Source organism: Entelurus aequoreus, linkage group LG04 (genome assembly GCF_033978785.1).
Source record: "Entelurus aequoreus isolate RoL-2023_Sb linkage group LG04, RoL_Eaeq_v1.1, whole genome shotgun sequence".
NCBI lineage: Eukaryota > Metazoa > Chordata > Actinopteri > Syngnathiformes > Syngnathidae > Entelurus > Entelurus aequoreus.
This window is the reverse complement of record NC_084734.1, coordinates 51,007,961-51,152,139: the sequence shown is the minus strand read 5'-3', so window position 1 is coordinate 51,152,139 and position 144,179 is coordinate 51,007,961. Positions and strand designations below refer to the sequence as shown.

The window sequence follows — 144,179 nt, the reverse complement described above, 5'->3', positions numbered from 1 at the left end:
ATCAAAAGCTGTTATGTTATTTCATACCAAATTATTTATTCCAATAATTTCAGGTCAGCTTGTCAGACATTGTAAACTACTTAGTTATTTTTCCCAAGTTTATAGAGGTAGGCCTACTGACGTTTAAAAGCTATACAGGTTGTCTGCTTACAGGGCTGCACGATTTGGAAACTTGATGTTCGATTGGGATTTCAATTTTTGGGGGGTAAAAACTACAAAGGACAACACAAGGGTGGGAGTTGTTGACATCATCATGTTATTTGCAATGAAATAGGATAATAAAAAGACAAAATAATATATTTAAAGAAAAATATCTGTGTCTTTATGAATTATTTCATCATTTTCCCATTACATTATGCCTTTTTGCACTATTTTTCAATGTTTATGTTGTTTTTTTTGGTTTTTTTTTCTACAATGTGCTATGCAGGTCCATAAAAAAAAGCACAAATGGCCCCCTGGCCACACTTTGAACACCCCTTTACGTATTCCAGGAGGGCATAGTGTTGCCAAATGACAAGAGTGTCTCTAGGCTGTGATTTGATTAAAGTTATGATTTAAGTGTTTTAGACATTTTTAAAAAGTTACATCAAACGGAAGTTTTTATGCAAAACCAACTTTTCTTACATACTGGTACCTGTTTTTGTGTATTTGGGAGCTACATAAGTCTCACAAATTTTAAATCAAACTATGGAGGCATGATGGAAATAATTATAAAACAATCTTGCCTTCCTATATACTTCCTTCAAACGAGCCGTTCGGAATATGCTGTAATTTTGACGTTTTTCCCAGTTGTGACGTCAGCATTGACGTCAGCGTGACGTCACAGTCCATGAAGATATGGTAGAAATTTCCCCAAAGTGCTTTTTTTTTGGGGGGGGTGGTTTATCCCTACTGCACTCGAGCAGAAGGCAGGGTGCACCCTGGACAAGTCGCCACCTCTTAATCTATGCAAAATTTTTACCGAAGAACCAATATTACATGTTATGTAGACCACAAGAAAGTGTTTTAAATGTAGAAAAAAATTATAATATGACCCCTCTAAGGAACATCATGTGCAGTGAGTGCCTTTCACGTAAACGCCACTGGCCGCTCAGTCCTCTGCTGCAGTTGAGACAGGGCTGCACCAACTACAGTGTTGGAGGCATCACAGGTCACAAACATGGGGCACTGTAAATAAAAGTGGGCAAGCGCAGGGTAAGAGGTGAGCTGTGACTTAAACAGCAGCTGAGCATGTGGGTCTTCAGTCCCAAGGCGCATCCTGTTTGAAGAGGGCACGGACTGGTGCGGTGGTGTCAGAATAACGGGGAAGGAAGCGCATGTAGGATGCCTAGGAATGATGAGAGTTGTGCGGGGGAGGAGAACTCGGGGAGGCGCTGGACAGCATCAACATTCGAGTAGACCAGCACCGGTCAGACGGAACCCCACAAACTCAATGGCGGGTGCAGCAAATGCACACTTTTCACCATTTATGGTGGTGTGCGAGAACCTGGAGTACATTGGAGAGGCGGTCATCATGCACAGCAGGTGATGCACCGTGCACTACAATGTCGTCCAAGTACACCACTATACCTGGGATGGCTGCAACAATTGTGGAAATAATTTTTTGAAAACAGCTAGGGGCCAAAGGGTATGCATGTGTATTGGTACACACTCAAATGAGTCACAAAAGCTGTGAGCTTGCGGCTGTCTGGGTGTAGCGGAACCTGTAAGTAGCTTTGGCGGAGGTCCAGCTTGGAGAAAACTGTAGAACCGTGGAATTTCGCAGACAGTTCTTCTGATGTGGGAAGAGGGTATTTGTCCGGGATGACCGCACTGTTTGCCTGCCAGAGGTCGATACAAAGACGCAGGCCACCATCTTTCCTCTGTGCCACCATTGATTGATTCATTGAAACTTTTATTAGTAGATTGCACAGTGAAGTACATATTCTGTACAATTGACCGCTAAATGGTAACACCCGAATAAGTTTGACAACTTGTTTAAGTCGGGGTCCATGATACAGATATATACTATTTTCATAATACAGTCATTACACAAGATAATCATCAGAGTATATACATTGAATTATTTACATTATTTACAATCTGGGGTGTGGGATATGGGGGGGGGGGGGGCGCTGGGGGTTTAGGTTTGGTTGGTATCAACACTTCAGTCATCAACAATTGCATCATCAGAGAACAGAAGAAACCACCAGGTTAGAGATCCGGGGTTAGGTGTTGACTCGCTTGATGACGGCCGCGTCCAGCAACTTTTGCAGCTCTGTCGTGATGTCATCACGCAGGGCGAGGGGCAGACACTGCAGAGGTTGAATGACAGGGGAAACGGCTGGCTCAATGAGCGGCTGGTGGTTGAAAGCAGTGATGTGGCGTAGCCCAGTAAACAGTGCAGCAATGGCGTAAACACAATCAGTATGTTGGAGCCTGTATTATCTGCCCAGCGTGCAGAAGAGGTCAAAGCCCAGCAGGTTAGCACCGTGTCGAGATACTTGAAGGGTGAATGCTGGGAGGGCTCTGGGGCTATGCGCAAGGAGATGGTGGGAGTGCCCACCATGCCAATTTTGGTACGTCCATAACCATACAGCTCCTCTGCTCCTGCTTTAATTGGTTGTCGTGGAGAGAGCTGTCTCACTGTTTATTCATTAAGCAGCTACTTGGAGGCAGCAGTATCCAGCAATAGGGATGATGTTTGATAAGAAATTATCGAGTTCGAGCCTCTTATCGAACCGATTCCTTATCGATTCTCTTATCGAATCCAGATAGGTTGTTGCAGAGGTGGGACCAAGTCATTGCTTTGCAAGTCACAAGTAAGTCTCAAGTCTTAGCCCTCAAGTCTCGAGTCAAGTCCCGAGTCAAGACTGGAAAGTCTCAAGTCAAGTCCCAAGTCCTGCATTTTGAGTTTCGAGTCCTTTCAAGTCCTTTTAACCACAGACTAATATTTTTACACAGATTGTGTATGCTTTTAAAACGCTGTATTTATTTATTAAAACATGTGCATTTGAAATTGCAGGAAAAAAAATAGCGCTGACATTGCAATTCATAATAGCACTATTAACCAGTCATTTTAATAGTTTAAACAATTTTAAACATTTAACTCACATTTTACAGAATAAACACATTTGAAAAAACAAACATTAACGTACTATTGGTTGTATTTTATGAAAATAATATTACCACAGAGTTGAGAAGGAGCAAAGATCTTCAATATTTGTATGTGAAAATCACAAATAAATCTTCTGGGGGAGGATGGCGCCCCTACAGGGGTTTGGTTTACAAACTTTCAGCCCCACCTAAAACAAAATTCACCAGTCACCACTGATTATGATGCATTCTCATTTTAGGAAAAATATAAGACAATACTTTCTTAACAGTATAATTGTAACCAGTCTTCAAGTAACAATATTCAAATACTAACATTGTTGGGTAAGACAGAATTTGTTTTTATTCTGAATCCAGTGAAACAGATTGGTGGTTTTAGCTGATATAAAGACTTTCAGGTGTTTATATATGTTTAAGTATTTGGCAGACACTTTTATCCAAAGCGACATACATAAAAAATACATATATAACATAATCACTGTAAACATGATCATTTAAGAGAAGAATGTAATACAAAATATCAATACAAAGTGTCAAGACAGAATAAACTCTCTGCTGCTGCAGCAACAGAGATACAGTCTATAGGTCCCTAAGATATATAGATATCTAATGTATTCATACATTGTTTATGTAAGATATATGCATGTATATATAACCTAATCATATTGTTTCTTCAATTTAAAAATAGCTGACCGTTTTTTCCCCCTTCTCTGGGATTATATTCCCAGTTTTGATCTCGGACGTCTGGTCACTTATAGCGTAGAAGAATATCATTGTAACGACCTGGTCGCATCGTGGTGCGAGGTGTTCTCCCAGGAATGCAGACGGCTTCGGACACAGCGTGCAGGTAGGAAAGTTATTTATTTAAGCAAATAAATCATATCAGGGGAAAAAACAAAGACGTGTACATAGCACAAAAGACAAAAACAAAGGGACTAGCATGGGAGCTAGCAAGCAAAAATAATATAGCATGAAAGCTAGCAGGAATCAAAGTGGTCGTTACTTGTTGCATATAAGCAAATTAGCAAGCCAGGCCGAGTGAGGCCCGGGCAAAGACTAAACAGCCCCCTGATTAGCGCTCGGGCAACAGGTGCGCGTCCCGAACGCTAACCAGAGGCAGGTGAGCACAATCTGCCGTCATGGCAACAGAAACAAAAACAAGGTGCTGAAAACACACGTGACACTAAAAAGTAAACAAACTGTGATCCGAGCAGCGGATCCTAACAGTACCCCCCCCCCCCCTAAAATGACAGATTCCAGATGTCCCTTGAAAACAAAAAAAACAACTGGAACCCAAAAAAACCCAGCAATAGTTCATGAGTCAAGGGCGGGCGGAGGGAGGACTTGGTGGTGGGTCGCCAGGCCCCGTGTCCCCGAATCCACCGGGGAAGGGTTAGGTGGCGGCGGCGAATGGAACGCCGCCGCCGCTGGCGAGGCGGGCAACCACGGAAAGGCCACATTCGTGGCCGCCGAGAAGGTGGGCGTGAGTGGCGCCAGAAGTTCAGCAGCCTCTGAGTCCTGCAACAAAGTCTTGGATGTCGCTGCTGTTTGCGCCACTGGCGTCCCTTCACTGACCTCGAGGGCTGCATGCGGGGACCTGCTTTCCGCTTGCGCAGCCGGACCACTCGAGGTCGCAGAGACGACGATAAGGGCGAGGAAGGTGGCGGCGCCCTGGGAAGGCCCACCGGAGACGAGGAGAGAGCAGATGTTGCCGTGGCAGCAGGAAGAGTCGCCGTCGCCGTGGAAGCAGGAGGCGGCGTCGTTGTCGTTGCTGTGGCAGCCGGAGCAGGAAGTGGCGTCGTCGTCGCTGTCGTGGCAGCCGGAGTCGCTGTCGTGGCAGCCGGAGTTGCTGTCGTGGCAGCAGGAGTCGCTGTCGTGGCAGCAGGAGTCGCTGTCGTGGCAGCCTTAGTCGCTGTCGTGGCAGCAGGAGTCGCTGTCGTGGCAGCCGGAGTCGCTGTCGTGGCAGCAGGAGTCGCTGTCGTGGCAGCAGGAGTCGCTGTCGTGGCAGCAGGAGTCGCTGTCGTGGCAGTCGGTGCTGGCCCGTGAACCAGACTTGGAGTTGGTGCTGGTGCGAGAACCAGCCGAGGAGTTTGTACTGGTGCGAGAACCAGTCGTGGTGCAGGTACTGGTGCGAGAACCAGTCGTGGTGCAGGTACTGGTGCGAGAACCAGTCGTGGTGCAGGTACTGGTGCGAGAACCAGTCGTGGTGCAGGTACTGGTGCGAGAACCAGTCGTGGTGCAGGTACTGGTGCGAGAACCAGCCGAGGTGCAGGTACTGGTGCGGGAACCAGCCGAGGTGCAGGTATTGGTGTGGGAACCAGCCGAGGTGCAGGTACTGGTGTGGGAACCAGCCGAGGTGCAGGTACTGGTGTGGGAACCAGCCGAGGTGCAGGTACTGGAACCTGTGGTAGAGCTGGTGCTAGCCTTAGCCTTGGCGCTAGCTTAAGTGCAGGTGGCCTAGCTGGCGGTTGCGGCTTAGCAGGCCGAAAAACCGGTGGTGGCGGCCGGGCAGGTGGTTGCGGTTTAGCACGCAGACGGACTGGTGGCGGTGGCCGAGCAGGAGGATGCGGCTTAGCCCGCCGAAGGACTGGTGGCGGTGGCCGAGCAGGAGGTTGCGGCTTAGCACGCCGAAAAACTGGTGGCGGTGGCCGGGCAGGAGGTTGCGGCTTAGCAGAGTGTCGTTGTGCCACCCCACTAGCACAGCTCCCAGCACTAGCCCCCCCTCAAAAAGCGGATACCAGACGCGCTCCTTGCGGTTTGGAACCGTCTTCAAGGGTGGGTGGAGGGAGGTCAGGAGGGGGGTATACTCCTCCCCTTTAAAATGTCCAAAATGTCCATTCTCACACCCCACTTGAGATTGGGTTGAAACACAGGGAAAAAAATTCTGCGCAGTGGGCGGAGCAATAGTCACTGGGGGTGGAGATTGAGTCCTGGAGGACATTGACAAACCTGGTGAGCGGGTTTGTAAAAAAATGTCCTGATAATGTTTTATTTTAGAATTAACGTCCTTAGGAAGCGGCTGACAGAAAGGAGTAGAAGATGGAAAAAAATCATCTTGAATTTTGACGTCATCTGAAGTGGGCTGAGTTACCTCATCAGGGGGCGCAAATCGAATGACGTCATTGTTGCCGCTGTCCATGTGACTGACAGCCCAGTCGGAAAAATGTTTGGCGAAGTGATCAATTGGGTTGCCAAACATCTGAGGAGGGGAATCTTGGGCTGCATGTAGCTTGCTGTGTACCGGTGGAGGAGTTTGAGGGAGTGGCGCGTCTTGGCAGCAAAGTGAAGACCTTTTGGGCGGCTTCCGTCTTCGCTGACGCGTCCGGTGGTGCGGAGGTGTGGCGATGTCCTCGGGCCATACGGAGTTGACTGGGACCAATCTTCCGTTAGGACCCCAGATCAGGTCCTGGCGCTCCGAGGGGGAATAGCGAAGAGTCTCCGCCTCCATCGCTCGCAACACCATCCACGCACCTTCGTCCATCTCCTCCAACGTGCTCGCTGCGGGAGAACCTTTTCTTGCTGGCTTGCAACTGTAACGACCTGGTCGCATCGTGGTGCGAGGTGTTCTCCCAGAGATGCAGACGGCTTCGGACACAGCGTGCAGGTAGGAAAATGATTTATTTAAGCAAATAAATCATATCAGGGGAAAAACAAAGACGTGTACATAGCACAAAAGACAAAAACAAAGGGACTAGCATGGGAGCTAGCAAGCAAAAATAATATAGCATGAAAGCTAGCAGGAATCAAAGTGGTCGTTACTTGTTGCATATAAGCAAATTAGCAAGCCAGGCCGAGTGAGGCCCGGGCAAAGACTAAATAGCCCCCTGATTAGCGCTCGGGCAACAGGTGCGCATCCCGAACGCTAACCAGAGGCAGGTGAGCACAATCTGCCGTCATGGCAACAGAAACAAAAACAAGGTGCTGAAAACACACGTGACACTAAAAAGTAAACAAACTGTGATCCGAGCAGCGGATCCTAACAATTATATTACTTTTAAGCAAACTATGAATAATAAAACACGCCAAAACATGTGTCCGTTATCATAGCTACACGTATGACAAAAAACTGCGTGAAAATCAGTGGTATTCAGTGAGGTAAGATGAATTAAATGCGCTGACAGTTCATTGCTCCTGCCAAATGAATTGCACTGAGTGGAGCGGATCACCACTCCAAGATGGTGGCCCCGCGTCTCGTCAGCGCCAGTAGGCAGTAGCGCTCGATGCTGCGTCTACTTATAAGATGTCTATGGTTATAACGTTAGCAGTGAGTTTATAGCCTCACTGATTTAACTACACAGCAAATAAAAGTCACGTTACTTAGCCAATAAACGTTATCTTACATTCAAAACTTACCCTTTGTGCATCTTCAAATGTCGAACGAAGTTGGAAGTTGTTGCGTCTCTGTCTGTAATATTCGAACTGCGTGATTTGCAAACGGCAATTCGTTTTTTGTTGACCAAGTCGTAGTTCTTATACCCGAACGAAACCAACTTTGGCATAATTGTTTCTCACTGGCGCGTTGTTTGACAACTCTTGTTCGACAACTCTTGTTCGGTGGTTGTCCTGCAATTTGATTGGCTGAATGCTGTGTAATGAAAATAACGTAGATCTAATTTGATTGGCTATTGTACTGAGCGCACACACGCTGACAAGCAGCACACACGCTTAGGACACAGACGTACAAAATGAAAGATACGGAGCGCTCCCAAATAACTTTTTAAGCTTTGGGTTTTGGGGAAAGTAGCAAGTCATGTCAAGTCAAAAGGCTCAAGTCCAAGTGAAGTCACAAATCATTGATGTTAAAGTCTAAGTCAAGTTGCAAGTCTCTTTACATTTTGTCAAGTCGAGTCTAAAGTTATCAAATTCATGACTCCAGTCTGACTCGAGTCCAAGTCATGTGACTCGAGTCCACACCTCTGGGTTGTTGTATATGGAAAAAAACACACAATATTTTGTTTAACAAAAGCTCACTTTTATTTTATAAGAAATATATAAAATAAAATAAAATAAATAAATATTGACTGTTGTTACCCAAAGTATATTAAGTGGGATTTTTCAGAAAAACAAATATATACAGTAACACAAAAACAACCTGTCTCTGTGATCACTATAGGTGTATAAATAATAATATAGTGTTAAATAAAATCAGTCCCTTGGGCACAAAACTGAAAATAATACAGCTCTCCAAAAAGTGCACTTCTGCTGCTATTGGAACATCCTTCTGGGGTCCATCAGTGTGGCCTCCTCCAGGAATGACTGCACGTTCTTGTCCTGGAGGGAAAATGAGGGACAGACACAGCATAGAATTAGGGGGGAAATTAGCTGAATGTGAAGACTGGGGGTCTGTTATTAAGTCTTTAACATTAGTATGTGGAATTAAATGATAAAATGGATTAAGTAAAGAAGTTAAACATTGTACTGATATGATCCACTTTAAGAGGTTGTTCAAATTAATAGTGCTTACAAAGTACAAAGAAGAATTGTAAGAAATACTTTTAACCTTATTGAAAATAAGATATTCTTCATCTCAGTACATTAATAATAACTGAATAATTAATTACATATTACAAAACTGTTGTATATACTAATTCACGGATGTTATTTTATTATAAAAAGGTCAGTAAATGATGTATATATTTGTAAACCCTTTGAAGTGGGAAAGGTGTAGGATTAAATAAGCTTTACTTCTTTCCTACTCCTTTTCGGACATGATGTAAAATGAATTGATATGAAACTGTGATGTGTGATGCTGTAAGTGTGTTCATGTACGAAATAAACTAAAGAAAGAGAGAAAGCACTAGTTTATTAGACAGACCTGCAAACTCTGGAGTGGTGTAGGCTACAAGATCACGTTAATGTTATCAGACACATACAAAAAGGCTAACGTTAAGGTTACCGTTAGCCACTGACTATGCTTAGGTAACATTAGTCTAGCTAACATTACTGCAGTCCTGGTTGACATAAGAGGTAATTAACTTATTTTAGCCTAAAGGCTACGAGTGAGCAGATATGGAAATTAACCGGCAACAGTTAACGTTAGTTACTCACCAGCACTATCACTGGAATTGGCGCTGCAGGTTGAAGCAGAGGAACAGGGGCGTGCTTCGTCATCTCTGTCGCTGCTTCTCCACAAAACCTTTCTCTAACCTTCAGGTTATGTGCAGCCTGAACATGTTTCATCATGCTTGTTGTACTCCCCCCCCCCCCCCCCCCCTTACATGAGAGCGAAGCCTGGAAAAAAAAGTAACAAAAGACGAATGCCAGTGAGACCACGGGATCGGTGGCTTGCCAGGCAGAGCGAGAAAGGGAGACAAAGGAGAAAAAGGAAGCTCCATCCTCGTCGCCAATGTTATATCCAAGGATACACGGACTCGACTGTGTGCTAACACAACTGTTTATTTTGATTTACGACACTTCCAACAAGCGCGGGTCAAACTGTTACAGCGCCACACAGCAACACCAGCACACAGCAGTGACTGTATGCTACACTTGTCTGTTGTGCGGAATACGATCCCCCCCCCCCCCGATCATGTTAAATGTGTTTAATCTGTAAAGCAAATAAACAGTATCCTCTTCATCCCAGATGTTGCCTATGGTTTTATCAAACGGGATCCGCTTCTGAGTTATGTTCAGCACGTTGAACCCACATATGCGGTCCTCTCCAAGGTTTCTCATAGTCAATCACATCGACGTCCCACTGGGGTGAGTTTTCCTTGCCCTTATGTGGGCTCTGTACCGAGGATGTCGTTGTGGCTTGTGCAACCCTTTGAGACACTTGTGATTTAGGGCAGTGGTCCCCAACCACCGGGCCGTGGCCCGGTACCGGTCCGTGGACCGATTGGTACCGGGCCGCGGCCGCACAAGAAGTTAAAAAATAAAAAATAAATAAAATAAAATGAATTAAATCAACATAAAAAACACAATATATACATTATATATCAATATGGATCAATACAGTCTGCAGGGATACAGTCCGTAAGCACACATGATTGTATATAAAAAAAATAAAAACATTTTTTTTTCTTTCACTACCCCTCCCTTCTCCCCGGTCCGTGGGACACATTTTCAAGCATTGACCGGTCCGCAAGGACAAAAAGGTTGAGGACCACTGATTTAGGGCTATATAAATAAGCATTGATTGATTGATTATTTAGTCAGGTTTGGGACAGGTGTGCTCACATGTGCTCCACTGAATACTCAAGGAGTTTTTGCGCTTGCTCACGCATATGGAAAATTAGAGGGAACATTGTTTGAGGGTATCCATAATACGCCAATAGGGAGAAGTTTTTATTTACACAATGAGTCGGTTGTGTCTTGACCTCCGCGGCGGAGGCTCCGCCGAACCCCTGAAGCCGACTCACCGAACCCCTAGGGTTCGATCGAACCCAGGTTAAGAACCACTGGTCTATGCAGACTGAAGTGGCAGTGGAGAGCTCTCTCGCATGAAGGAGATGGGTAGAGTAGCCCAAAATTGTACTCAAGTAAGTGTTGAGTTGAGTTGAGTTGTGTTTATTTCGAACATGCATGCATACAACATGATACATCACAATTTCCAGTTTCGCTATTCAACATGTTCGAAACGGAGTAGGAATAAGAAGAGTTTATTTAATCCTACCGCTTTTCCTTTACATAGCAGTTGCTAAAACTTTTGTTCACTTCTTGTTCTCAATTTATTTACAATATACTCCATAAGTAATAACATTAAAAATAAATAAATAATAATTACTGAAGTAAGTTATATTTCACATGGTGAGTTAAATAACATTATCTAGAAAATGAATGGATAGATGAAATAAATTCAGACTGTTTATCATGGTTCTTCTTCTTTGTACTTTGTTAACACTTTAAGTTTGAAGAGTTTCTTGAAGTGGATTATATTAATACATTGTTTGATTTCTTTGCCTAATTGTGTACTGTTACTTAGAGTAATATGACTCAAATAAAAGTAAAAAATTAGTCGTCCAAATATACTTGAGTAAAAGTAAGTATTCTGTAAAACAACAACATATCTATTCTATTCTATTCTATTCTATATTAAGTAACTGGTTCTGATTTGTTAGGTAGCTTTTTTATTGGTTCTTGGACTACAACTGTAGTTGTGGTGTGTGTCTGTGTGTGAGTGTGCGTGTAAAACATAAAAAACATCTAAAACCTACTTGTAATGTGTTTTCTCTAGTTGTAATTGGAATTTCTGTAGGCTGAAATGTAAACATTTCTACTGACACAAATGTTAAAAATGTTTGGTTTTCCTAGTATGTGAGTAAACATCGAAGAGTTGTGCTGCCTCGTCTGATGTCATGTCACTTCTTTTTTTTTTACAGTCAGCTGGTTTCCATGCACTAAATTAGTCTGATTTCTCAAAGAATTTGGTTTCTTCTTTTTTCACACCAACATGTTTATTTGTTCAAAATGGATCCCCATTAGTTGCTACACAGTAGACACTCATCTAAATAAAAGCTTAACAATACATTCATAGAAAATACACTCAATAACAAAATATATGCCTATAAAATGCTGTATATAAACAGCACTACAATCCATCATATATAAAATAAAGAATAAAAGGGAACTAAAAAAACTTATTTAGTGTAGTAGCTTTTTAAGCTTGTTTTTAAAAGCCTGTACATTATTTGACTCTTTTAAAACACGAGGCAGTCTATTCCACTGGAAAAGCAGCTCTGTACAACACAGTTTTTTGCATAGCACATGTTCTTGCTCCTGGTACTACAATGTTACCACAAGTCTGTTGTCTATTGGAGTGTCTGTATCTGTTACAAACATATGATATTTTACAGTGTAAGATTTTCCGCCTCCTTGTAGTATGGATAGTATAAAAAAATACCAGCAGGTTTTTTAAGTAAGCGATTATCAACATATAACCATGGTATATTGTGGTGCATACTTTCAATACTAGTCCAAAGTGGGCACTTCAATGCCAATTGTGCGGCCTTATTTTGCATAAGTTGGAGCTTTTGAATATCTTTCTTTGGAGCGCATGACATCACAGAGCAATAATCGAGATGAGACAACACCATCCATCCATCCATTTTCTGCCGCTTGTCCCTATCGGGGTCACGGGGGTGCTGGAGCCTATCTCAGCTGCATTAATGACTGTAAAATGTGTTTGATTGAAGAATCAGTCATAAAATAGGCACATCTTATAATAACAGAAACAGTCCTGCCCATTTTGGACACAATCTTGTTTAAATGACCAGACCAATTAAATTGATTATTTAGGGTTAACCCTAATAGCTCAGTTTCATCCGCTTGATCCAAAGAAATACCTTTTAAAGTGAGTGACAGAGGCTGTACATTTTTTATGTGTGTTTTGAGCCCAGAATCATGTATTTTGTTTTACTGTTTTTTTAGAACAAGCCCATTACTGTCAACCCAACTGGATACACAGTCAAGTTCACTTATATTATTAGAAGATGCATGTAGTGTAGAGTCATCTGCATATATAGTAATAGATGCTCTTTTTACATTAAAAAAAAGATCATTAGTAAAAATAGAGAAGAGTAGAGGACCAAGGCAGCTGCCTTGGAGAACTCCGAAGTCTAATCTCCTTACTATAGAAAAGTTATCGTTAGAATACACCAAATGAGACCCATTCGTTAAATCCATCCAACTAATTGCACAGTTCTTAAAAGCATATGCAGAAAGCTTTCTTTACAGTAAGTCATGATCAATGATGTCAAACGCTGCACTAAAATCTAGTAAGACTGCACCAACATATTTTTTCTCAACAATTTGTTCCTGCCAGTCATCAGTCATAAGTGTTGTAGCTAAAGAGTGACCATCTTTGTAGGCATGGTGAAACTCAGAGCCAAGATTAAAATGGGAGAAATAGTTTAAAACTTGAGAAGACATAAGTTTTTCTATGATTTTGCTAAGAACAAGTAGAATACTAATTGGTCTACTATTGGCTCAACAGGAAGCTGTGATGGGTATCACTTTGGCTATTTTCCAAGCTCGGGGAATACACAATCTTTTAAACTCAGATTAAAAATATAACAAATAGGCTCGGCAATCAATCAATATCCTTTATTTAAACTGGTAAAACCTCATTGAGATTAAAGTCTCTTTTCCAAGAGTGACCTGGCCAAGAGGGCAGCAAAACAAAGTTACAGGGATACAGTACATATAAAGACAACAGAAACAGCAGCAGTCACACACTAAAATTAGAAATAAATTACTCACATATATTAACATAAAAAATATTTCTAAAATCCATCCATCCATTTTCTACTGCTTGTCCCTTTCGGGGTCGCGGGGGGTGTTGAAGCCTATCTCAGCTGCATTCGGGCGGAAGGCGGAGTACACCCTGGACAAGTTGCCACCTCATCACAGGGCCAACACAGATAGACATACAACATTCACACTCACATTCACACACTAGGGCCAATTTAGTGTTGCCAATCAACCTATCTCCAGGTGCATGTTTTTGGAGGTGGGAGGAAGCCGGAGTACCCGGAGGGAACCCACACAGTCACGGGGAGAACAAAATGTTTCAGTAAAAACAATTACAATGCCCAATAGAAACAGTTTCTCGATCCTTTAAAATGGCCTGAAATTCCCCCAAAGTGATCAGCTACGGTAACCTCGGATCCTTTTGTAAGTTATTTCATGACCAAGGAGCAGCATATATTAAAGCTTTTTCTCCAAGATTTGTGTTGGCTCTAGGAACAAACATTCTAAGTATGTCCTACGACCTTAAACTGTAGCGACTGGAGTCTCTACAAATAAAAAAACACAAATGCGGGGGAACCAGAACCAGAAGTGGTTTATTTATAAAACCCAACCATCGAGAAGATCTGCGTACCGATAAAGATGGACAATTTGCCTTTGCATATAAAGTGCAATGGTGGACAAGGTCGACCCAACTAGTAATAAAACATAATGCACAGATATATACATTATTTTTTCCAAATAAGAGTCGGGTGCATTCATAATCTCCATAATCTAGCAAAAGCATAAAAGTGATCGGAATTAAGCGTTTCCTAACTTCTAGAAAAAAACAGGACTTGTTTCTAAAGAAAAATCCCAATTTAATTTTAAGTTTAGCCACAAGTTTTTCAATGTGAGATTTAAGAAACACGTTTTCATCAATAACAATCTCCAAGTACTTATATGTGACCATTCCAAGTTGAACCTTATGAGCAGTTAAAATTTTTGGAGTGCTCAATGGCAATCGTTTGCCATTTGAAAATAACTCCACCCTATATTTTTGTGCATTTAGCACTAGTCTCACCTGAGTCAGCTGGGATTGAACAACATCAAAAGCTGACTGCCAGAGCTCAAGGGTTCGCACAACACTGGGGGATGAACAAAGATATGACCACGAACACAGCATCCGACACATTATCACAGAGATTATTTACATAAATGGAAAACAACAACGGACCTAATATGGAATAAATGATAAATGGGTTATACTTGTATAGCGCTTTTCTACCTTCAAGGTACTCAAAGCGCTTTGACAGTATTTCCACATTCACCCATTCACACACTGATGGCGGGAGCTGCCATGCAAGGCGCTAGCCAGCAGCCATCAGGAGCAAGGGTGAAGTGTCTTGCCCAAGGACACAACGAACGTGACTAGGATGGTAGAAGGTGGGGATTGAACCCCAGTAACCAGCAACCCTCCGATTGCTGGCACGGCCACTCTACCAACTTCGCCACGCCGTCCCCTGCGGTACACCATTTAAAACAGGTAGGAAAGACGAAGAGTATCCGGCAAACTGGATGCATTGGGTTTTATCGGACAGGTAATTAGAAAACCACTTTACAGCCTGTGTTTTTTTTCTAATGATATAGTTTACACTACACAGGTTTCTGGTTTTCTTAGTTATGTTAAAAAAAATGTTATCCAATGTGAAAGAGCAGTGATTACATTTATATACAATTTTTATTTATGTCTTTGTCCTTTTTTGTCAGTATTGATGTTAAATGGTCTTAAATTGTATTCTTTATGGTCTTGAAAATGTCTTTAAAAGTCTTCATTTTGTTGTTGTTGAAACCCGCAGAGACCCTGCCAGCCAATCACAGGGCTATGTTGTGGAAACACCGATCATAATCAGAATCAGATTTATTGGCCAAGTTTGTTTAAAAACAAGGAGTTTGACTTGGTAGCTTGTGCTCTCTTTGTTTAGAGGTTAGCCTGTTAGCATTAGCCTTGCAGCGCGGGGACAGCAGTAGACGAAGATTCTAGCAACACCTCGTAGAAAATGTCCTCATTGGTCATGGATGTGATGCTGTGGACGCTGAAGTCTTTCTCTAGGTCCAAGACCTCAGACCTGGACCTCCTTTGGTCACAGCTGCCAGTCACCACCGTTTTCCTGCTGAAGGTCAGCGTCTGCAGGTGAGCCTCCAAGTCTCTGGTCACCGAGCGTAAGACACTTGTCACCTGAGAGTTTAGCAGCCAACCACAGTCCTTCTGGTCAACAGGACTTGTCCAACGGGAGGACGACTGGGGCTGGTTCCTCCTCCTCATGGAGTCGGTGGGAGCTGGGTCTGCCAGGAGGTTTTGGAGGATTGTCACTATCTGCATCTTGCTCTCCAAAGCTCTGCAAGACAAGTGGTGTCACTGACAACAGTAACAGTCCAGACACTAAGACAAGGAGCAGTAGAAAAACCTGCTGCTCAGCTGGAACACCTCTCTGGCTCCTCCCTCCTCAGACTTGTAGTGGATCAACTGCCACTTGCACGACGCCTCCCAGCCTAAACACAGACGGGGATAGTGTAAACAATGTGTTCCTTTAGGCCCCACCCTCTGATCTGATTGGCAGATCCGTGGCCGCTGACCTGGGATGACTTGGAGCGCCGGAACAGGTATTAGCCAGCGTAACCTGGAGAGGTCCGGATGAGGCGAGCGTGAGGGGGGCTGGGGTTTAGAGAAGACATAAGAGGAAGCTGGATGAAAGAAGACAACCGGATGGAGAGACTCTCACCATCTTCTTATCGCTGTAAGCCAGGATGACGGCCCGCTGGAATACTGCAGGCAGAAGCACACACATCTTTCATGTTTGTGCATTAGGTGGTTCTAATGAGCCTCATACCAAACAAAGTGAGTTCTGGTTCCTTCTTCAGGCGACCCAGACCAGGTGGAGGGTTGAGCCACAACACCGAAGAGTGGACCAGGAAGTCCCCCGTGGACACCTGAGCACACGTCATCAGAATTTGCATGGAGACACTTTGTGATGAATTTTAAGAAGTCACCTGACCTGACTGTCTGAGGCTAGCTGTTGAAAGACATGTCCAAAGTCCTCGTATAACTTTTTAACCTCATTTATGTGACAGGCCACCTCCTCCATGGCCTGCAGTGCCTCTGTGTAGACACCAGTAGACATTAGATCATCGCTGCTGACCGCTGGTTGTTGTCTCACCTGTCAGTCGGATGTGCTCGGCGCTTTTGGGCCGAGTGAGACTGATGAGTTCATGCAGCAGAAGCGGATACTTGAGAACTCTTTGAACAGGTTTGATGAGGAAGGAGTCCAGAGACGAAGAGTGCTGCTTGGTCAGGTTTCTGGTGTCCAGAAAGTGTTTGAAGGTTCTGTCTGTCCTGGCTGCATGAAGGAGAACAACACTTCTTCCTGTGTGTCCTACTTTTTCTTTTCTTTTGGGGGAAATTATAGCCTCACCTCGCTCCAGAACCTTCTGGACTTTGACGTGGTTGGCACAGAAGATGCTGTAGAGCTTAAAGTGGTCAGCGTAGTGCAGAAAAGATGCTCCCACTGAGAGGAGAACTTTCTGGAAGCAAAGCATGAAAATCCACATTTCCCTCCTGAGATAAAAATTACAAAGATTCTCACCTTGAACTGCTCAGGTGAGTCCAAGTCTGGACTGGAGGTAATGTTGTCCTCCAGAGTTTGGAGAAAAACTCGCTGAAAGTCCAACATCTCAGGAAGGATGCCCACCAGAGCCTCCATCTGGAAGAGACACACTGAGGTTCTAACCTGCTCTGAAGAGGAAGAGGAAGAACAGACCTCGTCGTTACTGAGGAAGGTCTCATTGTGTAGAGGAGTCAGGTAGACCTCGAACAAGCAGACCAGATCCTGTTTGAGCAGCAGGACCACACCGTTATTAGGATCAACGGGAGCATCAAGAGCATGCTTCCTGTACCAGACCTTCACATAGGACTTCTCCGTGTCCAGCAGCTCTTTAAGGACTCTGTGCACACGTTGACACACATTCAGGTGGGCGGGGCTTCCGGGCTGTAGGCCATCCTCTTTGGCATAGGACTTCCTGGACAGGAGAGTCGCCACCCGACCTCTCTGGAAAGTGTGTAGGGGCGAGCGTGGCCGCTGAGGGGGAAACATCATATTCATCACTTTCCTCACAGGCAACGCCCCCCTCTGCAGCTCTTATTCCACGCCACATTTGCCTGCTTCTCAGACTGCTTCTTACCTCATCCAGAAGCTCCTCACCTTCCTTCTCCAGTGGCAGCACCCAGCACACCGCACCCATGAAGGGGTGTAGGGTGTCAGAGGTCATTAGGAAGAAGCACCATGCAAACGTGGTCACTATCTTTCTCTGCAGACGCCATTAATCCTTCTGTGACTGAGGGAAGCTGATTAGCTGGCTGCTCACAGGTCACATGACACAAGGTATTTTACACACACACACACACACACACACACACACACACACACACACACACACACACACACACACACACACACACACACACACACACACACACACACACACACACACACACACACACACACACACACCTAGCAAACTAATCGCAATCCCAGATAGCCATTGATGATGTTGTCTCTAATCCAGGCCTGGACAAAATAAGGCAATTAGGCTTTTTAATTTTATATATCCAAATCCTTTATTGTCTATGGATGTTCTCATTCATCCAGGTCATTATATTATCAGGTCTTGTATAGCAAAACCGAACAAACCAGTTGCAATCCATTGAATGCCATGAGAATAATAGTTTCTTATCAAAGCTGTAAATAAATGTGCATTGCTATTTTCAAATTGCCGTAAGTCTTTATCCATTGTAATTGTTGCAATGGTTGGGGTCTGTGCTTTTGAGTGATATACTGGTCATTACTGTCATGATGGTAATAATATGTCACAGCAGCTTTAGGAAGACCAGGTAATGCTAAGAAGCAGAGTGGGTGGTGCTTGTTTACACAGCAGGAGAGACACATAAGCAGCTTTCCATTCTACAACAGTTATGTGTTGGTGTTTTTTTATGGAGCCAGAACACTGCCAGTTAATTTTGGTGCAGAAAAAAGACAGTTGGCATTGTAGAAAAAGTTGTATTGATATTGTAATATATTGAATTGAAAAAATAAAATGCAGATGTTCTAAAAACACAATATTTTCTGGGTTATGTTTTGCAATGCCAATTCTCACATTTTTTTAAACTGTTACTTTTTGTGTTGTTATTTTTAAGTGTAACAGATTTTTATTTTCTATTTACTGTTATTCCGATTCAGTTTTCTTTTATTGGCTTTCAAATTGCTGGCAGGGTTTTTAACTGAAAGGGAGAAGGGGTATTAATTTTTTACCCTTCTGTGTTTGTTGCATTTTTGATATGTTTTGCTTCATGTCGATGAGATTGTGTGAGAAGTAAATAAGGAGTGACAATCATTTGTTCTTAATGTTCATAGTTGCACTATTTATTTTCATGTACTGTATATTCTGGGCGTCTTACTCAGTAGAATTTAACACCATTTTTTGAAGTGGTTGTTACCTTTTTAGCATTTTATCAGTCATTATTGTCTGAGTTTTTCTATAAAATGTTACCCTTTTTTATTGCACCTTTTTCTCCACGAATGCTCAGCAAACTCCACATGTTTAAGGTGCTCTCAAATAAAAGGATCCAAGTACAGCAGGTTGTTTAAGACTTTTAAAAAATGTTTATTCCGAGCTAAGCTCTACTCTCTGTGACAAAGTAACGAGATCGAAACAGACAGACTAATACTGGAAGAGTATCTTTGAAAAGGAGGCATCACACAACACCAACATTCAATGAGCAGAGCATCGTCTGTATAGACATGAACTTATGAAGAGTGCTTGGACTTGTAGGACCGACTAAAGAATCCAGTTGTAATTGTTGAATGCCCTGAGAATATAATGACCTGGTCAATGAAAACATCTAAGACAAGCAGAGCACAGCAACCTCCCAGAACAAAACCCAGTAGTTATAAAAGCGTCAGATATCCAAACAGTAGTTTCCAAGATGAAGAGCTGGACAGCACCAGTGACCAACATGCTTAGGCCTACTGTCTTAAAAAGCTAACTGTACTACATGAACGACCGGCAGCACAAATGAACCAGCTACTAACATCACGGTGGCTAACTCAAGGTCAGACAGTCCTCACCATGAAAGACCCCAAGAAGGCACCAGTGCCCTTACACTACTGACCTATAACCTGCCTCAGCACCACATGGAGGCTCCTAATAGGTATCATAGCAGCCAAAGTGAGTAAGCATACGAACAATAGATAAGCACAGAAGGACATTGACATTGGCAATACCACCAGAGGAGCCAAACACCAACTATACTACTGTTGTTGACAAGGCAATCAACAGAGACTGTAAGACCAGAAGCTGAGTACTGAGAACCAGTCAAATTCTACAACATTTAGGTGTCATGAACAATCTTTTTCCAATATTGTCCAACTTTCTAACCCAATAAGCTCTGCTCTTGTCCGACTTTCTCCAATATCTGCAACATTTGGCTAATGACAGATCACCCAGCTGCGTCCAGCTTGATTAGCATATTTCAACATGTGCAACGTGTGTGTGATGTGCACTCAGGACTTTGGAGAGGGTTGGCTTTCCCTGCATAGATAGGGGTGTGTTTTCTCTTTTTTTCCCTGCCTCATTCCACGGTTTTGCTCGTAGCTCTTGAGTTGTAGACATGAAACACAGGAAGTGAACACGTTTATTTGTGATTGGATTGGAACATAAAAGCACTGTTCCTTCCTACTTCTTTTCAGACATGATGATCTGTGTAATTGTCAGCATTAGATGTGCATGTTCTAAATAAACTCAAACTCAATTCAAAGTCAACATCTAACCAATCACGGACGATGACAACGCTCCACTGGCTTCGACGCCTGTTGCGGCTGTTTTTCACAAGACTTGACGCTGCAACATACGTACAGTATGTTTGCTGCAACAATCATATTGTATTTGCTGCAACATTCACATTATATTTGCTTCAACATAATATGTAATATAGTATAACATAAACAGGTACGGTGGCCATGGATGAAGTGCTGGCTGTCCAGAGTCGGGACCCGGGGTGGACCGCTCGCCTGTGCATCGGTTGGGGACATCTCTGCACTGCTGACCCGTCTCTGCTCGAGATTGCCTCTTGCTGGCCACACTATGGACTGGACTTTCACTATTATGTTAGATCTACTATGGACTGGACTTTCACAATATTATGTCAGACCCACTGGACGTCCATTGCATCCAGTCTCCCCTAAAGGGGGGTGGGGGGGGGGGTCACCCACATATGCGGTCCTCTCCAAGGTTTCTCATAGTCATTCACATCGACAGGGTTGTGAGTTTTTCCTTGCCCTTATGTGGGCTCTGTACCGCGGATGTCGTTGTGGCTTGTGCAGCCCTTTGAGACACTTGTGATTTAGGGCTATATAAATAAACATTGATTGATTGATTGATATTTGCTGCAACACTGCTTAAACATACTGCAACGTATTTGCTGCAACACTGCTTAAACATACTGCAACATATTTCCTGCATTTAAATTTCACGTTAAATTTGTGCAGATAATAAGTGGTGAGTAATATAGCTATTCAGTTTTCACAAACTTGTTCGCTGATGTGATGCCGTCTGTACACTTGTGGGTTGTGTAAACACGCTACCACATCAATACTTTACGCTTGAAATGTATTTAATGCAGTAGAATATTTGATAAGTTTTTGTCAAGTATTTTTGTGTGTGACTGTACGATGGATGTATCATAATCTAGCAATATGAAATTTCACTCTTTGAATGTATCATATAGATTTTGTGCTGTATACATCTATGTACTGTTCTGCGTAAATATATAATAATATATATCTGAGGGTATGTGAATACCATGCGTGTCCAATATATGAATTATGGTTGTGTAAGATGTTATTTGACATTCACTTGATCAATTCACCGGCATGCCCATCGCTTTGTGTGATGACACATTAATACCTCAGGCTCATTGTACTAAAATGCCTCAAGAATTATGCGGTCGATTTTTATTTTTGGTTTACACAATACGAAAGTCCTGGGTTCGATCCTAAGCTCGGGATCTTTCTGTGTGGAGTTTGCATGTTCTCCCTGTGACTACGTGGGTTCCCTCCAGGTACTCCGGCGTCCTACCACCTCCAAAGACATGCACCTGGGGATAGGTTGATTGGCAACACTAAATTGACCCTAGTGTGTGAATGTGAGTGTGAATGTTGTCTGTCTATCTGTGTTGGCCCTGTGATGAGGTGGCAACTTGCCCAGGGTGTACCTCGCCTTTTGCTCATGTGCAGCTGGGATAGGCTCCAGCACCCCCCGCGACCCCATAAGGGACAAGTGGTAGAAAATGGATGGATGGATGTCAAGAAAGCTACGCTACAGCTGCAAAAGCAAATATAGCTGGCGGAGCAGTACAGGCATGTATTACTGGATCCTAATTAACAACCGAGACAGGTCAAATATAATTGAATCTTGTAGAAATTACAATTCAATTATGCTGATATCCAGACAGTAAAGTTCTTCCACCACAAGCTAGCAGACCTAAAAAGCAGGAAGCATTATGGAGTTCTTCAGACAGCTGTTATCTTTTGTTGTGTTGTATTGCATTACGTTATTTTTACTCTCTAATTAAGGATTACCGTTTTATGTTTCTAAAATACAACTGACCCTTTTATTGCCCTGCCAGCATGTTTACAACCTTCACCAGCTTTATGTATGACTTTTACTCTGTTATTGACTTTACACACTTGCCAAACTTAATGTCATGTTTTGTTGACACATTGCAGGTGCTTCTGTTTTGAATGCAACAATGAACATTGAACCTTGTATTAGTGTGTCTTGTCTCCATCCAAACATTTATTGGTTTCTTAATCCTGTTTTATTTTCCTTGCAGGTTGTAGAACCAAAGAACAATGTTGCAAGTGAAACATCAACTAAAATCTTGAGGCACACACCTGTCCTGAAACTTGACTTGTTTTGTGTGTGAACAATTGTTATTTTAGTCTATCTTAGAGTTTTCCTGTTTTTAAGCTGCTAATATGTTTTTGAATCTTTGTCTTTTTTATTGTTTATTTATCTTCAGCTGCTGTGGACAGAGAGTCGCTGAACAAAAAGTTCCTTGTATTTTATTTTGTGTTTTGGTTCCTGTGTTATGCTCTTATTTTTCCAGTTAAACTTCCTTTTGTCATGCTTGTTGTTAACTTTACCTCTTGTCAGAGTGCTTGTCTATTCACCTGCCCCTAATTGCCAATCACAATTTTTCTTCTTCATCAGGTTGACGGTGCTGGTTCATTGTGATGCTTTCGAATTGTGGCTTCATATGCATTGTGTTGCCTGCAAGCTTGCTGTGTTTTTCTGCCGACTGCAATACACTAGTCTCACCAGTGAACTGTTGTCCCTGTTAACCCCAATGCTCACTGTTTTGCCTTGTATTTTTCCCTATTAAAAGGACAGTGTCACGTCCTTTTAACAGCATGTCTCCGGCTGTCTCTGCATCCTGGGGTCACGCCAACAGCCGCCATGCCCTGATGTGAGATCAGAGACGAGGAGGTCGTTTGTACAGCCCTTTGAGGAATTTGTGATTAAAGACTATATAAATAAATTTAGATTCATTGATTGATGCAGCATCATAACACATACTGCTAACAGGAGTATATTCCAGTTTTGGGTCATCCGTACAGGAAGATAAGAGGAATATTATTTGTATGTTTAACTTTCAGGAGAAAACATGAAGGAGAGATTTGTACTGGTTTAGATTTACTAAGTCTATTTTTTTAAATGATTTGCTGATGTGTTGTTGTATCTATTGTTTATTGTTTATTGCTTATGATCACATTTCACTGTACATCTTTAAGATATTTTTTTAATTCTTTATTTTTAGTTGCACAAACCAAAAGAATATCAAAAATAGCTCAGAAGTAGTGATGGGAAGAAAAGGGCCGAAGCTTCGAGGCATGTGTTGAGTAACGCAGGGGGCGTTTCCCCGAAGCCGGTATCAGGGCTTGCTTCATTTGGGGGAGGAGCCGGAAATGATGACATGTGAAGCCTTGCTGCCAAGTTGTACCACGTGACTGTTTTGAGACGCGGATCAGCAAACTTAATCCCATCCGATCAGGCAATATTAGTTAAAGTTAAAAGTTAAAGTACCAGTGATAGTCACACACACTAGGTGTGGTGAAATTACCTTTTGCATTTGACCCATCCCCTTGTTCCACCCCCTGGGAGGTGCGGGGAGCAGTGAGCAGCAGTGGCCGCGCTCAGGAATCATTTTGGTGATTTAAACCCCAATTCCAACCCTTGATGCTGAGTGCCAAGCAGGGAGGTAATGGGTCCCATTTTTATAGTCTTTGGTATGACTTGGCCGGGGTTTGAACTCACGACCTACCAGTCTCAGGGCGGACACTCTAACCACAAGGCCACTGAGCAGGTAATGATAGATAGCGAATTGGTTTGTACAGTTGCCTATTATGCCACATGACGTGGGTTCGATTCTCGGTAACGGTAATTCATGTATGTGTTTGTCACTGTACGCATTACATCTAATAAAGTAACGCATCCTGTTTCACTATTTTTTAACCAGCCACGAGAAATCAATAGATGGATGATGGAGAGGTTTTGTCAAGAAAAAAATTGCTTAAAACAAAACACACAAACAAAAAAATTAACATAATCTCCTCTGTTCTATACATAATTGTCCAGGTTACATTGTATTGTCATCTTCCTCTTTATGCCATTTCCTCATTTCTACCATGTTGGCAAAATACATATACAGTGCATATATAATACATTAAACATATATTATTATACTTTGTTAATTTAACTAGCAAAACCATTTGGTCAAACATTTATTATGATTTATTGTCATTTCCAAGAGCCATAACAGATGCAACAATTCAATGCATCACACACTATAGTGGTTAAGAATAGATACAGCTGTTTGTAATCATACATTTGACCAGTAGATGGTGAGAACAAAATAGGCACTGACACTACTCATATCCACATAGGTTTTATTGTCGAAAATATATTTTGCCCTGTCAGTTGGATGACATACAGGCTAACGGGCATATATTTCCCCCGTTAGCCTATATGTCGGGCTAGCATGCTAAGCATTCGTTGTACGTACATACTAAGTTAAAAGTTAAAGTACCAATGATAGTCACACACACACTAGGTGTGGTGAAATCTGTCCTCTGCATTTGACCCATCACCCTTGATCACCCCCTGGGAGGTGAGGGGAGCATTGCCCAGCAGCGGTGCCGCGGTCGGGAATCATTTTTGGTGATTTAACCCCCAATTCCAACCCTTGATGCCGAGTGCCAAGCTGGGAGGTAATGGGTCCCATTTTTATAGCCTTTGGTATGACTCGGCCGGGGTTTAAACTCACAACCTACCGAACTCAGGGCGGACACTCTAACCACTAGGCCACTGAGTACTAGCTTTGTTAGACAAGATCATAGACTGTATTGGACAATATAGTTTACATACGAAATGTCCATTTCCATTTATTACAAGTAATAAGAAAACTTAAATGCCTGACTTACCTATCAAGGAGGAAATTACCAAGTTTGGCGTCAGATGAAAAATCTTCTCCGCCTTCAATCGTCTCCATCTTTCAAAGGCATCCCCAATACAAATCCTCGTTTTGTACCTGGCTTTGTCATGAATAAGTTGAGAATCGTAACGAGGCCAGAATGCAATGGCCTTTGGTGGACAACTATACATTCAAAGAGTTCCTTATGTGTTGTTACATGTTTGATCCAGGAAGTTTCTTCCAGCTGTCATTAAGCCTGGTAAAATACCACTTCATCCTGTAGAGATAATTTAAAGGCCTACTGAAATGATTTTTTTTTTATTCAAACGGGGATAGCAGATCCATTCTATGTGTCATACTTGATCATTTCGCGATATTGCCATATTTTTGCTGAAAGGATTTAGTAGAGAACATCGACGATAAAGTTTGCAACTTTTGGTCGCTGATAAAAAAAGCCTTGCCTGTACCGGAAGTAGCGTGACGTCACAGGTTGAAAGGCTCTTCACATTTCCCCATTGTTTACACCAGCAGCGAGAGCGATTCGGACCGAGAAAGCGACGATTACCCCATTAATTTGAGCGAGGATGAAAGATTTGTGGATGAGGAACGTGAGAGTGAAGGATTAGAGTGCAGTGCAGGACGCTAGGGTGTATCTTTTTTCGCTCCGATCGTAACTTAGGTACAAGCTGGCTCATTACATTCCACACTCTCCTTTTTCTATTGTGGATCACGGATTTGTATTTTAAACCACCTCGGATACTATATCCCCTTGAAAATGAAGTCGAGAACGCGAAATGGACACTCACAGTGACTTTTATCTCCACGACAATACATCGGCGAAGCACTTTAGCTACGGAGCTAACGTGATAGCATCGGGCTTAACTGCAGATAGAAACAAAATAAATAAACCCCTGACTGGAAGGATAGACAGAAAATTAACAATACTATTAAACCATGGACATGTAACTACACGGTTAATGCTTTCCGGGCTGGTGAAGCTTAACAATGCTGTTGCTAAGGATGCCATTGAAACTAACTTAGCAACGGGACATCACAGAGCTATGCTAAAAACATTAGCTATCCACCTACGCCAGCCAGCCCTCATCTGCTCATCAACACCCGTGCTCACCTGCGTTCCAGCGATCGACGAAGGACTTCACCCGATCATAGATGCGGTCGGCGGCTAGCGTCGGATAGCGCGTCTGCTATCCAAGTCAAAGTCCTCCTGGTTGTGTTGCTGTAGCCAGCCGCTAATACACCGATCCCACCTAAAGCTTTCTTCTTTGCAGTCTTCATTGTTCATTAAACAAATTGCAACAGATTCACCAACACAGATGTCCAGAATACTGCGGAATTTTGCGATGAAAACCGAGCTTTTTGTATTGGATACAATGTGTCCGCATACCTCCGTTTCAACGATTGACGTCACGCGCATACGTCATCATACATAGACGTTTTCAACCGGAACTTTAGCGGGAAATTTAAAATTGCACTTTATAAGTTAACCCGGCCGTATTGGCATGTGTTGCAATGTTAAGATTTCATCGTTGATATATAAACTATCAGACTGCGTGGTTGGTAGTAATGGGTTTCAGTAGGCCTTTAACAGGCTGAAGAAGCTGTGCTGGGATCCCATTTTTGCAAGACCCATGTCATGATTGTTTTCAACAAATTTAATATGATCAAATTAAATTCCATTCCTACCAAAACAATTGAGGGAAAAAAATGATATTTTTGTCAATGCATTGTTTGTGAAACAATGCCTTGTTTCTATGTAATATATACAGTATTGGTTATTCCAAAGAGTGCATTTATGCGTGGATAAATTCTGTTTATAGACCAACTTTTATGAATCCAGAGCTTGTTTATGGAAATTAGACAACTTAATCTGTAATTTAGAACACTTAAAATCACAACTGAGTAGAAACATGAGGTGACCACATTTTTAAAATATAAGGTTCCTGAACCGATCGCGTCGTTACAAATAGAATTAGGAGGGAATAGACCCCACTGGGACAGGCATGGGCTAGCTTCCCATGCTTGTAGCTTCCCATGCCTTCGCATGTTGGAAGCACCCGTTATAGCTACGAAAAGACGACAGAAGAAAACACCCCTAGAGTCTGCGAGAGTGGGGGCGGAAGATGACTCATCGGCTGACATCACGGTAACAGACCCTGGACCGGAAACGACTATGAGTGAAAGCACAATACAAGAGAGTGACACTGCAACTGCCACAGCTACAACCACGACGACGGGACACAAACTGCAGATATGTCCCTGTGGTTGGAGGAGCATTACATCACATCATGGGTTGAGAGTTCACCAGGGAAAGAAGAAGTGTTTGAGAGAAGAGAGACAGAGGCCTCGCATTGACTACTTTCTACGAAAAGAGTCAAATCAGTCGAATGAAGTACAGCAACTGGACGCAAACCACAGCTTGCAGTACATCAGTACCAATGTCACGGAGGAAGCAAACACAGAGCTGATGACAACGACGGTAGAACCGACCCAACCTCCTAGACCTGCAGTCGAAAGGAGACTAGCAGGGATTAGACTGCAAGTGAAGTGGCCCGGTGTCGTGGATAAGAAACTGTGGGAAACAATCAATACTGACCTGGCCCTGTCCCTCGAACAACTACAAGGGACAGTGGAAAAGAAGTTGGAGAGAATGGGGGACATTATCTATCAATATGGGTCAGAACGCTTCGGAGTGCAAGTAAGGAAAGGTGGAAAAAACGTCTCAACCGCACCAGTTTCTAGGAGGCAACATGAGATCAGGCGCCTCGTCCTTGAAAGGAGACAACTTAGGAAACAGTGGAGAAAAGCCTCCGGAGTGGAAAGGGAAGGCATAAATGTGCTCCAAGTCGACATTAAAACCCGACTGGCATCCCACCGCAGAGCAGAGAACCTACGGAAACGTAGAAGGAAGAAAGAACAAACTAGAACACGGTTCTATAAAGATCCCTTCAAGTTCCTCAAAAGTATCTTCGCAAAGGAAAAAAGTGGAGCCCTTAAAACAACAAAGGCAGACCTGGAAGATCACCTGAAAGCAACGCACTCTGACCCAAGGCGCTATGAATGTCTCACCATCCCTTCAGATATCCCGCCGATTGACCCTCCCGAACATCATATGCCTATCGGCCCTCCAACATGGAAAGAGGTGGAAAACACTGTGCGTCGAGCAAGATCTGCATCAGCCCCGGGGCCAAATGGAGTCCCATACAAGGTGTACAAGAACGCACCGGACATCCTGAGGTTTCTCTGGAGGCTCATGAGAACAGCATGGCAAAAGAAAATGATACCCAAAATGTGGCGTAGGGCAGGAGGAGTCCTCATCCCAAAGGAGAAGGATGCAGAGAACATCAGCCAATTCCGTCCGATCTCCCTGCTAAACGTCGAGGGCAAAATCTTCTTCAGTGTCATTGCACAGAGGATGGGCGAGTATCTGCGAAGAAATAAGTACATCGATACATCTGTACAAAAGGCAGGTATATCAGGATTCTCTGGGTGCTCAGAACACTTCAGCATGATCTGGCACCAGATCCAAGTGGCAAAGGCGGAGAGAAAGGATCTCCACGTAGTCTTCCTGGACCTCGCCAACGCCTTTGGTTCGGTGCCCCATGAACTCCTGTGGTCTGCCTTCAACTTCTTCCACATACCGGACACCATCACAGCCCTAGTTAAATCCTACTTCCAGGACATGCAGTTCTGCTTCACAACCTCTGACTTTACCACCTCTTGGCAGCGCTTGGAGGTGGGCATCATGGCGGGATGCACTATTTCACCCCTGGCATTCACGATGGCGATGGAGGTTATCATCCGCGCCTCAAAGTGGGTGGTAGGCGGTCAGCGGGTTGACTCTGGCCAGCGCCTTCCCCCACTCAGAGCTTACATGGACGATATTACAACGTTGACGACCACCGTCCCATGCACCAGGAGGCTTCTCAGAAAACTGGAAGAGAACATCAGTTGGGCCCGTATGAAGATCAAACCATCCAAGTCACGAAGCATCTCAATTGTGAAGGGAGTGCTCTCGGACCTGAAATTCTTCATCGGAGATGACCCAATCCCAACAGTGTCTGAGCAGCCTGTAAAGAGCCTTGGCAGGTGGTATGATGCAAGCCTGATGGACAAAGACCAGGTGCAACAACTACGTAAGGATATCAGCAGCGGCCTACAGTCCATCGATAACACCCAACTGCCTGGAAAGTTAAAGGCCCGGTGCCTGCAGTTCGGACTCCTACCCAGGATACTGTGGCCCCTCGCAGTTTATGAGGTCCCAATCTCGACTGTAGAGAAGTTGGAAAGAGGAGTCACAGGCTACATCAAAAAATGGCTCGGAGTTCCACGATGCCTTACCACCATAGGCCTCTACGGAGATGGCATCCTCAAGCTGCCCCTCACCAGTCTCACAGAGGAGTTCAAGTGTGCAAAAACAAGACTCCAGATGACACTGAATGAATCCAGAGACTTGGTAGTGAGCAACAATGCACCAACCTTGGCGACAGGGCGTAAATGGAGACCAGCCAAAGCAGTGGAAGAAGCAACAGCAGCCCTCAGACATGCTGACATTGTGGGCTATGTCCAGCAAGGAAGAGGAGGCTTTGGGCTAACAGCTACCCGCCCGGCTTGGAGTAAGGCCACAGCACCAGAACGGAGGAAGATGGTGGTGGACGAAGTACACCGCCAGGAGGAGGCTGCAAGATGGGCCAAGGCAGTCTCTTTGGGCAAACAGGGTCAGTGGTCGAGATGGGACAGTGTGGAGAGGAGGAAGATCAGCTGGAAGGATATGTGGGCCATGGAAGCTAGGCAGTTGAGCTTTGTCATCAGAGCTACATATGACATCCTTCCAACACCAGTTAACCTTCACCAGTGGTTCGGCGAAGACCCGGTGTGTGCCCTTTGTTCCATGCCAGCCACCCTCAAGCACATTCTCACAGGGTGCAAAACCAGTCTCACCCAAGGACGTTACACCTGGCGTCACAATCAAGTCCTAAAGACCCTTGCGTCCACCCTGGAGGACAAACGAGTAACCATCAACTCCCTACCACCACCAGCAGCCAACCACCAGCAGACCATTACCTTTGTCCGCGAAGGGGCTAAGGTAGTCAGGAGCGGCTCCATACCACCTGAGCGAGGCCAGCTATGCTTAGCCCGCGACTGGAGGATGCTGGTTGATCTTGGCCGGCAGCTTGCGTTTCCTCCGGAGATTGCTGTGACCACCCTGAGACCGGATGTGGTGCTCTGGAAAAAAAGGTTTTCATCATCGAGCTCACAGTACCCTGGAAGGACTCAGTGGATGAGGCTTATGAGCGAAAACACCAACGCTATGCCGAGCTTGCAGCTGAAACACAACATCGTGGCTGGAACACTGAGGTCCGTCCAGTGGAGGTGGGCTGCAGAGGCTTTGTGGCGAGATCTACCACCAAATTGCTTGTAGACCTGGGAGTCCGAGGCCAACGCCTGCGTATAGCCATCAAAGCTGCATCGGAGGCAGCCGAAAGAGGCAGCCAGTGGCTGTTCATGAGGAGGAAAGACCCCTGTTGGGCCCCCAAGTAGCAAGCCAGGAGGTATGCGGTCAGCTTAGGCTTGACTCAGGGAAAAGGACGCCCCTGCCATGCATAGTCCCATGAGAAGTCTGCTGTTCAACACCAAGCGACTCATGCTTAATTGGGATTGACGCAAGCCCTGGGCCGATCACCCTGTGGCTGGCCACCCGTGGAGAGGGCGTCTAGTGATAAGGCCGAAACGCCCAGTGACCCAGGGGCACATTACTGATGATGCGTCCAAATTGCAAAACACCCATCCACCATTTCACCAGCCATCACCAAACACTCTCAAGTATGTGCCAGCACAAAGGAATTTTACAACTTATCCTGTGTTTTTGTAAACCAAACAGGTGGCTTTCAAAAGTAACCTTATGACAACTTCTGTTTCTGTGTTTGTATCAATAAACAGTGATGGGCAGTAACAAGCTATATGTAGCTAAGTTTCGTAATTTAGCTACATTTTCCATGAATTTAAATAACGAGTAGCTTTTCCTGAAGGTTAGGTACATTTAGACCCATGTAGCAAGGTAACTTACATCAAAGCTCCAAGCTGTAAAAAGATAAAATGGACTGCCAATCCAGGCCAAAACAAATACGTAAAAAATACAATGACCTGGATAAATGAGAACTTCCATACATACGGAGAACATCCATGATGGTTGGTTGGTGTTCGTATGATGAGTCACAATTGGCTAAGGTTAGGGGATGAAACATTACGGACTGGTCAATCAGAGGCAAGATAACTAGTAAGCAAAATCATAACAGACATGCGCTCATGTCACATGACGACGAGGGAGTCGGAGACAGAGGGACTCTTCAAAATGACGACTCAAAAAAAAAAAGAAACATACTTGAGAATGGCAGAGGGATTCTCTCCTGCAGATTGGATTTTTCCTTTAGTGATGAAGACGACATCCAGGAAAACCACAATAATGTGTGTCCTTGGCCATATTTCCACAAATGTATGTTTAGAGAAAACATTGCCCAAAACCTTAGTTTTTAGTTGTTTACTCTGTAAATCAAAATCCTAACTGCTCTCTTCATCTAAGACGTCCAACACAAATTTAGGAACACACATTAAGGTGAGTTGAGTTCATGAAAAGTTTTACTGCACATAACCATTACCAACTGTTCCCAAACAACACACAAGTAATTGTTTTTTATTTGTTAATATATAGATGGATGCTGTTTTTTATTGTAGGTAGAGAAAATGTATAACATTAAAGGGGTAGGCCAAAGAAAAGGCAAACTAAATATATACATACAGTAGGGTGCGGGGATTCCTAGATGTAGTTAAATGGTAAACGGGTTATACTTGTATAGCGCTTTTCTACCTTCATGGTACTCAAAGTGCCTTGACACTATTTCCACAGTTACACATTCACACACACATTCACACACTGATGGCGGGAGCTGCCATGCAAGGCCCTAACCACGACCCATCAGGAGCAAGGGTGAAGTGTCTTGCTCAAGGACACAACGGACGTGACAAGGTTGGTAGTAGGTGGGGATCGAACCAGGAACCCTCAGGTTACTGGCACGGCCACTTTCCCAACCTCACCACACCGTCGTATAGTTATAGGGTTTCCCCAGCTAAATGACAGATAGTTAATAGTAATGGACCCGTGTTGTGTCCATTTGTACACTCTCAGTTACATTAACATTGATATCATACATGTAGGGTCTATAGATGTAAATGCCGTTGCTGTGTAGCTTGAAGTGTAGCTTGTAGTGTAGTTTGCTACAATTCTCCGGGGATAGCTTCCCCTGTAGCTTAATTAAGAATAACTTGTAGCTTAGTTTACTACATTTTCCAAGTATGCCTATCACTGTCAATAAAGTTGAGTTTACATACAGAAAGGGATTTGAAACCCGTCCAAAGCACATAAAAACGTTTTCATCTATATTCAGGCACACAGAAAACAAAAATCCTTCCTCTGCGTTCCTTCTTCTTTTCCTCATATTTGTACCTATTCTCATTTTTCCCCTCTTCTTTCTGCCTTCTTCCCCATATTTGACAGGTCAGTTGTCGTCATAAAAGGATGCCACACGACATTACTAAGCACAGTTACGTATCAAACATACAGCTAGAATTCTTAGGGTTGCAATATGTTTATTGGTACAATCGATATTGGGGATAGGTTGATTGGCAACACTAAAATGGTCCCTAGTGTGTGAATGTTGTCTGTCTATCTGTGTTGGACCTGTGATGAGATAGCGACATGTCCAGGGTGTACCCCGCCTTCCGCTGAGATAGGCTCCAGGACCCCCCGCGAAAGTAGCTTTTAGTTTGGCTGAACCAGCCTGTCAAAATCCTAATATTTAGTAGATGTGACGCGCCTGCCCCCTGCTGGACACATGCGCACAGTGCGGCAACAACGAGGACACGTCAACCAGTTAGCTGTTAGCCGCTCCAATGGAGGAATGGAGGAAAACGGGACCCGGAACCAACTGATGTTTCCTTCTCAAGTGGAAGCTTGGTCGATCCGATATTAGGTAACTGATCTCCTCAACACTGCGTTTCTGGGTCTTCTGCAGCGTACGCTGGGTGCTCTTTTGGGGGGCGAGCTTTTCGCTTACTACTGTACAAGCTGCGAGCATAGCCTAGCTAACTTTAACTGCTAGCATGCTGCTAAACTACCACTTTTAGCTTGGTGGTTTGTTAATATGCTTATATGTCAATATTTTTACGTACTCTAATGTGCATTATGTTTTGAATGTCGTTCGTTTAGCATTGAGAAAGACATACAAGTGGGCGGTAAGTAAAGGAACCATGCACTAGTTTAAACATGACGTGAATGAAGGTTTCAAAAGAGACCATCAAGTCATTGTTATTAAATCAAACATGCTGCTAATGTTAATTGGATTATTTGAGCACAGGCATCAAGAGTAATGTTATATGTAAAGTGTCCCAATGATCTCGTTTATGAAGTACATTAGTGCACTTGCATGTTCACTTATTGACATTTTAAGTCCAAAGGTTAGTGAGCCGATTTATAAAATCAGTGGGGTTCAAGCAAAAAAACATGTAAACAATGTTGACGTTATCTTCCAAATAAGTGTCAACTCATGTTAAACATAAAGTAAGATGCCCAATGATGTGCAATTTGTTATGACATTTCTGTAATTCATTAAAACAAGTCATAACACCACTAATATTGCGTTATTTGAGATATTATTAGAGCAATAATGCAGCTTCTTTTGTAGCTATCATGGTCTACATTTGTGTACTCATTTATTGTCGTGGTTTCAATTCTAATGACTCGCAAGCACTTGCAAATATCTCTATAATGACTAAATCAGCCTTGTTTGGCTCTTGCCACGGGCCTGTTTAATCCACTTAAAAGCATCTCACACTCGCTTCCTCAGCGAATAAAGGGGGTGGGGGGAGGGTTTCACGCTTGTTATCTCTTGACCTCTTTCAAAATTAAATAAATGATAATAAATGATAAATGGGTTATACTTGTATAGCGCTTTTCTACCTTCAAGGTACTCAAAGCGCTTTGACAGTATTTCCACATTTACCCATTCACACACACATTCACACACTGATGGCGGGAGCTGCCATGAAATAGAAACATTGTAATACAGAGATCACTTTGCTTTGGTGAAAGTTAGACACCATCGCTTTAAAATAATGAATTGTTTTCCGTGTTGACATGCATAAGTAATGTACTTGAAAAACAGTGCATGTGCAGAAAATGTATTGATTTAACTGTAAGAATACTTATTTGTGACAGTATTGACCTGTATTTACTTGTTCGTAACATCTCTTTCTGTTTTATTAGTATATTTGCACACCCACATATAGATTATTAGTCCAATAGAACCTATTCAGGTCAAAAAAAAAAAAACCTTGTCAGGGTGTTTATTTGTTTGTATTTCAAATTTTGCCATCAGAAATAATGGAAATATAAGAAGTCTGTTTCAAGGTCAAACTGTTCCCATTGTAAAATTTTATTTTTAACTCTACAGGCAATGTAACTAATATTTGTAAAGTGACTCTTTAATTTTCCTCATTCTCATGTAAAACATATTTTACTACTGGAAATCAAACAATGCCATGACATTTAACTTAAAAAGTACTCATCCTTTAACGATGTGTTGTTGCAGTTCAGACTAGCTAAAGGTACTTCTGAACCTTCTTTGACGATAGTGGAAGTGTAAGAAGAAGTTATTCGCTAAGTAAAACTGTGACATTTTTAGTGAAATAGAAGCACTCATTCGTTGATGACGGCATGACACTTGATCTCCTGGCATAGCATTCAGGATTGATTATGACATTATTAAATATCATACAAGCGTAAAAATAAATTAATCCCTGTATATTAAAATTGTGTTAAAAAGAGTGACACTGATGTGATGAAGTGTAATGTGGGAGGGAAGTCTCTACTCTTTACTTAAGCGCTAACTTGTTGTTTTCTTTTTTTTTTTGACTGATTGTAACCTTTTAGTAATGAGTCTCTAGGATGGAGAGACGTGACCGTGTTACTTTCTTTACACCACTTAACCATGTCTGCTTCAATGGTTGCCATCGTGTGGTGGAAAGCCAAAGACATTTCTAAACGCGCCAATTGGGTTAGTCCTTTAAGCTGGAGTATTTTAAGATATGTTGAAGTCTTGCACGAATCAGTGGTAGGTATTTTACCCCGAATTTGTTTCCAAACTGTATCACTTTAGAATGTTGCTGGTCTGACAAAAGATACTACTGTACTCTATGTGTATATGATCTGGAGGAACTTTTAAAAGTCCCACCTAGCATTAGCACAAACTAGCAGTGTGAGGCAATCCTTCATCGCCTTGTGTCCTGTTAATGCTTTTTTCTTCGCTATAATACAGGTCCGCTGTGACATCTTTTTCGGTCTCATCACAATTAAAGACTTGCTGTGGAACAAAAACACCTTCGCTGATAAAATCCTTGAATTGAAGGTGCCACAAGTACCAGGCTAACTCACCTGGACGCTAGCTCGAAATGGTTGTCTAGAAATCCAAAGCTATACAGCAAGACTGTGAGGGTTTGGACACATTTAAAGGCCTACTGAAATGATTTTTTTTTATTCAAACAGGGATAGCAGATCCATTCTATGTGTCGTACTTGATCATTTCGCGATATTGCCATATTTTTGCTGAAAGGATTTAGTAGAGAACATCGACGATAAAGTTCGCAACTTTTGGTCGCTGATAAAAAAAGCCTTGCCTGTACCGGAAGTTGCGTGACGTCACAGGTTAAAAGGCTCCTCACATTTCCCCATTGTTTACACCAGCAGCGAGAGCGATTCGGACCGAGAAAGCGACGATTACCCCATTAATTTGAGCCAGGGTGAAAGATTCGTGGATGAGGTACGTCAGAGTGAAGGACTAGAGTGCAGTGCAGGACGTATCTTTTTTCGCTCTGACCGTAACGTAGGTACAAGCTGGCTCATTGGATTCCACACTCTCTCCTTTTTCTATTGTGGATCACGGATTTGTATTTTAAACCACCTCGGATACTATATCCTCTTGAAAATGAGAGTCGAGAACGCGAAATGGACATTCACAGTGACTTTTATCTCCATGACAATACATCGGCGAAGCACTTTAGCTACGGAGCTAACGTGATAGCATCGGGCTTAAATGCAGATAGAAACAAAAGAAATAAACCCCTGACTGGAAGGATAGACGGAAAATCAACAATACTATTAAACCATGGACCTGTAAATACACGGTTAATGCTTTCCAGCCTGGCGAAGCTTAACAATGCTGTTGCTAATGACGCCATTGAAGCTAACTTAGCAACGGGACCTCACAGAGCTATGTTAAAAACATTAGATATCCACCTACGCCAGCCAGCCCTCATCTGCTCATCAACACCTGTGCTCACCTGAGGTCCAGCGATCGACGGAGCGACGAAGGACTTCACCCGATCATCCGTGCGGTCGGCGGCTGGCGTCGGAAGCGCGTCTGCTATCCAAGTCAAAGTCCTCCTGGTTGTGTTGCTGCAGCCAGCCGCTAATACACCGATCCCACCTACAACTTTCTTCTTTGCAGTCTTCATTGTTCATTAAACAAATTGCAAAAGATTCACCAACACAGATGTCCAGAATACTGTGGAATTTTGCGATGAAAACCAAGCTTTTTGTATGGATTCAATGTGTTCGAATACTTCCGTTTCAACCATTGACGTCACGCGCATACGTCATCATACATAGACATTTTCAACCGGAAGTTTAGAGGGAAATTTAAAATTGCAATTTATAAGTTAACCCGGCCGTATTGGCATGTGTTGCAATGTTAAGATTTCATCATTGATATATAAACTATGAGACTGCGTGGTCGGTAGTAGTGGGTTTCAGTAGGCCTTTAAAGTGTTTCTGATCACACAAAGGGATCTCTAAGACAGGCTCACACAGCTCTGACAAGCGTAAGGTACGGCAGTTGTGGAAATAAACTCGTCAAGATAGGCCTGGGCTGATATTTGATAAGTCAATTAACTGGCAATAAATGAAAATTAAGTCTGTAAGTTTTCAGTGTCTATAAATTGCCATGTACATGCTTCAAGAACATTTCCCTTTTCGTCGCCAGAGCGTAAAGAAAAGAAGGGGATGAACTCTCTTGTCCTTCATTTAGTGTCTTTGACTCTTTGTGCAGCGAAGTGGTTCTGCTGGCCCGCTCGCATCACACAGTGCAACAAGTTAGCATGTTTTAGTGAACATGGACAAAAGGATCACAAAACCAAATGGTACCATACCAGTGTGGGAATATTTCAGGTTTAAACCTTTGGAACAAGATGAGACTTTCAACACAGAGGAGCCAGTTTGCCGAACATGCCCAAATACAACAAACCTTCACACCCACTTGAAACACAACTACCTGACAGTCCACACTCACTGAGGCGTTTGGTGAACAAGCCAGGTCAGTGGAAACAAAACAGCGCAAAACGCTGTGCGCTCATAGAAAGTGTGGTTAAAAACATTGCCTAAGACAATGCTGCCATTTAATACTTTTGAAAACAAGAATTTTAAAAGTGCTGCTAACGTTCGACAGACATTTGTTATGTTGTCATGTCATGTTGGTGTTTCCTCACTCGCAATCTGCTAGACTTAAGTTTTTTTTTGCCTATGACCTGTTAATACATCTGCTTATAATGTAGTGTTTATATTGTTACTCTGCACTTTTGTTTATAAAGGTCCTAACTTGATTGTCATTTCAGTAAGTACAACTCTACATCTGCCTACATGTTCAAACTTGAAGTGCAACTTTGTTTGTCAATACTTTTAATTTATTGTTTTGGTTCTGTAAATTTTACGGCGCGTCACCCTTCCTTTAACATATTTTATTGCTTTTGGTTGTGATTTTTTTTTTAAACATTTTTTAATTAAATTTTTTACATATGCGGTCCAGAAGTACTGGTTATTTTGATTATTTTAGTTGAGTTAGCCTCCATAACCAGCCATAACGGAGGGGGAACAAAAGCTTCATATTGCAGCCAATATTTAAGAATTCTAATGTTGGTGGCTTTTGGTTGTCATTTTTATTCAACTGCAAAAAAAATAAAAAATAAAATAAAATAAATGTTATATATATATATATATATATATATATATATATATATATATATATATATATATATATATATATATATATATATATATATATATATATATATATATTGTTTGTTTTATTTAACTTGGAGATTTAAAAGTTTACATTCCAAATACAATGTTAAAGTATACGACAACAGGCCTCGAATTTTAACTTTTTAAGGTCAAGGCAAGTGTTGCCTTAAAAATCACGGTTATTGTGACCAAAATTATCACGGTATTATTATCGCGGTAATTTTAAATGTGCTCAAAAGTTTCAAAAACTACTTACTGAAATCCTTTAACCAAATAAATGTTTTGAAACACACACATTCAAAATGTATATATGTACCTCAAGTAGAAAGCTGAATGTGCATATGAAAGCAACACAAGCATTATAAACAAAGTAATTTGGCAGAAACAAAATTATACTAAAAATAAATGTGAAACATTTGCAAGATGGCATCTTATGGATATACGACGTAACTGCACTTTTTGCCCATAAAGATACAAATAGTGTTAATATATGAGGTCAAGTCTTATACATAGGACTGCACAGTTATGGGCAAAATAATAATTAAGATTATTGTTATCAATATTTAAATCACGATTAGTAATTTTGACTATTCACTATGTTTGGTAAAGCAGTGTTGGGGTGTGAATGCGACGCCATCATGTAATTTGTAATATCTAATAAAAATGCTCTACATTCTGGATCTATATATTTAAAGACAAATATTTGTGTTTTTGTTCATTAATAGTATCAGCGTGTCAGATCTTTTATTACATGATGCCTTTATCTCTAGTTTTACATTTTCATAGAGAGAGGTATTTTTTAAGTTATGTACATTTACATGTACTAATTTGTGCACGTGTACATGCTGTATCAGGACAGATCCATTGAGAGTTTGAGTAGAAATATGTGGTATAGGAATTAACTATACAACATAAAACATTAACAAAATGCTATGTCACATGAATGGTTTTTAAAGTAATTACTTTGTGGAATGAAAAAAAACAAGTAACGTAAAAAAAACATGGTGTTTACTTTTTGATATCAATATAAAACACAAAGCAGTTTGGCTAATGAAGATAAAGTCAAATAAAGAAGCTATGTTCTTCAACAACAACCATGTATTTCAGTGCAACAGTTTGGCCAACAAAAATAAAGAGGAGTGACACCTCACATCTAACACAATCTTTGTGCCTCCCGGACATCTCGATGTGATGACAAAACATTTTAGCTAGTAATGACATCATTACTAGCTACACTAACAAAGTTTGCAGTTAAATAAAGGACGAGTGAACATCCCAATAAACAAACTACAAACTTAATAAACAAGTTGTGACAACGTTCCCGACACATCGCCTGCTGCATGGTAACTCTCAGTCCTAGCCACTGGCGGAAGGACGCCAGCTGCACGTTCAAAATGAAACTGCAACATCAAATATTGTTCTCCTCCTTGCGCTCTTAATCACACTCTGAGACTCCACTGAAGTAGAAGCGATTGAAACGAAGCTCGGAGGGAACATTTTCAAAACAAAGTCCATGGAGTCGCCGCCATGTTTCCCGAGCCGAACGGCTCAATTGCGCATGCGTAGACTCTGCGGCACTTCAGTATTCAGGAAGTAAGCAGTTGCCTAAAATGCATTACTAGATGACGGTTTTTCGGTAAATAAAAACTTAAACAGTGTTACTAACCGTCTGTAATTTTACCGCTGTCTATCATTATACCGTTTATCGTTACATCTCTACTCATTAACAGGTAAAAAGTCAAGGGTGGTCACGGCATGTTATTGCCGTAAATGTTGGTCGTTTGTTTGATTGATTGATTGAAACTTTTATTAGTAGATTGCACAGTGCAGTACATATTCCGTACAATTGACCACTAAATGCTAACACCTGAATAAGTTTTTCAACTTGTTTAAGTCGGGGTCCACTTAAATCATACTTGCCAACCCTCCCGTTTTTAGCGGGAGAATCCCGATATTCAGCGCCTCTCCCGACAACCTCCCGACAGAGATTTTCTCCCGACAAACTCCCGGTATTCAGCCGGAGCTGGAGGCCACGCCCCAAAACAAAAATAGTGACAGAGAATAGAAAGAGGATGGACAATTCAACCCTTAACAAAGCATTGTACTTTCAAGTACAACAATGAGTAGATGAGTGTTGTGTGTGCGTGTGTGTGTATATGTGTAAATAAATGAACACTAAAATTCAAGTATTTCTTTTATTTATATAATAAATAAATAAAAAAATAAAAATAAAAAATAAATATATATATATATATATATGTGTATGTAACGGTGTAGAAACAGACGTTCATTATGCTTGATTAAAGGCCTACTGAAAGCCACTACTACCGACCACGCAGTCTGATAGTTTATATATCAATGATAAAATCTTAACATTGCAACACATGCCAATACGGCCGGGTTAACTTATAAAGTGCAATTTTAAAATTCCCGGGAAACTTCCGCTTGAAAACGTCGCGGTCAAGGGTAGTGTTTAAACCCTATGCAAATAGCTGTTTTCTTCGACAAAATTCCACAGTATTCTGGACATCTGTGTTGGTGAATATTTTGTAATTTGTTTAATGGACAATGGAGACTGCAAATAAGAAAGTTGTAGGTGCGATCGGTGTATTAGCGGCTGGCTGTAGCAACACCAACACCAGGAGGTTGTGTTGTGTTTTGAGCAGGATAGCAGACGCACTACGGTGAGTACAGCTTTGGCTTCCAAACATTTGATCGCTTGCCCGTACGTGCGTGTCGATATGTGCATGTCACGCACGTAACTTTGGGGAAATATATGTTTCTTGCCAACTCTGATGGCGGCCGGAGTGTCGTCGAAAGCTACAACGCCCGCCGCCGCCCCGTAGCTAACTTAGCTTCTATTTTTTTTAGCTTCGCCAAGCTGAAAATTAATAACCGTGTATTTACATGTTCATGGTTTAATAGTATTGTTGATCTTCTGTCTAGCCTTCCAGTCAGGGTTTTTTAAATGTTGTTTCTATCTGCATTTGAGAATGATGCTATCACGTTAGCTCCGTAGCTAACTTAGCTTCTATTTTTTTTAGCTTCGCCAAGCTGAAAATTAATAACCGTGTATTTACATGTTCATGCTTTAATAGTATTGTTGATCTTCTGTCTAGTCTTCCAGTCAGGGTTTTTTAAAATTTTGTTTCTATCTGCATTTTGAGCCTGCTATCACGTTAGCTCTGTAGCTAACATAGCTTCTATTTTTTTTTTAGCTTCGCCAAGCTGAAAGTTATTAACCGTGTATTTACATGTTCATTTTCAAGAGGATATAGTATCCGAAGTGGTTTAAAATACAAATCCGTTGTACCACGATGGAGTGTTCTCTTCGTTCGCTTCTCTGTCAACAAGATACAATATACCTAATACACATTTCTTCCGATACCTTCAAATAAGGCATTTTATTAAAAAACAATTTCCCCATTTTCCCAACCGCCCCCCAGAAGCAGAAATTGATCGGTTTCTCTCCTTTGACTCTGACAAACGACGTTTGATATCTGTAATATATAATGAAATCTGCTTTCTGAATCCACTCAACACTTCACCTGCCAGAGAATCCTGGGAGCATGACCTTGGGGCACCTATACCTGACGGGCGGTGGAGAGAAGCTTTGAGGCTGGTGCATTCATCATCTATATGCGCTAGGCATGGCCTAATACAATGTAAGATACTACATAAAGCACATTTTACTAATGCTAGACTGGCTAAAATATACCCCAACCATAGCGACGCTTGTAACCGCTGTAGACAATCCCCAGCTGACCATTTGCATATGTTCTGGACGTGCCCAAAACTCAAGTTTTTGGTCGGCTATTTTTGACACTGTCGGGCAGGCCCTTGATAGAACAATAACACCCAGCCCGCTGACTGCCCTTTTTGGCGTTCCGCAGGTGGACGGTTTACCTGCAACCGCTCGTCATGTCATTGCGTTAACGACTCTGCTGGCTAGGCGTACAATTCTTTTTAAATGGAAGCTTGCGTCTCCGCCGAGCCATAACAATTGGATACAAGATGTCTTGCGGTGTCTGCAATTAGAGAAGCTTCGGTTCTCGCAGAAAGGATCTGTGGCATCTTTCCATAAAACTTGGGGCCCCCTCCTGGACCTTATTAGGGACAAGCTTGACATCACCCCAAGCGATTCGGGTAACCCAACTTAGACAGAACTGACCGCTGAAGACCCCCCCCCCCCCCTCATTCCTTGTGTTTATTTACTTTTACGTTATATTTTATTGTATATCTTAGGTATTATTTATTTATTTATTTCACCTTATTTACTCTTTATTTACTTCAATATAGTTTGTTAGATTGAAGCTAAGTTTGCATATATTCATGTGTGTCTATATTTGTTGTGGGCACTAGGCGACAATTACCTTGGGAATTAAGTGGGTGGGTATGGTAAGGGATGGGGTTTATTATGTTACTTATTGAAAAATGTGCAGATACTCCAACTTGCTGTTGCCATGATTCATCATGCTGTATTGTCTGCAAAATTCAATAAAAATATTTGGAAAAAAAAAAAAAAAATACAAATCCGTGATCCACAATAGAAAAAGGAGAGAGTGTGGAATCCAATGAGCCAGATTGTACCTAAGTTACGGTCAGAGCGAAAAAAGATACACCCCGCACTACACGGTAGTCCTTCACTCTAAAGTTCTTCATCCACGAATCTTTCATCCTCGCTCAAATTAATGGGGTAATCGTTGCTTTCTCGGTCCGAATGTCTCTCGCTCCATTGCAAACAACGGGGAATTGTGAGGAATCCTTAGTCTTGTGACGTCACGCTATACTTCCGGTAGGGGCAAGGCTTTTTTTTATCAGCGAGCAAAAGTTGCGAAGTTTATCGTCAATTTTCTCTACTAAATCCTTTCAGCAAAAATATGGCAATATCGCGAAATGATCAAGTATGACACATAAAATGGATCTGCTATTCCCGTTTAAATAAAAAAAATTCATTTCAGTAGGCCTTTAAATTATGAATGAAGTGTTGCAACAGCGCCTGTTGCTGGCGAGAAGTGGTATGTACTTTACCTGCGGGAAGGGCTCAGAACTGTGATGCCTTCCAATTGATAATCCCGTGACCCAAGTTGACTCACAGTCTCACAATTTGCACTGTTTTGCAGGACACTGTAATAAAAGAAATTCATAATCCACCTGGTGCCAGTGATATGTTGAAGCGACAGCAGTGTGGAACTGCATTTTGCCACACACAGTTGTGGACCGTCACATATATATATATATATTTAAATATATATATATATAGCTAGAATTCACTGAAAGTCAAGTATTTCATATATATATATATATGTATATATATATATATATATATATATATATATATATATATATATATATATATATACATATATATATATATATATGAAATACTTGAGTTGGTGAATTCTAGCGGTAAATATACTCTCCTCTTAACCACGCCCCCCCCACCTCCCGATATTGGAGGTCTCAAGGTTGGCAAGTATGACTTAAATTGATTCATGATACAGATATATACTATCATCATACATACTTGCCAACCTTGAGACCTCCAATATCAGGAGGTGGGGGCGTGGTTAAGAGGAGAGTATATTTACAGCTAGAATTCACCAACTCAAGTATTTCATATATATATATATATAAATACTTGACTTTCAGTGAATTCTAGCTATATATATATATATATATTTATTTTTTTTTTAATTTATTTATTTATTTTTTTTAAAATTTTATTTTATTATATATATAAATAAAAGAAATACTTGAATTTTAGTGTTAATTTATTTACACATATACACACACAAACACACAACACTCATCTACTCATTGTTGTACTTGAAAGTACAATGCTTTGTTAAGGGTTGAATTGTCCATCCTCTTTCTATTCTCTGTCACTATTTTTCTAACCATGCTGAACACCCTCTCTGATGATGCATTTCTGTGTGGCACGCACAAAAGTGCTTTCATCAAATGCACGAGAGTGTGGAATCTTCCATCTCTCCCTAGCATGGCCCAAAACCGGTCAATCCTTGCTTCCTGGGGAAGATCTTCCCTGGCAAGCAATTGGTACTCCAGTACTTGTACCCGGAGGCTGGTCAGGTCCAATCGCATCTGCGGCAGACTTTTTTTTTGGGGGGGGGGGGGGGGCGTGGCCTCCAGCTCCGGCTGAATACCGGGAGTTTGTCGGGAGAAAATCTCTGTCGGGAGGTTGTCGGGAGAGGCGCTGAATATCGGGATTCTCCCGCTAAAAACGGGAGGGTTGGCAAGTATGTCATCATAATACAGTCATCACACAAGATAATCAAGTCATCAACAATTGCATCATCAGAGAAATGGACATTGGAACAGTGTAGGACTGACTTAGGATATGTACAGCAAGTAGTGGACAGAGAGAGAGAGAGAGATCAGAAAGCATACGAATAAGTATCTACATTTGATTATTTACAATCCGGGGAGGTAGGATGTGGAAGGGGGGGGGGGGGGTGTTAGTTTAGGGTTGAAGTTGCCTGGAGGTGTTCTTTTAGTGTGTAAATTTTTAGGTTATTACAGCAAATCACAAGGGCGGTCGCGGCAAGTGCTGCGGTGTCGCGGCTAAATTCGAGCCCTGCGATAAGCACAAGTTTATTGCATTTGAAAGGATGTACCTGCATTATTGTCATGTATTGTCATTACGTCAGTGGCTAATTTGGTCCCCCCCAAAATAATGGCAATAATATTGTTTATCTGCAATAATTTGTAGGTCAATATATCGTCGAGCAAAATTTGTTATCGGCCCAGGTTTAACGTCGGAAGTGCCGCTCGCTGTCGAAGCTCTTCAAAATGGCAGCGCCTGTGTGTACAGGATATAAACAGGATGTGACATAGGAGGTCCTGCCTTTTCTAAATGGCCATGCCCTGTACGGGAAGTGGTGTCATCAAAATGGCAACCCCCGATGGCTTCAGGTGGCTTGCAAAATGAATGAATGAATGAAGCGTTTGTATGCCGAGACATGGTTTGCACACAGAGGCATATTTGGCACGATGTAAAGGTTTTTAAACCAAAAAGGATGCAAATAAAGGTGTTCATCAATCGAGATTCCACCTAATGTGCATGTTTGTGCGTGTGTATCCCAATGTTGAACTCGTTCCTACGCTCCTGATCTTAGCTATGAACAAAATGGCAGTTATCAGCTGTTAGCTTATATTACTTCAATCAAACATGGTGGAAATGTCTGTTACAAGATACAGCAGTAGTAAACAGTTTGATCCTGCACTTTAATAAAAAATACAAAATATAATTGAGATCGGATGATATGAAAAAATTAATTGTGATCATTTTTTTGCCATATCACCCAGCCCTTATATGACTTGTCCGTATTTTGTTTCATATACATATAAACTTTATGTCTTGTTTTTTTTTCCATTCAGGCAGTTCACAATCAGTGCAACCTTGCTGCCTTCCAGCACCTGTCATGCCTTATGGAATATTCCCCCACCCACCAGCGGCAGTGGAGCAGGATCCATGTGTCCAGCAATTAGCCTCCTCCTAGCGCCTTTTTGATCACTGCAACTGTTTGATTTTCAAGTTATTCCTAAAATTCAAGAGATCCGATCTTTTTATAATGAGATTCCGAATCTACAAGAGGAAGGTGGTGATAGTGACTGTGGTGGTTGTCATTTGCGGCCTAGCCTTCTGGAGCAGTGGACGACAGAAGAAAAACGACTCTTTACCGAAGGAAGCGGAGGCAGTAAAGAGAAGTAACGGCATTAGCAGCAGCCCTAACGATCATATCCAGTTACCAGCCACACCTTCCGTTAGCCGAACACCCGTTCCACTTCCGATTGTCCAAACAAATGAGTCGCTCCCTGAAAGATCAAAAAATAAAGAAAACAAACCCAATGTGGACAACTCTACCTTGGTCTACCGCAGCATTGTCTTCCAGCTTAACTTTGACCAGACCATAAGAAATGAGAAGTTTAAGGCAGCGCGGCAGAAGGACGACCTGGTTGTGGTGGTGCAAGTCCACAACAGACCAGATTATCTCAAGCTGCTGGTGGACAGCTTGCGAAAGGCCAGAGGTGTGGAAGGCATACTGCTGATATTCAGCCATGACTACTGGTCCGCTGAGATCAACAAAGTGGTCAGCTCAGTCGACTTCTGTCAGGTTCTTCAGATTTTCTTCCCATTCAGCATCCAGTTGTACCCGCAGGAGTTCCCCGGTAACGACCCCAATGACTGTCCCAGAGACATTCCAAAAAAGGACGCCCTAAAACTGGGATGCATCAACGCAGAGTACCCCGATTCGTTCGGACACTATCGTGAGGCCAAGTTCTCCCAGACCAAGCACCACTGGTGGTGGAAGTTGCACTTTGTGTGGGACAGAGTCCATGTCCTTAAGGACTATAAAGGTCTGGTCCTGCTGATTGAGGAGGACCACTTTCTGTCTCCGGATTTTATCCATGTGCTGAGGCTGATGTCTTCCCTGAAAAGGGAGCAGTGTAGTGACTGCGACATCCTGTCGCTGGGCAGCTACAGTCACATCGGCTACTCCAGCAAAGCCAACAAGGTGGAAGTAAAGGCGTGGAAGTCCACGGAGCACAACATGGGCATGGCTCTGAGTCGGGAGACCTACCAGAAGCTCCTCCGGTGCACGGACACGTTCTGCACCTACGATGACTACAACTGGGACTGGTCCTTGCAGCACCTGACCGTGTCCTGCTTGCCTTCTTACTGGAAGGTCATTGTCAGCGAGGCACCACGGATTTTCCACGCAGGGGATTGCGGCATGCACCACAAGAAGACCACCTGCATGCCGGCTGGCCAGAAAACCAAGATAGAAAATATCCTGCAGACCAGCGGGAACCAGCTGTTTCCCAAGAACCTCCTGATTACCAAGAGACTGCCGTCCAACGGGGCCGGAGGGGTGGCCCCGCATGTGAAAAACGGGGGCTGGGGAGATATCAGGGACCACGAACTCTGCAAGAGTTACGTTCGCTTACAGTGACCTTAATTGCTACTATTCTATATTACTATTGTCTCTTTTGCATCCTCTATACAGAACGCCTTTTCAAACTAAATCTTTATGAACTTTTCTTCATATTGCCTGTTTTACTGACTGTTCGAAATAAAGATGAATGTTGGATCTTTGGCTTCCTTAACACCTGTTTGTCTTAAAGTTGAGTTATTTATCTGACCAACATTTGTTGAATTCCTTCCAACTTGGCACTTGCTGGCATTACGTGCTTGTTTACAATCTTAGCCTATTGAAAGCATTTTGGACAACCTTAGTACTCAACTCTGTTTTTTTATTTCTCTGTTAATGCTTTTTATGCTTTACCAATTCTCTGTCAAGTAATCCTGTAGATATTTATTTTGGTTTGAGATCTCTTTTTGTTGTCCTGATATTTGCTTCTGTCGTTCTGTGAGCTCCTTTAGCAGTATTTCCTGGAAACATTCATGTCGTAAATATCTGCATCCAAGCACTCCGACTTGGTTGTTTCTTTTGAGTGGACGCATTCCAATGCTAGGCAAGTGCTTTCATCAATGATTAGTTAGCCTAGCCTAGTTTCAAGCTAGTTTCATAGCTTGAAAATTCTGACATGACTCTAAACTAAATTTGTGAGTTAATTGTTTTATATTCATTAGACAGGCATGTGATTTTTCGGTCTGGTGTTGGAAATCCGTCTCTTAAAAATATAAAAATATATTTTCCGTTTTTCTTCGTTCTTTCCGACCTAAAATCTGTGTAAAAATCTTGATCCGTCTCTTTGCCATACCAGCCAACAACTACGGTTTTCCCGTAATGAGTACGGTTTTTGATCATCCATTCCGGTTTACGGCTGCAGTGGTAACAACTACGGTTTTCCATTAAATAAGAATACATTTCCATAGCTTAGCTATTTTTTGACCCATGTAGTGGTTAGCTAAGCTACATGCTACAAAAGAAGAAAGAGGGAGACGAGAGAACTGGACTAATGCAACTCCTCGGGCAGGGAACAAAATATACGGGAAAAATCAATGATTGGTTGGTTTACGTATAAGAACATCCGTGGTTGGTTGGTTGGTTGGTTTACTTTGATGAGTCACGATTGGTTAAGGTTACGGAAAAACATTAGGGACAGGCCAATCAGAGGCAAGTTAGAGCGGGTCATCGAACCAGGAAGGGGAATCACAACAGACACACACATCCCAAATGACGACAAGAGGGAATATTCAAGCGGCTGATTTATATATTAAAAAAACTAGTGGAAGATGGCAGAGGGATTCTCTTCCGTAGATTTTTCTTTTAGCGATGTAGACGATGTCTAGGAAACCCACAATGTGTCTACTTGGCCACAGTTGGACAAATGTATGCGACTGGATAAAACAATGCCCAAAACATTCATTTGAGTTGTTTACCACGTAAGCCCAAATCAAAACTGCTCTCGACATGGAAGACGTGGAATACAAGGCTGTAGCTGACATGTTGTTCATTATTTCTACTGTTTATATTTTGACATTGAAAAGTTGAATCATTTTGAAACATAAACATGACTGCAAGATATTTGTTATTTCATGCTATAAATCACAAATGGCTATTCAGCTAAAGGAAGTTAGCTAATAAAATAAAAAGTGTACTCTTTATGAGTTTTGCATTTGGATCAGTTAGAAGTGGAGAGGGAGTCAAAAAGACAGAAATTTGCTATAAAATCCAATGCAGAATCCACTAAAGCAGAAACAAAAAGGAAAATGCAAGCTGCTCAGACATTTGCCAGGAAGCCTCATGTCAGAGCCATCATGGCAAAAATGCCAAAGTAATGTGTGAATGAACTAAATATGTAAATAACTAGATGAACCATCTGTGGCTGTGAAGTGAACACTAGTAAGGTTGTAAATAGAGTAGGCTAACCCATGTGGTTCCTGTGGATGTGAACACAAGTTGTAATTACTGTAGTGACTAAATAACATAGTGACTGAAACGGACATAGTGATTCATTTGGATTAATGGGGTATGCACTTATGTAAACTCTGTTGATAATTGTTCAATTCTTTTAACAAACTTTTTTGGCTAATTTTTGCATGTTCAATTGCTGAAAAACCAGGAGCTTCGGGGGGGTTGCCCTCCCTTGTCCCCCCACCAGGGCCCCCCAGACCCTTGGCTTGTTGTCAGTATTTTTCATTAAGTTCAAATCACATGCCTGATTAGAGCAGTGATTCTCAAAACTGTGGTGCGACTCCATCCAATCACTTGATTAAAGGACGGTATTTAATTTTCCTATATTCAAACACAGTGTTACTGTTCAAACTGTGTAATGTTACAGTGGCCAAAATATACTTGTCAAATAAAACGTCTAATTTTTTTTAAATAAATACTTAAGCCTACCACGTACGCTACTGTATTTTAATGTTAGTCGTTATGGTTGTACTTGAAGAGCCAAGTTTTTTCTAAGGTGGTACTTTGTGAAAAAAGTTTTAGAATCACTGCTTTAGTCAAATGACCTATGGAGAATCCCATTGCCACCAGTACCCTGCTGGATGGCGGCCATGTTTTTCAACCAATATTGCTAGTCAGTCCCAGTTTGGGTTATTCGGCCAATCACCCTAAAGTGATTTTCTATCTTGCGTTAACGCTGGAATGATCATAGTAAAAGTAATAAGCAGCGTTCTTGTAGTCCATCTGTCCATCTTCTTGCGTCTGTCCTTGGTCGGGTTGCGAGGGCAGCAGCGAAATGAAAGACAGCCAGACTTCCATCTTCCTGACTACTTTGTCCAGCTTCTCTTGGAGTCACAAGGCATTCACAAGCCAGTTGTGCCATAGTCTCTTCCCCAAGGCATCCTGAGCCAACTGCTCTGGCTCCTCTCATTTTAAGTGCTTGTACCTACATTTTGGCTGCTTGCCTCTGAGTAGTATCTTGTGAAATGTTTATTTATTTAAGGTAAGGTATGAGCAACACTCAATAGTGTCTATTAAGAGTCTTAAAAATACAGGATTGCAGAGGTACGACAACACTTACGTGACATCTATCTTGCTGTGTTGAGGTCATCTAAATTCGAGACCGTCTAATGATAATAATCAGGTCTTTGTGTCTAGGGACCGCTTAGAATAGATTGGACTCAGAGGAAGTGGCACTGGTTTCTTCTTCAGTCTCATTGGCTGATGCTCCTAAATCCTCACAAGAATATAAGATATGGATGTTTTCTGTTCAAAGACCAAACCTTAGGTTGTGTGGTTCAATCTTTTTTCCCGTACACAATTTCACAGAATGATGCTTTGCTTCTGTCTCTTCAGGTTGTTTCACGGCACCACAACGGTATTCACTATTCAAAAGCTCTGTACACAAAACATCAGTTGTCTTTATGTTAGCACGCAGACGACTTCCGTTCTAAATGTTCTACTTTTTCTGATTAGCATGAAAAGATGGAACTTTTGCGTCGATATTTGAAATAAATTAAGAATAGGTGATAAAGCTGTAGAAATCACTTATGCTGACTCAGCTGCTCGCCATCAATCTGCTCCAGACATCACCATTTCTTTCCGTAACAGTCCGCCAAGCACTCTGACCCTCCGAAATGCACGTCATTAAAAATGAACGAGTGTTTTTATCACCTGCTTGAAAATGAAGGTGAAATATTTATATTCATATAGATTAGCAGAGTGCACTTGTTCAAAGTAAGAAATGGAATACAAATAAGTTTAATAACATAAGTAGAAGCATTTAAGTTTCATCTTAAAACTCATTTGGATACTCTAGTCTTTAAATAGACCCCCCTTTTAGACAAGTTATTCTGCCATCTCTTTTGTGCTCTGAGGAGAGGGGGGGCACAGATTAGGTGACCACACATGCCTTACACTTGCTGTACATATCCTACCAAGTCAGTCCTACACTGTTCCAATGTCCAATTCTCTGATGATGCAATTGTTGATGACTGAAGTGTTGATATCAACCAAACCTAACCCCCCGCCCCTCCACATCCCACACCCCGAATTGTAGATAATGTAAATAATTCAATGTATATACTCTGAATTGTGTGATGACTGTATTATGATGATAGTATATATCTATCATGAATCAATTTAAGTGGACCCCGACTTAAACAAGTTGAAAAACTTATTAGGGTGTTACAGGCAGGGTACAACGTGGACAAGTCGCCACCTCATCGCAGGGCAGGGCATGCTGTTAATATGGAGAAAAAGCGGACGTGACGAAAGGCTGTCCTCACTCAGGTCCGCATGGACCTAGAGGGGGCGTGCCTTGTTGTCCGACCGGAAATCGGGAGAAATTCGGGAGAAATTCGGGAGAATGGTTGTCCCGGGAGATTTTCGGGAGAGGCACTGAAATTGGGGAGTCTCCCGGAAAATTGGGGAGGGTTACCAAGTATGCCCGTACGAACCCTGATATATGTATGTTTGAACTGCATTGCCCTTTAGTGGCTCATCTCATCCCATTAAATTGGAAAGACGCTTTTAAGTCATCCTTTTAAAAAATGCAATCGGTCATAATAAAAACTAAGAGTCGTGGTCGTAGTCTTGCAAACAGTTTTAATGGAGGAAAAGGCGGCCACCGTTCAAATCTCCCCACAGTGCAGGCGGTAGGGAAACACCCTCACGCATCCCAAAGCAACATCCAGCGAGAGCATGATTTTATAAGTGTTTTTAACAATTATAACGCGCCTCATCAATTCACACTTTGGTCGGCGTGTGTTCCTGCGTTTTACCTGAGCTCAGTTATGGCTGAAAGTGTCCTGCCTTCCTTCCAGGCAGGCGAATATTCAGCCCTACCAGTTAGATAAAATGATCTCCTATATAACAAATGTTGCATTAATAAAAATACACCTGAATTCTCTTTATATACAACAAAAGTTCAAAAAAATCTGCATATTGAAAATTTTAAGATTAGGTATAGATTTTCTGTATTAGAAATAGCTCTATTCTCTCAAAAGAGGCTCTTTTAAACTATTGATCATCTCCATAAATCATTGAAGTACAATATTTACATATAATACAGAGCCCGTGTCGTCTCAAAACAATATTAAAATAAACGGTACAAAGGTTTTAATAATTCTATTTATATTTCTTTGAACACTCCACAAAAACTACATCCGTTCTCTTTAAACTATTAAGTGCAAATGTTATTTTTCTAAATAATAAAAGAAAAACATGATTGCAGCATCCAGCGTGGAGACAGGGGGCACCGACGAGCCAAGTGCTTCCTAATCTGCTTGTGTTCTTCAGCCAGGAATTAAGAGGAAGAAAAAATTGTGCAAATACACTTTGTGTGATTTGAAGGAAGAATGAACTCAAGTCTGAGAGAATATGCAGCTGCTTGAAAACACCTTTGAGCGACCAACGCTGAACCACAGAAGAAGGCTGTACAAAACTAGCGGCAGAATAACCATGGCAACCCTTTCATCTACCATTTTAAAGCACTACTACTTGAAAGATAGCACCCTTTTCACAGCACACGAAAGGCGTCAAGTTCCTATTAAGCGGCGACTCCCTGGCGGACGTGGTGCAGAGGGGCTGAAGGGGGCGGGGCTATACGACAGTTCCACTGGGTGAGTTGGTGGTGGGGTTGTTCTGTGATGTCAGCAAGCCCTGCATGGACACAGAAGACTCGATCAACAAACAAGTCAGATGTGAGAAAAGAAGCAGTAAAAGTTCTCAAGGCCGGAATGAGTGTCGTGAAACAAATGGATCTGTACCTCAGTTTTTCGTAGGAATCCGTTATGAAAGGTCTGAATCGTTCAAAAACCTAAGCAAATTTTTGCTGTAAAATGTTTTTATAAATCCAATTCATCCGTTCGAGATACTCAAAAATATGAAAACAAAACATTTTATTGAAAAAACAGTTGTATGTGCAAAAACTTTTTTTAAATTCAATCGTGGTTTCTGCCTTCTTTATCAAAGTACTGGCACTCACAACTTTCTTTAGCCCCATTCAATAGAGACTGAGTCACAAGCGAGAGGAATTTTTTGTTGGGCACTCCATTTCGCGGAACGGTGCGCATGCACACTGACTAGTTACACACATTAAGGGTTCAATTAGGGCTGAAGCAGAATCGTATTTTGAGCCCTGCCATTGAAAAATGTTTACACCTTTTTAATCAAACTTAAATTTAATTTGATGGATTTTGTACTAAAACTTATTCATGGGAAATACATTTTTCAATGATAAATGTTTTAGTGGTAAATAACACATTTTTAATTGAAATACAAATTAGCAAAACTTTGTAATGGCCATAGGGGTCCTTCGATATATATATAATAAATATTGCCAGTCACAATTTACTTGTGCTCAGCTGGGAAAATAAATATATATATATACTTATTATGTCATCCATGTACTTATTATAAACTGTTACAGGCGTATAAAATAATCATGTTAATATTAAATATGTAACATAATAAATATGTGGGGATATAAAAGGCATCCGGTTCTATCAGACCGGGCGGAAGCGGAAAGTGACGTCACAATCCACCTGGAGCACCTGTCAGACACAGCGTTTTTACCACGGAGCCACTTCATGGATTAATCCTCTTTTTTGACATTTTTGGTGTGCTTTCCATTGGCCTGTGGAGAACCGGGAGAACAGGGACTCTTTCCAGGAGGACTTTGAGTTGGATGCGCAGTCTCGGTACCGTGAGTACACTGCTGCGGCTTTCAAACATTTCATCGCTTGCCCGTACGTGCATGTCACGTACGTAACTTTTGGGACTTTGGGGAAATATATGCGTTGTATGAACTTTGGGCTGTGGGATTGAGTGTGTTGTGTAGGTGTTTGATTTATATTGGCGGGTTGTATGGACGGGAGGGGGGAGTTGTTTGCTATGCGGGATTAATTTGTGGCATATTAAATATAAGCCGATCGTTTTGTGGCTAATAGTTATACATGTCTTGTGTTTATTTAATGTATTAATCATTCCCAGCTGAATATCAGGTCCCACCCGTGACTCCTTAATTGCGTAGTGGCAAAGACACCCGGGGAACTTGGGTGCATTTGTTACAACTTCTTGGCACAACTCTGACCCAGGATCAAACTCAGCACCACTGCCTTACAAGACAAACACTAATACTGTGTACCACGGGGGACAGAGAATGTTTAAGGAAATTTGCAATTCTGTTCTTACCAGTGACGAATGCAAGAAGGGACTAGAAATATGTTTGTGGTAACATTTCATTAGGCGTAATGTCATTCAATTATTGAGATTTTAAAAGCACTTCGTCCTGCCATTTAAGCTTCGCAGAGCGCCTAATCTGCATTTAACACGCAATGTTTGGTCGTATGATAAACGAGGCCGGAGTGAAAACGTTGCAAAACCAAATTCTACAAAAATTGTGAGGAGGTACAACTACCAAGGCATTACAGAACACCACTATTCATTTTTTTGGGTAATACATTTCAAATCTTGTCAATTTTAAAAGTGTCATTATTATTAGCTTCACAAACTCAGGTAAAATGATGTACTTTGAGTATTATTGGTAGTATTTGGTCAGTCGGAGATGCAAATATGTCACAGTGATACCACTTCAGAGCAGCGGTCATATGATATCAGGTCACAACACTGGGAAGACAGGATGAAGTTGAAATAGTATCTTGGGAGTAGCTGCCAGTGATGAACCTCAGATCTCTTTTCTGCTGCACGGTACCTACTTGGCACTCCCTGGTAAGCCTTTTCCATTAGCAAAGAAGAAATGTTCCTCCTACTTGGGGCTCCAAGTGTGTCAGCAGTTCTACTTTGAACGCTGTTTGCGCCAGCACAAAAGCTTCAATAGCGTTAGAGCTATAGTAGGTAACGTGCACTAGAAAAAAAGGCAACCCTCTGTGAATGTTCTGCACTCCTGTTTCACTCACATTTTCATGCACTAAATTAGTCTGATTTCTCAAATCTTTTTTGTATTTTCACACCTACATGTGAAGTCCCAGTGTCCCATGCATTTTCTCTAATGCGACTATTGGTCATACGCAGTGTGCCTCCCGTACACTGGGGAGGGGGCGCTTATTTCCTTTTAGTGTGGATAAATATATGTTGTTCAGACTGTAATGTACAGTAAGTATAAATAATCACAAAAATAATGTTTTTATAATGAGGCGTGTAACTCACCACTTTCCCAGGCCTGGCCCATGTGCACACAAAGCCCTCCTGACAGGCCGTGACCAGACAGTCCTCCAGGAATATCAACACAGTGAGTCTCTCGTGGGCAATCTTCTTGCACACCAGTGGCTCCAGCAGCGGTACCTCCTCCATGCGCGGGCACAGAGTGGTGCCCAGCGTCTTGGCTGTGTCGTTCTTGGCCCCCCGCGACGCGCTCAGCTGGTTAAGCTTGTCGCTGCTCTTGCTGCCAACGTGGCCGACGCTGTGCACACGCTTGTGATCCTTCTCCGGGCGCTCCTTACGCGACTCGTGTATTGACAGCGTGGCAAACTTCCCGGCGCCGATCAGAGCAGTGTCGATGATGCTGCCGCCCTTCGCGCTGTTATTGTTGCTGCCGCTGCTGCTGTTGCTGCCAGCATGGCTGTTGGGCGTGCTGCCGCCCCCTGCTTGGTTGGGGGATTGTGGCAGGCTGTTGGAGCGAGGCAGCGTGCCTGGGAGGGAGTTTGGCGTGTTTCCGCCTGTGCTGCTGTTGCTAACGGTGTCTTTACCATTAGCGCCACTGGGATTAGTTGTGGCAGTGGATATCGTGCTTGTTGAGTTGTGTCCAGTAGCTGGAGGGCTCGTGGCACTCATCACATTAGTGTGAGTCCTGGTGCGAGACAGCGGGAGATGAGGAAACAGTATGTCCTCAGTAAGGTCCCACAGACACAGCTGCGTGTCCTGGCCCACTGACCCAAATCTGTAGGTCACGCTAACAGGCCGACTGTCTGTAGAGTTCCTCTTGGAAAGTCTGGAATTGGCGCTGTTGGCTCTGTCCCTAATATGAATCTGCTCGTTAAAGTCCTCGTCGCTGCCGCTAAACTCGGCAGGAGGGTCGCCGTCCTCCATGCTGGTGGTGCAGTGGTCAAAGGCCACCACGCTCACCCACGACTTGTGGCCGTGTCCCCGTGCGATCACCCTGCAGTCCGAGAATGACCACACCGACACCAGGTCGTCCTCCCCGCCTGCGACGATGTAACGCCCGTCGGGGCTCCAGCACACGCACAGCAAGCCTCCGAAGTAGCTCTTCATGGTGCCGTGCAGCTCAGCGGCGTCAAAACCAAACACCCGCAAATAGCCATCTTGGCTTGCGCAGGCGAGGAACTTGCCGTCTGGGGAAAAGGCGAACTCATTGAGCGCCCCGTCCCCCACCGTCCAACGCAGTAAGGGGTTGCGGCCCGATTTGCTCTTGCATGTGTGCACGGCGTAGTTTTCCCCCTGCTTGAGGAGCTGGTAATGCGGCGCTGCTGCCCCACATGTGTTCTCCACATTGTACAAGTACATGGAGCCACTCGAGTGAGCCACCAAGAAGAGGCTTTCTGAACCAGGAACCCATCGTACGCACGTCACTCGTGACTTGTCGATGAGTCTCTGACAAGGAGAAAAAAAAACAGCTGACTTCAGTACAGAATTCCATTTTATTCTTACCGCGCCAACTAGGTTACCCGAGCACCCACCTCTTCGTTAAAGAGCTTGCTAGTCTCCTTCTTGATGGGGTCTATGAGCTGCACCTGGCCTGCCGAGAAGCCAACTAGTAGGGACACACTCTCGGCGGTGGCTGTTAGGGGGTTGAAGTCATGACAGGTGGGCTGCGTTCCTTTGTATATCCTCTTGTCTATGGGCTTGCTGAGGTCGGCGGCCTGAAAACAACAAATACGACGGATGAAAGGGGAAGACAAAGAGTTATTTTCCCAGCAATGTAACCAAACCAGACAGACAGGATACAAGACGTTATAAAGACTGCTGACAAACTAAACATTCCCTGCAGACCATGTCCAAACAAGGGTTCTTTCAGTTAGAACTAATGTACAGAAAGGACAGAGGGGCAGACTTCTACCTTCAAAATTGTTCTTGTTTTGGCTTTGCCATACCTTAATATTTGACATTACCAAATGGCTAAATACATTGTAGGGATTTAGCCATTTGGATATTTGAAATTTTTACATATATCGATATCAGTTTCCTTTTATTGGTATCGTCCGATATTTTTTTTTATATTTTATATTTTTAACAACTACAACAGAAATACATCAGCAGTTACAATATACAAACATATATTACCAGTTTTTAGTAGGGATGTATATTAAGTACTGGTTCCTACCGAGTACAGGTATTTTTTGGTACAGATTCCTAATTGGGTCAGTCCTTCTTGACCGTGAAGATTCTGGACTAAGGATACTGCTGTAGGTATTTTTTTTAAATCCAACTGACCGTCATAATTGCTACACATAACAAATCAGTTTTGAATAGTCACAAATAGGGAAGCAGCACCACACAAAGGTTTGTCACAACAATATTTCCACAAAAGACCCACAGTCAAAGTGACGCACGTTAGGAGTTGTTTTTAGTTTAAAGCGAACTCCACTTAACACATGCCCGCCGCTACCGCGCTTCGTCAACCGTCCTCGTAGCCATCTAGTAATCCACAGGTAAATATTAATCCGCTCAAAAACGCGAAACATAGAAGTAACACAATAATCCATGAAGTAGATTTGAAGCAGGATAGCAAGAGCTGACAGGTCTCTAGTCGGTGTCTGACATCCCTACAGACCCACCTAACATGCTAATTGACTGTATTGATTTTATACAGTGGGTACAGAAAGTCTTCAGACACCTTTGAATGTTTCACTCTTGGTTTCATTGAAGCTATTTGCTAAAATCAAAGAAGTTAATGTTATTTTTCATTTATGTACACTCAGCACCCCATCTTGACAGAAAAACACTGAAATGTAAAAATTTTAGCAAATTTATAAAAATGAAAAAACCCCAAATCTCATGTACGTATGTATTCAGAAAAAAATACATTCAAAACATTGTTGATGCACATTTGGCAGAATTTACAGCCACGAGTCTTTTTTAATACGATGCCACAAGCTTGGCACACCTATCTTTGAGCAGTTTCGGTCATTCCTCTTTGCAGCACCTCTCAAACTCCATCAGATTAGATGGGAAGCGTTGGTTTTCATCCAGGATTTGTCTGTATTGCTACATTTATCTTTCTCTCTAGCCTGACTAGTCTCCCAGTTCTTGCCGCTGAAAAACATCCCCACAGCATGATGCTGCCACCACTATGCTTCATTGAGGGAGGGTATTGGCCTGGTGATGAGCAGTGCCTGGTTTCCTCCAAACAAGATGCCTGGCATTCACACGAAGGAATTCAAGCTTCTCAAGTTTCATCAGATCAGAGAATTTTGTTTCTCGTGGTTTGAGAGTCTTTCAGGTGAATTTTGGCAAACTTTTTACTAAGAAGCAGCACAGACGGGCAAACTCTTCAGGCCAAGACTCAGCTGTCTACCTGCACCTCAGGGAAAAACAACAATCCTTTAAGAACAAACTATTCATGGGTCCGGCAACACTGATGCATCGCATGCGTCGAGCTCATAGAGCAAAACCCTGTGTCGGTGCGCGTACCGCTTTTAGAAAGTCACGTGACCGATCACTCCCGCCTACTCTGTGCCCTGTGAGCGGGTCTTTTCTACAGCCGGAGAAATAATAACTAAGAAGAGACGACTGAAGTGTTGATACCAACCAAACCTAACCCCCCCACCCCACCCCCTCCACATCCCACACCCCGGATTGTAAATAATTCAATGTATATACTCTGATGATTAACTTGTGTGATGACTGTATTATGAAGATAGTATATATCTGTATCATGAATCAATTTAAGTGGACCCCGACTTAAACAAGTTGAAAAACTTATTGGGGTGTTACCATTTAGTGGTCAATTGTACGGAATATGTACTGTACAATCTACTAATAAAAGTTTCAATCAATCAATGAAAGAAATCGTCTAAAATTGAATATGTTGGAAAAACTGTTTTTTTTAATAAAAATATGTAAAAAATAAATTAAAACAATTCCCAGTCCACAAGCATCCTCATTCACAACACGTTCTCTTAGATTTCCATGTTATGATACATGTTCACATTTTTTATTGACTGTATCTAAAAAACATTAAAATATATTTTTATTTAATGAAGATAGAATGAAGAAATAATCCTAAATTAAATACAATGACTTGGTTTATATTATTGTATATACTAGGTCATAAAATCAGTGTCAGTTGAGTCGGTCCATAGGTTGCCTGTAGGGATTTTTAATGTCCAGCAGATGTCAGTATTTAGTGACACAGTATCAATACAGTTTTGCAATGTGTCGAAACGCTTCATGACGCCTCATCAAACTCATCACTAGAACAAACATGTACAGATTCTGGACAGGAAGGGCGGATGGTAGTTAAGAGGAGGGAGGGAGACCATCTATGTCAAGGTTGGAAAAACCATCCCTAAACAGAGGAGGTGGTCTGCGAGGTGGTCTGCAACACCACCTGTCTCCCCAATACGTCATCCTTGCAACCATTCCTCTGCAATTTAGCCTCCAACAAATAACACGAGTTAGAAACATGTTGGTCACAGAAGGTGACCAGAATACCATTTATGCCTTCTGCTTACAACTGAATTGAATGCTTACACTGGGGATTCCGACTATTTTGGACTGCTAGTAGTCAATCCAGAGCGATCATTCTGCCACACCTCAATGCTAACCAGGGGAATTTACACTTCAATGACCGCCGTTGGCTTTGACAGTTAAGACTGCTCATTTGCATTAAAACAATTGTTTTTATCACTACGATAGGGTGAAACCATCCTTGCCCAGGCACACCCTCCTATAATATTTTGGGATTTGGCACCAGCTGCTGGTGTAGAGCTGACCAATCTAAGTCTATGAGCACTAACTGATAGAGCCTACTCGAATGAACAGCAAAACGTCATCCAAGAAAAAAAAACAAGCAGTCCAGTTGCGATCGATTAAATGCCCTGAGATGACAATGATCTGGATGAATGAGAACCTTCATAGACATCTTTTTACTAAGAAATGATTTATGTCTGGCCACTCTACCATACAGGCCTGATTGGTGGTTTGCTGCAGAGATGGTTGTCCTCTCTCCACAGAGGAATGCCGTAGCTCTGACAGAGTGACCATCGGGTTCTTGGTCACCTCCCTAACTAGACTAAGATGAATGCAGCAATGTACAAAGACATCCTGGATGAAAATCAACTCTTCCCATCCAATCTGATGAAGATTGAGAGGTGCTGCAAAGAGGAATGGGCAAAACTGCCCAAAGATAGGTCTGCCAAGCTTGTGGCATTGTATACAAAAACCTTGAGGCTGTAATTCCTGCCAAAGGTGCATCAACAAAGTGTTGAACCAAGGGTCTGAATACTTATGTACATGTGATTTTTGACTTTTTCTATTCTAAATAAATTTGCCAAAAATTCTACATTTCGTTTTTTTCTGTCAAGATACGGTGCTGAGTGAGAAATAAAATGAACTTTTTGGATTTTAGCAAATGGTTGGAATCAAACAAAGAGTGAAACATGTAAAGCGGTCTGAATACTCTCCGTATCCAATGTATATTTGATTATATATATGATACAGAATGTAAAAGGTCTGTTTTCTGCAAATTAATTCCATAAATTAATAGTATTTTCAATTGAGTGTAATTGTAATGAATATACTCAGTGATGGATCTTTGTGATCTTTTCAAGATTATGACAAAACAACTGCAAACATAGTTGACTTGTATTAGACTTAAAAAACAGATGTTAATAAAAGACTGAAATGTTACATGATGTTCTAGGGATGTATAACCTATTGTGTTACTAAAAAAAATGGTAATATACAAATATTTTTTCACCTTCTTTTTTTTATACCTATTATGTCATATAGTACCGTCAAGAGTACTGATGAATACCGTTATCGATAAGGAATATTGATGATGGTATAAGTATCAATAGAATCCTAACAATACACATCTCTAGTATTTAGTATTTAAAAATGTGTGATAAGTAGAGACTAAGTTAGTAAAAAACAGTGCTCCCCTCTGCTAACTGCGCTGCTGTGGTCAAGACGGGACACCCCCATACCCCCGCACACACCCTCTCTTTTTCTCCTTTGAGTACTGTTCGCCAACAGCATGTCTCTTCTTCAACAGAACTAATTTTTGGCCAGGAATCCCAGTTTTTGTCCTTCCTGGAATTCCTTCTTTCTTTCACCCGTTTTGGGTTTTTGCTACTGTGGCCATCTCACGACAAGCCTCTGTTCACAACACTTGTAACATGCATGGGCTCATCAAAAAGCACGGCGAGTTTTCATGTGCCGTGATTTAATCAAATCGCAACAAGACATGAAGATGACCGAAAATATATCTCTGCCAAAAATACACTCTTGTGTAGATTGACAAACAGAAGATTTATATAATACCTAACGAAGAGCAGCCAGCAGCTCATTTCTGTTACATTGAAGAAGAAATTGTCAGCCAGCTTGAAACATTTCTTACCTATAAGCTACATAAAAGGATCACAGAATTAGTTGTATTCAAAGGTTTGCCATATTTAAAAATCATATATTTCACATCAATCATTCATCCATCCATCACCATTGACGTAAATTGTGTTACAAATTGAGAAATGGACGTGTACATTTATTAGTAATTAATATGAGGTGGAGAAGGGGTATGATTAAATAAGCTTTGCTTCTTCCTACTCCTTAGAGTGTCCGCCCTGAGATCGGTAGGTTGTGAGTTCAAACCCCGGCCGAGTCATACCAAAGACTATAAAAAAAATGGGACCCATTACCTCCCTGCTTGGCACTCAGCATCAAGGGTTGGAATTGGGGGTTAAATCACCAAAATGATTCCCGGGCGCGGCACCGCTGCTGCCCACTGCTCCCCTCACCTCCCAGGGGGTGAACAAGGGGATGGGTCAAATGCAGAGGACAAATTTCACCACACTTAGTGTGTGTGTGACAATCATTGGTACTTTAACTTTAACTTTTCAGACATGTTGTAAAGAGAAATTAAAATGTGTGATGTATCATATTGAAACTGTATACATGTTCGAAATAAACCTCAACCTACTAACCAGCCAATATTTCAGGGTTCCACATGAGGAAACCTTACTATGTATTAAAATCCATAAACTGCTTTAAAATTAAAAAGCTTGCAAGTTATTGTGATGTAGAAAAATCCATAGTTTTACAAATTTTCAGGATATTTGCTATATTTTGACAGGCAAATGTTAATGCTCCTCTTAAGACACATGTAATAAAGGTGTTTGTGACACCCCCCGATTTTTTTGTGCTGAATTAACCACGACATTAGCGCCGCATATAACATTATGTTGCTACTGGTCCAACATTTCCTAAAAATAATGGTAAAAAAGCAACTTAAAGCTGTTTAATGACGTATACTATTCATGTTTAACAAAATTTTACTGGAAATGAATATCGGCCTCCTTGACTAATAATCGGTATTGGCCCTGAAAAAAAAACCACAGTGGTCAATCTCTAGTAAATTATTCCAAGCAATATATTTACAGTGATCCTCAATTTGACATGACCACTCTGCTCTTTTTACAGGGCATACATACTACAACAGTCTACTTGCTATTGACACTTTACATTAAATCCTTTCAAAATAATCTTATTATTTATTCTACTAATTAGCCCCTACCACTTTTAATAACCGTTTTCATCAACGCCGGGGAGCCCCGTCCTACTTGAAATAGTACATACATGCTTTTCCTGGTACAAAAGTAAGTAACATGTAGTCGGGCCACTTCATAATAACAAGTAGAAACATGCAGAGCCAAGCAGGTACCCTAACACTGGAAAAGTGGTAGCTTGGGGAGGTATAGAGCATCTCTTTGAATATTCTGACCTCCTGTTTAATGCTTCAACTAAGCATATTCATGCTCCCCTGCCGGGCTGTGCGTTGGTCTCAGCAATTGATCAACAATCGATTCCACACAATCAACATCAATCATGAATAAGTTCTGATCTTTGACTAGACTTGCATCACCCAAGTAGTTGTTTTGTAAACAGTACATCACGTGACATCACATACATTGTGGACAAACACTTCCATTTTAACTGCTAGACTAACACCGCCACATTGGACTTGACGTAAATAGTTTACACGCATCATGTCTCACATGAAGAAACAACGATGGCATTTAGTCCGCAGAGACGAGCTCGACTGAAACAACAAAAACAACTGTGGCGACGTTAGCTAGCGATGCTAAGCAACTTGCTCAATAATGGTACGCGGCCTTTAGAGGACAATCCGCGCACTTTAATGACAGACATTGAGAGGAGTTGACAGTCAGAGATTTGCTAGAAGCTACAAATTAGCTGGTGTTTACCTTTCTCACACCTTTGTAGATATAAAAATAGAGCTCCCGGCCCACATTGAAGCAGACCCTGTCTCCGTTGCCCGACTGGTCGTTCACGTTGACGAAGGAGACCTTGACGGGGTTGGAACCCTGTGAGTTGAAAGGCACCCGGTTCGGGCGGCTGTACTCGGAGTGCGTGAGGAGTTTGTAGACCCCTTCCCGTGTGGTGAACTGAGTTTTAATGTCGTTGGTCTCCTTCCCTCCTCCCTCCGCCGCCATCTTGGAAGTCGCCGTTCATCCTTGTCCGCGGACCCGGATGCGGCGGACTACGCATGTGTGGAACCCAGTGAACATGCGGATTTGAGGGACAGAAGGCACGTCAGACGAAAGGAGGAGAATCCACTTTGCGCAAGTGACGAAACCTGTGGTATAGATTTCATCCATTTATAAATGCTAAAGACAAAAGCGCAAAAACACTAGTCTAAGTCTAAGATCCTTTTCGTGACAGGATGACAGTGCTGTTCTTGAAAACCTACTTACTGCCCAAAACGCAAGTCAAAGCTCTTCTTTATGACAGGTCAGGTCCGTCCCAGGCTAAATTGGGGCACTTGGCAGATTTTTACAATTTAAAAAAAAAATGTTATTCATGTGAAACTAGTTTTATATTTTTTTTAAACTCTAATTTGAATTTAATTTGATGCATGTTTTGTACTAAAACAAATTAATAGGAATACAATTGTTAAATAATTATTTTTTGTGCAAAATTCAAATTTTCACAATTACAATTGAAATATATAAATCTTCCAATCTCAACTCAGACTGGGATTAAACGCAAAACCAGCACTAATACTGTGCGCCACTGGAGGAATTGGGATTTATATTATTATATCCTTATCAGTGACTGAGCAAGAAGCGGCTATGAATGGTTGTTGTAACATTTCATATAAATAGCCCTTTCATGAATTCATTGACATTCGCTTCTTCACACAAAATGGGGCCCAGATCGTATACGACAGAGGTCCCCAAACTACGGCTCGCGGGCCGGATCCGGCCCCCCAGCATCCAAAATCCGGCCCACAAGTAAAAAAAAAAAATATATATATATATATATATATATATATATATATATATATATATATATATATATATATATATATATATATATATATATATATATATATATATTTTGTAATCTTTCCTTTCTAATCCATTTTCTACCGCTTGTTACTCTTGATGTCTCCTAGTCGCTCACGCAAATCCTATTGTCTAAAAATGAATTTTCCCCATCGATAACGTGACAATGTTAAATGTTGATGAACATCAATGTTAATTGATGTTAAATGACAAAACGGATTATAAAGACAATGTATATATCTATATATACATCAGTGACGTGCAGTCACTAGAGGCAGGGGAGGCACGGCCTCACCTGCCATCATGGAAAGAAAAAAATGTAAAAAAAAAAAAAAAAAATATTAAATTGTTATATGTATCCAGTGATTATACTAAAGTTATTTTCCATTTAACTTCACCAGTTTTAGATTATTTTTATTTCTATTTTCACATTTGCCGTTCAAATACTGAGAAGAGACGGTGCGGTGATCAGCAGCCAGTTGAGGCACGTCACTCAGTTGTGCCTCAACATGGATTGTGCGCAATGACTCGGCTAACTGCTGGCCTGCTGTGCAGTGAGACCATCCATCCATCCATCCATCTTCTTCCGCTTATCCGAGGTCGGGTCTCGGGGGCAGCAGCCTAAGCAGGGAAACCCAGACTTCCCTATCCCCAGCCACTTCGTCCAGCTCTTCCCGGGGGATCCCGAGGCGTTCCCAGGCCAGCCGGGAGACATAGTCTTCCCAGCGTGTCCTGGGTCTTCCCCGTGGCCTCCTACCGGTCGGACGTGCCCTAAACACCTCCCTAGGGAGGCGTTCGGGTGGCATCCTGACCAGATGCCCGAACCACCTCATCTGGCTCCTCTCGATGTGGAGGAGCAGCGGCTTTACTTTGAGCTCCCCCCGGATGGCAGAGCTTCTCACCCTATCTCTAAGGGAGAGCCCCGCCACCCGGCGGAGGAAACTCATTTCGGCCGCTTGTACCCGTGATCTTGTCCTTTCGGTCATAACCCAAAGCTCATGACCATAGGTGAGGATGGGAACGTAGATCGACCGGTAAATTGAGGGCTTTGCCTTCCGGCTCAGCTCCTTCTTCACCACAACGGATCGATACAGCGTCCGCATTACTGAAGACGCCGCACCGATCCGCCTGTCGACCTCACGATCCACTCTTCCCTCACTCGTGAACAAGACTCCGAGGTACTTGAACTCCTCCACTTGGGGCAGGGTCTCCTCCGCAACCCGTAGATGGCACTCCACCCTTTTCCGGGCGAGAACCATGGACTCGGACTTGGAGGTGCTGATTCTCATCCCAGTCGCTTCACACTCAGCTGCAAACCGGTCCAGTGAGAGCTGAAGATCCTGGCCAGATGAAGCCATCAGGACCACATCATCTGCAAAAAGCAGAGACCTAATCCTGCAGCCACCAAACCAGATCCCCTCAACGCCTTGACTGTGCCTAGAAATTCTGTCCATAAAAGTTATGAACAGAATCTGTGACAAAGGGCAGCCTTGGCGGAGTCCAACCCTCACTGGAAACGTGTCCGACTTACTGCCGGCAATGCGGACCAAACTCTGGCACTGATCATACAGGGAGCGGACCACCTCAGTCAGACAGTCCGATACCCCATACTCTCTGAGCACTCCCCACAGGACTTCCCGAGGGACACGGTCGAATGCCTTCTCCAAGTCCACAAAACACATGTAGACTGGTTGGGCAAACTCCCATGCACCCTCAAGGACCCTGCCGAGAGTATAGAGCTGGTCCACAGTTCCACGACCAGGACGAAAACTACACTGTTCCTCCTAAATCCGAGGTTCGACTATCCGGCGTAGCCTCCTCTCCAGCACACCTGAATAGACCTTACCGGGAAGGCTGAGGAGTGTGATCCCACGATAGTTAGAACACACCCTCCGGTTCCCCTTCTTAAAGAGAGGAACCACCACCCCGGTCTGCCAATCCAGAGGTACCGCCCCCGATGTCCACACGATGCTGCAGAGTCTTGTCAACCAAGACAGCCCCACAGCATCCAGAGCCTTAAGGAACTCCGGGCGGATCTCATCCACCCCCGGGGCCTTGCCACCGAGGAGCTTTTTAACTACCTCAGCAACCTCATCCCCAGAAATAGGAGAGCCCACCACAGATTCCCCAGGCACTGCTTCCTCATAGGAAGACGTGTTGGTGGGATTGAGGACGTCTTCGAAGTATTCCCTCCACCGATCCACAACATCCGCAGTCAAGGTCAGCAGAACACCATCCTCACCATACACGATGTTGATAGTGCACTGCTTCCCCTTCCTGAGGCGGCGGATGGTGGTCCAGAATCGCTTCGAATCCGTCCGGAAGTCGTTTTCCATGGTTTCCCCGAACTCCTCCCATGTCCGAGTTTTTGCCTCCGCAACCGCCGAAGCCGTACACCGCTTGGCCTGTCGGTACCTGTCCGCTGCCTCAGGAGTCCTATGAGCCAAAAGAACCCGATAGGACTCCTTCTTCAGCTTGACGGCATCCCTCACCGCCGGTGTCCACCAACGGGTTCTAGGATTACCGCCACGACAGGCTCCAACTACCTTGCGGCCACAGCTCCAATCAGCCGCCTCGACAATAGAGGCGCGGAACATGGTCCATTCGGACTCAATGTCCAGCACCTCCCTTGTGACATGTTCAAAGTTCTTCCGGAGGCGGGAATTGAAACTCTCTCTGACAGGAGACTCTGCCAGACGTTCCCAGCAAACCCTCACAATGCGTTTGGGCCTGCCAGGTCTGTCCGGCATCCTCCCCCACCATCGCAGCCAACTCACCACCAGGTGGTGATCGGTAGAAAGCTCCGCCCCTCTCTTCACCCGAGTGTCCAAAACATGAGGCCGCAAATCCGACGACACAACTACAAAGGCGATCATGGAACTGCGGCCTAGGGTGTCCCGGTGCCAAGTGCACATATGGACACCCTTATGTTTGAACATGGTGTTCGTTATGGACAATCCGTGACGGGCACAAAAGCCCAATAACAAAACACCGCTCGGGTTCAGATCCGGGCAGCCATTCTTCCCAATCACGCCTCTCCAGGTTTCACTGTCGCTGCCAACATGAGCGTTGAAGTCCCCCAGTAGAACGAGGGAATCACCCGGTGGAGCACTCTCAAGTACCCCCTCGAGTGAATCCAAAAAGGGTGGGTACTCTGAGCTGCGGTTTGGCGCGTAAGCGCAAACCACAGTCAGGACCCGTGCCCCCACCCGAAGGCGGAGGGAAGCTACCCTCTCGTCCACCGGGTTGAACTCCAACATGCAGGCTCTGAGCCGGGGGGAAACAAGAATTGCCACCCCAGCCCGTCGCCTCTCACTGCCGGCAACGCCAGAGTGGAAGAGAGTCCAGCCCCTCTCGAGAGAACTGATTCCGGAGCCCTTGCTGTGCGTCGAAGTGAGTCCGACTATGTCTAGCCGGAACTTCTCCACCTCGCGCACTAGCTCAGGCTCCTTCCCCTCCCAGCGAGGTGACGTTCCACGTCCCAAGAGCTAGCTTTTGTAGCCAAGGATCGGACCGCCAAGTGCCCTGCCTTCGGCTTCCGCCCAGCTCACATTGCACCCGACCTCTATGACCCCTGCTATGGGTGGTGAGCCCATTGGAGGGGGGACCCACGTTGCCTCTTCGGGCTGTGCCCGGCTGGGCCCCATGGGGACAGGCCCGGCCACTAGGCGCTCGCCATCGTGCCCCAACTCCGGGCCTGGCTCCAGAGGGGGGCCCCGGTGACCCGCGTCCGGGCGAGGGAAATCTGGGTCCATAGTTTTTATTTTTCATTGAGGTCTTCGAGCTGCTCTTTGTCTGATCCCTCACCTAGGACCAGTTTGTCTTGGGAGACCCTACCAGGGGGCATAAATCCCCCGGACAACATAGCTCCTAGGATCATTGGGACACGCAAACTCCTCTACCACGGTAAGGTGGCAGCTCAGAGAGGAGTGAGACCGTATTGCTATTTATACATTTATATTATACATTTCCATAGTTTAGTTAGCTGAGGTATATAATGTACAGTGTATTTTGTCAACAACTGTATGTGTGTAAAGTATTTATTGTGCTGAGCAAACATAAAACTGCTGCGAAGACGCACTGTGAGAGGCTCGCCTCATAACCCCGCCTCCTGGTGCCAAGCACCTACGCCGCAGAATGCACCGCCCGACGGGAGCGCCACACCAACCAAAGCCCCCACCCAAACCCTCCACGTGCAAGACCGAATCCACCCAAAAAAAGTCACTTAACAAGAAGCCAAAAAGTGCAAAAACAACAATGCTCGCGCTGGAGGAGCCGCGAACGACCGCAGGGACACAACAATAGGTACACCTGCAGACTGCAGCACGGATTTCATATTTCATTCATTTACAACTCCTCCAACACGAACACCACTGTTCCCGCACTTATAAGTAAAGGTAAGACCATGATAACGTTTTTTTTAATTAAATGTGCTTTTTTGTGTGCTACAGTTTGAATGTGTAAAGTCAAAGTTAAGTTAAAGTACCAATGATTGTCACACACACACTAGGTGTGGTGAAATTTGTCCTCTGCATTTGACCCATCCCCTTGCTCACCCCCTGGGAGGTGAGGGGAGCAGTGGGCAGCAGCGGCGCCGTGCCTGGGAATCATTTTTGGTGATTTAACCACCAATTCCAACCCTTGATGCTGAGTGCCAAGCAGGGAAGAATGCTGGTATGAGCTTTTAAACATAACCCGTTAACTGCTGCCAATCAAATGGTGAATAAGATACTCTTTAGGGTTCATATCTTTGTAAATCTGACTGTGATGAAGTCCGTGCCTCACCAGTCATGAACCTTACCGCACGTCACTGATATACATATACATATATATGTATATGTATGTATATATATATATATATATACACAGCCTGGCCCCCGGCCAATTTTTTTTAGCCCAATGCGGCCCCTGAGTCAAAAAGTTTGGGGACCCCTGATATACGAGCACGATCTGCGTATTGCTTGGATTCCAAATGACGTCACGTCCGGCTCATTGAATATGCGTGGTGGTCAAGCCAGCGTCTGTTCTCAATGGGTACATATAGGCGCCATTTAGCCTATCTCGAAGAAAAATGCCCTGATCTTGCTTTGTTTTCGGCTGCACGAACCTTTTAAGTCGCAAAAAGGATAAACGTTTCTTCAGAGTTCCTCAAGAGGTAATCAAGAATGGCGGAAGAGTGCAAGATTTTATGAAAGACGACGACAAAAGTATTACGCGCTCCAGGGAGCAAAGCCGTAAGAATACACAAGTTTGCAGTGACCACTTCGTTAAAGGTTTGTTGATGTACTTTCAACGTTTAGTTGTTCCCATTAAATGTTTATCTTGATGTTATTTGTATTTCTTAAGACACCATTTTGTTACGAGTGTTCCATAAAGCACCAACTCTGCAAGACTTAATAAAAGAAAGCAAATGTGAGCAAAACCTAAAAGAGTTAAGCTTTTACCAAAGGCAACGATCATAAATTGAAGCTTTCAGCACATACACAATGTTGACATCTATACCGGTAGTTATATTTTGGAAAAAGACGGGAAAAAACACACATACTTGTAAACGGCGCGTGCAACAGCAAAGGCAGGCAACAAACATGGCAGTAGACGCAATCAGAATCAGAAGTACTTTTTTAATCCCCGAGGGGAAATTAAGATTTTCAACACAATCCCATTGAAGAGGGATGACAGAGAGACAGAGCAGGATCTGCCAACTTCCGGCGCCACAAAGGACATCAAATACATTAAAGAGCAGAGCTGATGCAACCAAGTGCCACTCCAGCAGTGCCATTTCTACATACTGCTACAAAAGTAAAACAACAACAAAAAACACCATATACACTGTGGTGACCTCAAAAAGTTAAATCATGAAATACAACATTAACCGAGGCTTGATACTAATGTCCTTGACCCAGCCACACACAAAGAAGTAGACCTCCATGCTTTTCCAAGTTGTTATCTGTTTTGTTGTGTATAATGATGTCTGGAACACACGATAGTTTGATTTATTTGGGAACTCCACCGACGAATAATCCTTTATCACTCAACAAAACTTTTCAAAATAAAGTATAGAGATCTATTCCATTGCATATAGTTGGTTTTGTTGCTCATATCTGCTTTTTGCAGAAATATGTAGGCCTATTTGTGTACATAGTGTGCGTGCTGCTTGCTGTATTATTGTATTATAGAATACCCATGGTTTCCTGCTGGCCCCACTATGGACTGGACTCTCACTAATATGTTAGATCCACTATGGACTGGACTCTCACTAATATGTTAGATCCACTATGGACTGGACTTTCACAATATTATGTCAGACCCACTCGACATCCATTGCTTTCGGTCTCCCCTAGAGTGGGGGGGAGGGGGGGGGGTGTTTACCAACATATGCAGGCACGTGCACACATAGGGCCCTATGGGTGCCTGAGCCCCTGCCCTTTTTTGCCTCGTCTTAAAAAGTGCCCTCTGCCTGTGTGTGTGTGTTTTTTTCTTTTTTTCTCTTTAAACAACATTAATACATTCCTGTCAGGGATGTAAAAAAAAACAAAAAACAGCGGTACAAAAACTCCACGTTTTTTTGTAATACTGGGTTGTTTGAGTTCGAGTGAGTGAGAGCGAGCCAAGATACTGCGCCCCTGAGACGTGACTGTGGAGCAACTTGAACCTGTGAGTTATGGTCTAGTCGCCGTCCACTTATTCAGCATATAATATGGGTAATATTGCAGAAAAACGCTGTATTATTCTATTATTCAATGTGTCAGCTTCTGTTTTTGCCGGACGTCGGAGCACGCGCATCAATTGAGCACGGCACATCAAGTCCGCACAGAGCAGAGCTGATCGTGCGGGACAGGAAGTAGTGTACACAATAAAACACCGGGTTAATTTTCAAAATAAAATGCACTGTGTTTACGGCGGATCACATTTTTCTCACGGTAGAGTTTTAGATATAAAGTTTATTGTGACTTTGCTATTACTGTGTGGGTTAACAAAATAATAATAATAATAATGATAATAATAACAATAAGAATAAGAATGATAATAATAATAATAATAATAATAATAATAATAATAATAATAATAATAATAATAATCATTATTATTATTATTATTAATAATAATAATTTCAGCATTCTGGGGATATAAGATGTAGGTTATCTGTTAGGAATATTACCATCTGTATTTAAACTTGATTCATGTTGATTATGCCTGTAGCACAATGCCAAAAAAAGAAAGGATACAGCCCTCTACTGGCCCCTGGTCCATATTTTTGGCCCTGTATTGCGTTTCAGTTGTTTAGTCTGAGCATTAAGTGGGAAAGACCATAAGTTACAACTTGATGGTGTTTTCATCAAGTTAAGGGAAGAAGGACAGATTTTCACATTTAAGTTTTTTCCATTTGGGTATTTATTTTTGTATTTTTTTAAAAGTTCATATTTCACTGTTCAATGTTCAATATTAAAGTGCTTATCTTTAACAATAAATAGCCTAATAATAAACCAGTGTTTTGTTGCTTTTCATGTCTTCCAAGCCTATGATAATGTGAATTAACTCATTATGACCATAATTTGTTGACACAAAAGAAATGGCAATCACTTTTACCTACAAAGGACACACAGCTAAGTAGTTAGCGTCCTATTAGCAAATTTAATTTTACATTAATTTCCATATTGTGTAAAGGACAAAAAAAAAAATTCCTGCCCTTTTCTGACTTTGAGCCCCTGCCCCTCTATAATCATGTGCACGTCCCTGCACATATGCGTCCTCTCCAAGGTTTCTCATAGCCATTCACCTCGACATCCCACTGGGGTGAGTTTTTCCTTGCCCTTATGTGGGCTCTGTACCGCGGATGTCGTTGTGGCTTGTGCAGCCCTTAGAGACACTTGTGATTTAGGGTAAAAATAAACATTGATTGATTGATTTTAGCTTGTTTTGTTTCACTTTTGGAACAAAATCACTTGTCGGAATACAAGCAATAGGGAGGAGTGGCCGCATGTGACAGGGGTTCTCAGCTGTTGAATACCTACTGCAAGAACTCTAGTCAAAAATCCTTTATAATGAAGAAAATAATCCATAGCCTGTTGCTTGTACAAGTATCTACTACCATGTGGAAACACTTGGATTACATATGGTGTAGCAAGTGTCGTATAAGCACTGCCATCTTCTGGTCAGCTGGGAATTAGTTGGAGAATTAAACATGCATTTATTGTGTTTTTGTAAGTGTCAATGCATCAATACATGTTGTAAAGAGAAACTGGAAATTGTGATGTATCTTATTGTAACTGTAACTGAGGGGCGTGGCTCGGTTGGTAGAGCAGCCATGACAGAAACTTGAAAGTTACAGGTTCGATTCACGCTAACACCGTCCTATTCACTGCTGTTGTGTCCTTAAGGGAGACACTTTACCTACCTGCTCCCAGTGCCACCCACACTGGTTTAAATGTAGCGTAGACGTAGTTAGATACAAGATAGAAGATGTAGATATCTGTTTAACTATGTAAAGCGCTTTGAGTCATGAGAGAAAATTAAATATAATTCACTTACATTTTACAGCATATTTGAAATAAACCTAAACCATACATGTCAAACACTCTTAATGTTTAGTTGATTAGGAAGATCTAGGTTATGCTATAGGTGCATATTATAGTCTGGTGACTTCACACACGTTCTGGTGACACGTTTTGTTCTAGTTAATAGGTATAAACAATGCATTTTAACTAAAAATTCTTATAACCGTATGACTAATTAGTGTTTAACAACTACAGCTTCATTAGCTTAAATGTATGATGATTAGTTTCATCCCAATACTGTGCACCAAAAAGGCTGTTTAGGCATTTGCGTGTGCATGCATGCAATGGTCACCGCAACTGATAGCAAAGCATATGCACAGCTGTGACACTTTGCAGGGTAGGTGTTGTTGGCAGGCGGGGGTCTGGGGCATTGATGTTCAGACAAGCTATCAGGAAGCTTCTTGTGCCTGAGTGACAGGCAACACTTGTGACTTTGGCTGCCCTAAAAGGGCACATCCACGTTGGGGCTCTGGCATTTCACTAGCCACATCCACAGAGCCCCTCCTTTCCCGTAGTGAGCGTATCTTCTGGAACCTTCTGAATGGGAGCTTCCAGAACAACGCCCTCCCTTAAGTATAAAAAGGCATTGGTATGTTGTAGGGGTCTGCACATAGCATCCAAACATACTTGCTTGAGTACCCCAAACAGGAGGCCAGGAACAGGTCAAGACTTGGAGCTCTTCACCAAAAAGACATTGAAACACTTCTTGTAGAAGACACATTTCATAGTCAAGGTAGGAATAACAGAGCGTTACATTTTGTTGTGCTTTTTTTGATAGTGGTGATTCTTTCACCGAACAGATCAAGTATTTGCTGCCAAGTCGATTGTACTGATGTAGTATAGACGCTAAAGTCCAAGAGAAAAGAGCAGGTAGAATTGTGTTACATGTTAATGAGCACATGGCATGGAGGGTGACCCTTTACATGTTAATGCACTTGGCATGGAGGGTGACCCTGAATGTGAGAGCAATAGCGGACACAATGGACATCATGTTCATAATAACACCCAACAAATAACATATAAACAAACATGAAGTTAGGAGCAGCATTTTAATTCACGAGACGTTCAGCTATTAACGTCTTTTAGGTATTAGGTAACCGTTGGGGGATGGTAAAGGGCCAGAGCATTTGATTGACAGGTTGAACATGTGCTTTACCATCAGCAGCTGCTCACCCACCCCCCACGTAGACCATGTGGTTGCCTTTATGGCCCCTTGATTATAACAATATTTCACAAAGTTAAACTGCAGGCGACTTTTTCAATTCTACAGATGCCCGAGAACGCCGGCGGCCACGCTATGGAGGAGGAAATGGAGACTTTTGCCTTCCAGGCTGAGATTGCTCAGCTGATGTCCCTCATCATCAACACCTTCTATTCCAACAAAGAGATCTTCCTCAGGGAGCTCATCTCCAACTCCTCCGACGTCAGTGGATTTGATCACTATTCAGCACTATCGACTGTTATACAAGTGTAAAAATAAGTATTAAGGCTAATTGCTGAGATAGGCTCCAGCACCCCCCGCGACCTCAAAAGGGATAAGCGGTAGAAAATGGATGGATGGATTAGTATTCCTTTAAACTATGTACAATAGGATGTTTGCATTTCATCCCGAGAACCAGTGTCCTCTGCAGTGGACATTTGTTTTTGGTCTATTTATTTTGTTCTTTCAAAATTAAATTCATAATTGTAAAGAAATGTATGTACTAGATTGAGTTGACAAAATGCCTACGTCACCAACTCAAATGAGCAGCTACGCTTGTTTGAGTTGTAACCACTCGCACACTGACTCACTGTTAAAATATTCACAATTCTGTCTGCCAGGCTTTGGACAAAATCCGCTATGAGAGCTTGACTGACCCCAGCAGACTGGACTCGTGCAAGGAGCTGAAGATCGAAATAAGGCCTGACCTGCATGCCCGTACCCTCACCCTCACTGACACGGGCATTGGCATGACAAAGGCAGACCTGATCAACAACCTGGGCACCATCGCAAAGTCGGGCACCAAGGCATTCATGGAGGCCTTGCAGGCCGGTGCCGACATCTCCATGATCGGCCAGTTTGGCGTGGGTTTCTACTCGGCATACCTAGTGGCCGAGAAAGTGACAGTGATCACCAAGCACAACGATGACGAGCAGTACGTGTGGGAGTCCGCGGCAGGGGGATCGTTCACAGTCAAACCCGACACCGGTGGGTTTACTATTCTTTGATTGTTTTTGACAATGGTCATTGGTATTGATCTGTGTTGACTTTTAGGAGAACCTATCGGCAGAGGCACCAAAGTGATTTTATACCTTAAAGAAGACCAGACGGAATATTGCGAGGAGAAGCGCGTCAAGGAAGTTGTGAAGAAGCACTCTCAATTCATTGGCTACCCCATCACACTTTACGTAAGTTCACGTCAAGAAATTTAAGCGACTTCCCTGAAACCAAGATCCTAACACTGTCTTCGGTTTGCAAGGTGGAGAAGACCAGGGAGAAAGAAGTGGATCTCGACGGGGCAGACAAGGAGGAGGAGCTTGAGAAAGACGGTGAGGACAAGGACAAACCTCTGATTGAGGACGTTGGCTCCGACGAGGACGAGGACACCAAGGAGAGCAAGAACAAGAGGAAGAAGAAGGTCAAGGAAAAGTACATTGACGCACAAGAGCTCAACAAAACCAAGCCCATCTGGACACGGAATCCTGACGACATCACCAATGAAGAGTATGGAGAGTTCTACAAGAGTCTTACCAACGACTGGGAGGACCACCTGGCTGTCAAGGTATGTTCCTGCAGCAGATCTTTCATGACCAGGAACAGTATCATAAGTACTTCAATAACTGTCTTTTTTGTCTGCAGCATTTCTCCGTGGAGGGCCAGCTGGAGTTCCGAGCGCTGCTGTTTGTGCCCAGAAGGGCTGCATTTGACCTCTTTGAGAACAAGAAGAAGAGAAACAACATCAAGCTGTACGTGCGCAGGGTCTTCATCATGGACAACTGTGAGGAGCTGATTCCAGAGTACCTCAGTGAGTACCTCCAGATGACTCAACAGTCACCATCTGCTGTCATGAGGAAGCTCCTTAAGGGCTGTCTGTCTTCTCTCTTCTCAGATTTTATCAAAGGTGTGGTGGACTCTGAGGATCTGCCTCTCAACATCTCCAGAGAGATGCTGCAGCAGAGTAAGATCCTCAAGGTGATCCGCAAGAACCTGGTCAAGAAGTGCCTGGAACTCTTCACAGAGCTTTCAGAGGACAAGGACAACTACAAGAAATGCTATGAGCAGTTCTCCAAGAATATTAAGGTAGGCTGATCCAGACTCTTGCAGACCTCTTTGATTTATTTTTACACCGCTAACATGCATTTGTATTTTGTAGCTCGGCATCCATGAGGATTCCCAGAATAGGAAGAAACTGTCTGAGATGCTCAGATACTACACCTCATCCTCCGGAGATGAGATGGTGTCGCTAAAGGACTATGTTTCACGTATGAAGGACAACCAGAAACACATCTACTACATCACAGGTTTGTTTCCAGCTTCATTCTCTTTCTATATTTGCTTTGGATTTTTTTCAGCCTGTTGAACCAATAACCTCTTGCGACAGGTGAGACCAAGGACCAGGTGGCCAACTCTGCCTTCGTGGAGCGCCTTCGCAAGGCCGGCTTGGAGGTCATCTACATGATTGAGCCCATCGACGAGTACTGTGTCCAACAGCTGAAGGAGTACGACGGCAAGAACCTGGTGTCAGTCACCAAGGAAGGTCTGGAGCTGCCGGAGGATGAGGACGAGAAGAAGAAGCAGGAGGAGTTAAAAACCAAGTTTGAAAACCTTTGCAAGATCATGAAGGACATCCTCGACAAGAAGATTGAAAAGGTAATATTTGTATACAGGATTTGGTAAGTGATAACATGTTCTTGCTGCCACTCATCCTCGTTATTTTCAGGTCAGCGTCTCCAACCGCCTCGTCTCCTCGCCATGCTGCATTGTCACCAGCACCTACGGCTGGACGGCCAACATGGAGAGAATCATGAAGTCCCAGGCCTTGAGAGACAACGCCACAATGGGCTACATGACGGCCAAGAAGCATCTGGAGATCAACCCCGCGCATCCCATTGTGGAGACCCTAAGGGTGAAGGCCGACGTGGACAAGAACGATAAGGCGGTGAAGGATCTGGTCATCCTTCTGTTTGAAACGGCGCTGTTGTCTTCAGGATTCACACTGGAGGACCCACAGACGCACGCCAACCGCATTTACAGAATGATCAAGCTTGGCCTTGGTGAGTGTTATGGTGTCTTGGTTATCATATCAGGCTCAAGCATCTGAGTTCAAATCTATGTTGAAAAATTTCTGTGTTCTGTCTGAGTACTTCTTTATTCTCCTCCATCCTTAAAACATACGTGTTAGGTTAATTGGACATTTTAAATTGGCTAATGGTTGTTTGTCTATATGTGTCCTGTGATGGTGACAATCCACGTTGTATACCTCGCCTCTCGCCCTAAAAGTCACCTGGGATAGGCTCTGTCGCGGGTTCCTACTGAGGACAAGCGATATAGAAAATGGATGGAATTATTCTTTATCAAGTTACATCAAAGTACATTAAAGACTTAAAAGTGCACAATGCAAGTCCGAAAAAGAGAATGGCTCGCTAATGAGCACCTGTCATTCTCAGGCATCGATGACGACGACTCAGCAGTGGAGGACCTCACTCAGCCAGCTGAAGAAGACATGCCAGTTCTGGAGGGAGATGATGACACCTCAAGAATGGAAGAAGTCGACTAAATCTGCTTTTGTGACACATTTTTTTGTAATTTATTTCACTTTTTTTTTCAAAGCCATTACTTATTTAGAATTATATGTAGAAACTATCAGTCTTTGTCATCTATTATTAGTCAACCTCACCTAGTATCTAAAGCTACACCCAGAAATACAAATATTTATGATGCAACTGTACTATGGTAAGTAAATTAGGGTCGTTTTTGATTTTAGAAAACAAAGTACAGTTCCATACAACAAGCTGAAATGGAAATAAGAACTAAAGTTAACTTTTTAAACGTGGGGGTGTCCAAACTTTTCCCACCGGAAGCTGCCTTGGCACTAATCGAATGATTCCACTTTGATATCATTAACCTTTTTGGTTATAAAAAATACACACCAAAAAAAACAACAATCCATCGTAGGTCAAGATGCTAAGCCAAGGCTGGGCAATGTGGGCCTTGCCAAAAACACAGAATTTCTATTGCTAAGTTGGCAAAGTTTTATGCTCATCATAGTGTCGTCATTTAATCTCTCCCAATATGAACCAAAATATATAATCATATTAGATATATAAATACTGTTAATTTTGTCAAGTTGAAAAACTTATTCGGGTGTTACCATTTAGTGGTCAATTGTACGGAATATGTACTGTACTGTGCAATCTACTAATAAAAGTTTCAATCAATCAATCAATACTGTACATAACTAAAGCTAGTTTAGCAGATTTGGAAAATATGTTTTTATTTTGCCCAAGCCCTCACTTATTTGAAAAAAACCCAACAAAATAGCCCTAGGCTAATTAAGTAGTTAATATACTTGAGGAATAAACAGACTGGAGAAAAAAAATGTTAATAATATTGTAGGTTTTTGTTTTCAATAGAAAATTTCGCCCAGAATTAATTTTGGCTACAGAAAATGTAGCAGCCCAACAAAAATCGAGCAGCGAGCCACCAATGGCTTCTGGGACCAGGCTTTGGATATCCCTGGTGTTTGCTTGTAATTTATCAATTCATTGAAAGTATAGGCTTGTCTTTTTGTAACATTTGAAAAAATAATAATTCACATTTGTAATAAAAACGAACTGAAAAACACAAACTGTATTTTTTTCTCTCAAATTTCATAAACATATGAAGATGGCTTCGTAAAGAAAGTGCTGTGGCGGTAACGTTTTAACTTTTCTAAGATGTTCTGGAATGTTCCCTGAACGCCTCATGGCCACTGACAACTTCCGCTTTATTTGTCCCGCCCCATTGCTACCGACAGCGCATCAGACCAATCAGCAGCCGCTTCAGCACGAAGATTCCAGAGGGTTCTGGAAGCTTTTGGGGCTTTTAGGTTGGCGTTCTCGAACGGTCTGAGGAAACGCTATAAAGAAGCTCAGCGAGCCGGTACTGTCACTTTGTTGCGCGTGGTGTCAACACTGAACATTACTCACAGCCGCCGAGGACTAAGGTAAAATAATTTAAAATCCAATTAATTATTATTAGCTCTCACTTTACTCATTCACTTTAAAGCAAGCGTGCATTTCATTCAATCTGTATCCTGACTATACAGTTGGGCAAATAATGGAAAGTATTATTTTTTGTTTATTAAACATATTTTTGTCGTATTAGTGGATTGGCATAAAAATCCCAAATCATATGTAACATACACCTGGCGTTTCACGCTGCCATTACACTTTTATTCTTCCGACGAGAATTTCCAATTGAAACAATACGAGTTGAGGATATCGTACCTTCTAGAAGCTTGCAGTTTGCCAATCAAACCGTTAGGTGGTGCCAAACTACGTGACTGTCATGTTTAGACGCAGTGCGAATCGTGGGCGGTATATGAACATGCTTTATCAGTATCATGCTGTATCCATGCTGTTTCGAAAAGCTGTGCACTACTAAATGTGCTTATTGTAGCAATTATTCCTGACTTCCTCAGTTTGGTAAAAAAAAAAAAAACACATTGAAGAGAAAACACTACTTGTCCATACATTTTCATTATATGTTTGCACACAAGTATTACCTTAGTTTTTCATGTTTTTAGCATTTTGTGATGCTGTTTTAATAATAATTATAATAATATTAAGAATAATTAGCTTTATTGTCTCTGTGGAGAAATTTGTCTTGGCATTAAGACACAGCGTTTTATATATATATATATATATATATATATATATATATATATATATATATATATATATATATATATATATATATATAAAAAAATATGTGTCCGGTTATTACAGTACTTTTCTGTTAAGTGCTTTGATTCCCAGTGGTACAAAGGAAAATCTATACCTGTTGAGTTGTATGTTGCTGTTCTGCACCGTTTACCATTTGGCATCAACACAATTTCACTTTGAAGTATGTGGTGTGGGTCACGGGTGATATTAAGACCCTGCTTCCTCACGGTCTTGTCAAATATTTTTGGAGGGGAACTAGGGGGCTGCATGCCAATTATTTTACCAGCCCTCTTAAGATTTTGAAGCGGGTTTTTGTTTTCTAGTCATATTACAAACCGCACAACATTAAACACTTTATTTTTTTTTCTTGGTTACACAAATGCACTTTTGCATCAACAATATTTCTTTACATGTCAACATCTCCGTTCGGTGCCACACCAACTAAATGCCGAAGCAACTATTTCCACATCAACACCGTAGGACATATACTATTTGATATGCAGCTCATTTTTATGTGACACTTATTGAAATATCTTGTGTGACATCATGCACAAAAGCGCGCTGTATTTGTTTTAAACTATTGTAGTGGCGTTCTGTACAAAAAGTGCACTTTAATTTAGTGTTGTTTTGAAATGTCATCTTAGTGACATCATTCACAAAAGTGCACTTATAGCTTGTTTTAAAATGCCTCTGACAATCTTGCAGTTTCTGTTTTGAAATGACATGAATGTTTGTGCCACTGCTTAATAACTGTTTAATAAATACAGTTTTGCTAAATTGACTTAGTTGTGATTTCCCTCTCTGCATGAAAGTTTAAAATGAGCATATATTAATGCAGTATGAACAAGAATGTTTTAATGTAGACACATAGAATCATCATACTGCTGTGATTATATGTATCAAGTGTTCATTCAAGGCTAAGGCAAGATATATATATTGTGTATCGCGATATGGCCTTAAAATATCGAGATATTAAAAGGCCATATCGCCCAGCCCTAATCAACAATCATAATGTTAGTAATAGAAGTCCTCCTGTCCACCACGAAGGACAGCGGAAAATTGTGATTTCAGTATTGTAAAATGAACTGTATGTTACCAAAACCACCTCAAACCATAAATGTAATAGTAAGCAGTCAGCATACTCAAATTCTTCAATTAAATCACAATAACTGGATAAATGTAATTCCTTGTGCCCACAAAACATGCTGGAGCACAGATCTTACAAACAAATCCCATTCCACTGGAAAGCCCAGGATGTCCTCTGTGCAGCACAACAAGTTTTTATTTGTTGATTTATATTTAAAATAAGGCTCTAATTTGACAAAATGCACTACTAAATCTCAAATAGCGTAGTTGTTAATCTGTTCAATCACACAGTGTGTAATAAAATAACTTATGCAATGTGAAGTGAACTATATTTATATAGCGCTTTTCTGTAGTGATTTAAATCGCTTTACATAGTGAAACCCAATATCTAAGTTACATTTACACCAGTGTGGGTAGCACTGGGAGCAGATGGGTAAAATGTCTTTCCCAAGGACACAACGGCAGTGACGAGTATGGCGAAAGCGGGGATTGAACCTGGAACCATCCAGTTGCTGGCACTGCCGCTCTACCAACTGAGCCACACCACCCCAACAACAACAATGCCGTTCATAGAGCAGATTGCGATGGGATTGGTCCAAAAATGGATTAAAGATGGACGGTAGACATGGCGGCAGTCTGTCACGCCACCTGTTTCAGTGGCGCTCACCTATGTTAAAGCAGTTTAGAATCAGAATCAGAATCAAAATAGTTTTATTGCCATTGTTTGAGAACGGGTTCACAAACTACACATTTTTCTTGGTGCAATAGTGCAACATAAAACACATATAACAAATATTTGGTAATAAAAACAGCTGTAACTGAGCTATCAGATCATGTTATAGACTTAGAAGGAATTCAAGGAGCTACTGTTAGGAGTTATTGTTCATTTGCCTGATGGCCGAGGGGAAAAAACTGTTCAGGTGGCGGGAGGTGTGGGTCTGGATGGACCGTAGTCTCCTGCCTGAGGGGAGAGGGGAGAATAGTTTGTGTCCATGGTGAGAAGAGTCAGCTGTGATCCGACCCACACGCCTTCTGGTCCTGGAAGAGAACAAGTCCTGGAGGGATGGGAGCCTGCAGCCAATCACCTTCTCAGCAGCATGTACGATGCGCTGCAGTCTATGCTTATCCTGGACTGTGGCGCCGGGGAACCACACTGTACCACACTGTGATGGAGGAGGTCAGGATGGACTCTGATGGCTGAGTAAAACTGCACCAGCATCTCGGTCGGCACCTTAAGTTTCCTCAGCTGCCGCAGGAAGTACATCCTCTGCTGCGCCTTCTTGATGAGGGAGCTGATGGTCGGCTCCCACTTGAGGTCTTGGGTGATGGTGGTGCCCAAGAAACGGAAGGAGTCCACAATGGGGACAGAGGTGGAAGAGTCAATCAGGGTGAGGGGGGATGGTGGGGCTGTGACTTTCCTGAAGTCCATGATCATCTCCACTGTTTTCTGGGCGTTCAGCTCCAGGTTGTTGAGGCTGCACCAGGACGTCAGCCGGTCCACCTCTCTCCTGTAGGCGGACTCATCGCCATTCGAGATGAGCCCGATGAGGGTGGTGTCATCCGCAAACTTGAGCAGTTTTACGGATTGGTGACTGGAGGTGCAGCAGTTTGTATACAGGGAGAAGAGCCAGGGGGAGAGTACACAGCCCTGAGGAGCACCAGTGATCGTGGTTCGACTGTCCGAGACAATCTTCCCCAGCCGCACGTGCTGTCTTCGGTCTGTCAGGAAGTCATTGATCCAACTGCAGAGGGAGTCGGGCACGCTGAGCTGGTAGAGCTTGTCTTGTAGCAGTCCAGGGAGGATGCTGTTGAAGGCAGAGCTGAAGTCCACAAACAGGATCCTAGTGTAGGTTCCTGGGGAGTCCAGATGCTCCAGGATGAAGTGGAGGGCCAGGTTCACTGCATCATCCACAGACCTGTTGGCTCTATAGGCGAACTGCAGTGGGTCCAGGAGGGGGGCAGTGATGTCCTTGAGGTGGGGCAGGACCAAGCGCTCAAAGGACTTCATGACCACAGACGTCAGCGCGACCGGCCTGTAGTCATTTAGTCCTGTAATCCGTGCTTTCTTGGGGACAGGGACAATGGTGGAGGTCCTAAAGCAGGACGGCACGCGGCATAGCTCCAGAGAGGTGTTAAAAATGTCAGTGAAGACAGGAGCCAGCTGATCCGCACAGTGTCTGAGAGTGGAGGGGGAGACACCATCCGGCCCGGGGGCCTTCCGCGTATTCAGCTTCAAGAACTGCCGGCGTACATCCTCTTCTTGGATGGAGAGGGCCTTTACAGTCCTATGAATGTCCTGGAAACCTGTGATGTCCTTGGAGTCATTTAACTCCTTTAATGAAGTGCTGGCATTGGTGGGGAGGGTGATGGTGGGGGGAGCAGGGCTTTGATGAGCTGAAGGCCGTTCATGACGACAGTAATGTGTGTTGAGGCCTGAGCGAGAGTCCGGTCATTCAGGGCCTGAGGGGTTTTGGGCTTATAGTTTGTAAGGGCACTTAGACCTCTCCAAATGGCCGCAGAATCATTGGAGCGGAACTGTTCCTGTAGACGGTTAGAGTACACAGATTTAGCTTTCTCCACTTCCCTGTTGAAGTGGTACTTCGCTTCTTTGAATGTACTCCGGTCTCTGTCGTCTTCCAACATGCACGCAACTCGTCCACAGACTCGGCGGTGAAACACTTAATGGTCCTCATAACAGGTTTAGCCAGTTTCAGTCTCTATATGTATGAAGGGATTAAGTGTACCATCACGTGATCTGATAGTCCAAGAGCAGCGCGCGGGACCGCATGAAAAGCCTTGCTCAATGTAGTGTAGCAGTGATCCAAAGTGTTCTCCTCTCTGGTCGGGCATTTAATAAACTGTCTATACTTTGGTAATTCCTGGCTCAAATTTCCCTTGTTAAAGTCACCAAGCACGATAACAAAAGAGTCAGGAAAAGACCGTTTCACATGTAAAATCTGTCCTGCAAGCGCGCGCTGAGCGTCACGCACGTCCGCGCGCTCAATTACCTGCAAATAAACATTTTATTTTAATTATGTTTTTGAAATTTATCTTGTTTCGCTTTGCTCCCCTGCCCCAACCAACCCTAAGAAAACCCCTCTGGCCCACACCGAACTGTTGTGATAACTTGTTATTTTTCAATAACAATGAGCGTATGTCTCTGTGCTTAGATGTCGGAGATAGTCGACCAACAAATGGATGATGCGGAGGTGGAGACTTTTGCATTCCAGGCTGAGATCGCTCAGTTGATGTCCCTCATCATCAACACCTTCTATTCCAACAAAGAAATCTTCCTCCGGGAGCTCATCTCTAACTCATCTGATGTAAGATGGTTATCGTTTATAAATACCTTGGATGTGTCCATTCATTACATTGTTACCCCAAATATCATTAATTGTATTTAGTTATCATTTTATTTTTTATATCCTCTGAATTACTTTATGGACATGTGTTTTAAATAACACGGTTTTCCCCAAATTTCTAATTCTGACAAAAACAAATTGCTGCTTCTAATGAGAGTTTAAGCACCTGACCACAACATAAGTACCTAAGGTATCCTTCCATAGAGGGCAGTTCAATAACTTGCTTTTTTGTGACTATATAGCCTTGTCATAAGTACTGCATATTTACAGCATGTCATTTTTGTATCTGCATGCTTGCGTTCTTAAAAAAATAGTTGATAAATGTATAATAGAAATAATAAAGATAACTTACAATCCACAAATTTGTGATGTTACCAATTTTTGCATATTCTACCATCCATCCATCGATTTTCTATTGCTTGTCCCTCTCGGGGTCGCAGAGGCGCTCGATCCTCTCCCAGCTGCACTCGGGTGAAAGGCAGGGTACACCCAGGACAAGTCGCCACCTCATCGCAGGCAAATTCAACCAATTCCTGCGAATTATGTGTGGCCTTGCAATTTTGCAATCCCCGCACAGTTCAACCAATTGTCATTTTCGCTGTGTAATCAAAACTTGATTGTTCTTGTGTGGACAATGTAGGAATAGCGCCACATAACAATGTCACCAACTATTTATGCAAGCCCAACTTCTCCTACCTATTGGTACCTATTTTTGTGTGATGTGAACTCAAACCATGGAGCCATGGTGGAGATATTTATCAATCTTGCCTTTTTCGAAATTTGTTCCAAACGAGCCGTTTGGAATTTGAGACTTTAATAACGTATTTTGCCTGTTATGTCAGCTGATATAGCCATATATGGCAAAAGTTTACCCAAAGAGCTCTGCGTGAGTCTCTTGTTGTGGGGCAGACTCGCTCGTACATGCATCCTCCGCTGATGCCATTTCTAACACAAAGTAGCGTAAAGTTCTAACTTATCTGTCAGTACACTCCTTATGGAAGCACTAAAGACTACAACATAGCTGACAAGGTGGACACAGTCGAAGTGGAGGCACTTCATAAGAGACATAACACATTCTGAAAAGACAGTCAGAAAGTAGCTTGAAGATGGTCTATAATCTATGCAACATTTTGAGCAAAGAACCACTATTGCATGTTATATTAACCACCAGGAAATGTAAAATGTAGAACAAAATCTTAAAATGACCCTTTTTAAAGGCAAAACTGTTTACAATGGACAAGCACTTTTTAAGCCCAAAATATACATGGAGATTGTCTGCAACTTGTGAACGTTAAGTTTTGTTACTCTTTGTGGTAATAAAATTAGCAAACCATGAATATTGTTTTTGTTTTTTACTATACACACATTTGCATGTGAAGCACACTTTGTTAGATTTGTTGACATCCTGTACTTTTGGGGATTAATGTTACAAAGAACACCCTAAAACAAACCACCAGCTTCAAAAAGCTGCTGCAAACTCGGGTATTGTGGCCGCAGTCACAAAAAAGCCTGCAAAATCTTAAGGGATTGATAACTGTCAAAGCGGAAGAGCAATACATATCCCTGCATGTTCCTTAGCCCAAACTCTGTAAACCCGAAAGAAACACTGAATTCCAACAGCAATACCAGACTCTAAAAATTTTACAAATTGATTCTCATTTCTGTCTGAAGGCTTTGGACAAAATCCGCTATGAGAGCCTTACCGACCCCTCCAAGTTGGACAGTGGCAAGGATCTCAACATTGAAATCATTCCCAACAAAGATGAAGGCACCCTCACCCTCATCGACACAGGCATCGGAATGACCAAGGCAGATCTGATTAACAACCTAGGCACCATCGCCAAGTCAGGAACCAAAGCCTTCATGGAGGCTTTGCAGGCCGGAGCGGACATCTCCATGATTGGTCAGTTTGGCGTGGGTTTCTACTCTGCATACCTTGTGGCCGATAAGGTGAAAGTGATCACCAAGCACAACGACGATGAGCAGTATGTGTGGGAGTCTGCGGCTGGAGGCTCATTCACAGTCTCAGTGGACAACCGTAAGTACTGTTAATGACGCACATTTGCTGTAGTGAGGTTATCTGGGAACCTGTCCTCTCATTCAGATGAGCCAATCGGGCGTGGCACCCGGGTCATTTTGCACCTAAAGGATGACCAGACTGAATATCTTGAGGAGCGGAGGATTAAAGAGATTGTAAAGAAGCACTCGCAGTTTATTGGCTACCCTATCACTCTCCATGTAAGTAGGCTTTTTAGCACAAGACTAATATCACAACCAATGTTTTTAATGCAGACAACCAGAGTAATGTTGAACTGTAACCACAGCTCTAGTGAAGGAAACAAACCGAATCCAGGCACAGTAACTGACTTAAGTTATCATACAGGTGGAGAAAGAGCGAGACAAGGAAGTGAGCGACGACGAGGCAGAGGAGGACGACAAGGAGAAGGACGAGGACAAGGACGAAGACAAGGACGAGGACAAGCCCGAGATCGAGGACGTCGGTTCGGACGAGGAGCTCGACCACGAAAAGTCCTCCGACAAGAAGAAAAAGAAGATTAAGGAGAAGTACATTGATCAGGAGGAGCTGAACAAGACCAAGCCTCTGTGGACACGGAACCCAGATGACATCACCAACGAGGAGTATGGAGAGTTTTACAAGAGTCTGACCAACGATTGGGAGGACCACCTGGCTGTCAAGGTAGGTACCGCGACATTCTCGACTTGAAAGTTATTTGTGTGTAGGAGCAAACTTAATGTACTGTTTTTAATAGCACTTTTCAGTAGAAGGCCAGCTGGAGTTCCGCGCACTTTTGTTTGTGCCTCGCCGAGCTCCATTTGATCTCTTTGAAAACAAGAAGAAAAAGAACAACATCAAGCTCTATGTGCGACGGGTCTTCATTATGGACAACTGTGATGAGCTTATACCCGAATACCTCAGTGAGTACCGACTGCACACGCAAACACTGGCAGCACGCCAAAGAATAGGAATGAATACCGGAACTCTGTTTCACAACAGAATTGGGTTAAATTAGCGTTTTGATCAATTATGGATCGCTATATTTTACATTTTGAAATATTAATTCACAAGGCATAATATCGATTACCTTTGTCCCGTCAGGGTTTCCCCTAGATTGCCACTATGTGTGTGGCGGTGGTGGCATGGCTACGGGCATGGTTATTATGAAATCATAATATATATGACGTCATGATCATTTTGATTTGCGATGGTGATGCATATATTTTCTTAAAAAATGCTAAACAAATGCTTTATGTATATTTAAAAACAAAATGTATTATAGCATTTTTATTCCATTATCAGAATCAACTTTAACTAGCCAAGTATGTTTAACACAAGGAATTTGACTTTGTAGACTGTGCTCTCTTTGTTCGAAGCAATTTCAATTGTTGCTGCTTATTGTAAAAGGTAACACAGGCTACACTATATTCTGCCCTCCCTGAATGTTGCAATTTATTTTGCCAATATGTAAACAGTCTTTTGAATTAGAAATGAAAAAAATAGCTGGAGGTGTTTTGTTGATATTCTCCACCATGAAGTCACTGTAAAGAAAAGCACACTAAGGAAATACATATATATATATATATATATATATATATATATATATATATATATATATATATGTATACATATATATATATATATATGTATACATATGAAGTGCACATACATGTAGGAATCACCCTAAATTAATAATATATTATGGAATAAACTGAAAAAAGCAATACAGTTATTTAGGATGAAGGTTGGCGCAAATGCTGCTAGCCTAATGCTAACTAACGTACTATGGACTAGCTCATTCACAAGCTAACCCAAATTAGTATGGCCAATCACAGGGTACATATAGACAATCATTAACACTAACATTCGTACCTAATGACAATTTTTAGTCTCCAATGAACCGAACATGCATATTTTTGGAAAGTGGGAGTATGCTGGAGTACCCCCCACGCTTGCACAGGGACAACATGCACACTCGACACATGTCCAAACGGAGGTTCGAAGACGCACACGGCGTAAAGTTAGACGTTTTTGTCGGAAGTAATATCAAAATAATTAGGGTAGTTTTCACAGGCTTGAACAAAAAATGCATTAATTAACTTGAAATACCTTTCTCTTCAACTTTCTCTCCTTATTTTTGCCCGTCTAGATGCGCGACCAGCTGTAGCGCTCCCGACATGCAATTTAGATTGCACTTTTTTTTTTCTTCTCAAAATAAAGCAACTTTTTGTTGACAAAGATTAACGCTCGCTTTCTTGAAGCGGGTCGTTCAGGTCAGTCTAGGCCAGGGGTCACCAACGCGGTGCCCGCGGGCACCAGGTAGCCCGTAAGGACCAGATGAGTAGCCCGCTGGCCTGTTCTAAAAATAGCTCAAATAGCAGCACTTACCAGTGAGCTGCCTCTATTTTTTTAAATTGTATTTATTTACTAGCAAGCTGGTCTCGCTTTGCCCAACATTTTTAATTCTGAGAGACAAAACTCAAATAGAATTTGAAAATCCAAGAAAATATTTTAAAGGCTTGGTCTTCACTTGTTTAAATACATTAATTAATTTTTTTACTTTGCTTCTTTTAACTTTCAGAAAGACAATTTTAGAGAAAAAAATACAACCTTAAAAATGATTTTAGGATTTTTAAACACATATACCTTTTAAATTCCTTCCTCTTCTTTCCTGACAATTTAAATCAATGTTCAAGTATATATATTTTTTTATTATTGTAAAGAATAATAAATACATTTTAATTTAATTCTTCATTTTAGCTTCTGTTTTTTCGACGAAGAATATTTGTAAAATATTTCTTCAAACTTATTATGATTAAAATTCAAAAATATTATTCTGGCAAATCTAGAAAATCTGTAGAATCAAATTTTAAATCTTATTTCAAAGTCTTTTGAATTTCTTTTAAAATTTTTGTTCTGGAAAATCTAGAAGAAATAATAATTTGTCTTTGTTAGAAATATAGCTTGGTCCAATTTGTTATATATTCTAACAAAGTGCAGATTGGATTTTAACCTATTTAAAACATGTCATCAAAATTCTAAAATTAATCTTAATCAGGAAAAATTAGTAATGATGTTCCATAAATTATTTTTTTTAATTTTTTCAAAAAAATTCGAATTAGCTTGTTTTTGTCTTCTTTTTTTTGGTTGAATTTTAAAGAGTCGAAATTAAAGATAAATTATGTTTCAAAATTTAATTGTAATTTTTTTTCGTGTTTTCTCCTTTTGAACCGTTCAATTAAGCGTAAATATCATTAATTATTAATAATAACATAGTTAAAGGTAAATTGAGCAAATTGTCTATTTCTGGCAATTTAAGTGTGTATCAAACTGGTAGCCCTTCGCATTAATCAGTACCCAAGAAGTAGCTCTTGGTTTCAAAAAGGTTGGTGACCCCTGGTCTAGGCCATGCCTGCCCACAGAATCAGCCGTGCCCGCTCTTTGCTGAAAGTTGTTATTTTTACTTGGTTGTAGTTTTATACATTAGAGCAGGTAAAAATAAGATAACTAATCAAAACAAAGGCACGTTGACCGGGACATTAACACAATTAACTGACATTTTAATTAACTAATAAAAACCAGACGAAAATGTTGACACCAATTAAATTCAATCATATTTAAGTTCATCTTGTAGAAAGGTGCGACAAGTCCGTAATATATCTAATCGCAGCTCTTTAACAGCCTACATGTGAAAGAGGGGCGGGAGTTAGTTACAAAGGAGTGCCAATCAGCTGCTTTTTCTCATGAGATGAGGAAGTTTGAATTTTCACCGCGAAAACAAAAATATTTGGCTTTACCATGTTCCACATTGAATGGGAGAAGCTACTGCTATTATGCAATGTTATCTACACAACTAAGTTAAATCTAATTCTACCGTATTACTTTTTTTTTACCAACATTTATTTTCTTTACCTCAAGGAGTCGTTTACATAAATCTAAAGACATTACAACTTTTAATGTGGTCCAAGGCGCTAATGTCACATGGGCAGCAAAAAGAAAAGTTGATGCGTTTCCTATTTTTTATGGGAAGTGGACATCTATTAACAAATGAAAGACTCTAGCCCAGTGGTCTCAAACATGCGGCCCGCGGGCCAATTGCGGCCCGCGAGACGTTATTTTGCGGCCCCTACCTTAACATGAAAGTTTAATGTTAGTGCGGCCCGCGAGTTTTAAATGAATGGCGCTTAACAGCGTTGTGTGCGGAGCTGAAGGAATCTACTAATCAAGACCAATCAATCAATCAATGTTTATTTATATAGCCCTAAATCACAAGTGTCTCAAAGGGCTGTACAAGCCACAACGACATCCTCGGTACAGAGCCCACATACGGGCAAGGAAAACTCACCCCAGTGGGACGTCAATGTGAATGACTATGAGAAACCTTGGAGAGGACCGCATATGTGGGTAACCCCACCACCCCTCTAGGGGAGACCGAAAGCAATGGATGTCGAGTGGGTCTGACATAATATTGTGAAAGTCCAACACATCAGCGAGAGTCCAGTCCATAGTGGGGCCAGCAGGAACCATCCCGAGTGGAGACGAGTCAGCAGCGTAGAGATGTCCCCATCTGATGAACAGGCTAGCGGTCCACCCCGGGTTTGGAGCAGAGTAGAAAAGAAAAGAAAAGAAACGGCAGATCAACTGGTCAAGATGTGGTATAAGGCTCTCACAATATTGAGGGCGTGCCGTGATGATGGCACTGCCTTTAGTGTCCTGTAGAAACTGTCACTGCATCATCTTTTTCTCCATGCTAACAGCGTGCCGGCCCAGACACATATTGTATGAGGCTTCTGCAGACACACGCAAGTTGTTGCAAGACATACTTGAGGAACAGCCACACATGTCACACTGAGGGTGGTCATATTTTGTTTTATTTATTTTTTAACACTGTTACAAATATGCGCCACACTGAACCCACACCAAACAAGAATGACAAACACATTTCGGGAGAACATCCGCACCTAAACACAACAGAACAAATACCCAGAATCCTTTGCAGCCCTAACTCTTCCTGTCTCCCCAGAGACAATTTTTGATGCAATATTTCTTTGTTGAGCACAGGGGCACCCCGACGTGTCTTATTTCATTTCATTTTTATTTATCTCCTTCATTGATGTGTATCTTTGATCGATAGACAATTATACCTCAATTATTCAATTATACATTTACACACCAATGCCTGAGAAGGAGCAGGATGCAGAAAAATCTTATATTTTTCTGCCCCCTTCAACATAATACGTAGTCTTACATAATGATATCATATAAACCAACAATTACATCCAACTATAACGAAAACAAACAAAAAAATACACACAAAAACACAAGAAGTGCAAAACTTCATGATGTACAAACCGAACAAAAAAAAAAGAAGTAATATACACCACGGGATGATACAAAACAAATACAAAACCAGGCAAAAATAAGTAAAATAATAAATATAAAGCAAAATGTGAACACTTATGGCTGTCCATATGATCTTACCGTTTTGTCTTTATATATTTTTTCAATTGGAATATATTTTTACAATATTTTATCTCATTGTAAAGAGAATTCCGTAGTTTAACCCCCACCACTGATATGCACATTTGTTTTAAAGTTGTCCTTGAATTCTGATGTTGGAAATGACCTTTTCTTCTATGCTCTTCATTCTCAAAAGTGATGACAAACATTTTTTGTAAATTTGCTGGTAATATTTTGCTTTTAGCCTTAAACATGACACATAATGTCTGTAACTTTACTAGCTCCTGTAATTTCAATAAACCCTAATTAATAAACAATATGTTAGTGTGTTCTAAGTAATCTACTTTATGAATAATCCTTATAGCTCTTTTCTGTAGTTGATACAGAGAAAGTTGCGGTGCACAATGAATACAATTTGAAACGTCATTATACAACTAGACATGCTGAGGAGTATGCAAAATACCAGGGAGATGAGAGAGTGAACCGGGTTGCAAATTTTAAAACCAGTCTACTGAGGCAACAAGATTTTGTTAAGAAAGCAAGCGAAAATAGCGATGCAGCAGTCAAAGCTAGCTACATGGTGAGTGAGATGGTTGCTAGGGCGGGAAAGCCATTCAAAGAAGGTGAATTCATTAAAAAGTGCATGTTAGATTTTTTTTAAGAAATCTTTTCTTGCGGCCCAGCCTCACCCAGTTTCTGCATCCAGTGGCCCCCAGGTAAACTGAGTTTGAGACCCCTGCTCTAGCCCCAGCGACTGCGAGGGGGACAAGTGGTAGAGAATAAATGGATGGATGGGTGAAATTTGTCCCGCCACATAAGTGTATTTGCTGCTTCCGGTTCTCCCGCGCTCATAAATAAATAAAGATTAAGGAATGAATGCATCGTAACTCCGTTTCACAACACACATACACTCCTGCTTTGCCAGAGCATAAAAAATAGAAAAAGTGCCTAAAATATATTTATATCCATTGACCTATGGAGCAGAAAATTACCTAATTCCTGACCAAAAGATCATGCTACTTTAGTGTTAAACAATACCTTTGCAGGTAGTCTAAATAAAGGTGCTTTCAAATGACCTTTTAAAGAGGCTTTATCTTTCATACTTTATATTTTAGTCTAGTAAATTGAATGCAATTTTAGCTGACTAAAATATGATCTAAATTTGTTGACTAAAACTAGACCAAAACTATATAAATTTAAATGACTGGAATTTGTCTTTTGTCGAAAATGTATTTTAGTTTTAGCCAGACTAAAACCAAATTTTAAAAAAGCTGTCAATATTGACATTGCATCTTAGTGGCCAACGCTCTATTATTCTTATCTCGATTTGCAGATCATACAATTGAACTAATCTAACAAATCAGCGCGGGCAACGTGCTTGCCAATACTCATGAGAGGGTGTGCTGTTAGTACTTGACGTTCATGTTTGCAAATGCTCATATAGTCTCTAGTTAGCTGTGGTGTTCGGTATGGGTATTCCTAATTTTTTCCCAAAAAATACTCGGGACAAGTGACGACTCAAATGGGAACGAGTTGGAAATGTAAGCACTGAAGTTCTAACAGTACCACTGGAGTAAACATTCATGCTAGCAGAGGTAGCTACAGCAGCTAAGGAGCATGCATGAACGCAGGTGCGCGTGCGTGCGCGCACACACACACACACACACACACGCACACACACACATATTTGGGTTACTTGTAGACATTAGTGCTTCTGTTTCAAGTAGAAGTTAAACTGTATGGTGCCATCTGCATGCCACAACCCTTGTTGATTATCTTGAATACATGCTTGAGTTGAATAAATGGACAAAGCACTACATACATTTTTAAAAAATATGTATTTGGGGATAAATTGCCCCTTTTTTAGTAAGAGCAAAATGATTTATCCGAACTCCAGTAGTGGTCACAGAACCATTTTTCAGCCTGAAACAAATAAAATGTAGGCTTAAAAAGTTGGCCCCTCTTGAAAATGGAATGTAATGTTTAATGTTTTTCTGCAGCCGGATCTGGTTCAGGTGCTGGAAGTGAACGACACTACAATATGATCGTACAACACAAACCATTGAAACACTGAGTAATTTTTTAAAATTATAATAGTTGAGGAGAGTCCTGTACGGTTATTGCTGAGAAAAATACGGCAGCCTCAACTCGAGACTCGGGGTACCTTTTTGTTTACGAATCTCCCCCGAATGCAGCACTGTCAAGTGTGCTAGAAAAAACAAGTGCACACTTCTGGACTTCACAATAAAATAGCTGTGCATTGCATGATGTCAGACTGCACTAAAAATGTGAGTCCCAGAATAATAGCTTGCATGTATACTGTTATTTTGCACTTAAAAAAAATACCTTGACGCAATTTTCAGTTATAAAATATTGCAATACTATGGCACTTCCATTTGTTCTTTCTTATTTCAAAATCACACTTTTTTAGACTTTGGAAAATGTTAAACTGTTCAAAGTTGTTTATGGGGAAGACAAAAAATAAAAGTACATTTGTATTGCCACAGATTTGATACATTTTCAATGTTTGAGTGCAGATGGAATCGTGATTAATCAATTTAGAACCTTTTTATAAATCAAATCGATTTTCTGAAATTGGTATATGCTGCTGGTTTTGCTGCAGTAATTATAAGCATTTGTTGTGGATTAGCATTTCTTATTGTTGAGTTTATTACTTAATTTTATTAATATAAAAGTATTTAAACTACTGGTACTATTCTGTTGAAGTTGCGTGTAAAAAAATTATGTAAAAATAAAAGCACTGTTTTTAAATCAATTTGTATGTATTTTTAACTGAGTTCAGGTAACAGCATCATATCAGAAGTACAGATTTGGCATCGGCTGAAATACAAACAATACCTATCACTTTTCCAACTTTCCTTAGACTTCATCAAAGGTGTGGTGGACTCTGAGGATCTGCCTCTCAACATCTCCAGAGAGACTCTTCAGCAGAGTAAGATCCTCAAGGTAATCCGCAAGAATCTGGTTAAGAAGTGCCTGGAACTCTTCACTGAGCTTGCAGAGGACAAGGACAACTACAAGAAATGCTACGAGCAGTTCTCCAAGAACATCAAGGTGGGCATCCAGAAGCTCTGTAGTGCAGCTCTGTCCAAATGTATGGACATATTCCAAAAACAAGCATTGTGTTTTGTTTTGTTTTTTAGCTTGGCATTCACGAGGATTCGCAGAACAGGAAGAAACTATCTGAGCTGCTGAGGTACTACACCTCATCTTCTGGAGATGAGCTGGTGTCCCTGAAGGATTATGTGACGCGTATGAAGGACAACCAAAAGCACATCTACTACATCACCGGTGAGTGTGCCGCTCAGTAGTTTATTTGAAAACCCAACAAGTCAGGGGCAAATGCCATCATGACGCTAATATCGGTGTTCCAGGTGAGACCAAGGACCAGGTGGCCAACTCTTCTTTTGTGGAGCGCCTTCGCAAGGCCAACCTGGAGGTCATCTACATGATCGAGCCCATCGACGAGTACTGTGTCCAGCAGCTGAAGGAGTTTGAGGGAAAGAACCTGGTGTCAGTCACCAAGGAAGGCCTGGAGCTGCCTGAGAATGAGGATGAGAAGAAGAAGCAAGAGGAGAAGACTGCTCAGTTTGAAAATCTGTGCAAGATCATGAAGGACATCTTAGAGAAGAAGGTGGAGAAGGTATGTGTTAAAAACTAATTGAGACAAATGTGTTCCCACTTGTGAGCAGAAATTAATAGTAGGTCTCCACAGGTCACCGTCTCTAACCGCCTCGTCTCCTCTCCATGCTGCATCGTCACCAGCACCTACGGCTGGACGGCCAATATGGAAAGAATCATGAAGGCCCAGGCGCTGAGGGACAACTCCACTATGGGCTACATGGCTGCCAAGAAGCACCTGGAGATCAACCCAGATCACTCCATTATGGAGACGCTGAGAAAAAAAGCGGAGGCTGACAAGAACGACAAGTCGGTGAAAGATCTCGTCACACTGCTCTTTGAGACGGCGTTACTGTCTTCAGGGTTCACACTGGACGACCCCCAGACCCACTCTAATCGCATCTTCAGAATGATCAAGCTGGGTCTCGGTGAGAATACACCACCCAACAATTGTCTTGTTTTCTTTGTATTTCCTCTCTTACCAAAATTCCTGGTCTTTCTCCAGGCATTGAGGACGATGATCAGATTGCAGACACCAATGCCACACCTCCCACTGAGGAGATGCCCCCGCTTGAAGGTGACGACGATGACACATCCAGGATGGAGGAAGTAGACTAGACGTACTCCTCATATGTCCAACAAACTTTATTACATAATTTAAAGCCTGGTAATCTCAAACTTTTTACTGTCTTTATGGTTTGTTCCTCACATGCAGTTCTGATTCATTGTTTGAATACTTTTTGTATCTTTGCTTGTACCGTTTATTTTTTTGTATTTCTGTTATGACTTCAATTGTAAAGACAGCACAACAAAGGTGATGCTATTAAACTAGTGGATCCTTCTAATAAACGTTTAATGTGAGAACTGGTCGCTGTTTTATTGTGCACTCTTCATTTTCATGGCTCTTGTAAAGAAAAACTTGCCTAGAATGTTACTCAAATGATTGCTACGTGCTCTTTCACGCTCAAAATAAGATTTTTGGTGACTGAATTTTAAACTACAAAAAATTCCTGTGGAAAGGTTGAATATGGTTAAATAATGTCATCTACACTGTCACGACGGCAATAAAGATACTCTATTGCAAAAAGTATTTGGCCACACATCTAAATGATCAGAATCAGGTGTCCTAATCACTTGGCCCGGCCACAGGTGTATAAAATCAAGCACTTAGGCACAGAGACTGTTTCTACAAACATTTGTGGAAGAATGGGCCGCTCTCAGGAGCTCAGTGATTTCCAGCGTGGAACTGTCATAGGATGCCACCTGTGCAACAAATCCAGTCTTGAAATTTCCTCGCTCCTAAATTTTCCAAAGGCAACTGTCTGCTTTACTATAAGAAAATGGAAGAGTTCGGAAACCACAGCAACTCAGCCACGAAGTGGTAGGCCACGTAAACTGACGGGGGGGTCAGAGGATGCTGAAGCGCGTAGTACAAAGAAGTCACTGACTTTCTGCACAGTCAGTTGCTACATAGCTCCAAACTTCATGTAACCTTCCAATTAGCCCATGTACAGTGGATGAACTTGACTGGCCTGCACAGAGTCCTGACCTGAACCCGATAGAACCCCTTTGGGATGAATTAGAACGGAGACTGAGAGCCAGGCCTTCTCGACCAACATCAGTGTGTGACCTCACCAATGAATTTTGGAAGAATGGTAGAAAATTCCTATAAACACACTCCGCATCCTTGTGGACAGCCTTCCCAGAAGAGTTGAAGCTGTAGTAGCTGCAAAAGGTGGACCGATATCATATTGAACCCTATGGGTTAGGAATGGGATGTCACTTCAAGTTTGATTGATTGATTGAAACTTTTATTAGTAGATTGCACAGTACAGTGCATATTCCGTACAATTGACCACTAAATGCTAACACCCGAATAAGTTTTTCAACTTGTTTAAGTCGGGGTACACTTAAATCGATTCATGGTACAGATATATACTATCATCATAATACAGTCATCACACAAGTTAATCATCAGAGTATATACACTGAATTATTTACATTATTTACAATCCGGGATGTGGAGGGGGGGGGGGCTAGGTTTGGTTGATATCAGCACTTCAGTCATCAACAATTGCATCATCAGAGAAATGGACATTGAAACAGTGTAGGTCTGACTTGGTAGGATATGTACAGCAAGTAGTGGACATAGAGAGAGAGATCAGAAAGCATAAGAACAATTTGATTATTTACAATCCGGGGAGGTGGGATGTGGAAGGGGGAGGGTGTTAGTTTAGGGTTGAAGTTGCCTGGGGGTGTTATTTTAGTGCGGTTTTAAAGGAGGATAGAGATGCACTTTCTTTTACACCTGTTGGGAGTGCATTCCATATTGATGTGGCATAGAAGGAGAATGAGTTAAGACCTTTGTTAGATCGGAATCTGGGTTTAACGTGGTTAGTGGAGCTCCCCCTGGTATTGTGGTTATGGCGGTCATTTACGTTATGGAAGTAGTTTGACATGTACTTCGGTATCAAGGAGGTGTAGCGGATTTTATAGACTAGGCTCAGTGCAAGTTGTTTTACTCTGTTCTCCACCCTGAGCCAGCCCACTTTGGAGAAGTGAGTAGGAGTGAGTTGTGATCTGGGGTGGAGGTCTAGAATTAATCTGACTAGCTTGTTCTGGGTTGTTTGGAGTCTAGATTTGAGGGTTTTGGAGGTGCTGGGGTACCAGGAGGTGCATGCGTAATCGAAAAAGGGTTGAATGAGAGTTCCCGATAGAATCTTCATGGTGCTTTTGTTGACCAGAGAGGAGATTCTGTAGAGAAATCTCGTTCGTTGGTTGACCTTTTTGATTACCTTGGATGCCATTTTATCACAGGAAAGATTTGCCTCTAGAATGGAACTTAGGTAGGTGACCTCATCTTTCCTGGTGATAACAATGTCACCCACTTTTATAGTGAAGTCACTGACTTTCTTAAGGTTGATGTGGGACCCAAATAGGATGGATTCCGTTTTACCCAAGTGTATGGATAGCTTGCTGTCAGCGAGCCAGGTGCAAATTCTACAAAGTTCAGCACTGACGATTTTCTCCACCTGTGACTTGTCCTTGCCGGATACCAGCAGGGCCGAGTCATCCGCAAACAGGAACAATTCACAGTCGCATGCTGATGACTTGTCATTTATGTATATTAGGAACAGTAAAGGCCCTAATATACTGCCTTGGGGGACTCCACAGCTTACTGAGAGGGAGGGGGGGGGGGGGGGGGACTAGATGCCGTTCACCTCTATTACCTGTTTCCTCCCCTCCAAGTAAGATTGCATCCAGCTTGATGAGGTTTTATCCAGGTTTTAATGTTGTCATCGGGTTACCTTGCCACATGAAACGAAACATTTTTATACTGCTCTTACTTCTTCTATCAGGCAATGTGCAACCAAATCCAGGCCCAGCTTTGTACAACATCAGTACTCCTGATGAATTTAGAGCTAGGTCAGGTCTTGGTTTAATTCATTCAAATATTAGAAGTCTACTGCCAAAATTAGACTTAGTCAAAATCTGGATTCAAACAACCAATGCAGACATATTTATCTTATCAGAAACCTGGCTAACCAAAGCAGTCTCTGACAAGGACATTGCTATAAATGGATATAATGTCTTCCGATGCGATCGTCCTCGAACAGGTGGAGGAGTGGCTATATATATCAAAAACAAATTTAATGTTACCTTATTATCATCACTGTCAATCACTAAACAATTTGAACTCCTTGCCCTGCAGCTTGAATTTTCACATGGCCAACGTCTCGCAATTGTAGGCTGTTATAGACCTCCCTCTGCCTCCACTGAAGCCCTTGCCTCGCTTGAATCCTTTATGAGTGGGTTAAAAGCTAGTGAACTTCTCTTGGTTGGTGATTTAAATTTTGACTGGTTGACTTCCTCTTCTGATAACCTTAAAGCTGTATGCAACTCACTAAACTTAACTCAATTAATCACTTCCCCAACTCGACCCAATACTAAAAACTCCTCAAAATCATCTTTACTTGATCTAATTCTAACCAACGCTCCCCATAAGTACACTGGCACTGGGGTGTTTGCCAATGACTTGAGTGACCATTGTACAATTGCAGCTGTAAGAAACTGCAAGCTACCAAAATCAAAACCCACTATTACATGCAAAAGAAATATTAAAAACTTTTGCCTCCCAGCTTTTATATACGATTTAGCTGCCTTTCAGTGGAACAGAGTTGCTTTAATTGATGATATTGAGATAGCGTTGAAATACTTTTATAATGAATTTCAACGTATAGTCAATAAACATGCTCCGTTTCGAAAACTTAGAGTTAAAGGTCGAAATAATCCCTGGTTTTCCTCTGCAATTGGAAACCTTCTCAAAGAGAGAGACGTTGCTTGGGCCAGGGCTCGAAAAACAAAGACAGAGGCTGACTGGCTTAGCTTCCGCCAGCTTAGAAATAAATTTACTTCGCTTGTTAAGAGGGCCAAGTCTGATTTTTACCTGCATGAATGCAAAAAACATATAAATGATCCCAAAAAGTTTTGGCAAACCATAAAAGCTTCTTTAAATCATGTGACAACAAATGACTTTCCAAGTCCTTTAATTACTCAATCTGGTACTTTGTCTGATAAGACAACTATATCAATCAATCAATCAATGTTTATTTATATAGCCCTAAATCACAAGTGTCTCAAAGGGCTGTACAAGCCACAACGACATCCTCGGTACAGAGCCCACATACGGGCAAGGAAAAACTCACCCCAGTGGGACGTCGGTGAATGACTATGAGAAACCTTGGAGAGGACCGCATATGTGGGTAACCTCCCCCCTCTAGGGGAGACCGAAAGCAACGGATGTCGAGTGGGTCTGACATAACATTGTGAAAGTCCAGTCCACAGTGGATCCAACACATCAGCGGGAGTCCAGTCCACAGCGGGGCCAACAGGAAACCATCCCGAGCGGAGACGGGTCAGCAGCGCAGAGATGTCCCCAACCGATGCACAGGCTAGTGGTCCACCCGGGGTCCCGGCTCTGGACAGCCAGCACTTCATCCATGGCCACCGGACCTATGCAACTCCCCCTCGCAAGGGACAGGGGAGAAGAGGAGAGAAGAAAAGAAACGGCAGATCAACTGGTCTAAAAAAGGGGGGGTCTATTTAAAGGCTAGATTATACAAATGAGTTTTAAGATGGGACTTAAATGCTTCTACTGAGGTAGCATCTCTAACTGTTACCGGGAGGGCATTCCAGAGTACTGGAGCCCGAATAGAAAGCGCTCTATAGCCCGCAGACTTTTTTTTGGCTCTGGGAATCACTAATAAGCCGGAGTTCTTTGAACGCAGATTTCTTGTCGGGACATATGGTACAATACAATCGGCGAGATAGGCTGGAGCTAAACCGTGTAATATTTTATACGTAAGTAGTAAAACCTTAAAGTCGCATCTTAAGTGCACAGGAAGCCAGTGCAAGTGAGCCAGTATAGGCGTAATATGATCAAACTTTCTTGTTTTTGTCAAAAGCCTTGCAGCCGCATTTTGTACCAACTGTAATCTTTTAATGCTAGACATAGGGAGGCCCGAAAATAATACGTTACAGTAATCGAGACGAGACGTAACGAACGCATGAATAATGATCTCAGCGTCGCTAGTGGACAAGATGGAACGAATTTTAGCGATATTACGGAGATGAAAGAAGGCCGTTTTAGTAACACTCTTAATGTGTGACTCAAACGAGAGAGTTGGGTCGAAGATAATACCCAGATTCTTTACCGAGTCTCCTTGTTTAATTGTTTGGTTGTCAAATGTTAAGGTGGTATTATTAAATAGATGTTGGTGTCTAGCAGGACCGATAATCAGCATTTCCGTTTTCTTAGCGTTGAGTTGCAAAAAGTTAGCGGACATCCATTGTTTAATTTCATTAAGACACGCCTCCAGCTGACTACAGTCCGGCGTGTTGGTCAGCTTTAGGGGCATGTAGAGTTGAGTGTCATCAGCATAACAGTGAAAGCTAACACCGTACTTGCGTATGATGTCACCCAGCGGCAGCATGTAAATACTAAAGAGTGCAGGGCCAAGAACCGAACCCTGGGGAACTCCGCACGTTACCTTGACATAGTCCGAGGTCACATTGTTATGGGAGACGCACTGCATCCTGTCAGTAAGATAAGAGTTAAACCAAGACAAGGCTAAGTCTGACATACCAATACATGTTTTGATACGCTCTAATAAAATATTATGATCGACGGTATCGAAAGCGGCGCTAAGATCAAGAAGCAGCAACATAGATGACGCATCAGAATCCATCGTTAGCAATAGATCATTAGTCATTTTTGCGAGGGCTGTCTCCGTAGAGTGATTTGCCCTGAAACCGGATTGAAAAGGTTCACAGAGATTGTTAGTCACTAAGTGTTCATTTAGCTGCTCTGCAACAGTTTTTTCGAGAATTTTGGAAATAAACGGAAGGTGGGAGACCGGTCGGTAGTTTACCATGAGGTCAGGATCGAGGTTAGGTCTTTTGAGCAGAGGATGAATAACCGCTTTTTTGAATGCTAGGGGAACAGTGCCGGAGGAAAGTGATAAGTTTATAATATTTAACACTGATGGACCTAATAATACAAACAGTTCCTTGATAAGTTTCCCAGGAAGTGGGTCAAGTAAACATGTTGTTTGTTTTATCCCACTTACACGCTGTAATAATTCCTCTAATGTTATTTCATCAAAAATAGAGAGACTATTTTGGAGGGCAGTGTCCGTCGTATATACAGTCGTATTTGTGTTAATAGAGCCCAGTTGTAGCTGGGATGCGTTGTCTTTAATCTCCTTTCTAATGAGTTCAATTTTCTTATTAAAGAAATTCATAAAATCATCTGCCGAGTGGGTGGAGCTACTGGGAGGAGTCCCTTGTTGGGTTAGCGATGCTACTGTACTAAACAGAAATTTAGGATCGTTTTTGTTGAGGCGGATGAGATTTGAGTAGTATTTAGCTTTAGCTAAGGTAAGCATGCGTTTATAAGTTATTAAACTATCACTCCATGCTTGATGGAAAACCTCAAGTTTAGTCGCGCGCCATTTGCGTTCCAGTTTTCTACATGATAATTTATGAGCTCTAATTTCTTCTGTAAACCATGGGGTGCGCCTTTTAGGGGCCCTTTTTTGCTTTAGCGGTGCTATACTATCAATAATTTCGCGCAAGGCATCGTCAAAGTTGTTAGTGAGTTTATCAATAGAGCCGACATAATTTGGGAATGGTGCTATTACCGAAGGCAGTAGGTCAGCAAGAGTCATCGTTGTGGCAGCATTAATGTTGCGGCCGCTATAGCAGTTATTATTATTATTAGCTTGTTGACAAAGAGTCAAAACTTCAAATTTTATAAGGTAATGATCGGACATTACTTTAGTATATGTAAGTATCATAACTTTGGAGGTGGTGACACCCCTGACAAGCACTAGATCTATTGTATTACCGTTGCGATGCGTGGGTTCATGTATTATTTGTGTAAGACCACAGCTATCAATTATGGTTTGGAGCGCCACGCACTGAGGGTCCGATGGGGTATTCATATGGATATTAAAGTCCCCCATTATGATTATATTGTCGGCGTGCGTCACTAGATCAGCAACGAACTCTGAGAATTCACTGATAAAGTCCGAATAGGGCCCAGGGGGGCGGTAGATAACAGCCAGGTCGAGAGGTAGCGGTGTGACAGACCTCATAGTAAGCACCTCAAACGATTTATATTTATTATTTAGGTTAGGGGTAAGGTTGAAATTTTCATTGTATATTAGTGCGACACCCCCTCCCCTTTTAAGAGGGCGGGCAACATGCGCATTCGTATAGTTAGGAGGAGATGCCTCATTGAGCGCAAAAAATTCGTCCGGTTTGAGCCAGGTTTCGCTAAGACCAATGACGTTAAGATTGTTGTCTCTAATGACCTCATTAACCAATAACGCCTTGGGAGACAATGATCTTATGTTTAAAAAGCCCATATTATAGGTATTGGGCTGTTTTGACGAGTTTTTGTTAAGATTATCCGTAGTGGCAATATTAACAATGTTGCGTTTATTATGCGTAGTGCACTTTAAATAGTTTCGACCATATCTAGGAATTGATATGACGGGAATTTTCCGATTGTTTGCTTGGTGCTGCAATAGACTGGACATATCATAATTTGCCACCTCAGTAGAATGCATGTCCACCTCTGACACAGACACAACAGTAAAAACATTATGTGAATTGTGTATTATTCTAAGAGAATATCAAATTGTTTTAATGAGTATTTTGTTTCTGCCGGATCCTTGTTTGAGTCGTTGAATCCTCAATTGTCAAATGCTGGTTTAACTAATGTTAATATACCAAATACACCACAGGCTGTAAATAGACGCAGCACCTGCACTTTTGAGTTCACACCTGTATCAATATCCGAGGTAAACAGTGCACTAAAGAGCCTGGACACAACTAAAGCAGCAGGACCTGACCAAATTGAACCCTTTTTCTTAAAATTGGCTGCTGATTTTGTTGCTGAGCCTCTCTCGTATATTTTTAACCTAAGTCTAACAAGTAAAAGCATTCCAAAAATCTGGAAATCGGCCTTTGTTCTTCCCCTGCTAAAAGGGGGTGAACCCACAAATATAAATAATTACAGACCAATTTCTAAATTATGCATTTTAGCAAAATTGTTTGAGAAGATCATCAGTAACCAGCTAGAGGATTTTTTAGAATCAAACAATATTTTATCTCCATTTCAATCTGGTTTTAGAAAACAGCATAGCACTATTACAGCTGCTCTTAAGGTCTTCAATGATTTAATCGAGGCTGTAGACGGCAAGAAATATTGTGTCGCCCTATTTATTGATTTGTCAAAAGCATTTGACACAGTAGACCACAGTCTGTTAATTCAAGCCCTTCATCACGTTGGATTATCTAAAAATGCAGCTGCTTGGTTCACAGACTATCTCTCCAGCAGAACACAATGTGTACAGGTGGCTGGGACCACCTCTTCATTACTGGACATTACCAAAGGCGTTCCACAAGGCTCAGTGCTGGGGCCCATTTTATTTTCTATCTACATAAATAATCTTTGTAATAATTTGTCAAATGCAATGTACCATTTTTATGCAGACGACACCATTATTTATTGCTGTTCAACCTCCATCACTCAGGCTTTTGAGTTTTTACAAGCTGCTTTTGATGTCATCCAGGCTCGCTTATTTGATCTTAAATTGGTTTTAAATACAGATAAAAGCAAGGTAATGGTTTTCTCTCATTCAAGGGTGCTACTGGAAAATATTTCAAATATTGTAACATCAAATGGAAACCCTATAGAGCAGGTCTTAAATTACAAGTACTTGGGTTTTACTCTTGATCAGGAGCTTTCATTTAAATTAACAACTTGGTCTCTAAGCTTAGGGTAAAGCTTGGTTTCTTTTTTAGAAATAAAAACTGCTTCTCTCTTAAAGTCAGAAAGAAATTGGTGACAGCAACTATCTTGCCTGTAATTGATTATGGAGACGTGCTTTATTTTAGTGCTTCATCTAAATGCCTCCAGTCCTTGGACACTGTTTTTCATTCAGCACTAAGATTTGTTACTGGCTGTCGTAGTCTCACCCACCATTGTCAACTGTATATGAAGTCAGACTTATCTTCATTGAGTGCACGCAGATACACACATTGGCTGACTTTAATTTATAAGGCTCTTTTAGGTTTAATACCTCCATACTTGTGTACTCTGTTACAAAGAAAAAGCAGCTCTTAAGCATTACGTTCTAACAATTTGTATGTTTTAACTGTTCCTCATGTACGGACTGAATTTGGCAAAAGAGCTTTTGGCATTGCTGCCCCTATGGCATGGAATGAATTGCAGACGAAACTGAAACTTACAGAACTACTTCCATTTGGAGCCTTCCGTTCTGTCCTGAGGGACAAACAGCGAGAGACGTTTGCACAGTGCCTGTGTTTTTAAAGATGTAAATCTCTGTTGTTTTACAGTTCTCTTATGTATTTTAAAATGTATGTCTTAATGTATTTATTTTGAAACTGCTCTGTGACATGTGCTGTTGACCTCTTGGCCAGGTCACCCTTGTGAAAGAGATCTTGATCTCAATGGGTTTTCTTATCTGGTTAAATAAAGGTTATTTTATCAAATCCGATTGCTCTGAGCTTATCCAACAGTATAGCGTGGTTAACGGTGTCAAAGGCCTTCTGAAGGTCCAGCATGACCATGCCACAGTATTTTCCCGCGTCCACCTCATGTTTGATGTGGTCGGTCAGATAGAGAAGGCATGTGTCTGTGGAGTGGTTAGTTCTGAAGCCGGATTGGAATTTGTACATGAGTTTTTTAGTGGCAAGGCAACTATGGACCTGTTCATAAACTATTTTTTCCATTACTTTCGAAATGGAACTGAGAATAGAAACAGGTCTGTAGTTGCCAGGTTCTAATTTGCTTCCTTCATATGTGAGTCAAGGCAGGTGGCCAAGTACTTTTTGCAATGTATTGTAGTTACTTTCTTGAACAAATGGCAAGTGCAGCAAAATTACAATATTCAAAATCAGAGAAATACCGTTGTCGCTTTGCGGCCAACAGGGGGGCTCCATAAAAATCCCTTTTCGTAAAGCAATGACATCACCAGACGCGCTGTTGGTCACATGACCCCTGCTGTCCAATCAGGCGTTAAGCCTCGGATTTGATCCGCCTCCTCCCACAGTGCTTCGCCTTGAGTGAGTTGCTGTGGTTTGGCTAGTGGAGAATCCGAGAGGGGTAGCAAGGGTGGAGACGCTGTAGGCACGGAATACAATGCCGAATAAAACGAAAAAGGAAAAGGTGAGTGTTGCTAATCGCCCACCATGATTACACGACAGTGGAAAAAGCCGTCATACGTGGAAAAACCGATGGGTAGCATAGAGATCATCCCTGCCAAAGCCAGCTAGCAATCACCAGCTAGCCGCTATGCTGCAAATATGTTCGCTGTTTTGCTATCTCGCCCTACTTATACCAAACTCCCCTATCTACACGTCGCATATTTCATCTAAACTCTTGCACCTCCCACTTGCATCTTAGATATCTTTTAGTCACTTTGAATCCTCTTTATTTCAGTCCATAGTGAAACCTTGGGTCGCGTCAGTACCGTTAGCTATCTTGTCAAACAATTTTGTGGTGGAGCTATATTCGGTTTACTTGCTGTTTTTTTTACTTCTGTGCTGCTCCCTTTTCATCTATTCTAAAGTTGTTTATGTGGCTTTCAGGATTCGTCAAAATCTAGCAAAGTGGGCAAAAGTGGAGGAGGACAGGATAACTTGCAGCATGAGGTAAGTAAGCTAAGCTAACCCTTTTTATCATGGAAATGTATTACCTGGGTAAAATAGTTCCCAATAATCTGTGTGGTTTGATTCTCCAGCACACTTTGAAATTCAGGGTAGTTTATTAAATCAGGTTTATGACGTATACGCGAGTTTTATATCTAAATATTACATCCATCTATTTACTAAAGTTAAAGTACCAATGATTGTCACACACACACTAGGTGTGGTGAAATTAACCTCTGCATTTGACCCATCCCTTGTTCACCACCTGGGAGGTGAGGGGAGCAGTGAGCAGCAGCGGTGGCCGCGCCCGGGAATCATTTTGGTGATTTAACCCCCAATTCCAACCCTTGACGCTGAGTGCCAAGCAGGGAGGTAATGGGTCCCATTTTTATAGTCTTTGGTATGACTCGACTGGGGTTTGAACTCACCACCTACCGATCTCAGGGCAGACACTCTAACCACAAGGCCACTGAACTACCGCTTGTCCCTCTCGAGATCGCGGGGGTTTGGAGCTTATCACAGCTGCATTAGGGTGGAAGTCGGGGTACACCCTGGACAAGTCGCCATTTTATCGCAGGGCCGACAGACAACATTGATGCCATTAAAGGATTTTTTTTTAACCAAAGTGTAAAAAAATGCATAGCAAGAACGATGCAAAACTACAGAAAGTGACATAATGACCAGAGCTTTACTTGTACCCGTAAATATACAGTGGGTAAAGAAAGTATTCAGACCCCTTTAAATGTTTCACTCTTCGTTTCATTGCAGCTATTTGCTAAAATCAAAAAAGTTAATTTTATTTCTCAATAAGGTACGCTCAGCACCCCATCTTGACAGAAAAAACGGAAATGTATATTTTTTTGCAAATTTATTAAAAATAAAGAGCTCAATCACATGTACATAAGTATTGCTTTTAGTCTGACACGTGACTTCTTCTCGGAAGTGAAAACTAGTGGTGGTCAACCAAGCCAAGATGCCTGTTGTACAGCAAGCAGCGCGCAAACTATTTAAGTACAAAGGGGCTAAAGTATTCCTGCAAAAAGCAGATACGAGCAAAAAATCCAACTATGCAATGGAATAGATCTCTATACTTTATCAAAAAAAGATTTGTCGAGTGATATCAAAGATTGGAAAATTGGAAAAGCATGGAGGTCTACAACTTATTTGTGTGTGCCTGGGTCAAGGAAATTGGGATCAAGATTCTCTGGGATAAATATGCATCGTTTTTGCTCGGGTAAGGTAGCATTTCCGGATTTAACTTTGTGTCTACAGTTATGTTTATTGTTGTTGCACGCGCCATTTACGAGTATCGTGTTTTTCCCCATTTCTATCGCAATATAGCTATAGATGTCAACGTTGTGTGTGTGCTGAAAGCTTCATATATGATCGCCGCCTTTGGTAAAAGCTTAACTCTTTTAGGTTTTGCTCACATTTTTTTATCAAGACATGCCGTGTTGGAGCGTTTCGAAAATCTCGTAGCAAACATGTGTTTAGGAAATACAAATAATATCATGATAATACTTAAATGGTAAATAATTGTTAAAACTATCTCAAACAAACCTCTAACGAAGTGATAGATGCAAACTCATGCCTTCTTCGATTCTGCTCCCTTGGCCTGGAGTGTTAGCTGCACGCTTTTCTCGTTGTTGTTTAGTAAAATCTTGCACTCTTCCGCCCTTTTTGATTACCTTTCGAGGAACTCTGAAGAAACGTTTTGTCCTTTTAGTGATTTGAGCGATTTGTACAGCCGAAAACAACACATGTATAGGGCATTTTTTCTTTGAGAAAGGCTAAATGGCGCTAACCTGACTCTCGCCAGATCCTTGTAGTTCGCTGAGCTCCACACAAGGATCTGGGCTCGAGGGCATTGCAAACTCCTTCAAAATAGCAAAAAAATAATGAACCAATCAGGATCGCTGGGCGGGATTTCATAGATGTGACGTTGCGCTGAAGCGACTGTTTGATTCAAACAACAATGGCGGCACGCAGCGAGGAGTCATGTGCTGACATTGATTCTGCTATTGCAACTGTTTTGTCAAATCTATCTAATATTGATTCTTTATAGGATGAACAGATAACGGTTTTGATGGCATTTATTGGTGGCAAGGATGTTTTGGCTCTTCTTCCGACCGGATTTCTCAGCGTCGCTCTCATCAGCGTCACGGGTTGATTTCGATGTAAGTGGTTGAAGTAGCACGTCATTCAAGATAACAGACAAGTGGTTTATCCAATCACATACAATGATTTTTTTACAAGGCCCCGCCTTCTGAAATACATCTTCTATTGAGAAGTCCCAGATCCTTGTGTGGAGCTCAGTGAACTACAAGGATCTGGTGAGAGTCAGGTTAAAATGGCGCCTAGTACCCATTGAGAACAGAGCTAGCTTGACCACCACGCATGTTTAATTGGCGGGACGTGAGCCGGATGTAACGTCAGTAAAATCCAAGTAATTTACACCCTTTGCTCAATACTTTGTTGATGCAATTACAGCTTCAAGTCCTTGGCACAGCTATCTTTGAGCAGTTTTCCTCATTTCATTTTGATCTACATAACATGTACCGGTACCGTATTTCCGGGCAATAAAGCGCACCGGTATATGAGCCGCATCCACTAAATTTTAGGGGAAAATATTTGTATATATATTAGCTGCACAGGTCTACAAACCGCTGATATATTCGATGCAAAATGAGTTTATTTACACAGAACGCTTCTGTAAATGTTTATTTACATACCTTAATTGTTTCCAAACGATTTCTGTAACACAGCAGTAAAACGGCTGATCAAACAATACAGACGTTATTGTCATGAACCCACTAGCTGCGGAAGCTAGCTCTCCAATCAGCTAATTAGTAAGGCTGAACAATTAATCAAATTTTGATTTCGATTTCGATTATGGCTTATCACGATTATGAAGATGTAGTACCGGTAATCGAATTAAAACGATTAATGAGCCGTGCAACATGCATGCAAATTCCGGACCAAACTACAAAGCTACAGCCAGCAAGAACAATCTATACACCCACAACACATCTCATCTGCTTATGTTGTTGTGAAAGACATCATCGATGTAACATCAATGTACATGCAGGACAACTTGAGGCTCACTTTTTTTTTAAACATCCTCGTCAAGCTGAGAATAGTGATGTAACGGTATAATGATAAACCGTGGTAAAATTCCTGATGGTTAGTAATGCCGTTTACAATTTTAATTACAGAAAAACCGTCATTTATTAATGGATTTTAGGCAACACTGCTTACTTCCTGGAAATGGCGTCGCAGCAGTGCTGGCGCATGCACACTTGCGTCATTCGGCATGAGATAACATAGCTGAACACAACTATACAGACTTTGCTACGGATATTTCCCTTTGGAGTAAAGAGAGCGGAGCGCTTGGTTGAGCTTCATTTTCCCTCGCTTTATTACCGTGGAGTCTCCGTGCGTTTAATAGCGCACTGCTGTTTTTAGATGGCTACAGGTGTGGACATTATTGGAGACAGACTCATTTGTCTCATATTAAAAGTATACAGCGAAGGAGAAAACTTTTGATGTTGCTTTTATTTTCTCAATACAGCGCCCATCAATCAATCAAAGTTCATTTTTATTTAGCCCTAAATCACGAGTGTCTCAAAGAGCTGCACAAGCCACAACGATATCCTCGGCTCAGATGTGACTGAGCGTTGATGACGTGAGGAAACATGCAGCAGGCCATGTGTCGAAAAACGTTGCCTCAACTTGTTTATAAAGTCTTTAATTTGTTTACCGGGAAGATCACTTGTCCCTTATTTAACTGCAAACTGTATCAGTGTTCAAATAACATCAATATTAGATATAACGCTTTGTCATCGAATTGAACGCAGTCTGTAAAGATTGCGTATTCGATGTTGCAAACAGAAGGCATGTCTATTCGATGTGTGAGCTATCACTCCTGTTTATTTTTGTTGGCCAACAAAACTATGAACACAATTTTTATCTATATGGACAAAAAGTGCAGTTATGTCTTTTGGCCATCAAATGCCGCCTTGCAAAATTCTTACATTTGTTTTTATTTGTTTATCTCTCATGTCCATACAGTGCTATCTTGCACAATTTTCACATTTATTTGATTTATTTCTTTTTTTTCTGCCATTTTACTTGTTTATAAATTAGATTGTGTTGATTTCATATGCACATTCAATTTCTACTGGAGGTCCATGAAACGGTTCTTGTCTACAATAATGTTTCTTCTACAAAGGAATTATTTGTGTTTTAAAAAAAAATCTAACTTAGTTAAAAGATTTCAGTATAAGTCATTTTAGAAAATGTTGAGCATATTTTAAAAAAATACCGCGATAATGATAATCGTGATCATTTTGGTCACAATAACCGTGATAAGAAATGTTCATACCGTGACATCCGTAGCTGAGAACAGCACAGTACACTTACCCCGTCACAATAATAGCGTAGTGCGCCACATCCAGTCTGACTGCGTTAACAAAAGAAATGTTTCAAAAAAGTATCTTACACAAGCTTAATGGAAAGCACTTCATGATACATTTACACAATTTTTATGCTTTGACCTAAAATACTGGTCAAAATTGTCCAAAGATGTATTGCACCAAAAATGTGAGAAGTTTTGCATTTAATTAACACAAATTTTATAAAATTTTGTTTTGACACAAAAAGCACACACTCTATGGTGGTAAAATAAGTGTAGAAGGTAAAAAACAGAATTAAAAACAATTACAATGGAACAACTGAATTGTATTGTTTTTTTATACTGTTATTGTTATTTAAAATATTATTGTTTTTTTATTATTTTAGTTTTTATTTATTTATTCGTTACTAATTTAAAGCCGGGTTTTTAAACAATATTTAAAGTTCAGTTTTTGTAAAACAAAAAATGCTCATGTTTTCAAATTAGTGAATTACTGTGTAATTAATCGGGATTACAGTATCCATCCATCCATGACCCTTCTTTAGGCCACTTCCTGGCTGCTTCTAAAAATGGTTAGTTTTGAGAGGCTGAGTTGTTCGATGCAAATGAAGCCCTGCTTACAACGCCCCTTCAAATTTTCGTCCCATATTTGGTAGTTGTTTTTGATTTTGTTTTTGCTAAGACCGTATGGGATATGGACACAGATGATCCCCACCAGCCATCCAATTTTTACTTGATTTTCACCGCAACACAACATCTCAGATGATATAGCGAGACCAGCGGCTCACCGTAGTGTGTTGTCGGCTCAAGGAGGGAGTAGACGACGCGGCCGACACAAATGTGTAAGTTACCCATGCCTCGTGCACAAATACACCCCCATACCATCACAAATGCTGGCTTTTGAACTTTGCGCCTATAACACTCCGGATGGTTCTTTTCCTCTTTGGTCCAAAGGACACGACGTACACAGTTTCCAAAAACAATTTGAAATATTCAGTCCATCTTAGATGAGCTTGGGCCTAGCGAAGCCGGTGGCATTTCTGGGTGTTGTTGATAAATGGCTTTCGCTTTGCATAATAGAGTTTTAACTTGCACTTACAGATGTAGCGACTAACTGTAATTGCTGACAGTGGTACGTTATGATGGCTAAGGCTACATTTCTACCAAGTCTTTCTTTCTCCAATTCTAAATCCTGGACATAGACATGTTTTTACCTCTTCTATATCATGTTAATACTGTCAATGCTGCCTTTTTGAACATAGGTTCTTATTTTCGATAGGACATAAAAATATCAATTGTCAGTATTGACCGATATAAAACACTTACCGTATTTTCCGCACTATAAGGCGCACCTAAAAACCTCCAATTTCCTCAAAAGCTGACAGTGCGCCTTATAATCCGGTGCGCTTTATATATGGACCAATATTGAGTCACAACAGGTCTCGCAACTACGGTATCTACGCCGACTTCATTTTCCCCCTTCTATGACTGCTTACCGTAGAACAGTGGTTCTTAACCTTGTTGGAGGTACCGAACCCCACTAGTTTCATATGCGCGTTCACCAAACCCTTCTTTAGTGAACAATAAAATGTTTTTTTCTTAATTTCATCTTAATTTATAAATATTAACCATGCAGTTATGTTATTATATTAAAGAAATACTGATAGATATATTTTACAAACAAAGTTACAGGAATGTACACATGATCCCATGTTTGCATCTTATTGTGTAACATGTGAATGTTTTAGTGGGAACTGAATGCGATATCTGAAAGGGGTACAAATTATTTCCAAAGCAGGAACCCCACCCAGACATACAATACTAGTACACAGCTCATGAAAAACAATATTTTTTGTTATTGTCATTGTAATTGGGCCAAAACACTTATATTAGAAAATAATCTCATGGAAATTACTGCTGTCATTTGAATATAATAATAAAACATTTAACTTGTTATTTAGTCAGGTTTGGGACCGGTGTGCTGCTGGTGTGGGCACAGTGCATGTGCATGTCTAAAGTCGCTCACATGTGCACCACTGAATGCTCAAGAAGTTTTTGCGTTGGCTCACGCATATGGAAAATTAGAGGGAACATTGTTTGGGGGTATCCATAATTTGCCGATAGGAAGAAGTTTTTATTTACACCATGAGTCATGTGTGTCTTGACCTCCGCGGCAGAGGCTCCACTGAACCCCTAGGGTTCGATCGAACCCAGGTTAAGAACCACTGCCGTAGAAGAAGAAGAGCTTCTTCTTCTACTTTGTACAGAACGCCACTACAATAGTTTAAAACAAATAAGGTGCATTTTTGTGCATGATGTCACACAAGATATTTCAAGAACTGTCAAATAAAAATTAGCTGCATAATAGGAAATCAAATAGTGTATGTCCTTCGCTATGTGGTAGGTTACTGCAGACGTTATCTCCTTCTGTTGTTGACTAGTTTTTATCATACGGTGTTGATGTGGAAATGGTTGCTTAGGCATTTTGTTGGCTGTGGCACCGGCCGGAGATGTTGACATGCGGAGTATTTTTATTTATTTATTTTTATTTTTTTAAATTAAATCAACATAAAAAACACAAGATACACTTACAACCGGTGCACCAACCCAAAAAACCTCCCTCCCCCATCCACACTCCTTCACACAAAAGGGGCTGTCTCCTACTTCTGGTTCCTACAATATTGAACAATGCAGTCTGCAAGGGATACAGTCCTTGAAGCACACATGATTGTGTGTGCTGCTGGTCCACTAACATTTTCATTAATTACTATTTTTAATGTAATTGTTGTCCAGGGTGTACCCCGCCTTCTGCCCGATTGTTGCTGAGATAGGCTCAAGCGCCCCCAGTGACCCCGAAGGGAATAAGCGGTAGAAAATGGATGGATGTTTTTATATTGTTTTACTTTCTTTTTTTAATTCAAGAAAAAGTTTTTTATTTATTTATCTTATTTCTTATTTATTTATTTTTTTTAAAAGGACCTTATCTTCACCAGACCAGGTTGTCAATGAAATCAGATTGTTCAAAAGGGTTCTTAAAGGCCTACTGAAACCCACTACTACCAACCACGTAGTCTGATAGTTTATATATCAATGATGAAATCTTAACATTGCAACACATGCCAATACGGCCGGGTTAACTTATAAAGTGCAATTTTAAAATTCCCGCCACACTTCCGGTTGAAAAACTCCTTTGGATATGATTTATGCGCGTGACGTCACAAAAGCAACGGAAGTGGTTGGACCCCATCGGACCCGATAGAAAAGCCTCTTGTTTTCTTCGACAAAATTCGACATTATTCTGGACATCTGTGTTGGTGAATCTTTTGCAATTTGTTTAATGAACAATGGAGACTACAAAGAAAAACGTTGTAGGTGGGATCGATCGGTGTCTTAGCGGCTAAGTACAATACTGTAATATCTGTGATATTTGCATTAGTGTACTGTCTTTAAGGGTTTGGGGGACGCGCATGCGCGAGTGAGTTGGCGGAGAACTTGTGTGTGTGAGCGTGAGTTTTGGCTAACAGCAGCTCGTGTATGTGTGTGCGTTACTTTTTGAACTACAACCAGTTACCGCTTTTTAATAAAGCGATTGAGCAGCGCTTCCTCGTCTGTGTGACTCCTTCTCCACTGCGGGGCATTACAATACTTACAGCAACACAACAAGGACTACTTACTACGCCTAGCCGATGCTTGCCGCCAAACCCACGGATGAAGTCCTTCGTCGTGCCGTTGATCGCTGGAATGCAGGTGAGCACGGCTGTTGATGGGTTTCTATCTTCATTTGAGAACGATGCTACGCGCTAGCTCAGTAGCTAAGTGTGTCACCGATGTATTGTCTTGAAGATAAGTCACTTTAAATGTCCATTTCGCGTGCTCGACTCTCATTTTCAAGAGGATATAGTATCCGAGGTGGTTTAAAATACAAATCCGTGATTCACAATAGAAAAAGGAGAGAGTACATAGTTCTGTGAGGTCTGGTTGCTAAGTTAGCTTCAATGGCGTCGTTAGCACAGCATTGTTAACCTTCGCCAGCCTGGAAATCATTAACCGTGTATTTACATGTCCACGGTTTAATAGTATTGTTGATTTTCTATCTATCCTTCCAGTCAGAGGTTTATTTATTTTGTTTCTATCTTCATTTGAGAACGATGCTATCGCGCTAGCTCAGTAGCTAATTGTGTCACCGATGTATTGTCTTGGAGATAAAAGTCACTTTAAATGTCCATTTCGCGTGCTCGACTCTCATTTTCAAGAGGATATAGTATCCGAGGTGGTTTAAAATACAAATCCGTGATTCACAATAGAAAAGGGAGAGAGTACATAGTTCTGTGAGGTCTGGTTGCTAAGTTAGCTTCAATGGCGTCGTTAGCACAGCATTGTTAACCTTCGCCAGCCTGGAAATCATTAACCGTGTATTTACATGTCCACGGTTTAATAGTATTGTTGATTTTCTATCTATCCTTCCAGTCAGAGGTTTATTTATTTTGTTTCTATCTTCATTTGAGAACGATGCTATCGCGCTAGCTCAGTAGCTAAGTGTGTCACCGATGTATTGTCTTGGAGATAAAAGTCACTTTAAATGTCCATTTCGCGTGCTCGACTCTCATTTTCAAGAGGATATAGTATCCGAGGTGGTTTAAAATACAAATCCGTGATTCACAATAGAAAAAGGAGAGAGTACATAGTTCTGTGAGGTCTGGTTGCTAAGTTAGCTTCAATGGCGTCGTTAGCACAGCATTGTTAACCTTCGCCAGCCTGGAAATCATTAACCGTGTATTTACATGTCCACGGTTTAATAGTATTGTTGATTTTCTATCTATCCTTCCAGTCAGAGGTTTATTTATTTTGTTTCTATCTTCATTTGAAAACGATGCTATCGCGCTAGCTCAGTAGCTAATTGTGTCACCGATGTATTGTCTTGGAGATAAAAGTCATTTTAAATGTCCATTTCGCGTGCTCGACTCTCATTTTCAAGAGGATATAGTATCCGAGGTGGTTTAAAATACAAATCCGTGATCCACAATATAAAAAGGAGAGTGTGGAATCCAATGAGCCAGCTTGTACCTAAGTTACGGTCAGAGCGAAAAAAGATACGTCCATCACTGCCTCTCAAGTCGTTCACTGTAACGTTCCTCATCTACGAATCTTTCATCCTCGCTCAAATTAATGGGGTAATCATCACTTTCTCGGTCCGAATCTCTCTCGCTCCATTGTAAACAATGGGGAATTGTGAGGAATACTAGCTCCTGTGACGTCACGCTACTTCCGGTACAGGCAAGGCTTTTTTTTATCAGAGAGCAAAAGTTGCAAACTTTATCGTCGATTTTCTCTACTAAATCCTTTCAGCAAAAATATGGCAATATCGCGAAATGATCAAGTATGACACATAGAATGGATCTGCTATTCCCGTTTAAATAAAAAAAATCATTTCAGTAGGCCTTTAAAACCAGGTCCAGTTTAGATTATGTCCAGATTAAGGCTGAAACGACGCGTCGACGTAGTCGACGTCATCGGTTACGTAAATACGTCGACGCCGTTTTTGTGCGTCGACGCGTCGCATATTCATGTCACGCTACCGTCATGGCGAAGCGCAAAGCAGACGATCAAAGCAGACGATGCGAGCGAGGGGGAAAAATCACGCCAAAAGTCGTCAAAAGTGTGAAAGTATTTCAATAAACGGCCTAATAATGTTGTTGTATGCACACTGTGTCGAGCGTATATGGCCTATAATAGCAGCACAACGGCTATGAACGAACATTTGAAAAGAAAACCATCAACTAGTCAATCGTCCGCGTGAGCATACGTTGTCATCATTACACAAAAACATGAATGTGTCATTTGTATCTGCTAGGGGTGTAACGGTACGTGTTTTGTATTGAACCGTTTTGGTACGGGGCTTTCGGTTCGGTACGGGGGTGTACCGAACGAGTTTCTAAGCTAAAGCTAACTTTAGCTGCTAAAGTCTTAACAAGCTGCTTTGCTCATTCTGCCTCTGTCTCAGCACGCAGCATTGTCCCACCCACACAACCATCTGATTGGTACACACGAAGCATTATCAGCCAATCAGCAGTGCGTATTCAGAGCGTTACCAGCCAATCAGCAGTGCGTATTCAGAGCGCATGTAGTCAGCGCTTCAGCGTCGAGCAGATATGTGTTTAGCAGGTGAGCATCAGGCAGCGGACTCTCCCCAAATGATAATAAACACCTCCCAGTCAACTACTAGTAACATCACTATGAGCCCGTTAACCTTCTAGAAACTTCAACTGCAGCTCAGCTCACTCGCAGTCCTGGCTTGAGATGAAGGCTAATTACCTCTCAGTTCCAGCCACATCGACCCCTTCTGAGCGCCTATTTTCAGCTGCTGGGAATATTGTAAACATGAAAAGAAGCAGAGCATGTAGACATGCTAACCTTTCTTCATTACAACTGTTAGTCACTCACTGGAATGAGTAGAATTGGTTATTGTGTACTGTGTTGGACTGGATGTTTATTTTGCACATTTTAAAAGCAATACTTAATGTTTACAGTGCTCCAGAATATTTAGATTGGCACTTTTTTGTATTGGATGTTTATCTTTATTTTTGCACATTTTAGCAAATAAGCAATACTTTCACTTTTGTTGAAATGTTTACACTGTTGTTACAGAATATTTCGTTTTACACTTTTTTGTATTGGATGTTTATCTTTATTTTTGCACATTTTAAAGCAAAATAAGCAATACTTTTACTTTTGAAATGCTTATGCTATTGCAGAATATTAAGATTTGCACTGGATGTTGACTTTTATATTTGCACATTAAAAAGCAAATAAGCTACTTTTAAATTTGTTAAAGGTTAAAAGTTTTAAATGTTTACATTGTTACAGAATATTTAGTCATGTTGTTGTCAATGTTGACTGAGTGGCCACACCTCTTTTTTTTTTGTAAATAAAAGCCATGCCTTTTGAAAAAAACATTTATTTTTTCATCTTCATTTTGAATAAAAAAATAATCGGTAAAAGGAAAAATAATCTATAGATTAATCGAAAAATAAATAAATCTATAGATGAACCGATTAATCGAAAAAAATAATCTATAGATTAATCGATAGAAAAATAATCGTTAGCTGCAGCCTTAGTCCAGATCAGGCTCAGCAACACACCTTCACCCATGTACACTGAAAACCAGGGAACACAACAGATTGCATACAATCCACAAACAAAATTACATTTTCAAAATAAGCACCCATGTACAGTCCAGATCACGTCCAAGTCGGACTCAGCAACACACACCTTCATTTATGTACACTTAAATTAGGGAACACAACAACAGATTGCATATCCTATATAAACAAAATTACATTTTCAATATAAGCCTTTGAGGACTTCCCATCTTCTTTTATGTTTTTTGGCATCATTATCGTTTTCAACCATGTAACTTTCTAAAGTTAAAAAATGCTGAATAAATGTTTTAAAGAAAGAAATACTAAGTGAATATCTGTTTTTGGCCTTAAAAAAAACCTTTTACCGAGTACTATAATTACATTGACTAAATCATGACTGTCAATGAAATCTCCTAAAATAACAGAAACCACATCAAGCTTCATAAACAAACCAATTTTTAAACACATTTTTTCAACTTCCACCCAAAAAGAAGACACAATATGACAATACCAAAACAAATGCATGGTGGATTCAGACTCCTGACAACAAAATCGGCAATAGTCTGAGCTGTCATATTCCATAGTTTTAACATTTTTCCGGTGGGTAAGAAGTTATAAATAATTTGAATTTGAAAATAACGATTTTGGACATCAATGGTAGTTTTGTAGATTAATTTGAATATGGCATCCCACGGCAACGGGCAGTCAAAAAAGTCCTCCCATTTTCCATATGTGTTGTATGGGGCAGCCTTCAAAGATTTCTTTATTTAAAAAAAAGATATATTTTTCCATTTATTTTAGTTCCTTTTTGCCAAATAGAATTTCTTATTAGAGGTTTGCAAACTAATAATTTAGTAGTTCCATAATTAATTATTTGTTTACATCTTTTCCCAATTACTCCAGTTAGTTGATTAAATGAAAAGCTTGAACAAGCATCACCATACATAGTTCTAAATTCATCATAGTTCATAATCTTACCATTCTCATTGATAATGTCATTGACAAAAATGATTTCTCTTTCAAACATATTTTTCCAAAAGAAAGACATGCGGAGTTTCAAGCGCTCTTCATTCTCTAGTAGGTGACTTTTCAAATGATGCTACAAATTAGCAGTAGGTGCTACTTTTTGTAGCAATGATGTAAATATAAACGGAATACAATGATTTGCAAATCATTTTCAACCCATATTCAATTGAATGCACTACAAAAACAAGATATTTGATGTTCAAACACATAAACTTTTTTTTTTTTTGCAAATAATAATTAACTTAGAATTTCATGGCTGCAACACGTGCCAAAGTAGTTGGGAAAGGGCATGTTCACCACTGTGTTACATGGCCTTTCAGTAAACGTTTGGGGACTGAGGAGACCAATTTTTCAAGCTTTTCAGGTGGAATTCCTTCCCATTCTTGCTTGATGTACAGCTTAAGTTGTTCAACAGTCCAAGGTCTCCGTTGTGGTATTTTAGGCTTCATATTGCGCCATATATTTTCAATGGGAGACAGGTCTGGACTACAGGCAGGCCAGTGTAGTACCCGCACCCTTTTACTATGAAGCCACGCTGTTGTAACATGTGGTTTGGCATTGTCTTGCTGAAATAAGCAGGGGCGTCCATGATAACGTTGCTCGGATGGCAACATATGTTGCTCCAAAACCTGTATTGTAGCGTCCTTTCTTTCTGCTGCTCGATCGCCATTTTCTGCTGCATATTTCACTACGTCCAGCTTGTAATCTGCAGTATATGATTTCCTTTTCGGTGCCATTTTTGTTCAGCCGTTCTCAGTTTTTATAAGTTACCGCCAATGTTGAAATGGTCCATTTTAATAGCTACGGACATAGCAGCAGTTAGCATCCCATGACCCACAATGCACTTCTGCCATGACCCACAATGCACTTCTGCCATTAACCCACAATGCACCTCTGCCATGACCCGCCCCCGCCGAATTCTTATTGGTTGACGTGTGTGTGACGATTGCTGACATTTGCTTCGTCTCTTACGCGAATTAGATAAATAATATTATTTGATATTTTTTTAACGTAATTTGTTAATAATTTCACACATAAGTCGCTCCGGAGTATATGTCGCACCCCCGGCCAAACTATGAAAAAAAAACAGCGATTTATAATCCGAAAAATACGGTATGTACCTTTCAGCATTAATGGTGCCTTCACAGATGTGTAAGTTACCCATGCTTTGGGCACTCCGGAGATTGCCCCTCGGAGTAAACGGAGCCAAGCGCTTGGTTTAACATCCTTTTCCCTTGCTTCCTGGCGTGCATTTAAGAGCGCACTGCTGTGTTTAGATGGAGACAGCGAAGAAGAAAACTATTTGATGTTGCTTTTATTTTCTCAATACAGCGTCTATCAGCTGCAGTGACAGAGTTAATGACGTGAGGAAACATGCAACAGGCGATGTTTTGTGAACGTTGTCACAACTTGTTTATAAAGTTTTTAGTTTCTTTACTGGGATGATCACTCATCCTTTAACTGCAAACTGTATCATTGTTCAAATAACATCAATACTAGCTAAAATGTTTTGTCATCTCATTGAAGGCACTGAAGATTGTGTATTCGATGTGAGAGGTGTCACTCTTTGTTTTTGTTGGCCAAACTGTTCCACTGAACTACGAGGAGGTGATGTTAGAGAAGAACAAATCTTGTTTATTAGACTTCCTCTTCATTAGCCAAACTGCTTTGAGTTTTATATTAATATCAAAAAGTTAACGCCATGTTTTTTTATATTTCGTGTTTTTTTCATGTCACAAAGGTGTTACTTCAAAAATCATTCATGTGACACAACATTTTGTTAGTTTTATTGTGTATAGTTAATTCTTATATGAAATATTTCTGCTCAAACTCTTAATGGATCTGTCCCGATACAGCATCTGCATGTACATATAAATGTACTAACTTAAAAACATAAATAAATAATTTAAAAAAATACCTCCCTCTATCAAAATGTAAAAATAGAGATAAAGGCATCATGTAATGACAAAAAGCTGACAAGTTGATATTAATAATGAATAAAAAACTGTTTATATATATATATATAAATATGCATGCATGCTTTGGAGCCCCTGGCTCGAAAGAAAGTATTTGCCTTGGTGCCCTAAAATATGAGCCCTCCTTTTAAGGCAACACTTGCCTTGACCTTAAAAAGTTAACATTTGAGGCCTGTATTTAGGTAATGCTGACCGACCGTTGCAGACTGTGATTGAAGTGATGGATAACTTTTTTTAAAAATCTGCAATGTTGTGGAGCTGCAATATTTTAACCACAATGTGGTGAGGAACAACTATAACTCAAAATAAATATTATTGTAACAATAGAGAGATATTCATATGAGGGGTCCAAGGATAATTTTCTATCAACTCGTGACACATTCTAAAAATACTATTACAAAAAACCCTTAAAAGTGTAATAAAAGAGCAAACAGCTGTAATGTAATAAGAAACAAAATAACCCAAAACTGCCCTTAGTCGAAACATTTGGACACCACTGGGCTAATCTGATATCATTTAAGGCTATATAAACATCGACCTTAACAAACCTTACTAAATTTAATTGAAGACACAACCACAGTACAGGTTATAGGTTCAAAACCTACCAGGGGGACCAAAAAATGGGAATTGGTGGCCATTCACATCTTTTTTTAACATAGTATAAGATAGCATGTGTCCTCTCAGCAGGGCTCCAACAGGAAGACCGGGAACAGCATCCCTCCGACCACTCAGCTGCTCAAGGGAAAGCAGCCGGGCTCCCAGACGCCCGTGAAGAAGGACAAGCGGCAGAGCTCGTCTCGCTTTAGCTTGAGCAACAACAGGGAGCTGCAGAAGCTGCCTGCTTTCAAAGGTGAGTTCCATCTCAACCTGGCCATCAGCGAGGGTTCTGCATTTGTGTGTTTTTAAAGCAGATGAGCCGAAGCCCCAATTTAAAGCCATAAATCACCCGTCCATCCAACCGTTTTTGAAGCTTGAAATAAACCTAGGATTTTCCTTTAGGCAGCGAGGTGGATGAAGACACATTTCAACCATCAATTTTGTTTTTATCTCGAATGCATGTCCATGTCAATTGTGGCGCATAAAAAACATAAAAATCTTCTTAGGACGTGCAAGCAGGCTTCATGCACATCTCACTTGTTTTTAATATTCAGCCTGTGGGCAGCCCACGGAAACAAACAGGGCAGTGGGGGTGCTGGACGTAGACGGCATTGACTTTGCGGTGGATTTATGCCAAGCGTCTATATTTAGTGATAATCCAGATAAAGCTTTAATTCCGCGTTGTGTTGCACAATGTTGCCAGTGACCAGATCAGCAGGACTCTCCCCTTCGTTCCTCTTTATATAATAATAATATAATATATATTAATGTACTCAACACCTACAGTCCTCATTTTTCACGCCACTGTAAATTACTCTTGTGGTGTTCCACAAGAGTATTGGAACACATGCTAGCGTGACGGATGTAACGATATGAACATTTCATAACCCAGTTATCATTCAGTATTTCCTACAGAGTGGCAATCTTTTCATGACAGTGGGGGCATGGCTAAGGCAGTGTCAATATGACGATGTCATATAATTCTCATAATTGGCTATCACGCATGTATTTAATTTTAAAATGGCAAAACCTTTATTCTTTTTTATTGTTTGTACACATATATAAAGACAAATCTTTGGATATCTTTTTTTTTTTTTTTTTTTTTTTTTACATATTGTTTTGCTGTATTTTTAAATTGTTGCTGTTTATTTTTTACAATGTTCGGACATAGTGTAAAGAGAAAGGAAAATATGTGAAATGTGTTATATTGTTAACTATATACGGTACATGTTTGAAATCAACTTTATCTTAACCATAACAATGTAACAAAGGCTGCACTTTATACACCCCTTTATTTACATATATTATTCTGCCCTCCCTGAATGTTGTAATTTAGTTTGGCAGATAAGTAAACCGTCCTTTAAATTACAAATGAAAAATCCTACAACTTGAGGTTGGTTATTGATAGTCTATTGTGTGTTTCTTGGGAAAGAGGTGAGTATAGACGGTTAATTTTTCAAGTAGAGATTATTTAGGTGAGGCCACAGCATTTGTTACCTCGATTTTCATTAGTAATCTCTTCCAGTCGGTCAGAATACTACCAAAATGGAAGCAACTTTCCTATTAGAAATAATGTAAATCCAGTTAATCTGTTCCAGACAGCCAGAAATATGAAGACACAACACATTTATTAGGGAATAATTTTAAATGCAGAAAACAATGAAAATTACATATAAATGAAGAATGAGATTTAACATTGCTTTTACCTTTTATTGAGCACTCTTGTTTGGTGATGAGTATAAAGGGGGGAAGGGAAAGATACATTTGTACTTTGCTAGGAGTTCTTTCTTGAATTCAATGGTCTTTCTTACCTTCTTAAAGTGCTGGCACTTGCAACTTTCTTTGGCCTCATGATTAATTATTTTGCAGTCATACTCTATTTTAAAAAAAGTACAGCAATTGTCTAAAAGCTTATCATGATAACATTGGGAGTCAGTGCGCTTGAACGCTTTGTCACATGAACGTCCCATGAACATCACGTGGATAGTGTAGGGAACATAGTGTTTGAAAGCTCCAGCTTCGATGCAGAGAAAGGATACAGACACTTCAGTTGTTAATTGTTCTTTGTGCGTTCTGTGAACATGAACAAATCAAACACATAATAAAAATGTTTAAAGGATTCCCTGTCTGGAATCTGTTTGTAGTGTTTCATTGGCTTCACGAGATGAGACGATATACAATATTGGCTTCATGAGATGAGACAATACACAATATTGACTGTAAAACGATACACAATATTGACTGTACAAGATGAGACGATGCCTGATATTGGCTTCATCAGATGAGACGATACGTGATATTAATTGCACAAGATGAGACGATACACGATATTGGCTTCATGAGATGAGACGATACATATTTACTTCACAAGGACAAAACGAGACAGAATTTTTATATAACTTTAAGCAGGGTCTCCTTGTAATGTGGCGTGGGGAACACCGAGACTAGCTCTCAATATGTTGTGTGCGCAAAGCACCTAATGTGCGGGTTCAATACCTCGCCCACAGCAAGACATATATGCTTCTGCTTATTTAAAATAAAACCTGATTTAGTTATGCCTGCTGAGATACCTCTCTATCGACCAGATGCACACGGACATTTTTCCATTTCCATTGTTATTCTTATTTCATTCATTCAATATTGAATAAATATAATCGATACAACATTAAAGTAATTTATGAATAAAAAGGAGCAGAAAGAAGTGTACACTTAGAAGTGCTTAATTTTTTTTAAGATAGTGTGTATATAAATCTTTTCAAATAAACAAGTTGGGTGAGTGTTGTCTAAGCGGCAGCAACACAGCAGGAGAATCACAATGAGTTTATGGAACGCTTCAATAAATTATCAACCTGAGAACAGCCATCATTCTCATACTTTCTTCTTGCCAAAATGTAGCAAACGTAGAGAGACATGCTGTATATCACTCTCCAGGCCTGTTTGTAACAGCTGTCGCTTGGCAACTTGTTGCGTAATTGTTAAAACATAACATCAGTACTAATCAAGAGCATTTTTATTAGCGGCCTTTAAATGTGATATTCCTCACACATTTTTTGTTGTCTGTCTATCTGTGTTGGCCCTGCGATGAGGTGGCGACTTGTCCAGGGTGTACCCCGCCTTCCGCCCGATTGTAGCTGAAATAGGCTCCAGCGCCTCCCGCGACCCCGAAGGGAATAAGCGGTAGAAAATGGATGGATGGATGGAAATTTTTTTGCATAATGTTGTGACCGCTGAGCTTTATGACCCCCTTTTAGGCAGCAAAACTAATAAGCGGCAACATGCCGAGTTAGTGCAAGCTTTTTGTTCGCCGCTTCATGTACGCGCAAATCACGGCCTGGTTATGCAGTTTGTACAAACGCCGCTTGGCCATTAACCTGTTTTGTATGAAAAAGGCCCCACATCGCCTCCCACAGTTAAATATTATCCCACAGCGATTTTCACACTGACTATCATAGCAGAATGTTTCATCATTGAGAGCTACATTAAGACATTATCTTCAGCTTATCTGAGGTCGGGTCGCGGGGGCAGCAGCCTAAGTAGAAAAACTCAGACTTCCCTCTACCCAGCCACTTCGTCCACCTCCTCCCGAGGGATCTCAAGGCGTTACCAGGCCAGCTGAGTGGCATAGTTTTCCCAACGTGTACTGGGTCTTCCCCTCGGCCTCTTACCTGTCGGACGGGCCCTGAACACCTCCCCAGGGAGGCGTCCGGGTGCCATCCTGACCAGATGCCTGAACCACCTCATCTGCCTCCTCTCGGTGCAAAGGAGCAGCGGATTTACTTTGAACACAGAGCTTCTCACCCTATCTCTCAGGGAGAGCCCCGCCACCTGATGGAGGAAACTCATTTCGTCCGCTTGTACATGGATCTTGTCCTTTCGGTCATAACCCAAAGTTCAGGACCATAGGTGAGGATGGGCACGTAGATCGACTGGTAAATTAAGAGCTTTGCCTTCCGACTCAGCTCCTTCTTTACCACAATGGATCGATACAGTGTCCGCACCACTGCAGACGCTGCACCAATTCGCCTGTCGAGTACTTGAACTCCTCCACTTGGGGCAAGATCTCTTCCCAAACTCGGAGATGGCACTCCACCCTTTTCTGGGCGAGAACCATGGACTCTGACTTGGATGGCTTCACACTCGGCTGCGAACCGATCCAGTGAGAGCTGAAAAACCTGGCCAGATGAAGCCATCAGGACCACATCATCTGCAAAAAGCAGAGACCTAATCCTGCAGCCTCCAAACCGGATCCCCTCAACGCCCTGACTGCGCCTATAAATTCTGTCGATAAAAGACTGCATTAAATCATATTATATTTTGATATTGTTATAAATGATATTAGTTGCACTTTAGTGTGTGAATGGACCTGCTGAATAAGTTGCTGCCTCCTGTGTGTTCTCTTTTGAAAAACACCCGCTTTCCCAGTCAGGCATGGCTCAAGTGTTTGTCGCCATCTGCTGGTCAGTTTTAAACACTGCCAAATGAATCTAACTTTTGTGAATTGGTACAATGTTTCCCTGGACCATTTTATTAATGCAGGGCTGTGTAAAACGCATATACAATGCGGCAGCCGGGTGGGGTTTCTTCCTTTTGTTGATTAAACATGTAAACATCAATTTTCAGTGTTTCCCACAGGTTGGCTGTTTTTCCTGAAGTCTTATAATGTGTTAAATGGGTTCTTTGGAGGATGATACACAGTTGTGCTTTGTTTATTGCTGTTAATTGTTTCAGACCTGACCGCAACAAGTGTGTTTTTGCAAAGTAGGAATTCTTATTTTTATTTTAAAATACAATTTTTCATAATTAGAGCATAAAAAAACCTGTGTGTTACACTTGTGTAGCGCTTTTCTACCTTCAAGGTACTCAAATCGCTTTGGCACTAATTCCACATTCACCCATGCAAGACCCTAACCACGACCCATTATGAAAGTGTCTTGCTCAAGGACACAAGGGATGTGACGAGGATGGCAGAAGCCGGGGTTCAAACAGGGAACCCTCAGGTGTGTGTGTGTGTGTGTGTGTGTGTGTGTGTGTGTGTGTGTGTGTGTGTGTGTGTGTGTGTGTGTGTGTGTGTGTGTGTGTGTGTGTGTGTGTGTGTGTGTGTGTGTGTGTGTGTGTGTGTGTGTGTGTGTGTGTGTGTGGAATAACTTCGAGGAGATGGCTGCATTGAGACAACAGAATGATCTGGGAGATCAAAGTTGGGATCAAAGGGGTGAAAAGTAGCCTGCCTGCTGAAAGAGTGTGGGAATCCCTTGTATACATTGTCCTAACTTTTATTTTTCAGATCATTCTGTTGTCTCAATGCAGCCATCTTTTTCCTGAAGTTCTTTAAATCAGTGTTACTTAGTTGAAACTGTTGGCGCAATGCTTCTATCTCCATTTTAATGTTCTCTACAACACTGCTGTTGTCCCAATGGGTGTTGTTTTGCTGCTTGGCATTCAACTGTTGGCCCAATTTTGCATTCTCCACTTTTGGCTTCTCCACCTCCCGTTTTAATGCTGTGTTGTCTTCACTGAGAATCTTCTTTTCTTCTCTGAAATTTCTAAATTCCATCATGTCATTACGAGATTATTCTCTGTCTTTAATAATCTGTTCTTGGAAATCTGCAACATCTTTTTGTACGCCTTTTCATAATCTGTTCCTGGATGTTTTTGCCATCCCTTTGTGTCTCATTTACATAGTTTTGTAGAGTTCCCACTAACGCTTTTAAGTCCGGTTTCACCTCTGGTAACACTGTATTGCCCATTGATGACTTCTTGTCATTCTCATGGTTGCTCGACAGCGAAGTGAAGCCGTTGGTGTTGTTAGCTTTCGCGGCTCCATGGTGTATTAGCCAGCCGCTAATACACCGATCGCACCTACAACTTTCTTCTTTGCAGTCTCCATCGTCCATTAAACAAATTGCAAAAGATTCACCAACACAGATGTCCAGAATACTGTGGAATTTTTCGATGAAAACAGAGCAGTTTGTATGGTGACACATTGGGTCCGAATACTTCCGTTGCCGTCGTGACGTCACGCGCATACGCCATCATACATAGACGTTTTCAAGCGGAAGTTTCCCGGGAAATTTAAAAATTGCACTTTATAAGTTAACCCGGCCGTATTGGCATGTGTTGCAATGTTAAGATTTCATCATTGATATATAAACTATCAGACTTCGTGGTCGGTAGTAGTGGGTTTCAGTAGGCCTTTAAAGTGTTGTCAATTTCTTAAAACAGTGCATTATCTAAATTGCCAGTTTGGCTAACAGAACTTGGAGCTAAAATGCGGCTATGTTTTATTCATTCATTTCATTCCTTGCTGAAGGGGTTAGTAAAGACACTGAAAGCCTCTGTTGTAAGACTTGTTCTCTAAGTGTTGCTGGGTGTTTCACTCTGCAAATAGTCTGTAGCAATCCTTAATCGCTCATTGTACAGGGGCCATGACACTGATAGGATGTGTGAAGATCAGCAGACATTCTATTTGTCGTCGTTGCCGTGCTAAAGACCTCCCCTGTATTGTTGCAGCTTGTGCGTCTTGTCTACTGCCGACCAGATAGCTCCCTCATGCTACAGCGGCCCCATGACCGGGCAACACAGTTCTCAAAAATAAGACCCTTTTGTGCGGCTCATAATATACCTTCCAGCATCATGAAACAACTTGCGGTTAGTGTGTTTTGCTAAAACAAGTGCGTGCTGCCCTATTTTTGACAATCGGGTCAACAGGTTTACAGCGTCTTTAAAACTAAATTGGATGAAATGCCTGACTTGCTTATTGTTCCAATGTAAACACTGAATATCATCATTAATAGCATCAGCACTAAGCAGTGTGTTTCCCATAAATCAGTTTGGAATGCCACACACAGATTTGGGGCTACATGTTCGCCCCGCTCAAAACACATAAAAGGACTGTCATTTAATGTAGCTTTTCCTTATAACTTCTTACAGTATGTTGTAGTACGGGTCGCAACTCGACAGAACTCTTGCGTACCTGGCCTGCCAGAGAATAAGAAGACAAACCAGGAGGGATCAGTGTTACCAACCTATAAAGTAGGAATGCACAATTTATTTTTTCCAAACCGATACCAATACAGAAAACTTCTTAAGACCAATACCGATAACTAGGGTTATACAGAGTGTGTCGATTTTTTTGGTACCGGTTCTTAATTTTGGTCAGTCAGGGAGGACTGTTAAGATTCTGGACCAATAACACGGCTAATGGTATTTTCTTATCCAGCTGACCGTCGTAATTATGACACGCTGTCTCAGCTTCGAATAATCACAAATGAGGAAGCAACACCACACAAAACTATTTCAGGAATAATCACAAATGAGGAAGCAACACCACATAAAACAATTTCAACAATATTTCCTCCTAAAAAGTCCCTCAAAGTCGTGTAAGCAAATAAGAGATAGTGTCAGTTTGAAGTGAACGCGCTTTACTCACGACCACCGCTACCCCGTTTCATCAAACGTCATCCTAAAGATCCAATAATCCACAGGTATTAATCCACAAAAAAAAGTGAAAAAATTAAGTAATATAATAATCCATACAATTGCTCTGAAGCAAGATAGCATCCGCTGATAGATCTCCCGTTGCCGTCTGACATCACTCCAATGCGCCACATTTGCGTAGCATTAAACACACCTTGCTTAAATGTTTTTCAGTTCGCCTGTCTCTTGACTCTACAAACTAGACAATCGAGCAATACCCTTGCTTACTGGGTCGTTTTTTTTTGTGTGCACACTACACAGACACATACATCGGTAGGTCTCAACACTCAAATACGTCTGTGTGCAACATAAACACAAATAATTCCTACTTTTAAAAAAAATGCACACCCACCTAACATACTGATTGATTGTATTGATTTATATTACCGTATATATTTCATATGATATATAATCTTAATGGTCGATGCTCTGCACATGAATGCCATACATACATATTTCTAGCTGAGTGTAATTGTAATGAATAGAAACACAGTGATATATCTGTGTTTTTTACGAAATTATACAACAACAGCATTGCCCCTTTCACTGCAAAGATAGTTGACTTGAGTTGTTTAAGACTTAAAAATCAGGTGTTGATAAATTACTTTCTTGCTGTTAGATGTTACATGATGTTGGTGGTGTACAACCTCTTTTGGTAATGAAAATGGTAATAAAAAATACATTTTTTCACATCTTTATTTGCAACAATTAAATATAGTATTGATAAGAGTACCGATTAGGCCTAGGCCGATATTCGACGATGAATGAAAATTAAAGTCGGTAAATTTTCCAGCGTCGATAAATCGCCATATGCATGCTTCAAGAGCATTCACACATTTCGTCGCTTTTAGCAGCTACGCGTGTTTGTACCATAGCAGAATGAACAGAAGAAAATGAAAGTCTTATAGTATTCAGTACACCTATAATACTTAGTTTTCTGCAGAATGTTTGTGATGACAAGCAAAAAAAAACAAAATAACAGAGAAAAAAGTTGTTCTCTTTACTCCTCAAACATACCGAAAAATAAGAAAAACTGTGGCCCTAAAACCAGGCATGGACCGCAGCATGGACCTGTACTAAACACGTTTATAGATAGGTACAAAATGACAGTTGTCAACAGTTGGCATTTATTACCTCCATCAAACATGGCGGAAATCTCCGTTACAAGATACTGCGGTAGTAAATAGTAGAGATGCTTGGGACAGATTTTGGACGCTGCTGGCCGTAGTTTGGGGAACCCTGCTCGAGACCATCGCCTGAAACCCGGAAATGTCTGGATGTGCCTTTAGGTCATGTAATTGCAACCCAGCTATTGCTACTGTGGGGTCCCTAACCCCCAATCTAAAAGCACCCATTGTCTTAATTGTGACATCAATTTTATTTTTTTTTAAAGTTAATTTGTAGTTTTAAACGAATCAGTTTGGCTTTTCATCTATTTTTACTGACTTTGTTTCCCATTGTGGTATTTCTTTCTCCTACAGCGTCCATTAAAGCTACACTTAAATGTGTCACAGCCAATTATGCAAGCACAAAGATGACATCATTACGTGATCCCTCAGCAGTTTTTTGTGTTTCTCTGTTTCTGTTAGACCTATAAAACTGAAGTACGGTATGTACAGAATAATGATTTTGGTTTACCATTACACCCTAGCTCTATACTCTATACTGTTTCTATTATTTTGCCCCTCTCATGGAAGCTAACCTAATTAGTGTTAATGAGTCAGCATTTTTTCATTTTCTTATCTAGCGTATTTCATTGCACAAAATATCTGCGTTGCTTTAATTGTTTCCATACACACTGCTGCATTTGTGGCGTTATCTTGCTGTTTGGGCAAAATGCAGCTCATAGGCTTCACATCCTGTGTTGCTCATACTGAGAAGACTTCCTGTTTTCTGTCACAAACAGCTGGGCTCCTGCTGGGGGCTCCTAGACGGCCATCTGTTCTGTGCATAAACTCAGAAATACCAGAAATAGCGTTGTGCATGACAGGCAGTGTCACCCGCCAGGAAAAAGTTAACTAGTTCTCAATTAAAACAAGCATTTGAGGAAAGGCTGCTGCAGAAATGACACTTCGTCATAGTTGCAGTTTGTTAAAAAAATCACTGCTTTCTACTGGGCCAGCATAAGTTTAGACACCCCGCCATTCTGTGTTTAAAACATCAGTTTTAGTAACATAATTCAAGCACATGCAGAATTACTACTTTAAATATACTATGAATGAACTTAGAGATTGGACCAACATGTTTGCCACGTATGGCATTATCAACTTTTACAACACAGTATTGATACACCAGCATCGGATATCAACACTGCTGCTTTCAGACGTTCAAATAGCAGCATACTTTTTTACTTGGTTTGACAGGTTTTGTTGGCAGCAAACAGCATATCATATTGTCTCCTTCATATTTGAATCACAGTTACACAAACTTGCCTATAGCCATTAAGAACAAGGTGTTGTGGTCTTTATTGGCCAATTATTTAGCTACAAACTGAAAGTAAGACCATCACGACAAGCTAACATAGTGCAGGTGATCACACAATGATAACATAGAGCTGCAGATTTGTCTTAATTAACAGCGTTTTTAATGTTACTTCATTGTTTGGTCAATTGTTTCCTAGCCCACCATTATTGATTTGTTTAAATACATAGGAATAACAATAATTGCTATCTGAAGGACTTTTTTTTTTTGGAATTGTATTTATCGTTCATAATCCTTATGAGAGAAAAGAAGATAATTTTTTTTTTTTCATTCTAATTTGTATTAATCACCTCGTTCTAGGTGGCTAGCAATGCAGCTAATGTGATCATTTCATTCTGCCTTTAAATCACTTTGAAAATGCATTCAAAAACCACCAATAATACTTAATTTACGTTCCGTAATCTGTATGATAACCAAGCGGTAGCGACACTGCAACATTGTTTTTGTAAGAGCGAACACTGAGGAACTATTTATCTAGCATAGTAAGACATAATGCTAAGGCATTAGCTGCAAGCTAGCTACAGGAAGAGGTAAGCTCGCATCTTGCGTCAGTAGCTGAATGATTTTGAGTTTGTAATACACAACACAATGCTATAGGACACCGATCTGCACTAACTGAAAAAACATGAACAATTATATTACAGTATCTGTAAAGTATTAGCCAGCATTTCATGTTTTGTTTGTACACAGCTAGCACGACACCGTATGTATTGTAGTTGTACGGTGATGCGCTGCATGTATCATGGTCAATATTATAGCGACAGTTGTCTGCTTGGTCAAGTTGGCCAAGGACATTTCCAGTTGGTTTTATTTTAAGGTACTGTAAAATAATGTGTACCAATACATAAAACAAGTTTAATTATTATTTCAGGAACAAAATGTTTTTCTATCCACAAACAAAAAGAACAAAGTTTCTGTTTGCAGTTTTTTTCTAGTAAAGACACAAACAAAATGCCTTTTCTGATTAAATTAGTTGGTGTGTTGATTCTCCCAGTCCGGACCAATACAGTCACGTTTCAGTGCCTGCAAGTCCTCATTTAGAGCAGGATTACTGGTGCGCTACAGCAGATACTGAAAGTATATGGTGTCACTAAAGTTGCTGCTCCTTTTAAATGTAGTTTTAACTTCTATGCTAGTGTTAGTCATATTTCTTTATTTAGATTTTCTGGACTGCACTTCCAACTGTGTAAGGGGATGAAGCACAACGCGATTAAACATTAATTACATCGCGACGAGACTGACTTTTGCGACGGTGGAACGGGATGGTCGCGCACACACTAACACAAACATTTTCACACAAACACACACTTATTCACAGACACACAGGGTCACGGTCAATAAAAGTGGATTATTCCGTGCAGGATTACACCAAGCATCGTTGCTTCTCTACTGCTTACTGCTGCGGTAACTTCTAACAGAAATTTCTGCCATGTTTGATCGAGGAAATATGGTAACGGCTTATCACTGTGATCTAATTCAAATTAATCACAACAAACGACCACGATCATATAATGGCCCAGCCCTAACTAATGCCTCCTTAAAACAAACTTTGCAGCGTGCAGTCACTTGTTCCATGCCTTTTTCCAAAAAAAATCAGAGTACTGACAACACTTTGCTTTTCTTTAGAGCAAACATCTCTCTCCTGTTAACCATGTTTTGCTATGTGTGCTGCTCAGTGAAGTAAGGTGACGGCGCAAGGTACGGAAGCTCCTAAGGGGCAAAACATATGCCAGCACAAGAGGAGTAAAAAATCGATTTTTAAATTTTTAAACCTTGTGCAACAACTTTCTCATTAGTAGCATCAGCACTAAGCAGTGTGTTTCCCATAAATCAATACATCAAGAGCTGAGGTCGCATGTCTCCTCGTATACTCTATACTCTTCAATATGCATTGAGCATAATACACTTTTTCTGGCTTCTGAAGCTAGAAAATATTTTAATTGGATGATAAAGTGTGTTTAGTTTGCACCTATTTAAAGTGGTCAATTGTAATGTGTGCTTAATGTGCTAGAAGTCCTATTCTCCACATAGATATTTAACACTACTAGCGGTTTAATGGTTTCTCTTTAGTTTGTGTTGATCTACATTTAGATGGTCTGTCTTGGTGACCGTCCGTGGTAGAATGACTGACTGCAATAGCAGTTTTGATTTGTTATTGTGTGTGTATTGTTTTGACAGCAAGTTTGTATGACTGATGACAGCCCTCCTCAAATCACTACTTCAGCCACACCATTCCCTCCCACGCTGCGTCAGCCGGGCCCTCCCCTCATGTTTGTTTATTCCGGCAGCCGGTCTCCACGTGACCCCAGCCGGCCAATCAGGTGGAATGACATTAAGGCACGAGCAGTTTCCCTCCAGTGGCAGGGGGAGCTTCATTTTCTGCTTCTAGTGATAAAATGGAGGTCGGCTCCTCGCTGTAGCGGGCTGGCTGCCCTCCTCTCCCCCCTTGCCGTCACCTCATTGATGTTGGCATGCACTACAGCGGCCAGTGTGATGCTTGTGGATGCACCGGGCTCCAATGGGCCCTTCCAGCTTGTGGGCCTCATGCATTTTAGAGGTGAGAGCAGGAAACGTTGCCACCTCTAGTAGTTATGTGTTTTTTGTGCGTACTTTGTGGTTTTGTAGAAACGTGTGTACTTGTCAGGTGACTTTCCTTAAAGCTGCTGCAAGATGTTGAGCAGCATAGCTTAGTCCCGAGAGAGGAAGGAGTGAGTTGAGGGGGGGAGGAGTTTCCCATCCCCCACCAACACTTCCGATGTTGGAGGAAGTGAGGTCAATGCTTGTTGTTGCTTGTTGTTTTAGTTTTTTGTCTGGAAACATACTAGCTCATGCAATAACCTCTGAGGATCATGACCCATTCAAGAGTTTCCTGTGCTTGCTCACGCAAGGAAAAGGTTATCTGGCCTCCCGTTGCGCAAAAATTGCATGTGTTCTGTGCTTGGGGGTTGGTCTCTTAATATTTCATTTCTCACAGGAACCCAAGTGCTTGTTGTGCAACAGGAGCTGTTCGACTTCTCGACACCTGTTTCAATGAAATGTGGAAGCTCCTGCTGCCAGCTGGCATGTAATGAAAAAACAAATATTAACCACAGGAGTTTTGTAACAAGTTTGTGCAACTTTTTCTGAAACACAGCGGACTTGTGCAAAAGGAAACCAATGATTCAAACTAGCAAACAACTGTTTCAGGCAAATTTGTTGTCAGTGACTACAATTACACTGCAGGCCAAAGTGGCCCAAATGGGATTTTTTCGAAATCTGATTTTTTCTAGCTGAGTGTTTGCACTGCAAGTAAATGTGATCTTTATCAGACTCCAGTGTAAACGTACACTAGCCCCAAAGTGGCCTCGACGTTCCTTGCATGCGCAGTTCAATAAAGTGAAAACAAAGGAAGTTGACCGGGTTCCGTGAATGAATAAAGAAGTCGCTACTACTCCTATAAAATGAAGTAAGTTGCCACACCTTTGTGTTTTTTATGTGAAAATAATTTAAAGTCAAAATGGATATATATAGTGTAATATATTTGGGAGGGTTCTAATCTTTTTATGGCTGTTAAGTAGAGGCAACACGGCCATCAGCATGGGTGTATGTTTGCTTTATTTTTAATTTCACTTATGTGAACAATTTACACAATGTACGTAACATGTAAGTAAATACGACAGAGTGTCAATTCCGGTCCTTTAACAATCGCTTTCGCTTTCAATTCTTCAGAATCAAAATATATACCGGTATTCATATAGCCTATTACGCGGTACAATATTATCACAGTATTAAGGTCATGGTAAGATATTATTGTGATATATACCTTCCCCCCAAAAAAGGACTTTAAAATGTTATAGTGTGTTAAATGAAGTGGCAGGAATGTTTAAGAATAACACACTTACTGTAATTGAACTCAAACACATTGCTAAATAATGCTAATTATATTTATTACTACAAACATTAATTTTTAAGTGCAAAGAATTGTGCTGGGAAATTCACTGTTTCAAGCAAATATTAAAAAACTTAGTTGTGTGTCTTTAAAGTGACAATGTAAAATCCAGTGTAACAAGCGTAAAACAACAATAATGTTCACTTTAGTGTCTTTCAAATATTACTTTCTGAAAAGCGGTGTCCTCCACAGTGGGCATGTTTATATCAGTCTGGAATATGCTGTTTCTCAGAAAACTTAACCAACAAAATAACTTTTATTAATGTAAATACCTCACAAACTGTTTGGCTTTGCTGGCTTCAAATATATTTTCTGGGTGACAGTTTATTACAGACATGGGAAATTAGTATGACTCGGGGGCCACAATGGTCGGAAAAAGTTTGTCAGGGCCCGGTGTGTCTTATTGAGATATATATATATATATATATATATATATATATATATATATATATATATATATATATATATATATATATATATATATATATATATATATATATATATATATATATATATATATATATATATATATATATATATATATATATATATATATATATATATATAATCCTCATTCTTGCGTCGCACTGATCACATGTTGCTGCCAGGCGGATTTCTGCATTTTTTTCAATCCACTGTTGTTCGTTCAGCATTCAGCATATCATGAGCTGTCTCGTTGCATATTTCACTTGCGTGATGCTGGCACAGCCCATGTATTTGTCCTCATATTTTTTTCAAATTTTGTGGGGAATTCAATCACGGTTTTGTCACAACCACCTTCAGAGCAGAAGACACATTTTCAGCTAGCGTCACATGAATGACAATTGGCTGCCTTACAGGAAGGGTTTGTGTGAACAAACAAACAAGGAAACACAAATGTGCTACGCTAAGGACTTGGGGCTGCTGCAGTTCATTTTTTGCAAGGTCAGTCAGCGTCTTTGATGACGTTTATAAACCAGTAGTACATGATTAATCTAAAGCAGCAGCTGCACATCGCATCTTTGATGAGTTTAACACCAGTTTCCTGCCTCTCTGCTCGTGGTCGCCATGGTTATGTTCACCCAGCTGCCTTGATGACTGACTTTGAGGAACAAGTCAGCGTTGGGCCTCAAAGGAAGGAGGAAATAGCTCAATATACTGTATCTCAAGCAAGCTGAAATAATGTTATCATCATGTTAAGCGTTTCATTGGTTTTGTGTGACACCACTAGATAGTGTGTTTGTTTTTTTTAAGCGGTTGCTCAGCCGCACAATACAATGCGATAGGACACCAATCTGTACTGACTGAAAAACATTAACAATCGTATTACAGCAGGTTTCCCCCAGCTTGAAATCTACATGTGGCGGTGGTGGCGTGGCTAGTGGCGTGGTCAATGAGACGTCATCATTAAATTGCATAATTCATTCAAGTACCTCGGGGTGTGGGTGGACAACAAGCTCGACTGGACTGTTAACATGGACCACTTGTACAGGAAAGGACAGAGCAGGCGGTACTTCCTGAGGAGGCTGCGCTCCTTCAACATTTGCAAAAAACTCTTGTGGATATACTACCAGTCTGTGGTTGCCAGTGTTCTGTTCTACATCGCAGTGTGCTGGGGGGGCAGTAAATCTAAGAAGGACAGCTCCAGACTGGAGAAACTGATCACGCGGGCCGGCTCTACGATCGGAATTAAACTGGACTCACTAGTGACGGTGGCAGAGAAGAGGACTGCGGAAAAACTACTGAGCATCATGGATGATGCCAATCACCCTCTGCATAGCGTTATCAGTAGCCAGAGGAGCCTGTTCAGTGCTAGACTGCTTCATCCCAAGTGCAGGACTAATAGACTCAAAAACTATTTCGTCCCACACACCATCAGACTGTACAACTCCTCTCTGGGGCGAAGGGGGCGTACTAGGATGACAGGGGATGCAAAACAATAACATATACCCCCATTATTTATTATTAACTTAACTAGCGTTCTGCTACTGGAGAGCCGCCGCCCAAGCCGCCAGTCGCCGTAATAAAGGTGCTGCAAAGCGTCGGGACCGCTGAGGACACTCGCGTGCGTCTTGCTTACGGTTGATCAAAGTTTTTCAGTAGCCACATTTGACTCGTCACTCGTCAATGGTGCTTAAATAATATAGGCTATATATCCATTCATACAATATATTACTTTAACTTGTTTTCGACTTTTTAAGGTGTGGCGGCTTCAATTTAGCCGTGGCGCCGCGCCATGATCAGATACGTATAGAGGTAACCCTATACAATATCTGTTAAGTATTATTTTATGTTTTGTTTGTACACAGCTACCTCGACAGCATATTTACTGTAGTGTATTTACAAGCATGACGTGCTGCGTGTATCATGATCAATATTATACTCACTCACTCGATGGACAGTTGTTCGTTTGGTCCAGCTGGCTGGGCACGTTTTTTCCTGTTTATTTTGGGTAGGCACTCATTTATGCCGGCATAACTTGGCTCTAAGTTCCACATTTACACCGTGACAAAGTCACTGCAACATCATTCTCTTGGCTTCTGTCTGCTCCAATGTTTCACCCTCTTTTTGTGCTCTCTTCTATAACCAGCAGTTCATGCTGCTTCAAAAAGATAAGATTGTGAATCCTCAAATGTCCAAATATAGCCATCTTCATTGTCTGTTACCAAGTCTTCCATGAATAGCAAACCGATGAAAACCAACATAAATGCGCTAAGTTCTCGCAATGCTTAAAATGACCAAAATACAATAAATATGTACCCTGCCTTCCGCCTGAATGCAGATGAGATAGGCTCCAGCTCCCCCCTGCGACCCCAAACGGGACAAGCGGCAGAAAATGGATGGATGGATGGATGGATGGATATTTTACATATTGTTATGAACGTGTCTGTATATAGTATACAGAACGTTGATTGAGGGCATTGAAGGCTACAAAGGTGACTGCCATTAGCCTCATCTTTCAAGCGTTCTTATCTTTAGAATCCTAGGAAAAAAGATGTGTGTTCTTGTCTCTCATAATGATTGTGAACGATAGGCAAAATAAAAAAAAAGTGCAGTTCTACTTCAAGTGGAATGGAGTGCCCGTACAAAAATCCCACACATTTCTATTGAGTACCACGGCGAAATAAGCCGCCACAAAGAAAGTTATTCGCCACCCACAGTGATGTTAAATGTTCATTTATACATTTCATTGATAGTTCATTTGGATTTTACATTAGAGTTGCATGATTATTGTCCAACAGATAATTATTGAGCCAATATGAGGAATTATCTCATGATATGAGGACTTATGTCATTCCAATAAATAAATTATAATATAATAAATATATTTTTCTCCTACTTGCTGTGCTACAGCCTGTTGTAAACTTCCCCCGAGCTCATTGTGAAAAAACATGACGTTGATTGTGTGGACTTCTTTTCCTTTGTTTTTACATTTTCCTAGCTATCTGCACCAAATGTTCTACAAAGATTTCACGAGGAGGGTAAAAAACATTGCGCTTTAACACATCAAACCTTATCAGCCACCTGAAACGCCAGTGGCTATAACAGTGTTTTGAAAGCCTTCTGCTAAAGAATCTGCTGCAAAGAAAAGTGTGCACACACTACATTTAACCGATTATTTGTTAAATTTATTTTTTCCAGTATCGGTCTTGAGAAGCTCGAAGTTTACTATCGGTATCAAAATATTGTGCATCCCTATTTCACACTGTTTTCTGAATGTAAAACTCTGATAATGCTCTATAAAAATGGGCTTTGTTTTTAAATTCCTGGTTTTCTGGAATGGATTAATTAGATTTACATGATTTCTTATGGGAAAGATTATCTTTTGTTTTCATACAATTCGGTTGTTGTTGGAAGATTTGGAAAATATTTATATTAGAAACTGAATTCCTCAAGTAATGGCCTCCATTCGAACAGATTCTGTCCCAATTATTTAGGAGGTGCATCAGCCACTTAAATGCCACACTTCAAATAGGCACTTTCCTTCCCCCACTTGCTTGCTGTAATTACCTGTATTTTGACAAATTATAGAAACAGCCATCAGTGTGAAGCACTACATTTTCCAATTATAGTTTGTATTAAAGGGAAACTGCACTTTTTTGGGAATTTTGCCTATTGTTCACAATCATTATGAAAGACTTGGCGACGGATGAATTTTTAATGTAAGCAAATACATTACATATATACTTACATCATGTATATAAAACGAAAGTATTTGGATGTTTTTTTTAGGGGCTCTATAGCCAGAATTGAACAGCTCCTATAGGCTCCATTGTAAGGGCACTTTTGATCGCATTTATTTAATATTTAGAATGCTTTTTTTTCTTTTATTCCTCCGTCATGTGTTTCATAATGATTGTGAACGATAGGCAAAATTCCAAAAAAAAGTGCAGTTCTCCTTTAATGTGATGAGCAGCTGTGAGCAACCACTTCATGCTCTCTTTTGTGGTTTGCCGTCGTGCAGATGTCCCCCCTGCTGAGCAGGAGAAGCTCTTCATCCAGAAGCTGCGGCAGTGCTGCGTCCTCTTCGACTTTGTCTCGGACCCATTGAGCGACCTGAAATGGAAAGAGGTGAAGAGGGCGGCGCTGAGCGAGATGGTGGAGTACATCACCCACAACAGGAATGTCATCACCGAGCCCATCTACCCCGAAGTGGTTCACATGGTTAGTAGGCCAATGGGCTCATGCTCCATCATACCTGTTGACATGTTATTCAAAATATGGGAACTTGCATGAGAATGGCCGACCCAGCTCTGCTTCAGATAAGGATAATAATCCTCCCATTTAAAGATTAAAGATTAAAGATTAAAGTACCAATGATTGTCACACACACACTAGATGTGGTGAAATTTGTCCTCTGCATTTGTCCTATCCCCTTGGGGAGCAGTGGGCAGCAGCGGCGCCGCGCCCGGGAATCATTTTGGTGATTGAACCCCCAACTGCCAAGTGAAGATTGTTACATAATTTTTTATTTGTCTTAATTTCCATCACTCTCTTTCACGCTGTCAATTTTATTGAATCATGTGACGTGCGCTGGGCTTTCTGTCACGGGCCCCATCCCTGCGTCACCATTGTTACCACTACAGTAGTGTTGTGGGTATGGATGTTATTTAAGACTGAAAAGGTAGTCACACTATATTTAATTTTCCAATTTCGATCATTACACTGTTTTCAACTTTCTGTCTCAGGAAGTCGTTGAGTAGCCAAAACTTGTTTGCTGTCACTTCCGTTCCGTTTTTGAATTGTCGGGATTTGGCTTGTATTTGTTGTTTTGTGGCGTTTACCTTTGTTGTGACTTTGTGACTACCATAGCTGTTTATTAAAATGAGAGTGTTTGCAGGTCAAACAACTGCTCATTTAACCTGAAGAGATTTGGTTGCACTTATTTTTTTGGTATTAATTTATTTTGTATTTGTGATATTTATTTGTTAAACAATAGCAAGAGTAGCAGGTAAGCCTACTCTTTATTCAACCTGAAGAGATTTTGGTTGCACTTTATTTTTGATATTAATATTGTATTATTTTATGTTGTAAAACAAAAGCAGAAGTAGCAGGTATCTACTCTTAAACTTTTGGTTACTGTACTTTTATTGAACATTTCTTGAATATTGAAAATGAGAGCAGAAAGTGTTGCTAAAAAGTTACTGAATCAATTTCAACTCACTGAATCATTTCGGATCATATCGTTCTAAAAAAATATTGTCACTGAATCGTATCGGCAACCACAAATTCTGAAAACAATCGAATTGTTGGTAAAACAAATCATTACACCACTACTTAAATACAGTACATTTGTTTATACATACAGACATTGGAGTACACACTTGTTGGTCACAAAAAATATTCATGAAGTTTGGTTCTTTTATGAATTTATTATGGATCTACTGAAAATGTGACCAATCTGCTGGGTCAAAAGTATACATGCAGCAATGTTAATATTTGGTTACATGTCCCTTGGCAAGTTTCACTGCAATAAGGCACTTTTGGTAGCCATCCACAAACTTCTGGCAAGCTTCTGGTTGAATTTTTGACCACTCCTCTTGACAAAATTAGTGCAGTTCAGCTAAATTTGTTGGTTTTCTGACATGGACTTGTTTCTTCAGCATTGTCCACACATTTAAATCAGGACTTTGGGAAGGCCATTCTAAAACCTTAATTCTAGCCTGATTTAGCCATTCCTTTACCACTTTTGACGTGTGTTTGGGGTCATTGTCCTGTTGGAACACCTAACTGCGCCCAGACCCAACCTCCGGGCTGATGATTTTAGGTTGTCCTAAAGAATTTGGAGGTAATCCTCCTTTTTCATTGTCCCATTTACTCTCTGTAAAGCACCAGTTCCATCGGCAGCTAAACAGGCCCAGAGCATAATACTACCACCACCATGCTTGCCGGACGGTAGGAATGGTGTTCCTGGGATTAAAGACCTCACCTTTTCTCCTCCAAACATATTTCTGGGTATTGTGGCCAAACAGCTCATATATATATATATATATACATATATATATACCGTATATATATATATATATATATATATATATATATATATATATATATATATACACTAGTGATGGGTCCGGCAACACCGATGCATCGGCGCATGCGTCGAGCTCATAGAGCGATACCCTGTGTCGGTGCGCGTATCGCTTTTAGAAAGTCACGTGACCGAACACGAGCTGTTTTGGTCACGTGACCGCTCATGAGCTGTTCTGGTCACGTGACCGCTCATGAACTGTATCGCACTGACGCCTGCGCGTCAAACTGTTTATTAGGAAGCGGCGCAATGCGTGTTGTTGACGAACACCGTTAGGGCCGCTTGTTGTCACTGTCACTCAAAGTTGCATTTCAAAATTACACAGAATAAATGTGTTTATTTTGTTTAGAATTCAGATGGGTTTGATTTGGTGCGCGGCATATATTGGCTGTGCGGCGCACGGTGTGCGCGGAGGACGCCTGAGCACTGCGCAATTGCGCAGGCGCGCACCTTAGAGGGAATGTTGCTCACAGGGCATAGAGGAGGCGTCAGTGCGATACAGTTCGCGTATCGGTCACGTGACCAAAGCAGCTCATGATCGGTCACGTGACTTTCTAAAAGCGGTACGCGCACCGACACAGGGTTTCGCTCTATGAGCTCGACGCATGCGCCTATGCATCTGTGTTGCAGGACCCATCACTACTGTTACTAGAGAAGGTACAGGAATGACGGCGTGGCGAAGTTGGTAGCGTGGCCGTGCCAGCAATCGGATACTGGGGTTCAATCCCCACCTTCTACCATCCTAGTCATGATACATGTTCACATTATTTGACTGTATCTAAAAAAGATAAAAATATATTTTTATTTAAATGAAGATATTAAATAATCCTAAATGAAATACAATGACTTGGTTTATATTATTGTATATACTAGGTCATAAAATCAGTGTCAGTTGAGTCGGTCCATAGGTTGCCTGTAGGGATTTTTAATGTCCAGCAGATGTCAGTATTTAGTGACACAGTATCGACACAGTATCAATACAGTTTTGCAATGTGTCGAAACGCTTCATGAGGCCTCATCAACCCATCACTAATATACACACTACCACAATTTTGTGGAATATCCTTCATTTCTGAAAACAAGAATAGACTGTCGAGTTTCAGATGAAAGTTCTCTTTTTCTGGCCATTTTGAGCGTTTAATTCACCCCACAAATGTGATGCTCCAGAAACTCAATCTGCTCAAAGGAAGGTCAGTCTGGTAGCTTCTGTAACAAGCTAAACTGTTTTCAGATGTGTTAACATGATTGCACAAGGGTTTTCTAATCATCAATTAGCCTTCTGAGCCAATGAGCAAACACATTGTACCATTAGAACACTGGAGTGATAGTTTCTGGAAATGGGCCTCTATACACCTATGTAGATATTGCACCAAAAACCAGACATATGCAGCTAGAATAGTCATTTACCACATTAGCAATGTATAGAGTGTATTTCTTTAAAGTTAAGACTAGTTTAAAGTTATCTTCATTGAAAAGTACAGTGCTTTTCCTTCAAAAATAAGGACATTTCAATGTGACCCCAAACTTTTGAACGGTATTGTGTATATATATATATATATATATTGATGGAGGGGTAAAAAAACTTCCTAGATAGTAACTTTGACATTAATGGGATAGGTTCAAGTGTATTCATACGTCTGTATTTAATTCCGACGTCTGTTATTCTGTTACAAACGTGCTCTCTGAGCATCTGTCAATGTTGCTTCATTAGAAATTGTACCAGATATGTCCGCGTTGCAATATGCAAAAAAAACTAAAAACTTTTGATGTCAACTGAAACATTGCCTCAGCTGACCATCGAGATGCAAATTTGTCTTTCTTTTGTTGTCTTTAGTTCCGCCAATCAGCATGCAAATGTGTGCTCTTCATTTCCACCAGTGCGCTTTGAAGCTTTTCGAAGGCTTTCATCATCAAAGTGCTGATCGTCAAAATGCTTTACAGCCCGATTTACCATGCACTTGAGTTTGTCAGGT

General features: G+C 41.4%; 6 protein-coding genes across 24 annotated transcripts in view; 4 read left to right on the top strand and 2 right to left on the bottom strand.

Annotated features, from left to right (window-relative positions):
• Window positions 1-14,594: 14,594 nt before the first annotated feature.
• On the bottom strand, window positions 14,595-17,702 carry LOC133647885 (rho guanine nucleotide exchange factor TIAM2-like). 6 transcript variants are annotated; one of them, XM_062043623.1, is made up of 12 exons: window positions 17,500-17,702; window positions 17,220-17,396; window positions 17,079-17,147; window positions 16,905-17,021; window positions 16,734-16,842; window positions 16,479-16,658; window positions 16,317-16,420; window positions 16,152-16,251; window positions 16,044-16,087; window positions 15,898-15,976; window positions 15,729-15,813; window positions 14,595-15,659 (listed from the first exon to the last, which is right to left on the bottom strand). In XM_062043623.1, exons 1-12 carry the CDS (start codon window positions 17,584-17,586, stop codon window positions 15,263-15,265), a joined length of 1,548 nt encoding a protein of 515 aa, XP_061899607.1. In that variant the 5' UTR covers window positions 17,587-17,702; the 3' UTR covers window positions 14,595-15,262. The 6 variants fall into 6 exon arrangements, with proteins under 6 accessions (XP_061899607.1, XP_061899605.1, XP_061899606.1 ...); XM_062043621.1 differs by having other exon boundaries at window positions 17,079-17,396; XM_062043622.1 differs by having other exon boundaries at window positions 16,905-17,147.
• A 14,872-nt stretch (window positions 17,703-32,574) lies between these two features.
• Window positions 32,575-47,264, top strand: mgat2 (alpha-1,6-mannosyl-glycoprotein 2-beta-N-acetylglucosaminyltransferase). Of its 3 annotated transcripts, none has more exons than XM_062043616.1 (2): window positions 32,575-32,892; window positions 45,393-47,264. In XM_062043616.1, the coding sequence occupies exon 2, from the start codon at window positions 45,587-45,589 to the stop codon at window positions 46,967-46,969; it is 1,383 nt and encodes a 460-aa protein (XP_061899600.1). In that variant the 5' UTR covers window positions 32,575-32,892; window positions 45,393-45,586; the 3' UTR covers window positions 46,970-47,264. The 3 variants fall into 3 exon arrangements, with proteins under 3 accessions (XP_061899600.1, XP_061899602.1, XP_061899601.1); XM_062043618.1 differs by lacking the exon at window positions 32,575-32,892 and adding an exon at window positions 32,998-33,154; XM_062043617.1 differs by lacking the exon at window positions 32,575-32,892 and adding an exon at window positions 37,145-37,287.
• A 4,208-nt stretch (window positions 47,265-51,472) lies between these two features.
• On the bottom strand, window positions 51,473-63,682 carry LOC133648762 (WD repeat-containing protein 20-like). 2 transcript variants are annotated; one of them, XM_062045168.1, is made up of 4 exons: window positions 63,286-63,682; window positions 56,536-56,718; window positions 55,049-56,449; window positions 51,473-52,540 (listed from the first exon to the last, which is right to left on the bottom strand). In XM_062045168.1, the coding sequence occupies exons 1-4, from the start codon at window positions 63,532-63,534 to the stop codon at window positions 52,481-52,483; spliced, it is 1,893 nt and encodes a 630-aa protein (XP_061901152.1). In that variant the 5' UTR covers window positions 63,535-63,682; the 3' UTR covers window positions 51,473-52,480. The 2 variants fall into 2 exon arrangements, with proteins under 2 accessions (XP_061901152.1, XP_061901153.1); XM_062045169.1 differs by having other exon boundaries at window positions 63,297-63,477.
• On the top strand, window positions 63,524-77,916 carry hsp90aa1.1 (heat shock protein 90, alpha (cytosolic), class A member 1, tandem duplicate 1). Of its 5 annotated transcripts, XM_062045167.1 has the most exons (12): window positions 63,524-63,682; window positions 74,215-74,367; window positions 74,766-75,132; window positions 75,199-75,332; window positions 75,404-75,706; window positions 75,784-75,949; window positions 76,034-76,224; window positions 76,298-76,445; window positions 76,526-76,794; window positions 76,865-77,050; window positions 77,133-77,198; window positions 77,592-77,916. In XM_062045167.1, the coding sequence occupies exons 2-11, from the start codon at window positions 74,215-74,217 to the stop codon at window positions 77,181-77,183; spliced, it is 1,968 nt and encodes a 655-aa protein (XP_061901151.1). In that variant the 5' UTR covers window positions 63,524-63,682; the 3' UTR covers window positions 77,184-77,198; window positions 77,592-77,916. The 5 variants fall into 5 exon arrangements, with proteins under 5 accessions (XP_061901151.1, XP_061901147.1, XP_061901149.1 ...); XM_062045163.1 differs by having other exon boundaries at window positions 63,527-63,682; window positions 76,865-77,198; XM_062045165.1 differs by lacking the exon at window positions 63,524-63,682 and adding an exon at window positions 68,664-68,786 and having other exon boundaries at window positions 76,865-77,198.
• Window positions 77,917-78,961: 1,045 nt separating this feature from the next.
• Window positions 78,962-96,285, top strand: hsp90aa1.2 (heat shock protein 90, alpha (cytosolic), class A member 1, tandem duplicate 2). The gene is made up of 11 exons (XM_062045162.1): window positions 78,962-79,129; window positions 84,107-84,259; window positions 85,970-86,336; window positions 86,403-86,536; window positions 86,682-86,996; window positions 87,070-87,235; window positions 94,660-94,850; window positions 94,940-95,087; window positions 95,171-95,439; window positions 95,512-95,845; window positions 95,923-96,285. The coding sequence occupies exons 2-11, from the start codon at window positions 84,107-84,109 to the stop codon at window positions 96,033-96,035; spliced, it is 2,190 nt and encodes a 729-aa protein (XP_061901146.1). The 5' UTR covers window positions 78,962-79,129; the 3' UTR covers window positions 96,036-96,285.
• Window positions 96,286-106,042: 9,757 nt separating this feature from the next.
• The window catches only part of LOC133648758 (serine/threonine-protein phosphatase 2A 56 kDa regulatory subunit gamma isoform-like), a 67,209-nt gene continuing 29,072 nt past the window's right edge, over window positions 106,043-144,179 (top strand). For 2 of the 7 annotated variants that reach the window (XR_009825930.1, XR_009825929.1), the window contains exons 1-4: window positions 106,043-106,179; window positions 106,602-106,664; window positions 121,901-122,066; window positions 140,140-140,339. Coding sequence is in view for 5 of the 7 variants with exons in the window: in XM_062045157.1 (XP_061901141.1) it covers window positions 106,153-106,179; window positions 106,602-106,664; window positions 121,901-122,066; window positions 140,140-140,339 (456 nt within the window). In the remaining 2 variants the exon portion in view is untranslated. Of the gene's footprint in view, window positions 106,180-106,601; window positions 106,665-121,900; window positions 122,067-134,161; window positions 134,325-134,511; window positions 134,662-134,741; window positions 135,213-140,139; window positions 140,340-144,179 lie in introns of those variants that run through there. The other 5 variants (XM_062045158.1, XM_062045157.1, XM_062045161.1 and 2 more) reach the window with 5 other exon arrangements.

Bases quoted from the DNA above. Each gene is read 5' to 3' on its own strand.
- hsp90aa1.1 (XM_062045163.1), top strand. From the start codon at position 74,215: ATGCCCGAGAACGCCGGCGGCCACGCTATGGAGGAGGAAATGGAGACT. The intron at 74,368-74,765 runs GTCAGTGGATTT...TCTGTCTGCCAG, and splicing joins TCATCTCCAACTCCTCCGAC to GCTTTGGACAAAATCCGCTA. The intron at 75,950-76,033 runs GTGAGTACCTCC...CTCTCTTCTCAG, and splicing joins GCTGATTCCAGAGTACCTCA to ATTTTATCAAAGGTGTGGTG.
- LOC133647885 (XM_062043619.1), bottom strand. From the start codon at position 17,586: ATGACCTCTGACACCCTACACCCCTTCATGGGTGCGGTGTGCTGGGTG. The intron at 16,252-16,316 runs GTCAGGTGACTT...ACGTGTGCTCAG, and splicing joins AGCTAGCCTCAGACAGTCAG to GTGTCCACGGGGGACTTCCT. The intron at 15,977-16,043 runs GTGAGAGTCTCT...TCTAAACCCCAG, and splicing joins CTTACAGCGATAAGAAGATG to CCCCCCTCACGCTCGCCTCA.
- LOC133648762 (XM_062045168.1), bottom strand. From the start codon at position 63,534: ATGGCGGCGGAGGGAGGAGGGAAGGAGACCAACGACATTAAAACTCAG. The intron at 56,719-63,285 runs GTAAACACCAGC...TGTTGTTTTCAG, and splicing joins TCTACAAAGGTGTGAGAAAG to GCCGCCGACCTCAGCAAGCC. The intron at 52,541-55,048 runs GTGAGTTACACG...GTGTCCATGCAG, and splicing joins GGGCCAGGCCTGGGAAAGTG to GGCTTGCTGACATCACAGAA.
- mgat2 (XM_062043616.1), top strand. From the start codon at position 45,587: ATGAGATTCCGAATCTACAAGAGGAAGGTGGTGATAGTGACTGTGGTG.
- hsp90aa1.2 (XM_062045162.1), top strand. From the start codon at position 84,107: ATGTCGGAGATAGTCGACCAACAAATGGATGATGCGGAGGTGGAGACT. The intron at 84,260-85,969 runs GTAAGATGGTTA...TTCTGTCTGAAG, and splicing joins TCATCTCTAACTCATCTGAT to GCTTTGGACAAAATCCGCTA. The intron at 87,236-94,659 runs GTGAGTACCGAC...AACTTTCCTTAG, and splicing joins GCTTATACCCGAATACCTCA to ACTTCATCAAAGGTGTGGTG.